The sequence below is a fragment of the Squalius cephalus genome (assembly GCF_949319135.1).
Source record: "Squalius cephalus genome assembly, chromosome: 21".
NCBI lineage: Eukaryota > Metazoa > Chordata > Actinopteri > Cypriniformes > Leuciscidae > Squalius > Squalius cephalus.
Window position 1 is genome coordinate 12058531 of NC_137142.1, and position 114590 is coordinate 12173120.

Genomic DNA, 114590 nt, shown 5'->3' on the forward strand with positions numbered 1-114590 from the left:
CATTTTAATTGCATTTTGTGTCTGTTAAGAGGCACAAAGACTCTCTTTATGTATATGCCCCCATAACTGCCGTTTTAGCTGAGTGGGAGCTCTGGGCATTAGCTGTAGCAGCTCCGTGTTGCAAGCACCAATCCGGTTAGTTTTTTTTTCTATAGACAGTACTCACAAAGGTATAACGATCAAGATTAACTTAAAAATTGCCCGGAGTTCTCCTTTAAGGTTATGAATAAGCTGGTGTGTTACAAAACAATGACACAATTTGCATTTAGGAGATATAAGTGTCACCGGGTGACGAATAGGAACTACGATGAACGGAACGAGTTCCCTTGGGGAAACAGTTCCAGTGTAACACCAGGCTGGTTCCGGCGGCCTGTCATGGCCGCCCATATTGATGAGCAACAGCTGCGGTGGATAATCAAGTGGCTATTTGAGCGTGTGTTGGGAACGAGTGAGTGTGCGTGGCGGTTTGAAGAGAGAGAGACGGCAGGACGGCAGCGGAAGTAAAGACGGTTGGTGTGGCGAGGGAAATGAGTGGGGTTTGAATTGCAGATTGTTGGTCGAACTCGGTGTCTCCCTTTTGAAAGTATCCTCATAGTGGATCGGTCGGCCCCGACGAGCTGAAGTGAAGGTACAGTTTTTCACTGTTAAGCGGTGTGTCATTGCAGTGTCTGACGAGTGAAGTGAGCACGTTGAATATTTAAAGTGGTTTGATACATGCACGAGTGTTTGAACGTTTGATGTTACCAGCACTTTGAAAACTTAGTCGGAAACCGTCTAGTCTGGTGGAGTACCAAGAATTAATGTGAACATAGAGGACCTGATATCCGCCACCGCATGCTGCCATCGCTGTCCTATGGTAAGAAGACTCAGATGTTAACTGCTGGATTCTGTGCTCACCACTGCTGTTCTGTGAACATAGAGAAACTGCTATCCGCCGCTGCATGCTGCCATCGCTGTCCTATGGTAAGAAGACTCAGATGTTAACTGCTGGATTCTGTACTCACCACTGTTGTTCTGTGAACATAGAGAAACTGCTATCCGCCACCGCATTCTGCCATCGCTGCCCTGTGAGGGATCCTATTATCCGTCGCTGCACTCCAACTGCCGCTGGCCTGTGAAAGGAAGGTGACACCCAGTTAGCTGACGCTGTCCTGTGAAAAGAGAAAGCCCACTGTCTGTTGCCACCCACCTGTAGTCCCTTGTACCCTGCCCGTCACCTACTGCTGACTACTGCATTTGATCTGACGGTTATTGCCTTCTGCCTACCATATACTGCTCGTTGCTCCCCACCAAAAAGGTCCTGGTCCTCCGTCCAATCCCCGTTGTCCTGTGAAAGAGAGGTGACACTCAGTTATCTGATGCTGTCCTGTGAGAAGAGAAAACCCACCGTCTGTCGATCCTTACCTGTAGCCTCCTGTGTCCTACTCATTACTTACGTTGGCCTGCTGTCTGCCATCTGAAGGTCCTGGCCTTTGGACCAATCTGTCCCTCGTCCTTTTTCCCCTCCCCCTTCTATTGTGGTCCTGTGAGCAGAGTTTCTCAGTCCCTGCTGTTGCTTAACCGAAGGCATCCGTCCCTTGTCCCTTCCCCTTCCCCCTGTACTAATCCGTGCAAGGAGGTGATCAACTGGCGGCTGACCTGAGCCTTCCTCCACTGAAGCCCCGTTCCGATGAGTGGCCCTTATGAAGAGTTCTGGGGCAGTGACATTCCTTAAAGTGTTTTTATATTCAATAAAAAGAATCAAGTTTTTACATCACGTCGTTGTCTGGCTTTTGGTGTGTCTTGGTGTAGCTCCTCCGGAGTGGTGGTTGTCCTCGGCCCTAGGGGTGACATAAGCATTCAAACTTGCAGTCTCTCACTTCCTCTAAAACTGATTTTTTGACATCACCGCAGACTTCAGCTTCTCATGTCAAGTCAAGTCACCTTTATTTAAATAGCGCTTTCTACAATACAGATTGTTTCAAAACAGCTTCACAGTGATAACATGAAAATAATACAAAGTTTGTTTCTAGAAGAAAATCGCATCATTGTCCACCTCAAGTAAGGCAGATCAATAATATTGTTGAATATTAAATGTCCCCAACTAAGCAAGCCAAAAGCCAAGGCGACAGTGGCAAGGAACCAAAACTTGCCACAGCTTCTGCCCAATCAAATGCTCTCTAGAATCTAAAGCTCCACCCCCTATGCTATAAATACCACCTGACCAAAGCGACCGTTGACAAGTCACAGAGCAATATGGGTTGGAGATGTGTGTTCGGTTGCTCAAACGCTCGAGTTTTATTCCGTTTTCCAACTGTATGTTGGTTAAGAATGAAATGGCCAGAATTTATTCATACCTCTACTATTGAATCCAACATATCATCAGCGCTCATGTTCGCTTCTATGGTGCTGTCAAGTACGACTTGCAGTCTGTGAGTTAAACTAATCCCTATTGGCTATTTGAAAAGGGGGAGGAGCCATTCAATATATCCTGCCTTAGCTTCCTGTTTCAGTGAAAATTACGTCAACGCATCATACAAAGCTACGCGTTCCAAGGCACTTCAGTGGGCCTTTAAATTTAACAAACAACATTGTCAGCAAAAAAAAAAAAAAAACTCTGACAGAAATTCTGCATTTGGTTTTAGAGGTCTATAGATCGTAGCAATAGCAGCAATATTAGGAGCAGTTACACTAAGTACAAGGCATTCAAAACATGTAAAATTAAGTAATGCAGCGTTTAAAAAGTTAAATGTACCTCAGCGAATGGATGAATGGATTGCTGTTTCTACGACAACCTCAATGAAATGTTAGGTGCAAGCACTTGTGCTCGTTTGACAGATGTTGTTGAAGGTGGAAGTGTTTACATGCAAAATCTTTTGAGGTTGTGGTGTGAGTATTTTCATGCATCACAGTGTCTAGAGTTTACAGAGAATGGTGCAAAAGTTGGTTGCAGTTCTGTGGGCATAAAGGTCAGAGGAGAATGACAAGACTTTTCAGTCTCACAGCAGCTGAAATTTCACAATATTACAACAAATCTATGAGGAAGAGCACCTCTGAACACACTGAAGTTTGGATCATTGAAGTGGATGGGATACAGCAGAGAAGAACTAGTGGGCACAGGCATAACAAATCTGGACAGTTCAAGAGTGTGAACACATTAAAATATTGCAAGGTCTGACCAGTGGGTCAAAGTTTGATCGGTTAACATGACCTCATTGGACCCCTTCTGGTAGATGCTGTAACTACACCATCTGAACCCAAAAGCATCTTTCCCCATTCAAGTCTATCAATAATTCCTATTTATAACAACTTTCTCCAAAACTAAAGGTTACTTTACATAGCCAAAATCACAGGCAAGAAATAACATATTTTTCAAACCTTTGACTTTTAAAAGTATTACCTTTTTTTTTTCTGTTACTCTTGATCAACTGAATGCATCCTTATTGAATATATATATTCTGTACACCCCCCCCCCCCCCCCCCCACACACACACAATATTTATATTTTCACTGTATCTTTAGTCAACTAAATGCAGATTTGGGCACACAATACTTCTTTCAAAAGCATTTTAACATAGGCTATATACAGTGTAATGTATACTGTAATTGAGTGCAGTGTCATTAAAATAGGCTAAATGTTTGAGCGAAGATACTAAAAGCCAATCAGAGCAGCTGAAACAGCTGGACCACAGTTCAAGGTTGATCAGATACATGTGTGTATAGAGAGAAACACACCATAGCACTGAACTCCACCGCAGTGAAGGCCACAGACCTGCTCCATTACAGTAAGTTTTCCAAACTGAAGTCAACTTCTAACATTGCTTTGACGGTGAGTCAGGGTTTTCTCTGTCTTATTTTTTGGAATATGATTACAGGTTTTGCTCAAGAGATTTTTTGTGAGCATATGTCGTACAGATTACTTAAATGCAAGACAAGAACAGCTTGTTTTTTAGCTTAGTTGTACATTTTCTGCAGGTCTGTTTTAGAGTCCGTTTTTGTAAACCAGTGTATATTAGCAATGTAAGTGTGACTCTGTTAATGAGTGATTTGAATGAACTTTGATTCTTTGCTTCATCTGTTTTTGGTAGGTCATTAACATTGATGGTGATGGTGCCTCTTTATATATAGTTCAATTAGTTTAAAGTACAAACATGTATACAGTAAATAACTATAAGAACAAACAAGACCATGTTACTAGGCTACCATGTTTCTTACTCTCAAAAAGCAATTTTGATGCAATATTACGTTTTTACAAGAGAACTTGAAAGTTCTCTTGTAAAAACATAATATTGCATCATAATTGCTTTTTGAGAGTGTAATTTAAAAAATAAATAACACGATATGATACCATGGTACCATCTTTAGTTGTTATTGCAAAGGATTTTGTAACATTTATGTTCGACTTAAGTTGTGTAAATGCTTGCAGTATCTGGGCGGAACCTTCACTATCGAGCACTGGAGCGAAACGGACTGTTTTTGCAGACGAACCGCGGCGCTCAAGGGAATTTAAACAGGTAAAATCTGCTGTTTTTATTAGAATATCGCTGTTTTATGCTTTTGCTGATGGTTCTGAACGGATGTACTCTGTTCTGAGGATGGTAGAAGTTTTTTTTTTTTCCTCCGCTAACGTTACATGTGTATATATATATATAGACAGATCGCATGCTGCCCGTAAAGACCTTGACAGCTGATTAATATGACCACTGCTGCTATTTAAAATGTTTTTTGCTCTCTCTCTTCCCCCCCCTGAACTTTGAAACTTATCTTTAAGTTGAATTGAGAGCCTGTATCAGAATAAGTATGTGCTTTCATTATTACTGCTGCTTTTATTGCTGCTCTTGTTTTGCTCTCATGTGAAAATAATGTACCACTTGCCTGGGAAAATATACGTGGAAAGGTTTACTAAACGTATGCTCTGGTCAAGCCCAAACACCTAGCCTAAACGTTATTAAACACCTAACTTGATTAAGAGTTCTGACTTAAAATAAGACACTTCTCATTGACTGACAGCTTTTGAGGGTTTCAAGTTCAACTTGTTCATTTTGATGTATTTAACATCTTATGTTGTCAATGTTGAGGACAGTTGTGTACACAATTTTTTTCAGGATTCTTTGATGAATAGAAAGTAAAATAAATAAATAAATAAATACCAGCATGTAGCTATCTGAAATATAATATTTTGTTACACTACTGTTTAGAAGTTTGTGATCAGTAAGATATTTTTAATTTAATTTTTTTTATTTTTATGGAAAGAAATGAATACTTTTAAGCATGGATGCATTAAATTGACCAAAAGTGACAGTAAAGACATGTATAATCAATGTTAGAAAATATTCTATTTCAAATAGCCAACAGGATAAATTTTCTATTCATCAAAGAATTTTTTTAATTTTTTTTATTTTTTTTTAATCAATTAAATGCAGCCTTGGTGGGCATAAGAGACGAGACTTCTTTTAAAAACAAAAAAAATCTTACTGTATTAGTAGTTATTTATTTATTTTTTATTCACCCTGTACATATATTTATTCACTCAAAACTATACAAATACAGTGTAAATAAATAAACAAATATATTTATTTATTTGTTTATTTGTCAGGGACAATGCAAAAGAGACACATTGTAACAGGTTACAATAACTTGAACAGATGTGTTGCATATAGGGTTTGTAGCTGAAGCTAATTTGCAACCCCTGTCCCTGGTTAGGCTACATAGGCTACATCTCCATTACCAAGAGAACAGAAACAACAATAAAAAACAACAAAAACATAACATTATATACATATATCTGTGTGTGTGTGTGTGCGCGTCTATCTCTCTATCCGTATGTACATGTCCATTAATAAGTGTGTCTGCACAGTGACATAATCAGTGATCATCACAGATTTGGTTTTGTTTCAGCCAGTGTTTCACCTTTTCATTAAACGGTTTCAGATTGGTTCGTTTTTTTTATTTCTGTTGGTAGGGCATTCCAAAAATGTATCCCTTTTACAGAAAAAGATGACTGACCGAAAGTGGTTTTGCGCTGTGCCACCCTGCAGTTGCCATTTGCTGATCCCCTAGTGGTGATTCTATTAGTATTTGTTTTTGTCACATATGGACAAAGTACAGCTGGTGCGAGATTATTCACACATTTAAAAATCAATTTGATAAAAGAGAACTTAATAAAACTATCATAACTAAGCAAATTATACTTTTTCAGTATTGTACAATGATGCCATTTCGTTTGTTTTTGATCCATTATTTTCAATGCTTGTTTATATAGTGAAATAATGGGTTTAACAGTTGACTGTGAAGCCTGGCTCCATACAGTAACACAATAAGAAAGATGGGAAAATATCATGGCATGCATAAACAGTTGAGCTAAAATACAGTTTGTTCCTCTCTTTACAATATTAAAAATGTAGCCTATTTGACAAAGTGCAGGGCTATTCAATTAAACTGCAAAAAAGTGTAATTTTGGTGAAATAAACCGTTGAAATAATATACAAACTTTCCTTTAGTGATTCCTATTATTTTTAACCTAAAGTTTTGATTCAACAAGCCATGAAATGATCTTCTTGTGTAATTAGCTGTCCCTTAGGATCATGTGTTTGTTTGTTAGCAGAATACTTATGTGCACTGGATGTGAAGTGTTTAATCAGTGGGTTATTTCTTTCTTTCTTGTCTCTGCAGTGTAGGATGGCTCAAGCAGACAGCAGGGCTGTGGCTTTGGGAGTTCTGGCAGGGGCTGCTGGGATCAGCTTGGCGATCGCCTACTTCCGGAAAGTTGGAGCAGGTGATGGCAGAGTCGTACACCTGAGCAGCAATGCAGATCACGCGGGAGGCAGTCTGGGTCTGCAGACGGGCCAGGCCGAAGTGCTGGATCGGCTGGGTGCTCTGATCCATTGTGTGTCTGAGCTCAAAGAGGAGGTGAAAGCCCTGAAGGAGGCACTTCCGCACCTGCAGGACAACGTCAGAGATCAGCTTAGGGGCCGAAGCAGGGAAGAAATTGGTGCTCGCAAGGCAAGTCCACTTCATCGAACTCCCGCCAGGAGAAAAAGAGCAGGTGTCCCAGATAGAACTGAAGGACAAAGCTCGGAAGAGGCAGAGAGTGAAGGAGGGTGAGTTTACTGAGATCCCAACTTGGCAGGTGTTTCAATTGTGCGTTTTTCCCCCCCGTACAAATTCTTCTAACTGACACATATTTATTAAAGGGATAGTTCACCCAAAAATGAATATACTGTCATTAATTACTCACTCTCATGCAGTGTCACCGTAACCCCTTCTCTTATGTTGTTCCAAACCCATAAGGCTTTAATTTGTCTTGGAAACACAAATTAAGATATTTTTCTGTTCAAACATTCATAATGTGATTACAAAATAAATCCATATGGATTGAGTACATTCGCATTAATACATTCACTCAAACATCTGTTCATATGGATTTATTTTACAACTCTTTATTAATGTTTTGGAGCATCAGAGTTTTGGGTGAATAGGCTTTCAATGGAGGCACAGAAATCTCTCAGATTTCATTTAAAATATCTTCATTTGCATTCCAAAGATGAACAAAAGTCTTATGGGTTTGGAACGACATGAGGGTCGGTAAATGATGACAGAATTTTCATTGATGTGTAACCTATGCCTTTGATTATATTTAATGATATCACATTTGTTTCTATGACAGCCCTAGACTCGCAGTCAGATTCTTTGGTTATCCGATGCACCTTCTGTCTATCAATCATTTTACGCATTAACAGGGCTTCACAAATGTGGAAGCAGGAAGCTGAGAGCGTTCAAAACATTCAAATTCATAAGCAGTGTGTCAGTTGTTAGTTTGTCTTGACAGAGCACCAGTTTGGTACCACTTTGGTACTGTCCAACCATCTTACTGGTATGATGGTATTTTTGTTGAACAGGGTTTTGAAAATAGTTGACATCAGTGGCTAAGTTCCAGAGCAGCTAACATTTAAGGTTGGGAATTGCATTTTTTATTTTATTTTTTGTCAGACCAAATTACTCTTATGATTTACTCACAACCTGCAAATTATTGTGTAGAAAGTATAGTTGTTGAGAATAGACATTTTAGATATTAGAGGAAATGTTAAAGCCTACAAATATGGTAAAAATAATAATAGTATGAATGGAATGATTATGCCTAGAAATAACTGTGTTTGATTAAATATTATTTGGGCAATTCCACGCAAAAATGTCACATCCATAACGCCAACTAAATACCATGGCATTGTGTTGGTGTTATGGATGTGACAGTTTTGCGCGGATTTGCCCATTTTGACTAATTCTGTTTTTTTTTTAACTAAAAGCTAATCAACTAGTAATTAAAGGGACAGTAAGCAATTTCTTAGAAACACTGTTGATATTTGAAATCATCCCAAGCACACCCCTCCCTTCATTGCTCCGCCCCCAAAATGCACAAACTCGCAATAGACCTTTCTCACAACTTCCGTATTTGTGACCGGAAATACGCAATCGTCGTGATAATCTACTTCCTCCGCAGTCAAGGCAACAGAAATAATAAATGGCGCAAGCAACTAGCAAGAACTATTGACACGCTAATGATTTGTCATTTTAGTTAACAGTTCAGTAACAGTTAGCCTCGCTCTCTACTTACCTTGATATCTATGGACAAATTCCTTGTGGAAATTTTTTTACCCTTTATTTCTTTTTTTCTTTTTGGTGGCGGAGTTTTTCTCCACGAGTCGTCACATCAGCAAATGTAATATGTGGCAAATCCGTTAATGAAGTTGTGTAGACTCTTTGATCCATTTTAAACTTGCCCGGGTTTATGTTTTTCTGGTGTGTTGACGCTTGACAGGAACTCCGCTTCCACAACGATTATGTATTTCCGGTTATTGTGAGAAAGGTCTATTCAAGAGTGGTTGTCTCTTTATCATAGCTGAAGCGAAAGCAAAATAGTGCTTCTCGAAAATGAGATTCGAACATATACAAGCAAGAGTTTGTTGTTAGTCGCCTGAAGCACACCAGCTCCAGTAAAACAATGCCACTCAAAACTGTCCTGTTATTAGAGAAAACATTACAACAACAGCATATCTTGGTTCTGTGAAAACCAATGTTACTCGCGTATGGAGCAGAAACAACGCAACCTCGGTTGCCTACAACCTACAAGCGTGTTGTGGTGCTCGGTCTGATCCACATTCAACAGCGTTTCTCAGAAATTGCTTACTGCACATTTAAAACAAAAAACATAACTAATGCATTCCTAGAAAATAAACAAAATCAGGTTTTTAAACTGTATTTAGACATGCCCCTAGTTTTGGAAAATGCCCTCTGCTGATTTTAGTAGAGCATTGTTCGTTCTTAATTAAAAAACATTTTGGATTTTGATTGGTTTTTGACATCTCTGCACTGGACAAATGTAACATAATTTTGAGTTTTAGGAGGATTAGTAGTGTGCACATAGCTGGGCCATGATTCAGGGAGAGAGAGACGAGAGCGTTCGTCTGTACAGACGAGGTGAACTCCGCTGCCTCCAGTCATTCATTTGAACGATTGTTCACTAAATTCAGCATTAAGCACTTTACAAGTCTGTTCCAGTCTCACTAAATTCTGCTCCCGAAGCCATTCAGAAATAATCTGTTTTGTTTTCCATAGCATTAAACTTTAGTTCTTGTCATTTTTAACACGTCATGTTCTTCAGCGCCTTAAATATCCAAAAAAATGATTTGTTATTTTAAGCCGCTTGGTTTGTGCAATTTCGCCTCCACGTACTCGAAGTGTAAAAATAAAGGAAGCCCTGGAGGCGTCTAAAGAAACGTCTCTGCGATTGGTTTTCATAAGTTGTTTTTATGTCTGTTTTGAGCATTTCTAGACCATGACTGTGTTTTGTGTTGCTCAATGTTCGGTTATCATGGTTTTGAGCAGCTAGGATGTGTTTTAACACCACAATGCAGTGCAGAAAATTTATTCAAGAGCGTGTGTATGTAGTTTGGGCTTCAAAGGACCGTTCATCTGTCAAAACAGTTTCCTCCTTTCTGTCTCTCTTTAAAGCACCGGCCGACCAGTCTAAAAGAGTGACTGCTGATGAGTTATCACAGCCTAATTTTTACTGTCTCGTGTAGGAACTTGCAATTCTGTCAAAGTTCCCACATTGCTAGAATGAAATCACGTCACAGCTCGCCTTAGTTGTTGAAGGATCTTAATACTTGAATGTTTTAAACGATACCATTTATTATGTTTGATTGCCGTAGATTTAGAAAAAGTTATTGTTTACATAGAGGCAGACGTCAGATCACTCCAGCTTTTATAGGATGGAAATGAATGAATGCTCTTTAATGAACTGTTCTGCTAAATGGACTGTGACGTTTATCTGTGACTGTACAGTATTGCTAGAAAGGAAATGTTTTTGAAGATGCAGACAGCACATCACTGTGTAACTTTCTTGTATTTGTACTGAAATAATAGTTTATTTGTGACTTAATGTGGCGTCTCACTTGCCGACTTGGTTTGGGGTCGGTAATATTTTTTGATGCTCAAAAGAAGTCACTTATGCCCACCAAGGCTGCATTTATTTGATCAAAAATACAGTAAAAACACGAATATTTTGAAATATTATTACAATTTAAAATAACTGTTTTCTATTTGAATATGTTTTAGAATGTAATATGTGATGGCAAAGCTGAATTTTCAGCATCATTACTCCAGTCTTCAGTGTCACATGATCCTTCAGATATTATTATAATATGTTGATTTGGTGCTCAAGGAATATTTCTTATTATTATCAATGTTGAAAGCAGTTGTGCTGCTTAACATGTATGTGCAAACTGTGATAAAAAAAAAACAGGACTCCTTGAATAGAAAGTTCAAATGAACACCATTTATTTGAAATAGAAATGTTTTGTAACATTATAAATATCTTTACTGTCACTTTTGACCAATTTAATGTGTCCTTGGCTGCTGAATAAAATAATTTATATATATATATATATATATATATAAGTTTTACTGACCTCAAACTTTAGAGGAATAAAGAACTGTTTGTGGGTTCAAACTCTCGGGGGAGCGGATGAAGTCATCTGAATGTGTCACAGCCAGTGAGTGTTGGGATGGAAACCGCGTTCCCACTGAACAGCTCTTCTTTTGAAAGGGTTTGCCTTTGTCTTGCATTTTAAAGGCTTGAGTTTTAATCAGTTAAATGGAGGTGTTCAGCATAACCACAGTACAAACCTACACTCTTCACTGTTTGGTCTATCTAAAGCCATTATAGATACCATCAAAACCATAATGTTACTTTTTACCATGGTAGTGACATGCTATGCTTGGTTTCTGACTGTTTATCATGATACTATGGAAGACCAACTGTAATTGTCTTACAATTGTAAAACTGTAAAAGTTCTTACTCAAAATTTTCCTTTTTTTTTATTATTATTATTTATTTTATTTTTTTACAGATGTTACTGTTTTTGCTAGTACAAATAAATGTACACTCAAGCTACTGCTGTCAACTCATGCTACTTGTCCACAACATTGAATCTGTCCCCCTTTCAAAACAAGTTTGGACACCCCTGATCTAAAACATGATTTTAAAGTCCAAATATAACTTTGTGCACTACAGTGTCAGATATTTTATTATTATTATTATTATTATTATTATTATTAATATGCCCATTTTTAGGGGCAATATGTGGCCCCTAGAGAATTTGCTAAACATTTTTTACCTTTTATAATGTTTTTTTTCTTACATTAAAATATGATGTTCCATTTGTTGAAACATTTCATCTGAATCAGTTAATTTCATACACTCTTAAAAATAAAGGATACAAAAGTGGGTTTGCCCAATGCCATAAAATAACCATTTTTGGTTCCTCAATGAACCTTTCAGTAAACAGTTCTTATAAGAACCATTTATTTCTTACTGTGAAGAACATTTAAATAATATGAAAAAATCTCTTCATATAATATGAAAAAATCCCCCCCCCCCCCTCCATAAATAACCTTTTGTGCAAAGGAAAGATCCCATGGATGTTAAAGATTTTTCACAAAACCATAGATGCCAATTAATAAGCTTTATTTTTTAAGGTACACTATGTGACTTTTGGACCTCTAGCAGTTAAAAAACAAAGCTGCATGCATTTTGTAGAAGAATATTGTTTTGGTTCTGTAACTTGTAACTTTGCAGATGTTGTCTATGCTCAAATAGCAACATTATACTAACTAAAGTTAAAAAGGGAAGTCATAATCAAGGACCCCTTTAACACTGACTGCAGCGGCAGGTTTAGGCTGCTGTCACTTTAAAAACTAAAGCACTGATCCATTGATAAACATCTGATTTTCTCTCAACTGTTTAGTTTAAAGCTGCTTTGAAACCATTCATATTGTTAAAAGCGCTATATAAATGAAGGTGACTTAGTTTCACTTAAGACATAACTGACTGTTTAAATGAATCCTCGCCAAAATGAGCAGTTTGATATATTGGGCTGGTCCCAATACCATTTTTTGAGCTTCGAAGCTTCGGTAGTAATGAACATCGAATATTCTAAGCTTCGGAGAGAGGGGGCTGAACATATTCTTCTCTCTAATAAAGGCAGGAATCTCTATGTGTCTGTTTGTCCGTTTGCATTTTGATTATTTCGAGAACCGTTCATCCAATCGACTTCACGAGGGAGTGCAGTGTCGCATTTGGTGCAATATAGATGGACACGCGAGACGCAACACGTTCAGAATTAATAAACTTTTACTAAACTACAGAACAGCGCGAGCGGGAAGCGGTGCACCTCACGCGGGCAGGGCTTATATGCTCCGAGAACGGACACTGCACTAGTGATATAAAACGCACACACACACAGGTCTGTTAACTTAAGCAATACTTTTATGGTAGTCTAATATTTTTCTGACTATCAAATTACTGACACAGTAAAGGGTAGATTTAAATAAAGAAAAATGAAATTTAAATAAAGAAAAAACGAAATTTAAATAAAGAAAAACGAAATTTAAATAAAGAAAAACGAAATTAAGTTAAATTAAAAACGAGATTCATTTAGATTGATAATAACGGGTAAAAAGGCTAATACATTTTGTTTCTGTCATTCTATTTTCCACAATGTCAAAGCAACGCAGCTTAACCCAAAACACAAGCTCAGGCATGCACTTCGGTCCATACAAACTCCGCTGTTCTGCGCTCTAGACAGAGAACACTCCCGTTGCTGGAAGCCTGGAACACTTAGGCGTCGGTTCTATTTCTAGCATGCACGCGTTTTCCGCGTGGCTCGAGCCGCGCCTGAGACGCGTGTCTCACGCAGGCAGTGTGCAAACTCCAACCTGTTAACATGGGAGCCGAAATAAAAACGGACACGCCACGCAGCTGAGACGCTCAAGCCACGCAGCCAGTGTGTCGCCGGCCTTATTCAAGCGCGAATGAGAACCGTTCCGTGGGGGATCCCAACAGGTGTGCAAAAAAAAAAAAAAAACGAATATTCGAATGTCAAATTTTCTAATCGAATACCAACCCACCGAACGAATATTCGAATATTCGGGTCCAGCCCTAATTGTTTGTGTGTATTTGTCCTTTCAAATGGGATAAGACACAAAAGAAAACCCAATTCAGGACTCGTACGCTGTCAGAGAGGCGGCTTTCTGTGTGTGTCGCTGCACACTGAAAACCGTCCGAATTAAGTTCTCTTTCGCTTCTTCCTGCTCTTAAAATAGTTTATAATTGCTTTATTGTTTAAATTGGCAAAACACGTGCAAATGCATGATCAACTTTTTGTTGACTCCTTCAACTATCCAATGCCATCATGCAGTCCTTATTGTCGAGCCGTACATTTCTTTGTGTTTTCCCAGAGATTGTTACGTCACTCTACCAGTTTACAAATGGTCTCATTTTCCTTGACTTCAAATGTGAAATTTATTCATATGTCTGTTTTTCTCTTTCTCACAGATGTTGACATTTTTAAACATTTTATAAGGCATGCAGCAACTGTATGCAGTTAACCCGCCGGGTAGATAACCTCGCCATAACCTACTTACCACACAGTTTCATTGTGATTGAATCTCTTCCCAAATCGTCCCTCCCTAACATTTTCATCTCGTACTTATTCATTGAGATTATATATATTATATATATATATATATATATATATATATATATGTATATAATTATATGTATATAATTATAATTACAGTGAGGAAAATAAGTATTTGAACACCCTGCTATTTTGCAAGTTCTCCCACTTGGAAATGATGGAGGGGTCTGAAATTGTCATCGTAGGTGCATGTCCACTGCGAGAGACATAATCTAAAAAAAAAATCCAGAAATCACAATGTATGATTTTTTAACTATTTATTTGTATGATACAGCTGCAAATAAGTATTTGAACACATGTCTATCAGCTAGAATTCTGACCCTCAAAGACCTGTTAGTCTGCCTTTAAAATGTCCACCTCCATTCCATTTATTATCCTAAATTAGATGCACCTGTTTGAGGTCGTTAGCTGCATAAAGACACCTGTCCACCCCATACAATCAGTAAGAATCCAACTACTAACATGGCCAAGACCAAAGAGCTGTCCAAAGACACTAGAGACAAAATTGTTCACCTCCACAAGGCTGGAAAGGGCTACGGGGAAATTGCCAAGCAGCTTGGTGAAAAAAGGTCCACTGTTGGAGCAATCATTAGAAAATGGAAGAAGCTAAACATGACTGTCAATCTCCCTCGGACTGGGGCTCCATGCAAGATCTCACCTCGTGGGGTCTCAATGATCCTAAGAAAGGTGAGAAATCAGCCCAGAACTACACGGGAGGAGCTGGTCAATGACCTGAAAAGAGCTGGGACCACCGTTTCCAAGGTTACTGTTGGTAATACACTAAGACGTCATGGTTTGAAATCATGCATGGCACGGAAGGTTCCCCTGCTTAAAGGGGTCATGAACTGGATTGTTTTATTATTTTATAATGTTGCCTGGGGTGCCCTTATAATGTTAGTATGATTTTTACATCAAAAATTGTCATAATTTATAAATAAAAGCCATTTTTCCAAGCCTGATTTCAGCCTCAGGTTTGAACGCTCCGTTTTAAGGGGCGTGTCTGCTGTGAGACTGCAGTGCAATCGCCCACTGCTGTGATTGGCTGACATGCTTGCATATGAAATAGCTAGTATTACATGAACTCTCTCGAAAACTTTTACTTCGTTTTTACTATTACAGCTATCGAGATAACAAATCGTGAAAAGTATCGTTTAGAGCATTATATTTAAATCTATTCCATCACATGAAAGGTTGCAGCATGATGAGCACTGAGCAGATGACAGACAGTCTGTTGATCGCGTGAATAAAGATCTTATCATTGCAACGCAATTTTTGCACTCTCACAAATGCTTACACCAAATCACAATGCAAACACGATGTGAATACACAGTAAGAGCTTCGTTGTGTAGTGTAACACTGTCATTATTTCATCACGAGTTTGGTAGGTGTCCAGATAAGCTCTCGCGGCTCGCGCTGTGCTGTTTGATTGACAGCTTGGGCGAATGGAAAGGGATCGTTCTTTGATCGCTTTCTGTATATAATTTAATAACAGTTTAAAAAAGATTATTTTCATAATACTACGAGAAATTATGTGAAGTTGATCGTTTAGTCACTGATGCATAAACAGTATTGAACGATTTTAAGAGAAAGATATCTGAACTTGAATAATTACACATCAGAAATCACTGATCGCAGATCAGGCATTAGAATACACATGGTTACTTACATGTTGCTGGCAGATCCGTCGGGAAATTGTGATCGACTGATTTAATAAAGTTTAACCATGCTGGAATCCTAAGGAAGCTTAATGCAGACTGTCTTCTTCCACAAACAGGCACGCACAATATTTAGTCAACAGCATGTTTATTGCTTGGAAGTAGCTCGATCCAGTTTAGCAATCATCATGTCGTCCTATGTTATTTAGCATGTTTGGGCGAATCGGTGGGCGGGGCTAAACAGGCCGTGTTGAAGTAGGTGTTGATCTTCTTTTGTGGAGGCGGTGTTTTATCCTCTTTGACGTCATAGTTCCCCACTTTGAAAAACGAGTCGTTTGCTGAGCCTGATGTCTATAAAAGCTTTTATTGGACTAACAAGGTAGTTTTCAGTCCTGAAACTTACAGGATATTATTATAGTATGATGATCTCTTATATGTCAAAAGCTCAAGGAAAATTTGATTTCTCAGTTCATCACCCCTTTAAACCAGCACATGTCAAGGCCCGTCTTAAGTTTGCCAATGACCATTTGGATGATCCAGAGGAGTCATGGGAGAAAGTCATGTGGTCAGATGAGACCAAAATAGAACTTTTTGTTCATTATTCCACTAAACGTGTTTGGAGGAAGAAGAATGATGAGTACCATCCCAAGAACACCATCTCTACTGTGAAGCATGGGGGTGGTAGCATCATGCTTTGGGGGTGTTTTTCTGCACATGGGACAGGGCGACTGCACTGTATTAAGGAGAGGATGACCGGGGCCATGTATTGCGAGATTTTGGGGAACAACCTCCTTCCCTCAGTTAGAGCATTGAAGATGGGTCGAGGCTGGGTCTTCCAACATGACAATGACCCGAAGCACACAGCCAGGATAACCAAGGAGTGGCTCTGTAAGAAGCATCTCAAGGTTCTGGCGTGGCGTAGCCAGTCTCCAGACCTAAACCCAATAGAGAATCTTTGGAGGGAGCTCAAACTCCGTGTTTCTCAGCGACAGCCCAGAAACCTGACTGATCTAGAGAAGATCTGTGTGGAGGAGTGGGCCAAAATCCCTCCTGCAGTGTGTGCAAACCTGGTGAAAAACTACAGGAAACGTTTGACCTCTGTAATTGCAAACAAAGGCTACTGTACCAAATATTAACATTGATTTTCTCAGGTGTTCAAATACTTATTTGCAGCTGTATCATACAAATAAATAGTTAAAAAATCATACATTGTGATTTCTGGATTTTTTTTTTTAGATTATGTCTCTCACAGTGGACATGCACCTACGATGACAATTTCAGACCCCTCCATGATTTCTAAGTGGGAGAACTTGCAAAATAGCAGGGTGTTCAAATACTTATTTTCCTCACTGTATATAATATTATTATTATTATTATTATTATTATTATTATTATTATTATTATTATTATTATTATTTATTTAATTTGTAATTTTATTTACTGTACAAAAGACAAAATAATAGGGGTGTAACAATATATCGTGTCACAATATATCGCAATAGAAAAATGCAACAATATGTATCGTGGATAGTGAAAATATGTATTGTGTATAGTTCACCCAAAATGAAAATTACTGTGTGAGAAAAAAAATAAAAATCAAGTTTACAGAGATTTATTGTCAGTACTACATTAAACTACTATATAATGTTGAATATAATGTATACTAATGCAGTGGGGGAATATTTGTGGGACCTGATAATGCCAAATATCTTCTTACCAGTAAAAAGTGGCCTGCATTATTTTAAATATATCTAGTCAGTGACAGAGTGCAAGCATATTCGTCGTATTTTAAGCTTCAGAATCATGAATATTTTTATTCTGGTGCCACCATTGTCCTGTGCATTGGGTTTTCAGCACCAAGTCCAAGCCTATTCATTTCTACCCCCAATGTAATACCAAATTTTGCATTTTAATCAACAGTAATTTTTTTTGTTAACCCTTTATCATATGACTTGGAGTATCGAAATAATATCATATCATGAGTTCAGTATCGTTATATGTATCGAATCGTGACGAGGGTATCGTTACACCCCTACAAAATAACAATAACAATAAGAAAATGCTTTTTTTACCATGGCTGGACAGTGAAAAATAAATTGCTTACAGACTTAAAGCAATATGTCATTTCATTTTAATGCTGTTGATTATTTTATCATCCAGATGTTTTGAGTAGGCACTAACTCCCTCAGAGAAAATGTCCCTGATTCATTGTAATAGATCTACAGTATTGTGGATCATGCTGGAATGAGACCAGAGATGAGCTTCAGATTTATCTCATGATCAGCAACGTTCATTAACACCTCCCCTGAGAGAACATGCTCAGCCTATAGAGAGGAAGACTTTTGCTGATGAATGAGAGGATCAATGAATGAAAACATACAGAAAGGCAACCCCCATGATGTTTTTTCACAATTGCATTGAAAGCTTTGACTGATGGAAATGTTGGATTCACTTCAACTGCAGGTTTGACTCTAGAAAGTCATTCATATATTTTTGCCAGTCATTTTGGAGGGTTATTTTGATTTCATAATCATCAAGGCTAGGAGAATGAGAAGATAACTATTTGAGTTTTATTGCTCATACTTTTTGTTCAAATCAAAAGGGTCAAAAATAAAATGCACCATTTACTACTGTTCATAAAGTACTTGTTTTTGGTGTGTAAAATGCAAAAGCATTGGCAAAAATCAGTTTCAATTTGTGTTTTTGTGTTTGTTCGTCAAAGATGTGATGATAGGACGTGGTTTTCATTGCTTTGCAAAGATAAACAAATCAGAAGCAGTAGGGATGCACCGAAATGAAAATTCTTAGCCGAAGCTAAAACCAATTATATTATGAAACACTTGGCCAAAGGCCGAAAACCGAATACCGAACACGTGTTTTTGAAATTTTTCCCATTTATTTTTCCAATTTTTCACCATTGCATAAATTAAATATTCAAAATGTGCTTTATATTTTGTCTTGCTTTTCAATGAAATAATCAATTACAAAACTACAATTTAAAAATATTGATTTAACACTGAACATTTTCATTCTAGCAGACATTATAGCAACAAAGCACAATATGACTTAACTTAAAATAAATAAATTGTTCAATTAAATTATGTAACGTACTTTGTATGCCTACAACAAAAAAGTGCATTTAAAAGTGCATTGAAAAGAGTGCAAAATTATTTCTTTTCAAATTGTTTTATTATTTCATGATAACAATATAATTTAGTTATTTTATTTTTGTTAGGCCTATATAAAAAAGAATGAAGCAAATTACAAACAGCTGACAAATACGAAAAAATATGAAATGAACCATCTATACATTTATTTAACATCTTTTGTTGCTTGATTAACATTAGTGACACAGACTGGTATTTAAAGCTGCTGACACTTTAAGACCGAATGCTTGGATCTACCGGTAATACTGACACATATATCCGGTTTTCACAGAGCGATAATTGACTGTGTTTTTGTGAGATACTCCACATGATTTGCATTTTGACAGCTGTGTCTGTATTTGACCATTCACATGCAAAGAGAAGTGAATTCGGGATTGCACCGAATGTTTGGCAACCGAAATTATTCGTCCGAAATTGCTTTTTTTTGTGCTATATTCGGCCGAATAATTTCTGTTGCCAAATATTCGGTGCATCCCTAAGAAGCAGAGAAGTAATGCAAATGCAAAAGCAAACGCTAATGATGTGGGTTAAAGTTTGTCCAGATGATGCGTCAGAACTGAATGTACAGCCAGATCCTTGACAGTTGTTGATCTTTGCTGAGGACAGATGTGATTGCTCTCAAACAAACATTGTGCTCTTGAACCCACCGTTCTGTTCATGGTGGCCACACAAAGAGGGAGATAAAAGATTGGCATCGGAATAATCCTTGTTGAAGATTCTGTGTTTCCTGGGTGTGGCTGCATCCTTCAATCCAGAGAAAAAACAACTTCATTCAGATTCTGGCTGTGCGTTATAGCAAAAAAAAGTTTTGGCGATATTCGCAATGTTTTTGCGGGTTTTAATTTTTATTTTTTTTATAAAGTCTTAATTATCTGTTCCACATATTAAGGCCTTAAAAAGGTCTTAAATCAGAGCATTATCCCATTAACTCATCTTTGATAATCAAAGTGAATTAAAACGTTTTGTTCCTGTGAAAATAATTTCTTCATGCCTTGAAGTACCTTGAATGTAACTCTACATTAGTATACGTGGAACCATTAATATGCAAATTAGTCCCCGCCTCCACTCACTCACAGCAGCTCGGACTACCTGATCCTGGTCAACTTTAGTAAACGCTGCTACACAATGGCAAGTGGAAATATTGGTTTAAATCAGTCATAAATGTTTGAACTAGAAACTGTTTGAGAAGAAGAGGAAGACCTATTATCAGAATTATACAGGGTCGTCCATAAGCCGATGTATCAGAATGGGAATGCGTTTTATGTGTCGCTTTCTACAGCGTCGGACACATACCGGGATTAGATATGATTAGCCTTTGGACTGACTACATTATCAAACAGCTAATAATGTGTTGCTAATGTTACACAAACTATGTCCTCATTCGCCATCTCTGAGTCAGACAGCTGCCTTATAAATATCAGTATCTTTAGAAACGTTTTGAACATCACATAGAAAGTCAGTGGAGAAAAGCCCCGCCCCACACGTTGATGGCATTAGTTACATGTTTGTCATGGTAGGAAACAAATTGACAAATTTGCACTTTTTGTTGTTTGTTGATGAGTTCAAGTTTGTCTTAAAACAATCAAAAACACCACATAGACCACTTATTTATATGAATGACTGGATTGCTCATTGTCGTCAGGCAGTGAAGCTACCCAAAGTGTTCGAGCAGCCAACTTATTATTCCCTATGCTGACAGAGGGACCCATTGACTTACAACAAAAACGTTGACCTAAAATCACCCGATTTTCAGTCTCAGTCTCACAGGATTGTAAATTAATTGTTACTTCAGATGTTATCTGTAATGTGTATGTTTTTTTTGGAGAGGATAAGTCATATATTGAAATCAACCCGATCTTATGAAATGCATCACTATAGCACGCTTTGTATTTATCGTACAATTTATACACTAAAATTTGTTTTTACGTGCATATGATACGCACTGTAAACCCCTTGGGTTGCATTAGTGGTGTGGGGTACGTGGATGGTTTGTGTATTATACGTTACAATTCAAAGTTTACCATGCATTATCTTGTAAATAAAGCAGTCAGCATTATTTGTCTGAATAAGTTATAATGCATGTATTTCCTGATTGAGCAAAATCTATTTCAGACTCCTAAAGAATTACTAGAATTACAGTTTCCATATGAGTAAAGTGTTATGTAGGCTATATGTTGTTGAATTATTAACTTAACCATCGTTTAAATCATTAACCGCTTCGAAATGCATGATGTTAACAAAATCATTGCAGTTAGCCTACTATATGAATAAAAACAATACTACAACACAACATAAATACATAAACCCAAGAGTACAAGACAATTTAAGTTTTTATGAAGTGACTTAAAAGTAATGGAGATCAGTAGGAGATTGTCGAAACTGTTACTAATACAACTCGTTTGCTCCCTAGACATTTACATTTACGTAGGCCTACATATTGTTCCTTTCACTTTATTTCTTACATTTTCTTTACTTGGTCTTATAAAGGTCATGAAAAAATCTAGTTTAGTTTAGAATAATTAACATAACAAACACTAATATTGTGAAATATTATTACAATTTAAAATAACTGTTTTGTATTTTAAAATGTAATTTATTCCTGTGAAACAAAGCTCCATTTTCAGCATCATTACTCCAGTCTTCAGTGTCACATGATCCGTCAGAAATCATTCTAATATACTGATTTGCTGCTCAAGAAACATTTCTTATTATTATCATCAATGTTGAAAACAGCTTTTGCTGCATAGTATTTTTGTGGAAACTGTGATACGCTACTGCTTAAAAGTTGGGGGAAATACGATTTTTAACAAAAAGTTCAGCAAGGACACAGTAAATTAATCAAAAGTGACAGTAAAGACATTTATAATCTTACAAAATACAAAATTACAAATGAATGCTGTTCTGAAGACTGGAGCAATGGCTGCTGAAAATTTAACTTTGCCATCACATGAATACATTACATTTTATTAATATGATAAAACAGAAAACATTTTAATTATTGTGGGTTTTTTTTCCCCCCTTTGCCAATGCTGCTCGATGAGAGAAATAAATTTATTGTATTTGGGAGTTTATTTTTTTATTTTTTTATGTGCTGCTCAACTTAGTTAATTTTGGGATGTGACTCACAATTATGTCTGTATGACACTGCTGAAGAAGTGAAGAAAGACATTGCAGAGTATACGTTTAGCAATAATGAGGGTCTGAGAAAGACATCACTTCAGACAGACAGATAAGAATGGCTAAAACGACTCAGATGGCTGGCAGTTAACATGTAACTATAGCCCCTGAAATCAAAAACATCCTGGTTTTAGAAGAAAGTTCTATCACTAAGTGTATCTTTGATTCCTGGGGCTGTGATCTCCTTTGAATGTCATGAGCGACCTTCGCGTATGTAACATTGAAGTGCCCAGGGAGGTTCCAGCTCCAACACATCTCTGCAGAACTATCGCTCGCAGTCTCAAATGTTCTCACGAACAGCATATGACGCAAATGCTGTAGGTGCCAGCTCTTAATGGAAGCCTTTTATGTTTTCACTTTTTGTCAAGCCTTTCATTTGTACCTTAACCTGTAATTAATGTTTTTTACGCACTCATGTCAGCTGCTGAAAGTGTTAGTGCACACCTATGGTAATTGAAAAGGGACGTTTTTTCAAAAGCTGTAAAAGTTAGGCAGGTATCGCATGCCTTGTTTTAAGAAAAATAAACAACTCTCACAGTGCTTTTACACAAAAGCCTTTAGGTGTTAGTACTGCAAGCAGCAATCCCAATAAATGGTTAATTACCCTGCTTCACATGTACACAACCCTGTGTGATATTTAGCATGCAAACACTTTATGAATGCATACCCCTTACTGACTGCATTAGTGACCAACAAAAATTCCCTTTTTTTAACGTTTATTACCAAATTTATGCTCTGCCTCCAAAAGGGAATTCCTTCACCTTCTGTCACTTGAGAAGGAAAAATAAAAACAGAGGTTGAAAGCATAGTCAAAAGCAAAATCTTTAACTTCTTGTTTTTAAGCATGTTGTTTCTTTTAGGTTAAAGATACCTTAAAAGCATTTTTGAAACTTTTAGAAACCCACTTTGCCTCTGTATTGTGAATACAAGATGCAAGTTATTTTCTTTGACTTATAGAGTCACTTCAGTTTCAATTCAGCCCCAAAATACATTTAACGCAGTTACCATGTAAGTTACATCCTTGTTGTCAAGAATTGACATTCCTTTAAAACATAGTTAAAGTTATTCATTCTCATAAGAAGCCAGTGTCATCACAACAGATGCATGATCACTGTCCTCTTTACTGTGTGCTACAGATATATAACCGCACTGACCGACTCTGAGGAAGAGGAAAGTGACGATGAACGAAAACCACTGCAGGAACCAGTGGATGAACTCATGGCTCTGTTGCAGAAAGCAGACCGACTGCACAGCTGTAACGGGGCAGAGAAAGCACAAGGCCTGAATACTCTGCTAGAGAGGAAAGAAGAGGTATGTAAACTAACTTTTGAAAGTTGTGTGTCAGGGTTTATGTTTTTTGGAGGGGAAAAAAAATGCTTTTATTCAGCAAAGGTGCATTGAATTGATCACAAGTAACAGTAAAGACATTTATAACGTTACAAAAGATTTCCATTTCAAATAAAGGTTATTCTTTTAAAGGGACATTGTGCAGGAATTTCTCCCATCTAGTGGTGAAATTGTATTTTGCATTCAAACGAATAGTGCTCTCCAGCGCCTCGCTTTTTCAAATGCGTGTTGCATCTACGGTAACCGTTATGTACCATAAAGCTATGACAGGATGTCTTTTAATAGCACTTCATCGAGTTCTACTGTCTGTCTATATAATAAAGTACACAACCAAGCAATGAAAAAAAGCTTGTAATTAAGACCGTAACATTGACTTACCTGTCGAGAAGAAAGCAGGCAACTTCAGCGTCTCTTGAAAGCTTTCTCCTGCATTAGCTCTTTCCACCTGGAAAAAGCTATCCCGACATTAACCCTTGTTTTTTGTAATCTCCGGTCACGTTTCGTTTTTACGGTCTACTTTGGACTTTTTCGACGACGAGGACTCCTTATCCTGTGACTAATAACCGTGCAGTGCAGCCTTTTAAACTTGCCGGGGCAGTGACAAACGCGTTGGCCTAGTACTTTTTGTCCCTCTCTGCTATTATAGTTTTTCAAGGTGACGGAACTACATCGAAGCCTCCGTGGACCTACCCGTCTCATGTATATAAAGATAATAAATTCTTCGTTTACGAGGATAAGTCAGATCATTGGCAGAGGTATTTGTACACCATTGAGGACATATTTGAGAGTAAAAATATTGATTTTAAATAATAAAATACCTAAAAAACTACACATTGTCCCTTTAAAGTTTCTTGAAAAAACATATATCACGGTTTCCACCAAAAATTAAGCGGCATAATTGTTTTCAACATTGATAATAATAGGAAATGTTTCTTGAGCACCAGATCAGCATATTAGAATGATTTCCGAAGGATCATGTGACATTAAAGACTGGAGTAATTATGCTGAAAATTCAGCTTTACATCACAGGAATAAAATTTTGTCACAATAAGTCCAAGACATGGCTGATGTACACCTGTGAAAGGATTCTTGATATCTTGAATATTGTTGTCATGGCAACACATCAGACTTTAATATTCTTTTTGGTTGTTTTTGAGACTCTTAGCATGGTTTAAATTGCATGATACTCAACACACACACCAGAGTTGTCGGCCAGTAGACATGGGCAAAGCCTTAAAGGAATAGTTCACTTTAAAATGAAAATTCTGTCATCATATACTCACCCTCATGTTGTTTCAAACCTGTATGAATTTCTTTTTTCTGCTGAACAGAAAGGAAGATATTTAGAAGAATATCAGTAACCAGACAGTTTCTGGGTCTCATTGACTTCCATAGTATATTTTTTTCCTACTATGGAAGTCAAGTCAAGTCATCTTCATATAGCGCTTTTAACAATGTGGATTGTTTCAAAGCAGCTTTACAGAGATAAACGTATAATTTAAGGTAACAGAGAATGTTTTGGCTTTACAGTATAGCGGTTCTTTAATAAAGTTATTTTACAGCTAAAGTTAGTTTTGATTGATTCGCTTCCGTCGCAACGATCATTTGTTATTAAATTAGGGGCCGCCAAGAAGACACCATTCTCTCTACACAAACTTTAAACGCGATCCTGTGAGAAACGCTGATGGCGTTCATATGCGCATTAAGAATTGGTTCTATAGTTATGTGCGTTTGAATATATGTGTGCAGGTTTGTTATTCCCTACAAACCAAGCCTAAACAAATTACTGGTGTTTCCTTATAGTTTTGATTCAGAATTTTATTTTATTTTATCAATTCGGGGTAGATACGCAAATTGAGTTTTCCCGACGACGCTTTATCTGTAGAGTGGGAAAGGGATCCTCCATAGGGAGAGACTAGTTGGCACTTCAGCACTGCGTTGTCAGATCTGGATACGGCCTGGATCCGGCAGGCTGCGGGAAGACCTCGGGATAAACAAAGACACTAAAATTAGCGTAGAAGATGCCATTCTTCTCATGATGTATCAAGTACATCAGGATTTATGGGAAGTGTTCCTGGTTCCAGCTGACCTAATCTATGCAGCCTAACACTGAATTATAGAAGTCTATAATGTATTATGTGAATGCTATGTCAAAGAGATGTGTCTTTAATCTAGCTTTGAACTGACAGAGTGTGTCTGCTTCCCGGACAATGTTAGGAAGATTGTTCCAAAGTTTTGGTGCTAAATAGGAAAAGGATCTACCGCCAGCAGTCGATTTTGATATTCTAGGTATTATCAACTGGCCGGAATTTTGAGATCGCAATAGACGTGAAGGACTATAATGCGTTAAGAGCTCGCTCAAGTACTGCGGAGCTAAACTATTTAGTGCTTTGTAAGTCATCAGCAATATTTTAAAATTGATGCGATGTTTAATAGGGAGCCGGTGCAGTTTTGACAGAACTGGGCTAATATGGTCATACTTCCTGGTTCTGGTAAGAACTCGAGCTGCTGCGTTTTGAACTAGCTGTAGTTTGTTTATTAAGTGTGCAGGGCAACCACCCAGTAGAGCATTACAATAATCTAGCCTTGATGTCATGAAAGCATGAACTAATTGTTCCGCATTTGTCAATGAGAGCATATGATGTAATTTAGATATATTTTTAAGATGGAAAAATGCGGTTTTACAGATACTAGACACGTGACTTTCAAATGAAAGATTGGTATCAAAGAGCACACCCAGGTTCCTAACCGACGACGAAGACTTAACAGAGCAGCCATCAAGTGTTAGACAGTATTCTAGGTTATTACGTGAGGAAGTTTTTTGTCCAATAATTAGAATCTGTTTTTTCAGAATTTAGAAGTAGGAAATTACGAGTCATCCAATTTTTTATATCAGCTATGCATTCTGTTAATTTAGTGAATTGGTACGTTTCGTTAGGTTTTGAAGAAATATAGAGCTGAGTATCGTCGGCATAACAGTGGAAGCTAATTCCATGTTTCCTAATGATATCTCCTAATGGTAGCATGTACAGAGTGAACAGCAGCTGTCCTAGTACTGAGCCTTGTGGTACACCATACTGAACTTGCGATCGATGAGACATCTCTTCATTTACTGCTACAAATTGATAACGGTCAGATAAGTATGATTTAAACCATGCTAGTGCAATTCCACTAATGCCAACATAGTTTTCGAGTCTATTTAAAATAATGTTGTGGTCAATAGTGTCAAACGCAGCACTAAGATCGAGTAACACTAATAGAGAGATACAACCACGATCGGATGATAAGAGCAAATCATTTGTGACTCTAACGAGAGCAGTCTCGGTACTATGGTACGGTCTAAATCCTGACTGAAAATCCTCGCAGATATCATTTCTTTCTAAAAAGGAACACAGTTGTGAAGATACTGCCTTTTCTAGTATCTTTGACAGAAAAGGTAGATTCGAGATCGGCCTGTAATTGACTAATTCTGTAGGATCAAGTTGCGTTTTTTTAACAAGCGGTTTAATCATAGCCAGCTTAAAGTTTTTTGGTACGTATCCTAGAGACAAAGACGAATTAATGATATTAAGAAGAGGATCTATGACCTCTGGAAGCATCTCTTTCAGTAGCTTAGTCGGTATAGGGTCTAACATACATGTTGTCGATTTAGATGATTTAACGAGTTTAGTAAATTCTTCCTCTCCTATAGCAACGAATGAATCAAATTTTTCCTCAGGGAGACTACAATGCACTGCCTGATTGCGATACTGTAGTAGACGGTTGCATAGTTATAATTTTGTCCCTGATATTATCAATCTTATAAGTGAAGAAGTTCATAAAATCATTACTGCTGTGCTGATTTGGAAACTTCTGTGTTTGAAGCTTTCTTTTTCGTTAGTTTAGCCACTGTTTCAAATAAAAACCTAGGATTATGTTTATTTTCTTCTAATAGGGTTGAAAAATAAGCAGATCTAGCAGCTTTTAAAGCCTCTCTGTATGCAATCGAGCTCTCTTTCCATGAAATGCGAAATACCTCTAGTTTTTTTTTTTTTCCAGTTGCGCTCCATTTTTCTGGCTGCTCTCTTAAGGGCCCGAGTGTGCTCGTTGTACCACGGCGTTGGATTATTTTCTTTAATCTTCTTTAAGCACAAAGGAACAACTGTGTCTAAAGTGCTGGAAAAGAGAGAGTTAAAAGTTTCTGTTGCAATATCAAGTTCTTCTAAGCTATCCGGGATGCTAAGATGATGAAACTGATTAGGAAGATTATTGATAAAGCAATCTTTAGTGGCAGAAGTGATAGGTCTAACATATTTGAAACACGGAGTAGGCTTTGCAGCCTTGGCTAAATGTAATTTACACGAGACTAGATAATGATCTGAGATGTCATCGCTCTGCTGCAGAATTTCAACGGCATCAACATCTATTCCATGTGATAATATTAGATCTAGAGTATGATTACGACGATGAGTAGGTCCTGACACGTGTTGTCTAACTCCAATTGAGTTTACAATGTCTTTAAATGCCAAACCCAATGCATCTTTTTTATTATCGATGTGTATATTAAAATCACCAACAATTAGTACTTTATCTGCAGCCAATACTAACTCTGATAGAAAATCCGCAAATTATTTGATAAAGTCTGTATGGTGCCCTGGTGGCCTGTATACAGTAGCCAGCACAAATCTCAAACGTGATTTATCATTTATACTATATATTTTTACATTAAGCACTAACACTTCAAAAGAATTATATTTAAAACTTGATTTCTTAGTGGTTTTGAAAATATTACTATAAATTACAGCAACACCACCCCCTTTGCGTTTCAGACGAGGCTCATGTTTATAAGAGTAATCTTGCGGGGTGGACTCATTTAAAGTAATGTAATCGTTTGGTTTTAGCCTGGTTTCTGTCAAACACAGCACATCTAGGTTATTATCTGAAATCATATCATTAACAATGAGTGCTTTTGAAGTAAGCGATCGAATATTCAGCAACCCAAGCTTTAGCATTTGCTCATCTGTATTATAGCTGTTTTTTATTTGTTGAACATCAATTACATTTTTAACCTTAGATGGGTTTAAACGTTTTTTGGATTTCCAAATTCGGGGAACAGACACAGTCTCTATATGATGATAGCTAGGTGAAAGAGGCTCTATGTGATGGGATTTATCTGACCTGGGTGACACGAGGCCGCTAGCAGACGGTCGGTTTAGCCAGTCTGTCTGCTTCCTGACCTGGTGCCCAATTTGTCATGTTTGAGCTCTAAGACTATGAGCCATATTACTAGAGAGAAGAGCAGCACCATCCCAGGAGGGATGAATACCATCTCTTTTCAACAGGTCAGGTTTGCCCCAAAAACTTTTCCAATTGTCTATGAATTCTACAATATTATGCGGACACCACTTAGACAGCCAGCGATTCAGTGAACACAATCTACTAACTATCTCATCACTCCTGCGAACAGGAAGGGGGCCAGAGCAAATTACAGTGCTTGACATCGTACTTGCGAGTTCACACACCTCTTTAATATTAATTTTGGTGATCTCCGACTGGCGTAGTCGAACATCATTAGTGCCGACATGAATAATGATCTTAGAGAATTTACGATTAGCATTAGCCAGCACTTTTAAATTTGCTTTGATGTCAGGCGCTCTGGCTCCCGGCAAACATGTGACTATGGTCGCTGGTGTCTCTATTTTCACGTTCCGTGTGATCGAATCACCAATTACTAGGGCACAATCAACAGAATTCTCAGTGGGTGTTTCACTGAGTGGGGCAAATCGATTTGTTATGGTAATCGGAACGGAAGAGTGGTTTTTTGATCCGTGACTAGAGCGATCCCTCACTGTCACCCATTTGCCCGGCTGCTCAGGCACTACTTCAGCTGGAACCGCACCATGTAAAGAGTTCACGCTAGGCGCATGCAAAATAGTATCTAAAGCTCTAGCACTCTTACTATCCTCAATTAAAGTTTGGATGCGTGTCTCTAGTTCTGAAATCTTCTCTGTCAGCCTAACTGACTCCTTGCATTTATCACATATAAATCCTATATTGCCAACAGAGAAGGCTATGCTAAACATGTGACATGAAGTGCAGGTGACAATAACAAGACATTACTCACCGTGTTTGTTGACTGATTCTTACTCACCTGAGCAGCTTTTAATGAACTCAAAGGCGCGGGCGCGCAAGAGAAAAATAAAAAAATAAAAAATAGCTGAGCGCACGGGTGGCGCGTTAACAGGCTAGCAGTAGCGAATTACTAGCGTGTTGTGCTAGTAGTAACGGAAGCTAGCGATGTCAGGTTAATCTGAGATGTTGGGTAAGATTTATTTAGTATAAACAACTACAAATTGTAGTAAATGATGGTTCAAATCAAAGAAATACGAGGCTAAGACGGAGCTTACAGCACCAAAGCAAACAAACTCACAGCAGGCAGCGAGGCAGACAGGAGCAATCGATCAATGGGAAGTCAATGGGACCCAGAAACTGCCTGGTTACTGACATTCTTCTAAATATCTTCCTTTCTGTTCAGCAGAAGAAAGAAATCCATACAGGTTTGAAACAACATGAGGGTGAGTATATGATGACAGAATTTTCATTTTAAAGTGAACTATTCCTTTAAGAAATGGGCATGTAGGAAGGGCTTGACTAAAGTGGGGGGTTAGTTTTACCTACATTCATCAAACTCAGTACATATATTGTTCTCATCAAGCCGGACAACTTTCTAATTTACAGTCAGTAGCTCCGACCATCAGAAAGTTAGCTATTTTTGTTTGAATGTGGATTTCTTGAATCCAGCCATGAATTTTTAACTACTGCTCCAAAAGGCTTCATACGATTCACACCAAACTTTCTCAACATGTCAACATTTCAATATAGTGAAGATGCTTAATTGCAAACGGGTATTGGATATCTTCTAAATGATACATTACACCATTTATTTCTATATAAAATAATATAAATAAAAAGTGAATTCATGCTATCTGGTTGAAAGAAAGAAAGAAAGAAAATCAAATGAAATGCATACTATAAGAACTAGATGACAGCATAGCCCTATTTTTACACAGGGTTGAGAACAGTAGCTTCGTTTACATGGACACCTTCTGTTTAGATAGGAATGAATTCATTCCGATTTATGAATCCGAACATAGAATTCGGTTTACATGAACTCTAAATAAAGTGATCGGATTGATGTGGCCGTTTATATGTCACAAGCTTCAAATCGGAATCGGATTTTCTGAAATGCGCACATTGCATGAACATACAGTTTCCCCACTGTTTGCACATACTATTCTCCTAAATTACTCATTTTCTTTGATTTCGGGACGGAGATGACGAATAGAAGGAGAATTTTAGAATGACACAACATTCATTTATAACACTTCATTCAACAACAACAGTTCGTTCTTTGCATCATACATCATTACGCCATTTCTACGTCATTGCACATGCACAGTACTTTCCCAGTTTCAGATCCAATCCTATCAAGTGTTTACATAATCTTGATCGGATTACTAAAGGTTTAAACCACCGCTTACAATCCGAATAAAATTTTAAAAGTATTTGGCCAATTCATTCTGATTGACGTGGTTACATGAGACTTTTTTTATTCTGACTCTTTTAGTAGTCCGATTACATTCGGATTATTAGGGTTCATGTAAACGCAGCGATTGTTTTCAGACATAATTAATTACTTTTATTAGCTACTGTATTTTGATATACTATACAGTATATACTATAATATATATATATATATATATATATATATAGGCCTATATATATATAGGTTGAGTCTATTTTACACTCTTGATGGTTTATAGTTTAACCTTTTATTGCTGTGTGGTTTTGCCTGCATTACAAGATAAGAAATCTCTCAGGACTTAGGATCTGTTTCTATGTTTTAATGGCAAAATGCCTTTATTTTGCCATTAAAACATAGAAACAGATCCTAAGTCCTAAGAGATTTCTTAGAACCAGATATAACCAGTTTATTTGAAGTGCACTGACAACATAGTTTTATATAATTAGTTTAATAATAAATGAAATATATATATATATATATATATATATATATATATATATATATATATATATATATATATATATATATATATATATATACTTTAAGATAAATACCTATGGACTTACAAAATTTTGAGCTGCATATGATAACTTCACATTCATTTGAAAGTGACCTTTAACATCCTATAACATAAAAATGCATCTACATTTAAATGATCTCATGGATGTGGCTGTTATGGTTCATGGTAGTGGTACCAGCTGCTGCAGTAACACGCAAGTTCACACTTTAAATGCATATTGCCCACCATGTCCTAAAGCCACCGGGGTGGAGGTGGCGCCGGGGCTTAGACCCGTCATCGCTGCTTGCGGTTATATTTTTAATCTGACATAATATTTCACAATATTACTGTTTTTGCTGTATTTTTTATCAAATAAATAAGAGACTTCTTTCAAAAACATTAAAAAGTCTTACTGACACCAAACTTTTTAATATAGTGTTCTGGTTTAGTAATAAAAGTTACGCACACGTCATGTATGTGCTTACAGTTTGATCAGAAGTGGCAGTACCTTTGGCGGTTGTCCAGAGCCTATGCAGATGCACATGATTTTGCCATGGACCTTGCAGAGAAGAAGAGCTACGCTGAAAACGGTAATCACCGCTTTCATGATTACGGGTTGATATGTACAGTATATATACACTGTAGACATTTGAATTGAGAATTGAGAACTGAATCACATGACATAATGTTGAATTAAAATTCAAATTAAACTTAAAATTAAACATTTGGTGGCTTTTCTCATTAAGTTAATTAATTATTTGGCATATAATTTGATTGAAGTAGATTAAAATAGTTAAATAATTAACTAATTAATTTATAACCCATCTTGACTTATTCATGAAAACACTCTTAAATTTGGGTGCACTCTCCATCTCTGCCTTCCCTTTCTGTTCCTGTTTGTCCTTCTCTCCTTGCTAACACAATATCAACTCAGTCCATGTGTGTATGGAGGGACAGGAAGGATGAACTAGTTCAGTTTCTGATCCTTCTTTTCTATTGTGTCTTTAATTGCTGTTCTCCAGTCACTTCTCTGTATGAAAGCTTCATTAGCTATGTTTCCATCCGAAGTTGCGAATTTAACTTGTGCACACATTTGGAATACCGCATAAAACATGTACTAAAATCGGCAAAATATCTGTACTAAAAATGGAAGTTGCTGCAATCGGAGAAAGCCACTGTGACTTATTTATCCTACATCATAAATTACGAAACGCAATAAACGCTGTCATGTTATCTTGCATTCGGATGCCTGTCCTCAGTTGCATAACGCAGTGGTTCTCCACTGGTTTGGTCATTGTGACAAACACACAAGTACCATCCCACTTTACTTAACATAAACATAAATTGTTAGTCTGGCTATCACCAGACCAAGCTCAATATTTTAAGATTGAACATTGGTCTGGGGAGTCTGCTCTGTATTTTCTACTGCACAAGAGGTGTGATCAATGGGCATAGTTCAAATGACTCTGTACGCAACTGGATAGTCCTTCAACCAGTCAGACCAACGATCCAGGTGACGTACTTTGCAGCGAAAACTCCAGGCAGGAAACTTATCAACAAACGTGTTGGTTTGGAGCATTGATCAGCGGTTTGCATAAGCAGCAATGGCATCGAGCGATTTTTGCAGGTTGTGCAAAAAAAACAAACATGAAAGTGAGTGGTATTTACAACCACTCGAGCGATTTGTTGGCTAAACTAAAGAAGCCATTGAGCATCGTCGAGAGGTTAAAAGGAATTGGATTGGATTAAACCCGCCAATGGCGTGCCAGGTGGATAAGCCAGTTTGTGATTGGTCCCCGCATATTTGTAACGGAAGCAGGATAGAAGAATGTACAGGTTTCCAGCCAGAGCTGCAGGGCGAAATCAAATCGCCGGCAGACCAGTCTAATAAATTGTTAGAATATCACTAAGAATGATGAATAACACTATAAGGTAAGGCTATTATTAGCAGCCCCATTCAAGTATTACAAAAAAGTTAATACAAAAAAGTTAATAAGTTGGTATGATGACCACAGTCATCAAAAATATAGAAAATAACAAAATAAATGAAAACAAAGTAGTATTGTGGAAACTACTGAAACTACATTTACAATGATGGTAAATACACAACACTAACATGAACTGTAAATAAACATATGGACACTGATCCTGATGAATAGAATGAACATCATACCTACACGTAAATCCTTCCCAGCACGACGTACCAGTTACGTAATTTATTGGTGCTTTTTGGTAATTTCATGACTTACTAAACGTAACTACGATGTTACATGCTTATGATTTGCTCTTTATAGTGAAGTGATAAAGTTTGTTTTTCTAAGGTGAGACTATTTATTATGTTATAATGAAACTGACATATACGTCTACGATAATATCTTGTTTGTTGTTTTAATGATGTGCAATCTGATAGTAGTATTGAGTATGTCCCTCACTTTACAAAGACACACCTGGAGAGTGCACACATACTTAGACGAGTGCGCTTGCACATTTAGTGCACGCTTTCACTGCATGATTTAGTCTACTAAAATGCATTTAGAATGTCCCCAATATTCAAGATAAGGGGGCAAAAAAACCTCTGGATGTCTTTTACAGTCATAATATGGTTTATCAGTATCACACGAAGAGTGCCATTTTTCTCCAAATATCAGCATGATTACAAATGTTATATTGATTTTATACAACAGTTCAATAAACAAGTTAATATTAAGTGACTTACGTTTAGACACAGTATTGCCAGTTTTTGCTCTATTTCACAGACAAAAATAATTCATCATCATTCTGATGACAGACTTTGGCTCAGGTATTTCAGAATGATCAAACAAACATTTGAGATGCTGTGCAATGAAATTAGTCTGCTGGTTAGTCTAGTTATCCAACCACATCCGTGTGAGTTTTTTGTTGCCCACAGAGGGATTTATTTGGTAGATGTGTTTCAATTTTAGTTTATGCGCATGTCGTCTTATCATCGGATAAAAAAATGTATCCGCCTCAATTGAGCTCATGTTTTTTTACACGCATTTTTTGAATTTATGAGCATCTTGGTGTTTCCATCCAGCACTGTTTTTTTATACGATTTCCCAAACTGCTCATAAAAATCGGTGGATGTAAACACATAGCTAATGTCAAAGAGTTTAGAAGCAGGTCAATTATTACTGCTATTTAAACCTCTAGAGGAAGTACTGTATGTGTGTCTTATTAGTCCATCTATGAGCAGGTGTGTGATCATCTTCTGCAAAAGGAACCTTTGAATTTAGTTTTATTTAGGCTATAGGAGTTATAACAGATCGGATGCTGCTGGAGTGTTTATTTTGTATGATTTTTTCATTTCAGGAAAAAAAGTTGGTGAAGAGGCAATATCCATCAATCCACAGTGTGCAGAAGGTCATCAGTGGTGAGTTCATGTAGTGAATTAATTTGTTGTCCAATTAGGCAGTTTTTTTTTTTCATTTTACAACTGGGTGATTGAAGAAGTTTTGTAGCAGTATGAGACTGAGTCTTCAATTTGCGGTATGAGTTATCAATTTATGAATTCACAAACAAGAAAATTTTGGGGAAAAAAATGAGAGGGGTGAATAATATGTAGCTGTATGTATGAAAAACAATTAATGGTCATCTTTATTGTCATTAGGCATTTCATGCCAAGGTTGACATAATTGCTCAGTGGCACTGTTTTTTAAGTGCTGCTTACTACATGCCAAATGACGTCCATCTCCCCCTCTCTGGCCGTAATGGGTGGAGTTATATTTAGCAATATGGATATGGTTGGACTCTAGATCGACCAATTACATCCAGTAAAGGGGAGCTGGATGTCAAGCTCCACCCATTGGCTCTGCAGTGAGCATGTTTCAGACAACTTGGATCATGAACCTTCACCGCTGCAGCTCACTCTCTGCCTTCCGCTATTTTCCATATGTGTTTGTCCATAGAAATTTAGTAATGTAAAGCGACGTGATTGGCTGATGGTTTCCCGGGCACTGCACGCAGATGCGACTAATCATTAATCAAATTAATTTCATTAGTCAAATTATTTTCTTTATCGATAATAACATTTTATTGAGTAATCGTTGCAGCCGTACTAGAAACTTTAAACTTTAAACTTGGTTTTTCCCATCTGCTGTGACTCTTGTGCCTGTGGTTTGATATGTTTTTTTTTTTGTTTTTGTTTTTTTGGCTTTCACCCACCTATTTAAAAGTATTAATTCCCAGCACTTCCCGCTGACAAATTTTTGCGTAGACTTACTAGAATGTACTGTGCCATTCTATGGCCCTTTTTCCACCTCAACAATTTCAGTGTCCTCAAGTTGGATTCGAGAGGTTTGCAAATCTGTCCCTCATAAGTGAAACATATTTACATACTTGTTTGTAGCACCTGGGCTCCTGTGTGTGTTTGTGGGTATCTGAATATATATGTGGGTGTGCTTGTTATGTGGGTGTCCTGCACCGGAGGTGATTTTCAGGCCTGTCCCTCTGGATATACTCATCTTACAAAACTCTCTCGATAGCATCACCACACCCCAGGAATGTAAACACATGCAAAGACAGCCCCAAGCTGACATGACACACTCACCTACTTAATTGCAGTTGCTTGAAATTTCTGTGCTTTTATTCCATAATTAGTGCTGTTTACACACTACTGTTTAAAAGTATGGGGTTGTTTTTCAACATTGATAATATCAAAAATGTGTCTTGCGCACCAAATAAAAATAAAACAGAATGATTTGTGAAGGATTATGTGTGATCCTGAAGACTGCAGTAAAGGCCCCGATATACTTCAAGTGTAATCGAAAAACGAACTGGTGTGATGTCATTTCATACAAAATCAAGCCAAAACAAAGTTCGTTTGGAGTTTGTTTAGGGAGTTCGAAACAAGTTTTCTCCGGTTGGCAAACGCCTTCATACCACCATTGGTCCGTGGTGATTATGTAATAGGTTTGTTTTAACCCTAAGGCTCCACCTTCTTTGATGTGGAAATCTTCTCCGGTTCATTTCCTCAGATGAGTCTGTCAAGGTCAGACATCCACGAGTGAAAACAAACACTGGAGAGCTGCTTTATAGTAGAAATTAAATTGTAATTCTAATTGAAAGCAACACTGACACAGTTTTTTCATGTTTAAAACTGTAAAGATGTTTGGTTTAAAGCAATCTATGTATAAACTGCTCCATAAATAAAAGTGACGTGACTTTACTTGACATGAGTGTCGAGCTCATGCAAACATCCAGATCGCTATGATCAGATGCTTTCTTGACTGCTGTTTTCTCACTGATGTGCTTTTTAGTTGTGTAAATTACACTTAAAATACATTAAACTATATATGTATAGTTTAATATATATATATATATATATATATATATATATATATATATATATATATATATATATATATATATATATATATATATATATATATATATATATATATACATATATATTTCCTCACATTGAAAGTCCAGTGATGACAATTTCATCTGATGACAAGCTGCCTGTTAACTTTCTCTTATTTGAAAGCAGTTGACTGCAACACAGCTTTCTTTAGATCAGATCAGTTTTGCTCCCTTTAGTTTATTTCTTTGTGAGCTTTTATGGTTTGACTGTTTATAGTGGCCAATCAATTAAATACTGTAATATTCAGTGTTGCTGTGGTCAGAATCTTTGTGATTTGTTGTGTGTTTGCATTTGTTTGGTTACAGGGTGTCTTAATGAAGTATGTTTACTGTTCTCGGTATTTTGCCAGTGTAAATCCCTTTGCAATGCTTTCCGTTCCCTCACAGATGCCAGGATTATCAAATAGAGCCCTGTGGAGAGTCATTGTGGCGTACGCACAAGCATCTCCATTACAGCTGCTTTTATCTGTCCTTGGCATTACAGTTGCTTTTCATTGAGGATCTAGCCTTCAGCTCATTTGAAGTCTGTCCTTAGCACACTGCCATGACTCTGCTTGTTGTTGTATTATGCAATTTTTTTTTTTTTTTTTTTTTTTTTGTGTGGCCATATTCATGTATTCATGAGCAGAACCAATTTCAGTGTAAATCAGAAGTAAAACATTTTACATGTAGTTATTTAAATTCAAATAGATGTACACTAAGTTTGGAGTCGGTAAGATTTTTCTTATTTGAATTTTTTCTTATTTGAAGGGTGCATTTATTTGAAGTAAATAGAGTATAAAAAAACGGTAGTATTGTAAAATATCATTACAATTTAACATAAACAATAATTTGTTTTCTGTTATATTTTAGAATGTAATTTATTTCTGTGATGGCGAGGCTGAATTTTCAGCATCATTACTCCAGTCTTCAGTGTCACATGATCCTTCAGAAATCATTCTAATATGCTGATTTGCTGCTCAAGAAACATTTATTATTAGTATCAATGTTGAAAACTGCTTAATATTCTTGTTGAAATTGTGATACGTGATTTTTCAGTATTCTTTGATGAATAGAAAGTTTATTATAAATGGCTTTACTGTCATTTTTTGACCAAGTTACTGTATTCTTGCTGAATAAAACCTTATCAACAGTAATCTTTTGAACAGAGTGATTTACATTGGTAATCAATTGTATATTAGACATTTGAACAAACAACTAACCCCAAGTACTAAATGTTCATACATTATCCAGCGAAAATAAATCATTCCTCAAAAGGTGAAACTTATTATCTTTCTTTTTTACATATTTATTTATTTTGATTTCAGTATGATAAAAAAGGGGGAACATTTTAAATTAATAGTAGCTAGACATAGCTTAAGTCCCTTTTTCATAGTTTTTATTAAGTACTAGTCGAAAATCATAAATATGATTCCTTAGAAAAGTAATGGCTTCATAGAGACTTAGCAGCCGCATAGCAACATCCTGGCAACCACACACAACTTTCTAGCACAATGGTGGTGCACTAGCCAGAAAATGTAAAGCTGTAATTTATGTAGTTGTATTTTTTTTTAACCTGTATCTGAAAGTCCTGATGCAATGCAGAGTTTGTGTCTGTCTTGCTCTTCTTTTTATGTGCAATTAGTTCAGTTTATGGGGTTTGACATTTATTTTGTCAGATTATCTGAGCTGAAGGTTTCTGTCAGTATCTCATGGTTTAAAAGCGAAATGTATCCTTCAATTTCACGTCATAGCTGGTTTTCTTCGCACACAGAGCGGCAGTTTGACCTTGAATGGCAATGGCAGCTCTTGTCATTGAGACTTTACTGAATGCTCAGCCCAAGGTGACGAGAGAGAACATTCTGTTCTGAGCCAAGAGGTGAAAGGAATCAGTTTAACTTTTAGACCTCTTTGTTTGTGGCCAGTTGCTCAGGGGATTTTTTTGCCCTTGAGGAAAATGCTGGGTAAACTTACATAAGCTTCTGGCTGCCACAAGTCTTACTGTTCTGCGGAAATTTTTTTTTTCTTTCTGTGTGGTGCATGAGTGTGTATGAGTCTATATAGCATGTCAACTCACCGAAAGTTCTCAAAGCAACTGTCAGAAACAGCCTATGGCCAAACCACACATTTATTTGTAGTGTCATTTTTGTTTTGATTTTTTTTTTTCTCTCTGTCCACCTGTTTTTCTCTCTGTCCACCTGTCCTCTCTGTACCCCTCCCCTCCCCCTTTTTACGGTGGCCGAGAGAGCTCAACGCGCTGCAACTGAAGAAAACGCATGCCAATAGAAAAACACCCGCAAATGTAGAAAACATCTTCATCAGTTTCACAACATGTGTGCTCCAAATACTCACAACACAACCAAATACAGAAACGCGCTGCAAAAGTTCACAACACAACCAAATACAGAAATGCAAATAGCACAGACCACAACTGAAATGTTTCCAGGGGACCCTAATAAGAGACGAACCCGGCTGAGACATTTTTATTGCCCGTGAGCATCCCTATGCCCTACTCCCTTCGAAGGGCAGATGGCAGAGCCCTTGAAGTGGGACTTTGGAGTGAGCAGGGCACTTGTGTGCCATTATGTAGCCGTTTGGATCGCACTTGGCGAAGGGAGCAATGAAAGACAACATAATTCCCTCATTATTTTCATCTGGGATGTTCCAGTGACAACGCAGCATAGTGACCATAAGCTGAATACCTGTAATTACTAGAAATATCTTATTATTGCTGTTAACATAACTGTTGCAAATAAATTTATATATATATATATATATACAGATGGTGGACAACCAGAATGAGACTTTTACCGCCGCCGTTCCCGCGGCGGCAAAATTGGGATGTGTATTTGCTGCCTTTTACCGCTGAGTGGCGCTGTAATCACAGACTTTGAAAAGTGTCAGTTTATTCTCTTTATGACGTAATCTGCCGCGGCAGTAATCTGAGCTGAGGTCGCAGATAAATTCAAGATAAATATTGTGGTTAAACGAATTCAAATTCATTAAATTTAAACAAAGTAGACACGTTAACATTGTGTGCCCAGTTTTTCTATAATTTAGAAAGGCTATGTCAATAGGTTACTTGTCATTTACTTCGTGTTATTTTAATGTGTTTGTAGATTTATTAACTGAAACATAACAGTGAAATAAATTAAAACAATTTACCGTAAAATTAAAACATTTTCAAGACTTGCAGTTCCTAACCGATGTAGTCGGTTTAAGCATTCTTTGTTATATTCAGAATTAAATAGGCTTACATGTTGTTATGATTATCAATTGAATTCTTTAATAAATAATCAACCACAATGCCTATTACTACCGCAGCAAAAATAAACCAGTCGAATTTCAAAGTCGTTCGCGAAATGACTTGGCTATACCGGGTGGCCAAGTGACAGGGCAAAACAGCAGCAACTGCGGCATTTTAAAAGGTAAGTTTCCTATCTGTTTATTTAAAAAAAAAAAACAAAACATGCATGGCGCAAGATCTTGTAAAAAAAAAAAAAAAAATGCATTATTTGAACAAAAATGAGACCAAAATGAGAACAAAAATTTAATATGTAAAAATATAAACAAATCAGAGAATAAAACAAACTTTTAGGGAAAAAATATAGGCCTATTATGCTACAACAGAATTGGTTAACATTAATGAAAGCAAAATATGTAAAAATACATTTCAAACAAAATAAAACAAAACAAATTCATAGCCGAGTGGTAGGCTATAACTTACATTTCAATAATTCAGATGACACGGGTTCTAATCCCGAACAAATATGTGCTACTTTTTTATTATTAATGCAGATAGATTTGATAGTTCCAAAATATTGCTACACCATATTGTTTTTTTTTCTCCTATAGCCTATATTAAATATTTTATATTTATAAAATACAATTACCATTCATTTCCATTTTACATTAGGGACAATTTTTATCCAACAGAATGGCTGAATTAACATCTGCATAATAATAATAATAATAATAATAATAAATAAACAGCACAAGGTCTTGTAAAAACACTTTAAAAAAAAATTTTCGACACAATTTCGAGACAGTAAATAGCCAATTAAAAAATAAAAAAATAAAAAATAAAAAAATAAAAAAGAATATAACAAACTTTTAAAACAGAGAAAATAGTAGATCTAGGCTATTTAGACGATAGCTCTGTGGTCAATGCATTAACTCTCGGAGCTTCAAACGATCTGAGATCGAATCTCAGTGTACGACAGTGTTTATGTTTTTCCGTTCTTGATGCTTAAAAATTCATCTGTTTATTAAAGTCAATCATCTTGTTTAATTATCAATTGTACATTACAACATAAATTTGCTACATTCCAGTGGAGCCGCTGCAAAGACAACACATCTGATGAAGGACTGTCAGCCGATCGCACCAGAAAATGAAGATGATGAAGCTCGCCTTTAATCTGCTAAAATATTTTTACAGTTTATTTATTTAAACAGGGTTGCATCGAGTTTATTCCCTTTGTGATGCAAAATAAGAAACACTGAATCTTATTCTTGCAACATTTTAAATTTCTATTGTCAAAGAAATTGCAGCTAAATTAAAAAATTAAAACGGTACAAAACGAAAAAAGTTCAAAGCAACATAAATTAAGAACAGGCGTTTTTCTTTGCCTCTCTCGCGCTGGATATTTTTTTAGTAAGTTTGGTCTCCCTCACTGCGCGCGGCGGGTCTCTCTCGAAATTAAGCATTTCAGCGTAAAAAACACCATACAGCTGATAATACTGTAGCCTATATGTCGCTGTGTGTCATCCACACAAATCACGAAAGAAAAAACTGTAACAAATAGCTTTTGTTCCTTCAAAGATACAACATGCCTTGCATAATTCACCTTACAATAAAACGAGGTGGGTCGCAAATTAAAGAGCTCTGTATCTGCTAAATTGAAATTGTGTGTGGAAAACCTTTAAATACAATCAATAAAACTACTATATATAATTTAATAAGATATAGGGCCTACTGTACATAGGCTATGGACTTTTGGAGATTAATCCTTAAAAGAATGTTGCCTTTGCCTGCTCATCAGGCTGGCTGCGACACTCTCCATATGAAAGACGGAACATTAACACCTCTGTCCTGCACCCCCACGATAAAGCAACTATTGCCTTCTCCAACCCCCCACAGGCTAGCTGAGTTTACAAAACAAAACAAAGAGTTTGCCACTCGTCGTGGTGTGCCAAAACACTTAATTATAAACTTCAATATTTCATTCAAAACAATCTCAAAAGATTTGTGACATTTTGAAAAGCCGTGGATGCATTACTGCCACAGTAACCATGAACGCAACAGAATACTGGTTCTGATTTTATTGTTTGTCGTTTAAACGTATTTCAAAAGCAGTTCTGTTAAAAAATATATATATATAGCCTATATATATGATTTTTTTTAACAGAACTGCTTTTGAAATTACGATGGGAATTATTATAGGCTACAGAAGTAAAGTCATTGTATAATATTTGTTCCTTCCTTAGTGTAAAATGGAAATGCATGGTGATTTTATTTTGTAAATAGGTTTTAGAACTAGACAAATCTCTCTGCATTAACAATAGACTATAAAATGCATTAATAGGCTAAAAATAAAAGTAGTGCAAGTTAGTTCGGGATTCGAACCCGTGTCATCTAAATGATCGTAACGAAAGCTCAACCACTCGGCCACGATTCACTCGTTGTGAATTGGCCTAACGTTCCAGTGTGTGTTCGCTCGCACGAGCGAGAAGCGCTCTTCATTCAAATGAACGCGCCGCCGCGTTTGTCGAACACTAATTCAACATGCCAGAATAAAACCTGGCTTTAGAACAATCGATGCATAGCGCCACTCGTCGTGGTGTGCCAAAAAAATTACAATAATTTAGTTTCATTTTTTTCAGTGTTAATGTTTGAGTTAAAAAAAATCCTCTACAAATTAAATTAACACAAAGTCGGCTATAAGAGCCCTTTGGCTACGTAAAAAAGCAAAGGGCTTACAGTCTTAACATTTAGGCTACTTTGCTTAAATTCGATACATTTATTTTCAGTAGGGCCTAATACATTTAGGGATGTAATTTCAGTATATATGCTTTACCAACGCTTTATATTCAATTAAAGTTCCAAGAGGTCTGGTCTCTATATTTCCTTCTAACTTGTATATTTCTAACTTGTGCTTGCTGCGAACGCAAGTTATTTAAGGTGTCTCAACTGAATTCGTTACAAGGTTTCATTTAATTAAATTAATGTGCAGCAATTTGTACAAATAGAGTGTATATTAGGCCTACTATGTTGTAGCCATTAAATAATCTCATTTAGTATCATATTTGTTAAAATATTATAATGTTATTTTTTTCCATCTATGTTGAATATGAAAAGTGAACAGCACGAGTAAGATAGGATACATTATATCGAGACATGGATATGGAGTGGGTCAGACATGATTTTGACCACTTCATTAAGTTTTGTTTAGTAGAAAACCTTTCTTTAAAATGAATTTCGTTTTCTATAAATTGTATCTTAATTTTAATCAATTTTTCATCAACCAATTTCATGGATTAAATAAGTAAGAGAAGCAAATATAACAGACACTTATCATGCAGGCGCCCGCGCGGTCACTTGCATTGCACGTCAGCTGGAGCGCATCTCATCCTCCTAACTTAACGAAACTCAGCATATGCCTCACACAGATAAATACATCAAATACACAAAGCTTCAAATGTCTTCAAACGAAATAATTCAAAACGAAAAGAAAAAGGCTACTCTCTGATTAATATTTATTTTTTGTGCATTTCTCTCTAGGTGCGTTCACTACAAATATGGCGATCGTCAACTTCATCTTTGCAGTCGACACTGTCAGAAAACACTAGTTTATTGATAAAAATCAATGCACGCACACCGGATTTACAAATACACATCTTGCTTGTTGCACGCACACATCGCTATTATGTCGAAAAAACGAAATATTATGTTGAAATAACATTATTATTAATAATACATCTTTTAGAATATTTGATTAAATGCTGATTGTTGCGCTTGTTCAATTTAATAAAATTAAAACTTTAATTGTGATAATTAAAATAATTGAAAATTAAATATTTAGTGGCCAAGTTTTGCTAATTTATTATATAGGCTATTATATGCCTATTGCCTATATTAAGTAGGTCATATTAAGACAAGGCATATATTAAGTTATTTTAGCTGTTATGAGAAAAATAAATCTAACGAAATCTAAAATCTAAAACGAATAAATCTAAAAAAAAATTCTAACGCCAATTCAACATGCCAGAATAAGACCTGATTTTTGAACAATGCGTAACGCCACTCGGCCAAAACACTACATTTTAAACTTCAATGTTTAATTCAAAACAATCTCAAAACGCGTTTTGACATTTTTTTTTAAAGCCTATATACATTAAGGGCATTGAAACCAGGATCTTAACTAAAACGCGTTCCGCATAATCTCTCAAAAATTATGCCACACTACTCCATGTATTTTTTTTTTTTTTTTAAGGACTGCTTTTGAAATCACTATAAATTACTATGTAATTGTATCGCTCACGAGAGCTCTTCATTTATCTAATTCCTCAATAGAATAGTAAAAATATTCAGCGTCATTGCTCCTAATATCGTCTCTATTTTTAACTTTTGATTCTATTTTTTCAGTTCTAAAATTTATTCTATCTTTGGTTCTATTCTGTTGTAGCCTAATAGGCCTATTTATATATATGAAAAATATGCATATTAGGCTTAGGGTTTTACATTTAACCCACTTACATTTTAAAATACGGCAATTGCTGCTGTTTTGCACAATGTCCCTTTGCGCCACCTGGCGGTCATTTCGGGAACGACTTTGAAATGCGGCTGGTTTATTTTCGCCGCGGTAATTTCGCCGCGGCGGCTGGCGCGGCGGTAATAGGCATTCTGGTTGTCCACCATCTGTATACACCTAAAGGATTATTAGGAACACCATACTAATACTGTGTTTGACCCCCTTTCGCCTTCAGAACTGCCTTAATTCTACGTGGCATTGATTCAACAAGGTGCTGAAAGCATTCTTTAGAAATGTTGGCCCATATTGATAGGATAGCATCTTGCAGTTGATGGAGATTTGTGGGATGCACATCCAGGGCACGAAGCTCCCGTTCCACCACATCCCAAAGATGCTCTATTGGGTTGAGATCTGGTGACTGTGGGGGCCATTTTAGTACAGTGAACTCATTGTCATGTTCAAGAAACCAATTTGAAATGATTCGAGCTTTGTGACATGGTGCATTATCCTGCTGGAAGTAGCCATCAGAGGATGGGTACATGGTGGTCATAAAGGGATGGACATGGTCAGAAACAATGCTCAGGTAGGCCGTGGCATTTAAACGATGCCCAATTGGCACTAAGGGGCCTAAAGTGTGCCAAGAAAACATCCCCCACACCATTACACCACCACCACCAGCCTGTACAGTGGTAACAAGGCATGATGGATCCATGTTCTCATTCTGTTTACGCCAAATTCTGACTCTACCATCTGAGAATGTCTCAACAGAAATCGAGACTCATCAGACCAGGCAACATTTTTCCAGTCTTCAACTGTCCAATTTTGGTGAGCTCGTGCAAATTGTAGCCTCTTTTTCCTATTTGTAGTGGAGATGAGTGGTACCCGGTGGGGTCTTCTGCTGTTGTAGCCCATCCGCCTCAAGGTTGTGCGTGTTGTGGCTTCACAAATGCTTTGCTGCATACCTCGGTTGTAACGAGTGGTTATTTCAGTCAAAGTTGCTCTTCTATCAGCTTGAATCAGTCGGCCCATTCTCCTCTGACCTCTAGCATCAACAAGGCATTTTCGCCCACAGGACTGCCGCATACTGGATGTTTTTCCCTTTTCACACCATTCTTTGTAAACCCTAGAAATGGTTGTGCGTGAAAATCCCAGTTACTGAGCAGATTGTGAAATACTCAGACCGGCCCGTCTGGCACCAACAACCATGCCACGCTCAAAATTGCTTAAATCACCTTTCTTTCCCATTCTGACATTCAGTTTGGAGTTCAGGAGATTGTCTTGACCAGGACCACACCCCTAAATGCATTGAAGCAACTGCCATGTGATTGGTTGATTAGATAATTGCATTAATGAGAAATTGAACAGGTGTTCCTAATAATCCTTTAGGTGAGTGTATATATATCCATTATATATCTGTGTGTGAGTGTCTCAACTTTAAAACTTGCCGTCTCATCTTTGGACCCTGCATTACGTAACATTTCTTATGAAACTTATTTAAACATAACATGACAAAATGTGTACAATGTAACTGATGTATAGATTCATATCTTTCCCTCATGTTCTTTTTCTATCTTTTTTATTTATTTATTTTAGTTTTCAGCTCATTTTTCCTTTCTCATTTGTATTCTGATGACATTGAACATATTGTTAATACATTTTGTATATTGTATACAAAGTTGTATGTCATAAACATGCCATATCTGTATGTTTTGCAAAAAAAAAAAAAAAAAAATGATAATGAAAATAAAATAAAATAGACTTTGAGCTATAAGCATTTCTCAGCCGGGTTCGTCACTTATTGGGGTCCCCTGGAAACATTTCAGTTGTGGTCTGTGCTATTCGTGTTTCTGTATTTGGTTGTGTTGTGAGTATTTGGAGCACACGTGTTGTGAAACTGATGAAGATGTTTTCTAAATTTGCTGGCGTGTTTTCTTCAGTTGCAGCGCGTTGAGCTCTCTCGGCCACCGTAAACATTTCAAGATAGAATAAACTTTACAGAAGTTTCACTAGAACACTGGAAACTGCCTGAAGCTCACAAAACCTCCCCGACCTGTTCTAAGCATGAAGAACTACATTAATAGAGTAACAAACATCTGCTTGTTTTCTTTAACACTTTTTATGGATTTTATGGACGCATTTCATCCTTCAGTGAACTGGAACTTATCTGCTTTAAATTGTCTTTTTAATAATGAAACTAGATTTGCATTTCCTGAAGGAAATATCAGTGCTTGCGATACAGCATAATAATAAAGATGTAGGTACCGGGATTTAGACTTTGGTTCACAGTGACACCATCTTTGAACTTTAAAGGAAGTTATCAAGGGTTAAATAGATGCATGGATGCACCACTCACATGTTAGTATACAAATAAATGCTACAAATAATTAGTTCGAAAATGCATATGCTAGGAGTGTAATGAGATCTTGCAATATTCAAACGTGGCAATATTTCTCTTCAAGGTTAAAACCTGGCTTGCGAAATCAGCATGAGAGTGTGCAGAAGTCTTTTACTGCACATGATCATTCATTCTCAGAAAGTAAAACGTGGAATTCATTACAAGATGATTAGTGGGTAAAACGTTTAAAAATGCAGCTGCATTGTTTTGCATTTTGTGACTTTCTTTCGAATAAAATACACATTTTCTGGTCATATATTTCGTAAATTAAGATTTCTTAAAAATAATGTAAAAATATTTACTCGTTCTTGTGACCCCAATATCGTGTATCGTCTTGTCTCGTGAGCTAAGTGTATTGTCGCACCCCCAGAATATGTATTTCCAAAGCGACTTAAAAATGAGGAACATCACAAGCAATTTATGATGCATAATTCAATATACACTGCCATTCAAAAGTTTGAGATTGGTAAGATTCATAAGTCTCTTATGCTCACCAAGGCTGCATTTATTAGATCAAATATAGAGTAAAAAATAAAAAAAATAAAATGATAATCGTGCAAAATAACATTACAAGGATTCTTTAATGAATGTAAATTTTAAAAATAAACATTTATTTGAAAATAGAGATTTTTCTGTAACAAATTATACATTTATTGCATCCTTGCTTCTTTTAAAAACAAAAATCTTACTGACCCTAAACCTTTAAACAGTATTGTATATTACATATTGCAGTAGTTTACAATGACTGCATTTACAGATATAAAGATAGGATCAAAATTTGGTCATATTTGTGTCTGTATTACCCAGCGGCATTCTGAGTATTATTAGATGCCGTGCAGACTGCTGTGAATATTAATGCGAATTAATAAGTTGATTTAATATTCCAATAGCTGTAGAGCATGCCATTTATTATAGATTCCATTTATTAAAAAGGAAAACAAAATATATAGAAATTGAACTGAATTTGTTGCAGGGTAATTCTGGAGAAGGATAAATAATAGGAATTTCAATACATCGCTGCCTTGCAAACACATCTGTTGCTTGTTTATTTCTACTGGTATTAATTTCATACAGTATTTTGTTTTATACTTTCTTGTTCACAAAGTATTATGGTAAATTATAGGGGATGTTTATTCTTAATGCCTCTGTGGAGGGAAATCCCAGATTCCTAGATTGGGGCAATGTGTCAGGTGTGTGACAGCAGACATTCTGCCACTGGCTTCTATTGCATAGCTGTGGTTAAATGTTCAGGCCTCTAGACATTGCCATAACATGACAGCAATTAATATAAACACTTCACAAACCAATCTGTGAAAGGAGGGGGAAGGAATTAGCCCCGGGAACATTGAGCAATCATCTCCCCACCTGTACTCTCTCTGCCAGCAGTTGTTATTAGTAATCACTTCTGGTATGTCTTTATGTTGTTTCAGTTCAAATTTATTTGCAATTCATCATGCTTTAGACACATTAAAAGTTATTTGTGGTGATCTCTAACTTCATGTCCATGTTAGCTCTGTTCCAAAACCTACTGTGTACTGTCTACATAGGCGACATCCTAACTACAAAGAGTTCGATGTTGGCATGTTGTTGTTGTTTTTCTTTGCGTTTTCCACGCACAGATGACATCATTGTCCATGAAAACAACTAAATACGCTGTATTATGCATTCCAGCCCAGTACCAAAAAACCTGCAAAGTGTTACAAATGTATCTTTATAAACCCCTTTCATCTTGGGTAGCTTAATTCACTTAGCTTGTTGCAATGCATTTTGGGATTACATTATCCGTGAAGGATATATTTGATGCTGTCTTAGAATTTGGCCAAAGCAGCATAATGTTAGAAATTTGATTACTTTAAAATGCTGTCTATGTAGGCAGCAGATTTGGTTTTGTAACAGAAACAAATTTCTGTTACCCCCCCCCCCCCCCCACCCGTTTACTTTAACAGTCCTTCTTTGCACCATTGTGTCACAGTAGCCAATAGCCAGACAGAGAAATTGCTAAGACTTGCCCAAGTTTTAGTTTACTTTGGGAGGAAGTTTGTGAAATATGTTCTTAAACTGTCTGGCCTGCAGCGATGCCAAGTTCAGAGAACTAGCTCCTCAACAAGGTAATGCAATATTCAATCTCAGTCATCCTCTTTCCTAAACAGATAAACTGATGATACATAGTCAGAATTTCAAAGAATTTGAAAAATTTGAACAAAACATTTCAGCTTTTTCAGTCCAAGAACTGCCCGCTTTCACTGTTTGAGCAACGCATAGAGTGAGTTCATTACATTTTTTACATGCCGTTTAGCAGACACTGTGTATAGACGTTCTATAATAATGTATACTTCTTACACTTGGATGACATAGACATAACTTGGAGAACAAAGCAGAATTTGCCTTCTTGTTTGTGCATATCTAGTTTACTTGCTGTTAAGTACACAAATAGCCTGCAAACTTTAAATTTCTCTTCTCATTGATTCAACCTTAGTAAATCTCATTTGGTTTCTAGTTATACATAAAAAAATAAACTGTATGGCCTTTCTCTTGAAAGTTGCACAAAGTCAGCCAATCAGATTACATCTTGCTAGACTGAGATGTTCAGATGGTCAGTGAACAGACTGTGTGTGGTCCATGGCCTGTGGCTGAGGCCATTCAGTACGGCACAATCTTGACTTCATCAATGATTTAAAATGCTTGAGAGGGAATTTATATTGAAATAAATGCTCTTGCAGTCTTTTTGTTACTTGGATCCCTTCCTGCATGCATTTAATTTTCCTTTATTTTGTCATGGAATTGCAGTCTAAACAGCCAGTAAAACAGATTAGTTCCCACAGAGCGCGCACACACACACACACACACACACACACACACACACACACACACACACACACACACACACACACCAGTGTAACTGAGTACAGTAAGTCTATCTATCATGTTACATCTGTGCTTCTATTGAGTTTCTCTCTGGTGAGCTCAAGGTCAAAGCCTTTTGGATACAGGCTCTATCCCCGATTCAAACTCAGACAAACGGAGCCCCTCTCACCTTCTGTGACAGTAATTCGACCTCTTCACCCCTTGATCGAGCACATAAAAGGTGTTTGTGCCTGACTCCATTGTCTGACTGTGAGTACCAGCAGGATTTACATCGCTATGGTGGAAAAGCTTTGATCATCTCTCACCCGGCCCCTCAAACACTTTAACTACAGCACACGTACACACGCACATCAGCCCTTTCACCTACTTACTTTCTTTTTCTTTCTACATGATAAAAGACACCAATCTTTATCAAATAGCCTTGTTAAAAGTATTCATATTAATCAGAATAATTCTTCTGCAGTTTATTACATTAGTGTAACTGCATGTGGTTTACCAAGAAACTTGGCTTAGGTGTACAATTTGCATTTTACATTGGCTTTGAATGTAGTGCATTGGATGTCTTTGACAATTTGGTTGCTGTTTTGCCATTTCCAGGTTTAAAAACATAATAATGTTGTCTCTTTATCTCTCCCCAGAATTAAATGCTACTGTAAAGCGTAGTCAACATCGTAATCAATGCACATTGTGTGTTAATATTTACCAGAAATTGGTGCATATATACAGAAACTATCCTGGCTCTGATTCAGTTAATCATTATCCTGTTAACCATTATCCTATATGCCCTCAGTTTGTTCTGCTCTGTCTTCGGTTTTGTCTTTACGTTCTTGTAAAGTTGTTGCGTTGTTTAATCTGTATTTTTGATTTCAGTTTTTGATTATACTTTCTTGCGATTAACTGAAGACACAGGTGCACAAATCAATTGCTAACCATAGAAACAAACAAGAGAGTAATGAGTAACCAAGGCAACTAAACAGAGCGGGAAAACAGGATATAATACATGTTTTATAATAATTAATTAATTAATTAATTAATGAAATTAAGCATAAATTATATTCATGTATTAGTAATTGTTCTCTTTTCTTTCTGGTTTTCTCTTTCTAGGTATGCTATTCTTTGTGGACTCCTGACTGAATATGAATCTATTCAGAATAAAATTCAAAATGGCTACCTTTTTAAGGTGAGTGTTAAGAGTCTGTGGTTTGTGAATATGTGTTTTTAGGCAGTGTTCTAGATGTTCTTACATTTTAATTGGATTGCAAATATGTAGACATGTAGAGAAGGCTTTGAAAGCAGTGAATGCATCTCAGCATAAGTTGATTTGAGTTGATTTGAGTGGTTGTATGTGTTGATAGGAGCATAACATTAGCTTCTGTGAGAGTAAGTATTCATAATCTTATCTGAGACAAGAGGAAAGGGAATGAGGGTACCACACACACACACACACACACACACACACATATTTCATAAGAGCAGATCAGTCTCTGATACACGTAGCATTTTATCTTAGCTGTCAGCTAGATTTCCAAACAGCACACACCTGCAGAGCACTGGCAGGTGAGCTAGCAGTGAGAGAGAGAGGATCTGAATGACAGATGCGTGTGGTAGGTTTTTCTATGTTCGTGCGAGATAGTTCAGGAGAAAAATTTGTGGTATCTCAGCTGTAGAGATCAGCAAAAAAGACAAGTCGTGTCACAATGAAGAAATCTCTCTCTCTCTCTCTCTCTCTCTCTCTCTCTCTCTCTCTCTCCCCCTCCCTCCCTCCCTCTCTGGCTCAAGGATCATCTGCATAAAGCGATTGAGTTGAAACCTGAAGATCCTCTGTCATATTACCTGCTGGGCCGCTGGTGTTATGCTGTGAGTGACAGAACATTTGGCATATTTGTGATATTGTCATAGTTAAAGTCTGTATCAGGGTTCACAGTCATAAAAATCCTGGAACATACATAACCAAATTTTCCTTTCATTTATATATATATATATATATAATATTTAATAATATTACTATTTAATTAAGGAACATTTCTGTAGTGAATACTACCATTCAAAAGTTTGGGATTGGTAAGACATTTGTTTACATTTTGTTAAGAGTTCTCTATATTGTGAAATATCATTACAATTTAAAATAACTTTTTGTATATATTTTAATATATTTTAAAATGTCATTTTCAGCATCATTACTTCAGTCTTCAGTGTCACATGATCCTTCAGAAATCATTCTAATATGATGATTTGGTGCTCAAGAAACATTTCTTATTATCATCAATGTTGAAAACAGTTGTGCTGCTTTACATTTTTGTTGAAATCAAGTTTCATTTGGTCAGGATTATTGGATGAATTGAAAGTTCAAAAGAACAGCCTTTATTTGAAACAGAAATCTTTTGTTAAATTATAAATGTCTTTGCTAATTTTTTGATCAATTCAATGCTTCCTTGCTGAATAAAAGTGTCATGCTGACCTCAAACTTTTGAGCGATTTTTATAGTGAGTATAATCTGTAAAAAGTAAATAAATAAATAAATAAAAATAAATGAAAGTATGTAGAGAGAAAAATCTTGGAAGTTGATGATCAAAAATGCGTGAACCCTGCTGTATTCTGACTAAATGAGTGCTGCAAAAATTATTTTTAATTCAGCATATATGGGCCATTCTACAGAATTGGTGCAAAGTCAGAGTTGGAAACATCTTGAATTTTTTTTGTTTTTTCCCACAAATTTTGCATGTATGCAAATTGTATAATATCCAAGGTACGCTTTTCTAGTAATTGTGCAGTTAATTCTCATATTGTATTTTCAGAAAATGCTGGAATATTTTCCTTCTCCCCAAATTTGTCACTACCGAAACACAATATTAAATAATTTATTAAGAAGGCTTATAATGACCTATTAAGATTTTGTTTACATCTACCTTATAAATATATATTTTTTCTATTTAAAAAAAATATTTTTACTGGTGAAATCAATAAAGATTATAATTTTAATAATATTTTAAGTGTGATTTATGAGATTTGTTGTATTTTGAACCCAATCTTTCTTTGTAGAAGGCATAAAGTTTATCGTACTGATTTCAAAGTTAAGGATTCATTAGTTTGAATATGCATTGAACCAAACACTATCATAACATCTTAGTTGATAATTCAATATACTTTATTTTTGACAAAACATCCCATGTTACGGTAGTGACTGCACATTTTTGGTAGTGACAGTAATGTTTTGGTAGTGACCACAATAATTAGTTTGCCATGGCTGAATCAGACTGTCCACATTTTATGTTAATATAAATAAATAACTATGATGCACATATGCAGTCAGTACATATAGCAGACACACATCTGACAGTAAATATCTTATAAGAACACCTAGAGCTATTCTATACTTTGGGTCTTGAGGTGCAAGTGAGAAGAGGTATGCTCATAGATTTTTCTTCCCAAAAAAACAACAACTTACAATGTAGACTCAGAACCACTTTGTTTTATTTGCACATTTTCAACATTTTGTTTATGAGTCATTCAGATAAATCTCCAGAACCACTGAACTGTGTGTGTGTGTGTGTGTGTGTGTGTGTGTGTGTGTGTGTACATAAAACATTAATTTCAGAATAATTTTCCTCATTCAGATAAATCTCCAGAACCACTGAACTGTGTGTGTGTGTGTGTGTGTGTGTGTGTGTGTGTGTGTGTGTGTGTGTGTACTGGTGTCTGATCACCCTCACTGGAAGTGCTAGGTGGTGTGGAAGCCCTGCAAAATGTCTCCACCTCTTTTTGTCTTTTCACCATCATCCTGTGTCTTTTCCTCCATGCTTTTCTGACATCTCTTTGCTCCCTGTCAGGTAATTCACTGATACTCTTCAACTTTCCTTCTTCCCTTCGTTTCTTATTTCTTTCTCTTTCTTTCCTTAAGTATTCCTCGTACTTCACTGGGTCTTCCCTCAACCTTTGTTTGTATTCTCTCTGTCTCTCTGTTGTAGTTTTTCTATTTTTTTTAGGCATGTTGGTGTTTTATGTCATTCTCCCTGTCAAGTTAATCATATAAATTAACATTACTGACAACAACCTTACACCTAAGCTAGTATCATGGACTGCAACCTTAAGTAATTGTAACCTCATTACATTACAGAATTTTAACAGAATATTGCATACTAAAACACTACTAAAACATACTACAGTAGTAATTATTTGCATAACTGTACTAAAATGTAGTTTATTCCTCCAAATAAAGGATTATGTGTTCCCTTTTGTCACTACCAAAACAATGTCACAACCGAAACTTCAAGAAAATGTTTCGGTTGTGACTGTTTTGGTAGTGACAATTTTAGATACTTTTGAGCCTAGCTCGAAGATGCTAATCAGCACATGGTTAGCCATCACTGGTCAGAACAGTTGAACACATATAACAACTAAATTTTATGGAATAACATCCAAAAAAAAAATTCTCAATAGCAGAAAAAATGAGTTTGGTAGTGACATTCCTTAAAGTTACACACAGATTTTTAGACTTTAGAACACATTTACCTCAAAATGATGGGATCAATCTACTCACCATATAGCACATGAGAGAGAGGGACACAGGAATATTTCCTGATCAAAAATGTAGGGCTGTGGTTAAAATCTGTCTCAGCCAATGGACTACAACATTCACTGTTTTGGTAGTGACATGAAAATGCGGGACATGTTTTTTTTGATAAAGTTTCATGATTTAAAAATAAAATATAAAATAAATATTTTTTTTAACTTCATTTTTTTAAAAAAAACAAAAATATTTTTTTTAAAACAAGAATGGAAAAATTTGCAAAAAATGTTTCAATATCATTTTCACAAGTTGAAATTTAGGGGTTAGGGTTTGGGACAGCCACCTCCTAATTGAAAGTAGCCCATAAATTATGATTTTATATATATAAAGCTTACTGATATCTTAAATATTATTGTGGGTTTCAATAGATAATTGAAGGATCTTAGTAAACATCTAAGATTTTAATAATTAAATGCTTTTCAAATGTGTTTTTTGGATGAGGGACAGCAGTTTGCACCAATTCTGTAGAATGGCCCATATATTTTGTGAAGCATCCTTAAAATAAGATAATTAATTGCCTTATGTAATTAGCTTTTCAAATAAATCTAATTTCTTGAATTAAGTGTATCTTAATATATCTTTTGTTGTTGTTGTTGTTGTTTTTGTTGTTGCTGCAGTGAATAGGCCTTATTTTCCATCTGCACATTTATAAGCTGAGTTCTTATTTATGATTTTCTTATTAACATGTTGTGTGTGCAGGTGTCCCAATGTACGTGGATTGAGAGGAAAATCGCTGCTACTCTGTTTGGAGAGCCACCCAGTGCCACTGTCCAGGACGCCCTGCAGAACTTCCTCAAGGTAAGACGTGCCTCTAATCACCTGCCCACACCGGTGATTGACTACCCTGGTAATCCAGAGTTCTTGCGAGAGCACAAGTTGAATTTGCTCAGCGAATTACTCTGGCGTCGAGTAATGATGCTCATTAAATATGCCCCTCGATCTGAGCTGCACCAATCACATCGGGTTATCTGATATAGGCGGGCCAGAGGCGAGCTAAACAGATGACGACAGCGCTGTAAAGTCGAAGTCATTAGTAAACATTGCAAGATGGCTATGGATGAACACCAGTTGTTTGAAACGGCTTTGGCCGCTACAATGAACGAGTTAGACTTGGCTTTTTATCTGTGTAACAAGCCTCTCTATTCAACACCCAAACGTTCCATTAAATGTTTGAAGTGTATGTCATTAATATTTAGATGGCTGGTATGACTGTCCTCAAAGAAATACAATTAAAAAACATGTTTTTCTTAAATTGTCATCATTTTCTGCATGCCAAAAAAAAAAATTAAGCAATTGTAGCCATTTTTTCTTGTATTTATTTCATTAATTTGTTACATTTTTACCAATTTGTCATTACGTTATTTAGGTAGACAGATTTTCACCTCTTGCTTCTGTAGCTCCAGCTTCCTCTGCAATGAAATCAACCAGTCCAATTTCCAGATTTTCCCACCATAGACTTTCACACTGCAAGCCTTAGTGCTGCTCAATTCTGATTTGTTGCTCAGATCTTATTTTTTGTTTTGTTTGGCTGTTCACATTATTTTTTTAAATGTGGCCAATATCAGATTTGAGTGTGAACTGACAAGCATACACAAAAGAACAATAACAAGATAAAAGGTTAACACAGAGGTATCTGAAGTCAGCATTTATGCTTTTATTTCTGAGCTAGTGTGCCGTTGAAGCCCGCAAATTTATGCGCAAGCGATAAGGAAGACAAAGACGAGGATGATGAATAAGAGAGTGGATTTTTTTCTAGTTTTACCTCAAGTTTGTTTGTATAGAGCTGTCACTCACCGTGATACTTAAAGTCCCACTGTAGTCAATAATTTTATCCCTTAAAACTCATCTTTGATCACCAAAATGACATATTTAAACATTTGTTCCTTTCTGGAAAAAGAATTCTCCGTGCCTTAAAATAGCTTGAATGTAACTCTACACTGTTGCATCATTTAGTATACGCGGTTCTATGAATATGCAAATGAGCCCCGCCTCCACTCACTCAGAGATTCATATGGAAGTAAAATAATAACAAAGTTTTTGAAACAAAAAAGCTTGTTGAATTGCACTACTTGAAAAAATATGCATTGCAATAACCCTGCTTGCATTTTAATGCATTGTATTTTTAGGGCTTGCATTTTTATGGGCTGAAATTCAACATTCACATTTTCATTATTAAAAATTCGATAATCCATATTCACCTTTCAGTGAATATTTCACATTTCACTTCCAAAATATTCATTATGTTTAAAAATACAACCTATAATATTCGACAGGCAATTTTCGGTCCATTTTATTTCGCTTTACAAATTCATTGGTTCAAATCCAACAGAAAATTCAACAGTTGACATCTGAGAACAGCAGGAATATCATTAGATTGCTGATTTATAATCTCCATAACTGTTAGTCAGCCTCACCACACACAGCAAGCGGCTGTTGGCGAAGAAAACTATAGAGCAACGGGTGAGAGAGTCATTCATTCATAAAAATGGATTTACAGAAATGGAGCAAGCGTAAGTATTTGTGATGATTATCAGGGCCAGTATATATATGGAAAAGCTGATAAAGACACAAAAGCTGTGTTTACATTTAAGTCAAAGTTAGTTTTGCACATGTAAGCAGCTTTCTCTACTGTGAACGAGATTATAATGTTATTCCCTGATGCTGATGTACAGATAAAACGTTAAATCTGAGGTAGTAGACATATTTCTCTCGGTTGTTTAGTTTTCTTAACTTTACAATATGTCATTCTCCAGGATTTGGCATTTAGCCTATTATAATGGATTTATGTGAACATTGTTTTTGTAAGTTCACTTACATTAAAATTTTTTGCATTTTTGCTGTAATTGTTAATGATAAATAATAACAATCTGATAATTTATAATTTGCAGTTTATGCCTACAAAATGTTAAAAAATTATGGCTTTCAATAAGGTTAAATGGCTATAAATACTCATTTTATGAAAAAAATAATAAATAAATAAATAAATAAGGGCATCAGTATAGGCTAACGTTTATACTGGCCTTCATTCACAAGGGTACTGTTGTTTCCTTAACATGTCTGAATAGTGTTCCCATTAAACTAGATTTAAAGCCCTGGGAGTTCAGGGCCTAATTGTAGAACTTTTTTTTTTTTTTTTACTTTACCATTTTTTTATGGACCATTTAATTTCCCGAATGGGCCAATGCAGTTGCATCAGTCATGGGTGACACTCAATGACACTCAAGGGTGCGTTAAAGATGACACTGGGGCTTAAAGTGTAATACACTAAGTGTAATAAAAATCCATATTTTTAAAAATGTTCACTGTACCCCACCCTTTTTTATGGACCTTTAAACTTTGCATATGGACAGGCAGATGAATATGCCAAGTCATGTATGGGAGTTTTTCTCGGTCACAAAAAAGTTTTTTGTTTTTCATTCACTGAAAGTGAATGGTTATAAGACCAACTTGACTGTGACTGTTGCATATGCTATATTAATTTTCTTTTTATATTATAATGATTTCCATTAAATACCATCACGCTGTCAGCATGGCTTATGTTTTTAATTGCTATGTGCTAGCTTCCTTTATAGTTGATATTTGTGCTATTGTCGTGTCTTTCTATTAACACACCTCCATGATGAACCACTTGGAGTTTCCCGCCTGTTCGGCATAAGTCCCTTCCTCTTGGAGGTGTTGAGCTGCAGTGATACATACTTGACCATCACGGCTGTCTGCCATATTAACCGAGTGACCAAAAAACTACTGTTATGTAAATTCTTTGCACTGACTCCTGTCAGATTGTGACAAATGATGATTTAGAGCAACACAAAAGTCTCATGAATTCCGAAATGACCGGTCAGATTTGCAAAACATGCGACCTATATCTGATTTAGTACCACATATGGAAGTGGCCCAAATCAGAATCTAAAAAAAAAAAAAACAGATTCCATGTGGTTTGTGCTGTTTACAATATTTATTTATTTTTTTATTTTTTTTCAGATTTTGGCCTCTTTTGTCTGCAGTCTGAACGTAGTCTTAGTATGTTCTGCAAAGGGGTCACAGTTTAAGTAACAAACCATGTTAATTTATGAAAGAGCATGACCTGTGTTCCTACATTCACCGTTTTTACATAACGTTGCTCTCTCCTCTGATGTATTCCTGTCCTTTGTATCTCACCCATCACTTCTTATTTAAGGGGTCTGTGCTTAGACTTGTTGCACCCTGCCAAGACAACACAACATTCTGGAGGGTTATACAACAGCATGACTGATTAAAGGAGAGAAATATATCGTTCTTCATCATTAATCATTAATAATCCAATAATTATAGAGAAAAAATGGAGCAGCTGTGTATGTCCAAATAACATGATATCTCTTTATCCACACACTGAATGATCTATCAGAATACAGAATTAAAAGTATGTGGAAATCCCCTTCACAGTTATGGGTTTCAGCTACACCTATTACTAGTGCAGTGTGCATACAATCAAGCATCGATACAGCCGTGCATCTCCTTAGACAAATATGATAATTCACAAAGCAAGTTTCATACAGAAATGTCTTCTAGAGGAAAGCCTGAATATTCTATTGGTTCAGCAAGAACATGCAAAAGTTGGAGTCGGTCAGATTCTTTTTTTCCTAAATGAAATGAATACATTTATTCAGCAAGGGTGCATTAAATTTAGCAAAAGTGACAGTAGAGACATTTAAATTGTTACAAAAGATTTCTATTTTAAATAAATGCTGTTCTTTTGAACTTTCTGTTCATCAAATAATCCTGAAAATGTATCACAGTATGTACCACATATTGAAATAGAAAACAATTATTTTGAATTGTAAAAAATATTTCATAATATTACTGTTTTTAACTAACTGTATTTTTGATCAAATAAATGCAGCCTTAGTGGGCTTCTAAGAAACATTTAAAATATCTTATCAACCTCAACATTTTTAACGGTAATTTGAATGATGTTTGTCTGTCCACACACTTTTGGCCATGCTGTTTATAGTCATGTTTGTGTTTTTGAGAAAATGTTTTCAGTCCTGGATGAACCCTAGAAGCAATGTAAAATATTTGATGGCCATGTTAAAATGTAAGTCTTTTGTTTGTTTGCTATGGTGGGTTAAAACTAAGGAAAACTTGAAAATATGAGTTTTTTTTTTTTTTTTCATTTCCAGCGCTGGGAATCATGAAAATTAACAGTCCTAAAATGTTGAAAATGTTGAAAAAGTATATATATACAGTGAGGAAAATAAGTATTTGAACACCCTGCTATTTTGCAAGTTCTCCCACTTAGAAATCATGGAGGGGTCTGAAATTGTCATCGTTGGTGCATGTCCACTGTGAGTGACATAATCTAAAAAAAAAAATATCCAGAAATCACAATGTATGATTTTTTAACTATTTATTTGTATGATACAGCTGCAAATAAGTATTTGAACACCTGAGAAAATCAATGTTAATATTTGGTACAGAAGCCTTTGTTTGCAATTACAGAGGTCAAACGTTTCCTGTAGTTTTTCACCAGGTTTGCACACACTGCAGGAGGGATTTTGGCCCACTCCTCCACACAGATCTTCTCTAGATCGGTCAGGTTTCTGGGCTGTCGCTGAGAAACACGGAGTTTGAGCTCCCTCCAAAGATTCTCTATTGGGTTTAGGTCTGGAGACTGGCTAGGCCACGCCAGAACCTTGATATGCTTCTTACAGAGCCACTCCTTGGTTATCCTGGCTGTGTGCTTCGGGTCATTGTCATGTTGGAAGACCCAGCCTCGACCCATCTTCAATGCTCTAACTGAGGGAAGGAGGTTGTTCCCCAAAATCTCGAAATACATGGCCCCAGTCATCCTCTCCTTAATACAGTGCAGTCGCCCTGTCCCATGTGCAGAAAAACACCCCCAAAGCATGATGCTACCACCCCCATGCTTCACAGTGGGGATGGTGTTCTTGGGATGGTACTCATCATTCTTCTTCCTCCAAACACGTTTAGTGGAATTATGACCAAAAAGTTCTATTTTGGTCTCATCTGACCACATGACTTTCTCCCATGACTCTTCTGGATCATCCAAATGGTCATTGGCAAACTTCCCACGAGGTGAGATCTTGCATGGAGCCCCAGTCCGAGGGAGATTGACAGTCATGTTTAGCTTCTTCCATTTTCTAATGATTGCTCCAACAGTGGACCTTTTTTCACCAAGCTGCTTGGCAATTTCCCCGTAGCCCTTTCCAGCCTTGTGGAGGTGTACAATTTTGTCTCTAGTGTCTTTGGACAGCTCTTTGGTCTGGGCCATGTTAGTAGTTGGATTCTTACTGATTGTATGGGGTGGACAGGTGTCTTTATGCAGCTAACGACCTCAAACAGGTGCATCTAATTTAGGATAATAAATGGAGTGGAGGTGGACATTTTAAAGGCAGACTAACAGGTCTTTGAGGCTCAGAATTCTAGCTGATAGACAGGTGTTCAAATACTTATTTGCAGCTGTATCATACAAATAAATAGTTAAAAAATCATATATTGTGATTTCTGGATTTTTTTTTTTTTCAGATTATGTCTCTCACAGTGGACATGCACCTACGATGACAATTTCAGACCCCTCCATTATTTCCAAGTGGGAGAACTTCCAAAATAGCAGGGTGTTCAAATACTTATTTTCCTCACTGTATATATATATATATATAATCTAAAATCATGAAAAAAAAATTCTCAAAAGGTGTATGAACCCTGGAGTTTACTTTTGTTGAAAACATAAGCTCATATATGTGGCTAGTGCAGTCTTTATATTTTGTGTTATTGTGTAAGTCTCTTAAATTTTGACAGTGTTATTTATTGCTCTTATTATAGAGTGTTGGTTTACAGCCTTCAATTGTAATTGTTTAATATCTCATTTAACATGCAAAATGTTGAAGAATTCGCCCTAGACGTTTGCCTGGCAGCATTGCAAGCCTTCTTTAAAGTGATTGTGTTTTTCATGATCACATTTAAGTAACTCCACCTGAAATGCAAAAAAAAAGAAAGAAAAAAAAAAGGACATATTGTGTTTGCTTACTTTGTCCTATGTTTGATTCTACAGGCAGAGGAGATCAGTCCCAAGTACTCGAAATTCAACTATGTGTTTTTAGCCAAGGTAATGACTCTCTTGTTTGAGGTTTTGACTATTTATGATCAATATTAAGTTAATGACATTATGTATTTTGTTGGCTCTGTTCCAAACCTAGTGAGCTGTCTTGCTGTTTACCACCTATATAGATAACGACTTCACATTTTTTAAAGCCGACATTAATGTGATGAAATTCGAGTCGACGTCGACTAGTCGCTGATGACGTCGTTGATGAACAAATTAAGCCTGAACCTCGGACTGAGACTGAACGCGGGTTGTGCACAGCTATGGCATATGACACAGCGCTCCTACATAACAGCTTATTTTTATCAATTCTTTTGTCTTTAGGTGATATTTCTGCTCATGCTAAATCAGATATAGATAAAGTAGCACAGTAAAGATTACATTTATATGAATGCATTAGTGTGAGAGTGAGCGATTGCATTTCACTTGTACGTACTCTCTACTAATAGTGAAGCTGTGGGTTTTAGTCACTAAGAAATATATGCTAGAACTTTCCGTTTCTAAGCTATTTAATTGATAAATCATAGAACAGAGTTTACAATATATTTCTGCGCTACTGAATGATTCTGTGCGCTCAATTTTCAAGTGATATGCGCGCTACTGTCTGTGTGTTGTGTGTGTAATGCAGCAGCAGTTTCGAACGCAATTAACTTACCTGTACAATAAGCTGAGTAAAACGTACATTCACGCGATCAATTCTGAGCATCCAGATGGTATAATCAGCATTTATTTGTCATTTTAACTGAAACGGTGTAAATGGACTTTTATTATCCTGTTGCGCCCTCTGTAGACCATGAAAGATCAGCAACTAGTCTGTTCAACCCCTAATTGTTACTATACCTTCCAAGACAGCATCCTAACTGATGTTTACACAACGCCATTTTTAAATAAGCACAGATTTTTTTTTTTTTTTTTTTTTGTGCATTTTTGCAGTTCATTTACACAACAATGGCATTTTGGGGGCCTGAAAATGCAAACTTTTGAAAGCGGGTTTCAAAGTGCATAGATAAGAGACCGTTATCGTCTCCATGTAAACTACAAAAACTCGAATTTGTGAAAACGGTGACGTCATGCACATGCATATTACGTGTTCAGTTCTATAGGCGTGTAGTTTTTCTTTACAAAGTGACATCGCCAACTACTGGTAAGGCAGCATAATAGAGCGTTTTTAGTCGTTTTCGCAGATCCGTGTGAACGGAGATGGTTTTGAGAACATTTTCGTATGTACGTGAAAAACTCAAAGGAAAAAACGTTCAGTTTTTAGAACATCATTGTCATGTAAACGCACCCCAAGACGAGTACAGACCAAGAACAACTCAAACTGGGGGCTATATATACACACAGAGTAACAAAATGATGAACAATGAACTTGTGGAACAAGTCAATCAATCAATCAAGAGTAGCTCTTTCAACAAATGAGAACTTTTTAGTGAGAATGAGAATGAGGAAATGAGAACCAAGGAAACAGTAAACATAGATTTACAAACTAAAAGTCCAGGAAAATGAAACCGAAACAAAACATTACAATATCTTACTTACAATACAAATATGATGGCCATAAACTTAAAAAGAGGAAGAGAAAGACTGAAATCTCCTGAACTATCTGTAATGGTTACATTTTAATAGCATATGTCAAATCCACATTTAAATCTGACTGAAGTGGGATCATAAATTTAGCTTTTTCAGCTCCAGTTACTCTAAAATAATGTATTTTTAGGCATGTTCAGCTAATGTGTGCTAATTACTATTTTTATTTCACTGATTTCAGTTTTTGGTAATGAATGAAGTACAAATAGATTTGCACTACCATTCAATAGTTTTTAATACCTTTGCCATCACATGAATACGTAAAAAAAAAAAAAAAAAAAGAATTAGAAAACAGTTATTTAAATGGTTATAATTTACATTAGTGTTGTTTTTACTGTATTTTTGATAAGTTCTGCAATGGTGAGCATAACAGAGTTTTTTTTTTTTTTTTCAAAAACATTTTAAAAATAATACTGGCTCCAAACTTTTGAACATTATAGTAGATAATTGACATTTCTCCAATATCTTCCTCCATCTTAGATGATTTGTTTTTCTTTTTCTTTTGGAACAGCTTTTACATAGGCAACACACATATGTCGTCTACATAGGCAGCTCACTAGGTTTTTTAACTGAGCCAGTAAAGCCTTAAAGGGTTAGTTCACCCAAAAATGAAAATTCTGTCAGTAATTACTCACCCTCATGTTGTTCCAACCGCGTAAGACCTTCGTTCATCTTCGGAACATAAATTAAGATATTTTTGATTAAATCTGAGAGTTGTCTCACTCCTCCATAGGCTTTCAGAGGGACCGAAACTTGCTGGCCCAGAAAAGTTATTAAAGAGATCGTTAATATAGTCCAAGTGACTCCAGTGGCTCAATCTTAAGTATATCAAGCGACGAGAATACTTTTTGTGCGCAAAAACAAACAAAAATAACGACTTTATTCCACTATTCATTTCCTTCTCTCTGGGCCTCTAGTTGGTTCACGTAGTGTTTTTGCGTAGCGCGTCTGTGTTACACGTCACCACGTAGGCTCACAATTGGCCGAAGCGGGTCATGTGTGTGATGCGTGATGACGTGCAACACAGACGCGCAGCGCAAAAACACTACGAGGCCCAGAGAGAAGGAAATGAATAGTGGAATAAAGTCGTTATTTTTGTTTGTTTTTGCGCACAAAAAGTATTCTCGTCGCTTGATATACTTAAGATTAAGCCACTGTAGTCACTTGGACTATATTAACGATCTCTTTAATAACTTTTCTGGGCCAGCAAGTTTCGGTCCCTCTGAAAGCCTATGGAGGAGTGAGACAACTCTCAGATTTAATCAAAAATATCTTAATTTGTGTTCCGAAGATGAACGAAGGTCTTACGCGGTTGGAACAACATGAGGGTGAGTAATTACTGACAGAATTTTCATTTTTGGGTGAACTAACCCTTTAAAAGAAAATGAAGAACATTGAAATGGTTGACTGTAACTGCGCCTACTGTATATCTCTTTTCTCCTGTCAGTGTTACAAAGACTTGGGTCAGAGGAGTCGTGCCCGACAGATGTGTGACGCTGCCTCTGCGATGAGCATTGTGACTAAAGAGGTGTTTTTCTTATTCGGATTAATCAGATTTATAGTTTGAGTCTCTTGTCATTGTTATTCTATGTCAGTAACTGAATTATTTTTGCACTTTCTCAAAAGGACGAGGAGGCACAGAAGGAATTGGACTCTCTTGTTGCATCACTTTAATATACGTCTCCAACAGAAGGGAAAAAGGCTCTCTGTCTTTATGTTCCATCTCATTAGACTCGACTGTGACTGGACTGTAGCCGTTTACCCACAAACCAACATTTGAACTATTAATGTTGGCCAGGACACATCATTTATTGTGCATCCATTAGAATGCACAATATACTGTATTTGTTTTACAGGACAATTTCTTTTATTTTTTTTATTTTTCCCCCCAGGAACATTTTAGACATTAACACTAATAGTTGCAATACACAACATGGCTGTCATCTATTGACAACGCCATGACTATCAGTGGCTAGAATGAATTTCACATTAATGATATCTTCAAAACCCACAAAATCTTTTCGATTTTCTAAAAAGGATTAAAAAAATTATAATTACAGAGATTATTTGGGTGAAGTGACACTTGCAGCTTGCAACATATTCTGACCAAAAACCACGGGAAATATCTTTTTGACCGGAATTAAAAGCATCAAATTACTTTTGTTTTAATGTGCCTTTTAGGGGCATGTTTTTGTGTGTACTTTGTAATCAGGATTTCATCCAAAATTATGAATATACCTACAGATTATTTCATAAAATAGCATGGCTATAAAGTTATATTTGTGGAATCTAGTTTACCTCCTAATAAGTGTCTGATACAAACCTTTGAATACCTTTCGAAGAACTTCAATAATTAGTTTGTCCGGAAAGACGCTGAAATTAGACTGTGCATGAAAGCTGAAATTATGTCATATATATATTATACTTTTTATAGCATGTATATCCCTCCTGTCTTTTACGGGTGTGTTTTTTTTTTTTTTTTTTTTTTTGTTAGGGATACCCAAACAGCTCAATCTGGATTAAATCACTTATCTGAGTTCTCTTTGTGGAATCTGTATTGTTGTTTGTTTTTCAGTATGATATATAAGCAGATAACTTGGGTGACTTGTGTACATTTTAATTCATATACATTTTTTTGACCAAAGATAATCACTAAACCTCTACATTTAAGAAATTATGGGGACCATGTAAAGTGGAAGATAAGTTTTCCTCTTATGCAATTGCTAATATTGTTTTAATGTCATTTTTAGTGTTTATACGATCCAGCATTAAGAATGTAATAATTGTTTGTATATTTACATGATTGCACTTGCTTTATATGGTACATTTTAGATTGTTGGTGATCTGTACAGAACATTGATACTGTAACCATGCATATGAAGACATTCACTTCATTGCTGCTGCTCATTACAATATACAATAAGGTGAATTCAGACTGTGTTGTACGTTGGTCATATTTTTTTATGTTTTACTGTATGTTATTGGTGTGGCATGAATTGGTCATTTCAACAGCATTAGCGACAGAAAACATAATTGCAGTCTACTTGAGCCTAACTTAGAAATTAACCAGTGATGTGAGATTTTTTATTGTTTTCATTAATATTTTGAATCCGTTTTTTTTGTTTTACATTTTCCGTTTTCATTAGAATTTTAAAGTGCCATTATTTTGCTTTCATGAATATTACCTTTCATGCAGTGTGTTATATAGCTATTTGTGAATGTAAAAAGATCTGCAGAGTTTTAAATATCAAAGTGCACAACAAAGTTATTGTCTTCTAAATGAAAGAATTCATTCTGAACTTGCCGAAACGAGTTGTCAGCAATTCCAGTCTCACTTCCTGTTACATAGGTATGTAACAACAAATTTGCATAATGCCAGCCTTTGGTCTTCATTGGCTGCCGGCGAACAATGTCTCCTTTCCCCCGCCCTCAAACACTGTAGTTGTATTCTGAGGCCTGGAAGAGTGTTATTCATGTGGAGAAGATGCTGTTTTCAGTTTTTTTGGTAATAGGCATTTCGTTTCTGATGTGCACTGTAAGCGATAGACAAATCTCAACAGACTGGGCCTTCTGACCAATCAGAGCAGAGTAGTCTCTTGGAAAGGAGGGGTTTAGAGAGACTGAATCTTTGAACAAACCGTTTTCAGGCTTTCAGTGTATATTATGAGAAAAGTGTTTTTGACCTTGTATGCATGTAAACCTGATGTAGGAGACTTTTGTCATTTTTATTCGTTTTCTTTTTTTAAATATGTATTCGTTTTATTTATTTTTATTTTTAGCTTTAGGTTTAGTTGTTTTAGTACATCAAGTTAAACTACGTTCAAATGAGAAATGTTGCTATTGTCAACTAGATGAAATAATATATATATATATATATATATATATATATATATATATATATATATATATATATATATATATTTTTTTATGTTTAATTTTCAGTTAACATTTTTTTTTTTTAAAGTAACAATGCTGATATTACAGGTAATATTATTCTTTTACTGCCCTAAAAGTGCCTGGACATCATAAAATGTAAAGCACTGATACACCAAACTTGATATGATGATGCACAAATTTCACCCACTACTCAAGCAAGTGTAATGACACTTACATTTTTGCTTGGGAACCACATAGAACCAAATCGAATGTCTAGAATCAAGTTGAATTGGACTATTGATCATGTGCTCTTCAATTTCCGTCTACAAAAAAGTTCAGACATTTTCAAATTTCTTTGTTCAAAACTTCTGATGACAACATTTGTTCTGTTTCACGTTGTGCTCAATGTGCTTGGACCTTAATAATTGCCATTATTTTTATTTTTACAATTCTGTTTAGTGGAACGGAAGTTACACTTCACTTTCAACTTCATAAATGTAGGTCAGGTAGTTTTCAGTCAGTATCTTGCCTGTACACTCTTGTCCAGAGAGCAGCCAACCATAGGCAATGCCAGGAAGACATGATGAAAAGGGCTGATTTTCAGGTGTCACGGGTGATATTACAGGGCACTCATACTGACTCACCCATCAGTTGTAAACAGAAATAACCTTTTCATGTCTGGACACCTGAACCAAGCACTGGGTTAATAATGTCTTCAGCAGCAACAGCTTCTGATTAGAGACTCTTCTGTACTGACATGTTTTATGTGAATTGACATCATGTAATGAAAGGTAACATTACTAATGTAACCCCCATTCCCTGAAGGAGGGAATGGAGATGTTACGTCAGTGACTGACCAATTGGGATCTCGCCTGAGAGCTGTGGTAGATTCTGCCAATCACCTTCGAGAGGTAACAAAACAAGCCAACGGACATTGGCGAGTGAGATTTGCATCGCGAACCACTCCCCGTGATACGGGGATATAAGGAAGCGTGCTGTACTCACTGATTAAGTTTTTGCTGAGGAGCCAAGACAGTGTCCTGGCCACTCAGCTGTGGTTACAGGGTTTGTGGCGACAGGACGTAACATCTCCATTCCCTCCTTCAGTCAATGGGGGTTACATTAGTAACCTAGATTAGTAACCTCACGTTTGACGTTACGTCAGTGACTGACGAATTAGGATCCCTAAGAAACACAATCGATGTGCCTTCCCAACGCCCCTTGTAAGCTGCCTAATCTGGGGCGGAAAAATGGACAGGGCTGTATGTGTGGAATGTTGACCACTGCTGTTCCTTCTTACCCTTGACTAATTGGATAGCACTATTACTAATGGAAAGCAATGCTACAGATACTACATCCTGCCTGTATGGAGGTAACATGTGGAGTTACACATATGCACTGGCCATTAGGGAAGTGCTACATATGGAAGGTCTCTGTGGTAGATTCTGCCATTCAGTACCATTATAGAGACGGCAGAGTGGACCTTGCCAAGGAAGAGACACTGGCTGTGTGCTAGTGCATCCGTGCAGAGGGTCCCTAAGGTCAGGGAATAAAACAAATGTCAGTGGCACATGTCCGGAGAGGCAAACAGGTTTACCTTTGCGGCTCCAAAGAATCTCCAAATCAGCTGAAACACCTGGGGGTGGAGTCTCCACTCTTTCGGCCCGGGAGCGTGAGCTGTTGTGAGAGCGTGTCGGCTGCATGATTGAGCTCGCCCGAAATGTGAATGGCATCCCATGCGATGGTACTGGACATCCGTTGGGGGACGGCTAGATGCTCCTCCGCCTCCTGGCGGATGTCGATGGCTCCTCCAGTCGAGGGCAGCCGGCAGTGAGTACCCCGATCCCTGCTCCGCCCCCATCATGGTGGACGGCAGCATGCTCTGGCCCACAGTGAACGGGAGCGATGACTCCGCTCCCTCTCGGACGGCAGCCACACCTCCTCGACCCAGAAGCATGGCAGCAAGCGTGAGCTGTTGGCATCCTACCTGCTGTTCAATCGCTCCAGCACCACCGCCTCGGGCAGCCATTGGATTCACCGCTCCTTTGCTGCCTGACCTCCTCAGCACTGCGATCCCCCTCTGCAGCGAGGGCTCTCCATATCCCTCCTTCCTCCCGGGTTTCGGCACCAATGTAGTAAAGTTTGTTGTTGTAATGGGGAGGAGGAGGTGGGAACTGGTGAACATTTAAAGACTTTTAATAACAAAATACAAAACGAAATTACAGCCCCTCATGGATGACTGCTGTCACATATGAACAAAACATAAAATAAAACAGCCCAGGCCTGGTCCTCTCTCGTCCTTAACTGTCGCCGCTCCTCCTTTTATGCTTCCACTCCTCCGTGAGAGACACAAGACCGGTCCATTGTCCAGGTGTCGCTCATCCTCAATCACGCCACCTGGCTCGTGCCATTCTCTCACGGCCCTCAGCCTCGTCCTGCACGCCACACTTCTGACTCCAGAAGAGATGATGGCAGGCGAGTTGTGACATGGGTCAAGAGTGTAGACCACCTTGACGGTTGATGTACGCAACACTCGACGTGTTGTCCGTTCGGACCAGTACTGCTAGCAGTTCAAGGCAATTCTGCCGTGCAAAGGCAAAAGACCGTAACTTCGTTTTTGGTCGAAAATGAGTTATTTATATTTTTGGCACATTCAAGACCTTCTTTATCATGTGGATAAGTATCTTGAAAGTATCTTGAATTTTGGAACGCTCAAATTACGAGTTACGGTGCTCTGCCTTTGTTTAGCCGTGCGTCAATATGAAGTTACTGTGCCGGTGTTCAATCAAATAATGCTACCTACCAGATTGTACGGTTATCTGCCTTTGTTTTAATGTCCATTCAAATTAAAATTACGGTGTAGCCTGTGTACTTTGTACAGCTGCCATCAGTCGCTCTAACTTCTGATGTCCTCAGAGCGGTCAGAACATTTAGTATGGTCTGCTCCATCGACAAACGTGCGATATCGATCGCGAAGGATTATGCAGAGTTGACAGAAAAACGTTACACATTGCCGTATCAGATGAATACAACCAAGAATTAAAGCTCGGCAAACTAGCTGGCAGAGTGCCAAAACTTCGCCTTCAGCCCCGCCCTAAACGCGGTCGAGTCAACGCTGGACTAATAGGAGGTATTTTGTCATGTCAAATGTATTAATAATGCCATCAGAATGCAACCAAAGCACAGGATAGCAATAAGTAGATGGCTATAAATAATTGTAAATCATACAAAATAAATGCCATGATCACAAGATTTTATACAGGTGTGTACTATAATGATTTTGTTAATGGTGATCAGCAACTAAATATTGATAATGTGGAAGTTACTGCCTTTTACCTTGGCATGACTTCTCACTTTTTGCTGACAATACAAAGGCAGAGTAAAGTAACTTTAAAATAGTGGTCAAAAGTCAAGTTTGAGCTCAAGATTTTTTTATGTATATAATTTCCATTACTTTTTCAGTTTCAGATTTCCAGTGTCCTACCTATAATTAATTTGGCGGGACAACTAAAAATCTTTAAAGTCATTTTTCTCAGTTCCACACTCTAGCGACTTAAGGTCTTTTGCCTTTGTAGGGCAGAATTGATATGCCACTGCAGTCGAGGTCCTGTCCAGGAGCCAGAGGATGCATGCCCGTTGCATACAGCACCCCAGCCGGTGGTGGAGTCTGTTAAGACAACAACATGCCTGGACACTTGTTCTAGGGGTACCATGCCCATCTCTGGACTCGGCCATGTAACCAGTGCTGAAGCGGTCTCATATGAAGCAATCCGAGTGGCATGACCATGGATGCCATATGCCCCAAAAGCCTCTGAAATACTTTCAGTGGAACCGCCGTCCTGCCCTTGAAATAAATTCAAGCAGTTAAGCACTGCCTGAGCGAACTCTCTCATGAGACGCGCCGTCACGTTGAACAAGTCCAACTCCATACCGAGAAAAGAGATCCTCAGCACGGGGACAGTTTTCTCTTTTTCCAGTTGACCCGAAGCCCAAGATGGCTGAGGTGCCTGAGCACCAGGTCCCTGTGTTTGCACAACTGTTCTCGCGAGTGGGACAGGATGAGTCAGTCGTCGAGATAGTTGAGAATGCGAACACCCACTTCCCTTAGCGGGGCAAAGGCAGCCTTTGCAACCTTCGTGAAAACGTGGGGCAACAGGGACAGTCCGAAAGGGAGGAACTTGTACTGATATGCCCGCCCCTCAGACGCAAAGCGTATGAATGGTCTGTGTTGAGGGAAAATCGAGACCAAGCAGGACAGGAGCATCTTTGTCTGCCACTGAGATAAACTGGACTACGCTGAACCTGAGGGGACGCCGGGCGAACTGAATCGCATAGCCCAAGTCTGATCGTCCGAGTGAGTCAGCGAGACGGGCTGTAAAGCACTAGCCAGGCTCCTAGACGCCATGTAAGTAGGACCTGTGGGACTACAGACGTACTCTCAGTTATGCAGCGAGATGGAGCACAGGGGCCGGACCCAGAAGGCACAGCGTCCCGGAGTGGGGACTGAGTGTGCGGTGCAACACTACGCTGGCTCCATGGCGCAGCTTCGTGGGTACCTCGGCCTGCGATGGGGGTATGTGGCAAGCAGGACAAGGTAGAGGGCCATGGAAACGAGCTAGGCAGGGCAGTGCGATTGTTAATGAGCGTCACCTGCGTGCCCCGCTCCAGGCCTTGAGTCTCATGGAAGGAGATCCAGATGAATAAAAGGAGGATTGATGACAGTGCAAGAGGAGAGAGGACCAGGCCTGGAACTTTACCTGATGTTTTGTTTATGTGTTTACTTGGTTTTGTGTTTGTTTATTTTATGATTAACATGTTTAAAAGTTCACTGGTTCACGCCTCCTTCCCTGAACAACTAACCTTGTTACAGTTAGTCATTGACGTAATGTCGCACGTGACTGATTGATAGGGAACTGAAGCAGTCTTCATTTATTGATGCTTTTGATTACTAGCCATTTTATTGTTTCTTACTTTTAGGGTGGGTTGATGATAGTTTTGAAACAAGGCTCATTAAATAAGGAGATGATTGTGTACTACTTTAACCAGCCAATGAAATCCTTTGTCATTCGTTCAAGTGAGTGAGAGGCATTGTTTGTCGCCACATCACAGATGAAGAGGGCAAAGTCTTCATATAGGATCATTTAACTTCATTGTGATTTCTCTGTACATTTTACCACTTCCATGTGGAAGTGTCATATAACAGGACAACTGTTTATCCTCAGGAACTGAAAACCATCTCATAGTCGGTTCTCTCAGATACAGCACATAAATAATACCTGAAGGCCATTACCTGGATTCCTGGAGGTCTCTTCTAGATCTGAAGACTTTTAGAACTGGCAGCAGAGCAAGCAATGAGACTGTCAAAAAGTCTTTAATTTCTGAGCTTTATGCAAATTGGAGAACCATGTGTTCTACCATAAGTATTTCAAAATTGAACTGTAGCTGATGCAGCACTTTTTACGAATCAGTGCATCCATTACATTGCTATACTTGCTGTATTTCAAATGCAGTTTGGATGCTTTCATTATAGTTAAATTTTGTTTGGGTTAACAACATGCATTCAATTTACATCATATTTTAAAACTTAGGTATTTTAAAAATGGCCATTCAAGTAAGCATTATATGATATATTGAAAGTAATCATAGAGAGAACAGAAACAGAAGACAATCACATTAACTTGAAACTTTTTTGTTAATTGAATATATATAGAAAATACCATAATACTAAAAGCAAAACAAGAAAACAGAAAATATCAAAAACTAATTTGAAATATCAAAAACAACTATGATGTAGTATATGATAAATATAAGTCGTTGGCGGTGTAATAGTAGTAGTTTCCTTGGCGAAAGCACTTCTGCCACAGTCCTACTGTTGATCCTACAACAGTGAAGCGTGCTTTCTTTTCTTTACCAGGGATGGGATCTTGGATAGGATCAGGCGGCTGTTGGTGTATCAGTAATCAGCTGGCTTTATCTGGACTTGTCACGCACTCAAACCGCTAATCAGAACAGGATGTGCTGGGAAAGCAAGATAAAGCACTTCATAGGGAAGGGTATATCCTACTCACTTTCCTTCTATTTTAAATCCCCAATTGAGTGGCTGCATGCAGATATGATGTGTGTAATAAAGTTAGAATGGTTATTTTTTACTGGTCACTATTTTCCTAGGGTAGTAGGGAGCCACTTGTTTTTATACAACATTAAATCAGCCAGTTTTGTTTTACAGACTCAATTTTTTTTATTATTTTTTTTATGCATTTGTCTTTTTATGCAATGTCTTTTTACAGCATTTATAAAGCATTTACTATCTTACAAGACTGAGTAATGATATTTACACATTTATTTACACATTCATATATATATATGCACTACATTTAATCACAAAACTGTAAACTGTATGCAGTTTAGAATTTCAAATGACAGAGCTTAAATGAAGTAGAAAAATATAATATTTCATGTTGGCATCACATGGCCTGGGAACTAAATATTAGCAGTTCAGTAATAAACTTACATATTAATGTTTTGCACAAAAATATATAGTATCTAGCACAGTTCAACAGTCTATTAACATCAAATGTTATTACAGTACAAAAAGATATTACCGCAAATCAAACATCGCTATTACAATTCAAAATTACATCGCAGCACTGCAGTTAGAAGCGAGAAAAAATTGTCACAACACACACTATACAGTTAGTTAACAAGCACTGAAATTCCCCTTCAGGATTCCCCTAACTAGAAGGGACCCAAGGAATACAAAATGTAGAGGAAGGAGGAGGCTGCGGTGAGCACAATGGAAGTGGACTGCGTTAAACCCACCTATGTTTATTTGGTAATTATAGATTAATGGTAAGAAGTCAGTAATAACAAGGCATCGACCTCAACAATGCTGTAGTGAGAATCAGGAAATAGTATCAAGGTGCACAGGGATTAAGAGGAACAATAAAGTGCTGTAAGAGTATACTGTACAAATTCATCATTTTATGAACATTATATAGTGACGTTTACAATGCAGCACAGGGCTAGTTTGAGCTAAAGGACCCTAAGCAACAACTAAACAAGGAAAAAGTACTTTAAGCTCAATGCAGTCATGTAAAATATTAACAGAACATTGTTAATAAAGTCAACACAAATAGATAAAAACAATTGTATGTCTGCATGCTATACAGACTAGGAGAACTAGAATTAGTAACATACAAATCTCTCGACTAAATAATGCTATGCATGTAAATGTCTCAAAACTCTTAGAAAACAAACATGGAAGCTTTCATTTGTATGAATAAAGCAAGCCACCATGTCATGTCCTGTTATGTAGCTTTTGCTTTGCTGCTCTTGCAGAGTATACCATAAATCAGTGCATTGTGTAGTTACAGTCATGCATGAGTGTGGTTTTATTCCTGTAGCTCGTTCTGAGCAGGAAAATGTTTTGCCTGAGTATATGACATCTTTAAATATATTTATATTTATATTTCACACATGCAGATATGAGATATTCTTCAGTGTTTGTTTTCATATCCAACCTTCATTTGCCAGAGTATTTAAGTTGTGTGCTTTGATTTCACTTCAAACTTGAGGTCTTTGTCTCTGTTCTGTTCTTTGTCTCTGTTCTGCTCTAAGTCTGAGACATTTCTACCAAGCTGTCCAGGAGTTCTGCGCTGTCACGGAGTGAGACAGACACTTTAAAGGCTTTGGGTTTAATTGTGAGCCCATACTCACAGTCCATGCTGGGGATACTTTCTGCTGTAAAGCTACACTGATGTAGCAGCAAGGAAGTGAAGAGGAAGAGCTGTATCTTGGACAGGTCTTCTCCAATGCATCTGCGCTTCCCCGCAGAGAAGATCAGCACGTTGGTGGTTAAGTCTTTGTTGAGCGCTCCATCCTCGTCCAGGAATCGCTGTGGGTTGAATACCTCAGGTTGATCCCATTTGGTCGGGTCATGGTTCAAAGACCATTGGTTGATGAAAATTATGGTATCTTTGGGGATGCCATAACCATTGATGGACGTATCTGTGGTCGTGCTGTGGGGGATCGTTACGGGGATGAATGAGGTGAATCGCATGACTTCGTAGATGAAGGCTGTGAAGTATGGAAGATGAGGCTGGTCTGCAATGGTTGGAAGGCGACTGCGATCCACCACTCTGTCTACATCCTCCTGAAGACGTTTCTGGACTTCTGGATACCTGTAATATAAGTGAAGACCTCTTTCAGCATTTTCAACTTTCTACTGCTTGAGTTCACCAAGTCACCAAGAATTTTTTTATGGACATTGAATGTTGACATTGAAAACACTTGTATTGCGAAGCAGAATAGCTGTTTCATTGAGGATTTAAATGATGTTTTATTAACAAAGTTCGGGAGGAGCACGTTCAGATAAGTAACACGAGTGGAGAGCACTCAGCAATCAACGATAAGAGGTGTATATATATATTCAGCAGTCTCACCTCAATTCATTGACAGTTTAGCAGCATCCCTCCACCACCCCTTCTCCACACTTCTAGGGCCCTATTTTAACGACCTGAAATGCAAGTATCAAGCGCGAAACACAAGTAACTTTGTGGGCGGGTCTTGGGCACTGTTGCTATTATACCGGCGGGATAAATGATTCTTGCGCCCGACGCAAATCTAAAATGGATTGATGTGAAGTAGCTTCATTATTCATAGGTGTGGTTTGGGCGTAACGTGAAATTTCCCTCGTGAAAAAATGAGAACTGCTGCATCTGTGTGTAGATGAGATAAGCAAAGTGCATGCGTGTTGTTCACATGCTACATTTATTATGGCCAAGCATGCGCCCTTAAATATAGCATATGAATAAAATGCGCAATGCGCCACTGACTTTAGACTAGGTTTTTCCTGGTCAGTGGCGGAATTGTTTTCTAAACCTGCAAAATAGCACCAGGGAACGTTTGCACCGGAACACGCCTCCTCTTTTCGCTGCACCGCCCCCGGGAGCGCAAGTTCATTTCCTAATTTACCGACATGCGTCTGTGGAGGGAAAAGTCCGCTCTGCGCAGGTGCAAAATAGGAATGATACATGCGTCGGTGTACAAAGTAAATTGCGCTGGGTGCAGGATAGGGCCCCTAGTCCTAACCATTTAAATACGGGGGGAGTACTCTGGGTTCGGGCCAAACTCCGAGCTCAGAGCCCTCCCCCGGACAGCACACCAAATACGCATTAAACTTTACTCCCTCTAATTGTATGTAAGTGTGAACTCGTGAAATGTAATTTGTACCCCATATCTGTTTATAAAATAAACATAAAGTCTCATCTGTACTAGTATCCTGCATGAAGCAGTCATTGTGTTGAGTTTCACAGAGTGGCCTACATGTTTAAAAGTGTTAGTGGGTCAGATTTCATGTTGTGTTTCTGTAACCTGCCCTCATTATTTGCTGCCAGTACCTGCACGGAAGAGTTACATAACACACGAAAGCTGTTGGGTGTTATTGAGATCCGTCTGTCTCTTGTGGACTCTTGTAAATCTGTAAGTTGTCGTACTGCAAAGCTAGTTCACCCAATAATAAAAATGTTGTCGTCACTTACACACCTTCATGTTGTTCTGAACCTGTATGAGTTTCTTTCTTCTGTTGAACACAAAAGAAGATATTTTAAAGAATGTTGGTAACCAAAGAGTTGATGGCAGCCATTGACTTCCATAGTAGGATAAAAAACATACTATGGAATTCAATGGCTACTTTCGTCAACTGTCTGGTTACCAACATTCTTCAAAGTATCTTCATTTGTGTTCAACAGAAGAAAGAAAGGTTTGGAACAACATGAGGGTGAGTAAATGATTACAAATGTATAACTTTTGGTGAACTATCCTTTTAAAGTGCTGCATAGTTCACCTAAATAAATAAATAACAATGCTGTTATAACGTACTAATGTATATAACGTACTAAGGTTTTTTTTTTTTTTTTTTTTTTTTTCAAAAAAGTTTTTTTTTTCTAGGCAACATAAGGAGATTCATTGCAGCGGCTCTTTTTCATGCAATGAATGTGATTATTGATTGATAGTGTCAAGCAGAGTATATTGAATAAATCATGTTGCTTTGTTCCTTTTTGGAGCTTCACAGTAATAAATCATTGTCCACTGAGCAGATTGAACGTCCAGAAATATTTCTTCTTTTGTATTCCCACAAAAGTAGTTTATGTATTTAAAGCATTTACCTGACTAGTAACAGAATGATCCACTGTAGAGCTGTAGATAGAGTGTCTTGACCGGCTCCAAAAATATCTGACATGGTCGATGGCACGAACTCATCCAGAAAGACCCTCGGCCCCCTTGACATCCCTTTATCCATAGCTACGATGAACGCGTCCGTCATGTCACGGACAAGGCTCAATGAAATAGTCTTGCGGTGCTCCACCACTTTGGAATGAATAAACTCGTAAAACTCCATGTTGAGTGCTTTAAACTGGTCAAAGAGAGTTTTGATTGGGTTTGGGAAGTACTGCAGCCAGGGCATCACATCCACGATGCTTCCAGCTCCGACTGTCTTGGTAAACTGATCATTTCTGCCCACCACCTGCTGGAACTCCGCATCATCAAATGAGTACCGGTTCCCGAAGCACACGGCGCTCATGGTGTTCGCCACAGAAACCACCAAATACCGATGCGGTTCGAAGAATTGCTGCTCGCGTGTTTTAGTCAGAAACAAACGGATGAGCTCTCCGATCTCGCACACGATGTGCTTCTCAAAAGTTTGTTTGGTTTGGATGTTGGCTGTGGAGAAATTTCTCACGGTGCTTTGGGCGATTTTTCGATGCAGTTTCCACCACTGGCTGTAGTTACTGAACGCCAAACTTTTCCCACCGGACACGAACCGGAACGAACCGAAGTCGGGTCTGCCGGCAAAATCGACAGCTTTTTTTACAAGCGCCACTTTAATCGCGTCTCCGTTCAGAACCACCACGTCTCGGCTGCCAAGTTTGATCTGAAACACGTCGCCGTATTTCTGGGCCATTCGGGTGAAGAAAAAGTGAGGACAGTTACCGAGCTGAGCGGCGTTACCGATGACCGGCCATGGGAACGGACCCGGTAACTGACACCGACCGGGTCGCCGCCAGAACATGAGCGTTAAACACACCAGCAGAGATAGTAAAGCACTCCGCGACGAAAGCTGGATGAAATCATCCACAGCCGCTAGGAAATCCATTTTTTATATATATATTTGCAAGCCTCGAAATCAATGCAGAATCACTTTGAAGTGGTCAAACACAATTTACCTGTTGAGCATCAATCACTGTTAAAGTTTCTAGCGCTTGCGGCGTGTCTGAGTAATTCATATGAAATTATAGAGTGGTGATAAAGTTAGTAGTGATGTGATGGTTGGCCTAAGATGAAATGAGTTTATAAACGAATTGATCCATGACTAAATCACATCACTGAGAGTCTCCTCCTTTACACACACACACACACACATGCATGCACGCACGCACCCTCTCTCTCTCTCTCTCTCTCTCTCTCTCTCTCTCTCTCTCTCTCTCTCTCTCTCTCTCTCTCTGAATGCGTGACTTCAACTGCTATGTATTTTGAACTCTATCTATCTATCTATCTATCTATCTATCTATCTATCTATCTATCTATCTATCTATCTATCTATCTATCTATCTATCTATCTATCTATCTATCTCGCGTGAAAAAAAAATGTCATCACGCTGTTTAAAAAAAAAACTAACAAAACCTGGTAATCGTAATTTTAATTCACCAAAGAATTACTGAAATTACGGAATATTGCAAAGAAAAAAACGTGAGTCTAGCCTACATATAATGGGCTAAATTTGCGGTGAAACTGTTTAACAAGGCAAAACGTGTAGCCTTCCAGGGTAAAATAAATTATATTTTATCGTCTAAATCTAGTTATCCACTGAAATGGGTTAATATTTTTTGCTTAATTCAAAGCTGTTACGTTTTGAACATTGTAATGGGGAAGATTTAGTTTTCTCGTGTTTGCAACTTCAAGTCAGAACAGATCGTATAAAGAATGATGATGTGTGCTGAAACTGTGGATCAAAACTAATGTTTGACAGGACAATATACAGTAGTGTACTGTACTTTCATTACTGTGGAAAATGCAATAGAAAAGATAACAAGTGATGGAAAATTATGCAATGCTGGAGATTTTTGATAGTATTTTCCTCTTTCTCTGTTTCCACCTGTTGCCACTAGGAGGACCACATTCCCAACCAGCGCCAAATTATATGACACTTAAATTAAGTAATGAAGGGAAAATAAAGACCTGCATTTATTTGTTTGTAATTCTACAACTTTTGTCATCCGTATTTTGTATTTAAAGTCTTACTTGAGATGCAACATTATAGGCCTACTTCAACAAATGTAAGGCTATACATGTAACTTTATATCTTATTATAAATTTAATTAATATTTACAATAAAAACATAAAAAATAAAAAATAAATATATAGCCTATATATATATGTTTTTTTTTTTTGTTTTTTTTTTTTTTTGTCCAAATAAATCACATGCATTTTTCTTACAGGAGGACAAACTCCATTCCAGGTCACGATCCACTCTGTTTTCACAAAGCAGATGCACAATTTCAAAGTGTGCTTAAACAGCTCGATTAATGTGTTCCAAGTGAATCATCTTTGAAAATCGATTCATAATTGCTTTTTTTTGCATCAGACTATTTTGATTTTTGTTTAAAACGTAGGCTATATAAAAATAAATATGCCTATTATTACAAAATATTATAATAATTATTATATACATTATATTAACATTATTATAAAAGAGACACATTTCATATAAAGATAAGTTCATAAAAACGAAATACTTATCTAAAAGTAGCCTATGCCGAATTAGTCCAGCGGCATCTCGAGAGTTCAGTACCACGGACAGCGCGCGTGCGGCGCGCACTGATCACGCCATGACATGTCAAATCACTTAACAGGTTTTATAGATCCCCAGAAGAACACTGACTCTTTACAGCAATCAGGCCTTGACAACTTCAAATGGGCTATTATAAATAATAAAATAAGATAAAATAGTAGGCCTATAGGCCTACATGTGCATCAATACATGTGCATCAGTAAGTGGCTATATGTGCACAACACACCTTATTACGTTCCATTATTTTCCAAATTTTAAAATGCTGTATATTGATACGCAAATATTGTAAGGCTGAATTATTATTCTATTTTGTTATTAAAATATTGTGTTAATATCTGTCAATGCGGCAGTGACATCATTGACGTCTTGTTTGGTTATTTTTTATTTGACGTTTTAACAGATAATGATGTAGTTATTTCTTTAATCCTTCATTTTATAACATTAAAAAAAAAAAAAGAAAGAAACAATCGAAAACCATTCCTGACTGACATAGCCTGTCCATTATATCCACTATGTGTCAGAGCGGAGGCTTTCGGGACCGCGCGTATACGTCACATCGTTTTGATTTTCCCGGTGAAAACGACCCGAGACCTTCACGATCAGTCAACCGGCTTTCATAGAAAAACCTAAGAAGTCGCGGAAGGTTACTTTTTTAAGTTTCGTTAGAAGCTGTTCACACATTGGCAATAAAAAAGCGATTAATACATGAACATTCTTACATATGCCCTTTCCGATCTGTTAACATAACATAATGCACTGCAGCCTAAATTAACATCGATATCAACGATTTTATAAACTATAAGAAAGGTTAACAAATGCTGTAAGAATTGAGTCAAGTCAAGTCACCTTTTTTTTTTACAAGATTGTATCACAGCAGCTTCACAGTAATAACATGAAAATAATACAACAACGTTTGTTTCTAGAAGAAAATTGCGTCATCGTCCACCTTAAGTAAGGCAGATCAATAATATTGTTGAATATTAAATGTCCCCATAAAATATTGGGGGGGGGGGGGGGGGGGTTGTCCTCTGGCCAACGAATGAACAGTGTATGATTATGATCTTATGACACACACACACACACACACACACACACACACACACATTCATCAAAATCATCATTCATTCAATTCATATTCATTCAATTCATATTCATTACTTTTAACCTTTTTTTCTTTTATTACAAATAAATCTGGGGAACTATATTTTTGCTAAACATACACTTGTTTGTATCATAGGTTATCTGTTTGGAACAACATAATTTCAGGTAGAGATGAAATTTTATTTTATCCATTAGATTTATTGCTTCTGTTTCGTTTAGTTATAGTCTCTACACAGTTTACCTTTTTGTGAAAATTGGAAAATTTTGACTTATGGTACCCCTCCGCACAAACTCTGGACCCCCAGGCCTCTTTACTGTATCAAAGACCAATGCAGGCCATGCTGAGACAGGCCCTGACAGACACAAGCAACACTTTGCTGCGGTCCAGGTGTTTCCAATTGTAAAGCTGTTTGTTGTCATTTTTATATGCATGTTTTATATAGAGCTGGTGTCAGTTTGACAGACTGCATCCTGTGGAACTCTAAACATACAGGTTCTATATTTATCCTTAAAGGATTCTGTCAAGCGCTTCAGCTCTTTCAAAGAACTTGTAAAAATATATCACTAGAAAAGATTACAAAAACAACCCATTAAACTTGAATGTATTATGCAATAATTTAAGACATTTCTCCTCATATTCAACCTTATTGGCATACAGGTTCTTTAAAACTCAGTCAAGAACTCTAGGGTTTTATATACCCTTTAATAATAATAAAAAAAATAATAACAATAATAAATTATTTAAAATAAGTAACAAGATGGCCAAAATATAATGATTTAATATTAAAATATCTTAGATGATCTAATAACTTGAAAAAAAATATGGTGCATGCATCAATTATGATAAAAATATTTGTTAACACTTTACAATAATGTTTTGTTTGTAAATCTCAACATTTTCTAATCCATTTTTGAAGGGGCTATATTTATGTAGATTCAGAAACCATTGTTATTAGTGACACTAGTGGCCGTTAAGTGAACTGCAGCCAGCAACACACGTTACGTACAAGAGACTAAACGTGATTCAATGCCCCGATAAACTCATGACACATTTATTTCTGTTATTCGCTTAAAAGGTAAAAAAAAAGTTGGAAATACCTTTGCAGGGATATACTGTTGACGAACATCCCGACATCATCCACGCTGCCAAGAGCGACGTTAAGGTGAATAAAATGAGCTGCGCTCTTCCCTCTCAAAAACAAAATAAACACACAACAAAAATGACAGCGGTGAGAAAGCAGCAGTTAAGAAAGCATCTGATCATAGCTATGTGGATATGTTTGCACAAGCTCTGCAATTCACTAGCAACATGTCTTGTCTGTGGACTCGTAATTAAAATTGCATGTAGCCTATGTTTGAATTTTACAAGGTGGCTAATTCGTATGAATTCATACGACCTCACTCTTACCAATTTGTACAATTTTTGCTAAATCGTACATATTTTACGAGTTGCCCAATTCGTATGAATGACCTACACCCAATGATCTATATAAATGTCATTCTATATAGATCAGTGCCTACACCTGGCCCCACCCCTAAACTTACCCATCACGTGGGTTTAGACAAATCATACGAATTCCTACGAATAAAGCCGAAGTAGTTCGGGAGCTGCGAGGAGTTTCGATCATATGCATATATGCGGAAATTTCGGATCCGAATTTGAGCTTTGGATGCGTTGAAATATCTGTGATGTATTCTAATCAAAACTATGAGCGCAATGCTAGAATTACCAATATTTTAACACTTTATTTCTGTAAAATGGTGGTTATTAATAATTATGGCAGAAATAACAATTTTATAGTTATAAAATCAATGTTTATATTGATTAGCTATAAAAAAAATCTACTATGTTTTTTTATTTTTTTTTATTTATATGTATTGAGGGTCATTTGTTTTTATGTGGATATATTCATGCATGCATTCATTAAAATAAGTCATTTTACCATGGTAAATAAGCCGGGGTAATGGTTGTTTCACGACCAAAGTTCAAAGTTCCGTGCGACTGCCACTAGGGGGCGAAATGCGACAATCGTATGTGAATTTGGTCTTTCCCTCCTTTTACTCACTCGTACGAATTTGGTCGTGAGATAGCGTTATTATAGCCTATATGAGGCTTTAGAGTTTAGACTATGCAGATCTGGCTATGTGAGAATATAGTTGTAATTAGGCTGTTCCCTTTTCTTTGTATGACACATTGGTACAGTAGGCCTACAGTACCGTATAGCTCTTTCGGTATTATTCTGAATATTGCATAATCATTCGTTTCATGTGTCATTGAAGGCTTTCGGGAGCGCTCGTAAAAGTCACATCTTTTTGATTTTCCCGACAAAAAACGACCCGAGTCCTTTACATAAAAGTCAGCCGCAGAAAACCTAGGAGGGAATGTCTCGTTTTTAAAGTTTCGTTCAGCTGTTCACACATTGGCAATAAAAAAGAGATTAATAGGCTACATGAAAAATCTTTTCATCTCAAACAGACCCTTTCAGATCTGTTAATATTAGTTAATGCACTGTGAATTAACATGAATATCAACAATTTAACTTAAAGAGATGTTAATAAACGCGAAACAATATTGATCATTGTTAGTTAATGCATCTAATATAACAAATAAAGACTTCTTTTTTTAAGTTACTTTCATTTAAGGCATTTAGCATGACAGAGTCTTGTCATTGAAGTCACTCAAAGTAAAATGTTTGAGTGAAGTAATGATGACCTAATCCCTTGAACACTAGGAACAGGAAACAACTGACATCTTATCTTATTCGAAATATTTATAACTCCTGCTCCTTTCTGACTGGACAAAAATAGTATGATATATGGAAAATGTATAGATAACTGCTGAGTAGTGTGACTAGGGCAGGCCAGTGACTAGCTATATAAACTAATATGAAGTAACAAATCAGGAAAATGTACAATATTTCACTCAGTAATTGCAATGACTGCCGAAGTTGTCTCACGACTATGAGCACATTGATAAAAAAGTGCGTGCTTGAGACTGGCTTATCTTCTTTGCTCAGTCAGAACAGTCAACTTCTGGAGGAAACAGACTAACAGGAGAAATCGCCATGGGGCGTTGAGTTGAGTGTTGCAGTCACGCACAGGCACTTTATCATGAGAGGTGATATCAGACACAACTGGAGCTGCCCGTTTAAAGCTTAGGCTACAACTGTTTTGCTGTGTTGCTATGGCTTAGCTGATTAAGTAGATCCTAAAGACTGGATTGCCTGAGTTATTTACAGGGTAAATGAACAGGAAGAGCCTGAGAATGCTAACATGCCATATTCTGTTTTGTGTTTTTTTGTAAATTTATCAAATAATTTTGTTATAGTTAAAATTTGAGTGGAAATTTGTGCCTTTGAGAAAAAAAAATCGCAATACGCTAAGATTATTCATTAAGAACAAAACAAATATTAAAATACTAATGCATTATTTTTACCTACAAGCGAAAAGGCTTTTCCCTGCCACTGTCTGTGTAACTGTAAACAGTGTGAAATGTGATATTGTAATTGTGTTGTTGAATAGTAGGTCATAGAAGTTCATTTAGTAAAGAATATTTTACTTCCTCCATTATAACAATATACTTTGTGTGGTTTTGCACCAGGAGAAAATGACAATTGGTGATCTTTTTTTTTTTTTTTTTTGCATAACTGATTTTAGAGCCTGAGATCATATGTGAAAATAATTAATACATAATTTCCATTGCAAATTATTGCAAAAAAATGTACATTTGTTTCATTCTCAATATTTCATATGTCCATTTTGGCTTAATTGACAGCACCACTGATGATTTGAAAAACATTCCAAAGATCTTCAAGCTATGAAATCTGCTTTGCTTTCATTTGATTATTGTCCTAAAAATAATGCAGAATCTTAAAGGTGCAGTAAGCGATTTTTGAGAAACACTGTTGATTTTTACCTAAACAAAAACATCCCTCCGTTCATTGCTCCGCCCCCAAAATGTACAAACATGCAATGCAAGAGTGGATGTCTATTTATCAAAGCTGAAGTGAAAGCAAAATAATGCTTCGCAAAAAAATAAAGCAAAGATGACGAATGAACGACAATGAAGAACATTAAATAGACATACAGTACACCAGAGTATATACAAGCAAGAGAACTCAAAACTATCTTGTTACTATAGCTAATATTACAACAACAGCATATATTGGTTCTGTGGAACAACAACACCAGTATGGAGCAAAAACAATGCAGCCTCAGCCTCCCCTTCTCCAGCACTGGAAAGCTTTTCTAATATTAACACGGGTCCTGAAGCTTTTTTTCCCGTGATATTCCTCTGATATTTTCTCATTTGTAATGTCTCTCAGCCATCTCTCTTTCTACAGTCTTTCTTCAAATCTCCCTCTCTACTCCCCCATCATGAGTGTATACGCCCTAGGGGTGTACGATATTGACAAAAAATTATATCTCAATATTTTCTGGGATTTCATTGATAACAATAATTTGACAAAATTTTACTGAGAGTTTATGATGTTGGTACCTTGGTAGGTTTAGGACTGCTGTGGACAGCTGACTCCTAAAGTTTTTGATATTCTTTATATTCTGTGTAGTGGTCAATCAGTCGCAGCAGTGACAGAAATTATAATTTCCAATAAGTTTAAATCGTTTTTTACCATTATGGGCATTTTTACCTTTATAAAGCCTTTTTTTTTTTACCTAAATAAATGTATGCATCATATTTTGTGTCAAATTCTTACATTTTGTCAATAAATCCAATTAGAATAATACATCTACAATGTTATAATGTTACAATCATCTGAAATCAGTATCAACAAAATTCATCTTTGCAATGCAGAGGAAACACAGAAGCTGCATCTGAAGTGAGATTTAAATGTATTTATACAGACTGTTTAATGCAGCTCAGAGGGGACATGAGTGCATTTAACCTGCAGTTACAAATGCAAATGTCTTGATGTTTTAAACATAAAATTTTGAATATTGATATTTGAAATGATAAAAAAGTTGTTTTTAAAACCGCCAGTAGGTGGCAGCAAGTCACTGTTAATGAGTGAGTCTACAGCCGTCTCATTCCGAAGGCTGCATCCTCCGGAGGTCGCATTTGCATACGTCATTGAGGCTGCTTCGTTTCAGTATACTTACCACTTCATTCCATAGTCATTTACAGATTACAATTTATGCTTCACTATGAATAACGGTCAATTTTATAATAGTTACGACATAATTTATTACGCATGTGGTCGACAAATGCGACCTCCGGAGGACACAGCCTTCGAAATGAGACACACATTGAGTTTCAACCGATTCATTAAAATGGCCGATTCATTCAGGAACAAAGCATTTGACTGTCTAAATGAGTGAGTCATTGAATTATTCATTCAACGATTCGTTTACAGAAACACCGCCTTGTGTTACTCAGAGACGCAAAACAGTCCTGTGGTTTTGTTTAGAACTATTTTTGTCTGCATAATAGAGCAAAAACAGGCAATATTGTTTCTTAATATTAGTCACTTAATATTAACTGCTTGTTTATTGAACTGTTGTATGAAATCAATATAACATTTGTAATCATGCTGATATTTGGATAAAGAAAACGGCACTCTTCGTGTGATATTGATTAACAGTATTAAATTTTATAAATATAAAAGACATCCAGAGGTATTTTTGCCCCCTTATCTTGAATATTGTGGGCATTCTAAATGCATTTTAATAGACTAAATCATGCAGTGAAAGTGTGCACTTAATGCGCAAGCGCACTAGTCTAACCTACTAGTATGCATGCTCTCTCTAGGTGTGTCTTTGTAAAGTGAGGGACAGTGCTGATACTGTTCAACATCAGTCGGCGCGTTTGTCGACCCTAGAGGGTTAAAGTCCAACTGAAATCAAAATTGACCCTATTTACTTTGTTAGCGCATATTACTAGACTTGTGGTGAACAATTAATCCGTGCAAATTAATACACAGAAAAAAATTGTTTGCCGTCGTAATCTTTAATCAAAGTCTGAAAAGTTACTTCCGGTCTGGAATGGCGTTCCTTCTCTGATGATGTAGGTTTGACGGCTTGGGTTGGGAAACGCTGAACCACTCCCCTCAAACCGTTAGTCTGTTATGAGCGAGAGATGGAGATGAGGAGCGCTAGAGTAAAACCCTGCCCTCTGTTCAATATTCCTTTTCACTGGGAAATACGTCACAACACTGGAGAAAAGTCGTTTGCAACTTCCGGTTCACGCGGACTTTAAGCAGTAATGTACATAAAGTATTGAATGAAAATGTCTCTGAAAAGTGTGTGTATTTGACAAAAATTGCATTTATTTCACTTACCTCAGCTGTGGTAAAGTATGCAAACAACAGCAAGCGTCACTACGGGAAGCAGAAAGTGTCCGACTTGACGTTTTCAGCTCCTCTCGCCGATCGGTTACATCCAGCCGATGTCGAACACCCGATATCGCACACCTCTAATACACACCCTACTGCTAATCGGCTACGATCCCCTCCACTTATCGCCTTCTGCACCTTTAAATGTTTTTAAATGCTTTTTTTCTACTTGTTTGTTTGGTTGAAATCCATTTCAAATTATAACGAAAAGAAAATATTCAGATTTGAGAGTGTTTTTTTTTTGGGCCCCACTGTGTGTGACCGTAACTTTTTACAATAATATTTGCTGAATTTACCCATTCTGCATCCTGAGACACTGTTGTGTTGCCACACCGTCTGATTTCCCCTCTTTGTTTGTCCATGTTACACTCACACTCATACAGACACATCTGCAAACGCATGCAAGCAGGATATTTGTATTTATCAGCTTCACTCTGTGTGGTGGTGTCAGAGAGTTTAATCCAGAGCATCACCCTGCCGCTGTGTTACGGCCCTGTTTCCCACATTACAGCACAATGACCCTCGTGACGCCACACTCTCTTCAACCTTTAGTTTCCCAGGAAAATGATAAAACCCTTTCTTTCCTCCCCCTACAAAAGCTCAAAAACATACTAAAACGATTGAAAAGGCAAACAATGCTAATGAGTCTACGAAGTATCCTAACGACCCCACAAATTAACAACCAATTGAGGTACAGCTTCCATCGGGCTGCGCGGCTTTTTTTGTCTAGCCAACTGTTGCGGAGGCCCTTGCCAAAGCGAGTCACTAGTCCGTGAAGGCGTCTCCCTCTTCCTGACACTAGGAGGGCATTTTTACCCCAGAATTTTGAACTGTCACCCATGTCAGATTTACATTCTTTTTGTTTCTTTTCTCTCCTTTCTCTTTTTGTGGAGGAAACGTTTGCAGCCGACATCTAAAAATGGGCTCTTTGGGGAGAATGTGCAGGAAGCGACATGGTGGTGCGTGATCAGCCGCATGACTGCACTTTAATGTCAGCCCACACTATTTTCAGCTGGCGTGATTGCCCAATGCTGTTTTTTAATTTGACGACACATATACAGTAAGCAATGAATGCTTTGAAAAATCGTTACAGTAAATTGTGAGCATAAAATAATTCAGACTTGCGGCGACTTAACGTTATTGCTAATTAAATATGTACTTTTTGAGTAAGCGTATTGCATAGACTATATCTTTTATGTTAAACAGTGATTTAGTGGGTCAGAATCTATACTACAAAAACAACACTTATCATGTGAATCTGGTGAGTCTGTGATGTTGAGGTTGACTAATATTTTCCAATACTTTATATACAGTGCTGTAACCACTATAGAATTATTTATAGTACTTAGATTAGTGGTTAATCTTTATTGAGTTTTCATTTGCAGATTACTAAAATATTAACTTTTGTCTCCCCCAATATTGATTATTTGATGGTAGTCTTGTGTACATGTAAAAAATGTTTTTCATTTTTTATAATAGTTTTGACAAGTATTTTTATTGTTCTGTTTATATGTTGTCTACATAAGTTCCCCAAACCAAATATGAGAACTAGAGCCTTGTGACTGTCCAGTGTTGGTTTCTGTATAAAACTAATTCAGCATGAGACTGAGTTTTATTTTTTTATTGTTTTATTTGTTTATTTGTTCAATTTTTTTATTAGCAATCTATAGCCCCGACAGCCCAAAGTACTATGTTCCCAGCATCCACTGTGGCATGAATAAATTAACCAGTTGATTTTTTTATTATTATTATTATTATTTGCAGGTTTATTTTTCTGTTGTTGCAGTTTTGTTTAGTATTTTATTTTATTTTATTTTATTTTATTTTATTTTATTTTGTCTGTGCTGAACACAACAGATATTTGCAGAACGTTGCAGAGACAGGCTACCTAAGGGTACGTTTACATGTCAATGATGTACTAAAGAGGGAAAAGTTTTTCTTTTGCTTTTTACACTGTCCAAAATTTTCCAAATGATCTCCGTTCACACAGATCCGCGAACACGATTAAAAACACTGTATTATGCTGCCAGGCCAGTAGTTGGCTATGTCTCTTTGGAACACTACACACCTATAGACAGAACATATAATACGCATCACCGTTTTCGAAAATTCACGTTTTTTTATGGTTTTCATGGATATGATAATGGTATCGTTTTCACAAACTGTACTTTGAAACCCGTTTTCAATTTCAGGCCCCCAAAACGCTGTTGTCGTGTAAATACAGCCAAAAAGTTTTCCTTTATTGTGTAAACGGCCCCTCAGTCTCAATTAACTTTCTTTGCATCTTTTTCCACACTGTGTACATTACTACTCATTTTGTGTTTAGTTGACGAAGTCTCCGGAAATTTTGGAACGACGTGAGGGTAAATAATGTTTGGGTGAAATATCCCATTAATGCTGTTGCCTAACAAACAGTTCCTTACACCTGTTTTGCCATTCATATCAAGCTGTGTTGAGTTGCCAAATTCTAATCCTATTGTGATCCAGCCTGAACAAACTGAGTTTTTACGTGTCAGTGGACTTCAACTCTTTACCTCCTCTATTTTATCCAGCCCCCTTGGAAGAGTTCAAAGGTCACCCAGTGCTCAAAGAGATGTTCTGTCTCCCCACTACAAGCCATGACGGCAGTGTTTTCATTAGCAGTTAATGATGACAGACGGTCATGCATGAGTGACACCAGCTTCAGAGTCACGCAAGGCCTCTAAGATGGAAGACACACCATGAAAGTGTTTTTTATTTTTGTCACGAATAGCTTCTAAAAACATAATCCAAGGAAATCCAGTCACCATGAAATGAGGAAGTGACCAAATTTATCCTCCACATATTCTTGGAATACATATTTTTTTTTTTTTTTTTTTTTTGGATAGTTGCCATACCTTGACAAGGTTTTTTACAGTAGTAATTATTTATTTTTTTGTAGAGTTTATTAATATTAATTGAAAAATCACAGATCAGACAGCCCATGGTACTATGCTGGGACTTATTCCTACCATGCATTGTGACAACAATAAATTAAGCAATGGATTTTTTACAAATTATTTGCAGGTTTATTTTTCTTTTGTAGCTGTTTTATGTTGTCATTTATAGTTTGGTTATAATCAGTTTATTTTATTTTATTAATTATGTTTTAATACTTATTTATTTATTTTATTATTATTTAATGTTCCATGATTTTTTATTTTTTATTTTATTTTTTATTTTTTATTTTAAAGAAGTATATATATAACACGTACATACACAAGCTGTTCCTCGGAAAATACTTCAACAGGTCAATCTTCTAAAAGTATACCAGACCATTACGTAGACAAGACTGTCCGTCGCGTGCAGAGAGGGCAGAGATGTCACTATTCAACATTGTTATTATTTTTGCACTGGCATGAATTCTGTTTTTCTAGCGTTTCTTCTCTCGTTATTTCTGTCTAGCTTTTGTTTCAAGGAACTTGCGTGACATTGTACAGAGTGGGGAGGAGGAAGAAAAATCCCCTCTTGGCAAGACACGGCTACATGCTGAATTTTCCCTGCAGCTAGTAATATCTGAGGCTCTGCCTGCCCTCAGTATTGTTTCAGGGAGGAATTTGTATCATTTCCTCTGGACTTTTTTGTTGTAATTAATACATCACTCTTTTTTTTTCCATCAGAATAAGTGGTAAGATATAGAGGTTTCATCACCTTTGTTATGCATACTAAGAATTACACAGACCTTTGTGTGTAAAACAGTTGCTAACGTTGTTGTTGTTGATGCTCTTGTCCGTTTTATTGTGTTTGTATCTCCAGGTTTATGGTACAGTCATGCGCGTGGTACCCCTCCAACAGCCTGTAAGAACAATGCAAGGTGAGTGCTGAAATCGCACGTACACATGCTACAACCAGTTGGCACGAGTCCACGCCATCCCAAACAAACAAGCCACTTCCTCTCCACCCATACAATCTGGCTCCAAGATAAAGAATGTACAGTTTTACAGGAGGACATCAGAATAGACAAAACCATGTACAGGTACAAATTGTTGATATTTCCAGATTCATCTTAACCATCGCAGGAATAAATAACATTTTAAAATACATTCAAATAGTAAAATATTACATTTTAAATTGTAATAATATTTAACAATATTACTATTTTTACTGTACTTTTGATCATATAAATGCAGCCCTGGTGAGCATAAGAGACTTTTGGAAGCATTTCACTTTTGGCAGTATCCATATTTTTGTAAGTTTTATACGTTTTTGGAGACTTGATCTGATGGCGCACATCATGGCGGAATCATTTTTCACTAAATTGCATTAAATAAGTAGGCTTAGTTATTTTATTTAACATTATTTTATTTATCCGTTATATATTTTTTTAAGGATATTGGTCTACTTATGGCCATTTTGAGCACTTTAGGTTCACTGAGACGAGTGTAGGTAGACATTTAAGAGACTGTTGTGTTGACCTTGATTTACAGATAGCTATTGCAATACTGAGGTGTTCAGTTTTATTCGGTCTTCACAAATCAACTGTTTCTTGTTCTTCACTGGCATGTCTCTTAGGCATTGAGGACTAGTGCATCTTTGAGCCTACATTCAGTAAGAGTAAAATACTAGTAGTGTAAAATAAGTAGTGTTAAAATCAGATACTCTAACCCCCGGTTTCACAGACAATGCTCAAGCCTTGTCCTATACTAAAATGCAAGTTTGAGCTGTTTTAACTGAAAGCAGCTAAAGTAATGTTTTTTTCTAAGGCACGTTTATAAAAGCTACGTCCTAATCGAACTAAGCCCTAATCCTGGCTTAATCTAAACCCTGTCTGTGAAACCAGGTCTATAAGACTTTTACTCAAGTCGTATTAGAATTTGTGACTTGTAACTTGTAATGCAGTCTTTTTCACTGTATCTCTACTTTTACTTAAGTATGGTTTTCAGGTAAAGGCCTACTCTTTAGTCAAGTCAAGTCAAGTCGCCTTCATTTATATAACGCTTTTAACAATATAGATTATTTCAAAGCAGCTTTACAGTGATAAAAGGAAATTAAAGTAACGGAGATTGTTTTGGCTTTACAAGTTTTCCTTTAAAATCACAGCTGAACATATGAAACAAGTGCATTGATTCTATCTGGACCTGTGTTTGTGTTGATGAGATTCACCGCAGCTGAACGGATATACCTGCACACACAGGCACTAATGAGCGTTCGGCTTCACTGGCTGTAAAATCTTTCTCATGTCCAACTGAGCTGTTAAGGAAACATGAATCTCCTCTAACAGCAGGAGCCAGACTGTTCAACCAAGACCATCTCGCACTGTTGCCATAACATGGCAGGAATGTCGGTGAATATGAATATTACAGTAGATGCCAAATATGATTTTGCAGAAATGCACAGAAGGACAGTGACCTTCATCTAAACCCGTTGCAGACGTGCAGGATTTCAGAGCATGTGATAAACAGCCAGATGTCTTATTGGGATAAAGGTAAAATACTTGTATGGTGTTGGATGGCAACTGGTGGATTTGCAGGCTAGTAGATCAAAGATTTCATACATATCCTGTGTATGTGTGTGTAATCGCACTGAGCATCTACAATGGCTCAAGCACCTGTAATCATGGTACGCGGAAATTTCTATTTGCAATCAGATAATTTTAAACCGCTAAACTCCTGGCAAGTTCAATGATCAAGTAAGAGGACACACTTAACGACTATAGGTGAAACATTCTAAGTCTGAACTGAACACACTACAGACAGATTTTAAACACCGACTGAACGCGACTCGGCGCGTTTGGTCATGATCAGTCGTAAGTAATCGGCCTTACAGTCGTTAAGTGTGTCCCTGGCTTAAGTGATTTTATTCAAACAATCAGTCCAAAACAGTAAAGAAAACCAGGCTAATTACACCAGAGATTGCAGACTCAGGCAGAGAGTAGACTCATGTTGCGTTTTCAGTGAATTATTCAGTGTATGTTTCGAGCTCTGTCATGCTGTGATTGTTTCTGAAAAGCGCGAGCTGCGTTGGAATGGAACGTCAAAACATCCCTCCGCCACGCAAACTACCCCAGCAAACACGACCGTGTTCCTGGTTAAAAATAGTCGCGGTAGGACTGCATAAATCGGTAAAAAAAAAAAAAAAAAAAAAAAAAAAAGGGCCTCGTAAGTAAGCACGATTGAGTGCGTTATATTGATGCGAAAACAAACCGTGAATGTGTGCTCTTGATGCACTGCTCGCACATTGTATTTGTACACAAACTCATTTCAGTAGCTACACGTTGCAGTTTTCTCGTTGTTTTTAGTTTTTTTGGCATCTCCATGTTGTATGAAATGTAAACAAGCTTTGCTGATGCACACATAGCCTATACACGGTATATTCCAACACTATCTGTAATGTTTTTTGTTTTCATGGGTGCTTAATAAAATTATGAATTATATGAACCCTTATATAATTTGGTTATTAAAGTGTCCTTTTTTTGGAAAGACACCTAAATTTACCTTGAAAAAAGCTTGCAGAAAATAGTTTTGTGAGACTCATCCTTAAATCCAATCTCTACATATATGCTTAATTTATCGACAAGTGTGTGATTAATTAAAAAAAAATTGATCTATTAACATATGTATATATATATATATATATATATATATATACATGTGTGTTTGTGTGTATGTGTGTTGGTGTGTGTGTGTGTGTGTGTGAAGTAGTCCAATAGAACAACATTTCAAATAGTGTTTATATATGATCTTATAGTAAACACCATTGGCTTTTTTTTAAATGTTCTATTCATCAAGGAATTCTGAAAATATTATCATGTTTCCAATATCAAGCAGCACAGCGGATTTCAACATTGATAATAATAAGAAATGTTTCTTGAAATCAGCATATTAGAATGATTTCTGAAGGATATTGTGACCAATTACATTATAATTTATATCAAAATACTTTTTAGTGAGATTAATAATAAGCTTTTTTCAAAGACATAAAAAAATCATATCGACCCCAAACTATATGATTTTATATATTCTTTTTGTATAATTTGTAGGCCTATCTGTTTTTCCCCCAGTACTTTGTTTTATTTGTTATTTATTATATCAATTGTATAGGGACAAATGGCAGGTTTCATGTGAATGATCCAAGAATATTTAATACTTTTTTGGTTAGATAATGTCATTGCCCCATGTTTTTAAAACAGAAGAGAGGAACTAATTACTGGACCATGACCCTTTTGTTTGGGTTTTTGCATTCCCGAGTCCTCCAATATGCTCTATTAATTCTGATATTTCTCTAATTAGATCGGCCATTAGTTTTGTCACTGTGGACTGCAGTCCAGTCCTTCTGTTGTGAAATGAAAAGGTCTCGGTGGAACAGAAGCTGCCCCACAGCGGCCCCAAAAAGCAGAAACCCGAATTCACCTCATCACAAATCCTCTGCACACAAACACATGGACGTGATTTGGGAGTTTTATCCTTTTACAAGGCCTCCCTCGTTCCATTATGTTTTCTATAACACAGAACAGATTTGATGTCAAGCTTTAAAGGCATTGTATCATAAGGAATCAAATGTATGTTCATTTATCAACATTTAAAAATTCTTTTACCTATAGTCAGTAGAATATCTTTTGGTGGACCATCAAAATAAAGTGTTATCGTGTTGCTCTATTGGCAGTAGTTGACATGTAGTTGCAAATTTTTATATATATATATTTTTTTTTTTCTATTGTTGTATTATTTATTAATTATGTTGTAGTCAATGTATGCTTTTTCCTGTGAGCTTTTTTTTCTATGCATTTTTTTTTTTTTTGCATAGTAAAATAAAACATGTAACTGTAGTTTGCCTTTTTTGCCATATATATTTATTTTGCCCTATATATGTCAGTGCAGTACATCCTTGAATTCTGACAACGTGCATGTTTAAGGTTGGTCACCACCATAACGGTTGCTATAGGAGTTGTATTTGGTTGCTTTGTTGCTTCAATGAGCAAGAAAGGAGAGGTGTTGCCACAGGTAATCTGAAAAGAAGAATGGCTGGCCTGTCAATCTGGATTATATGTGTCTCGCTGCACTTTGATGTGCCATGACCGTCTGAAGCATTGCACACACACTGCTTCCTTCCACTGCTGGCCTGTGTGAGAGTGTGTTTATACAAACTTTCTTAAACTAGAAAAGATTAGACAGCTATGAACTATTTGCATGCTAATTATCATGCAGAAAACTCTTCCAAACCTGTATGATTCATTTAGTTGAGACATTCAGCAGAAAGTTCACCCTGATATTTCTGTCCTTTCAAAGAATTTGAATGATGGCAAGGTTCAAAATGACAAAACACCATGAATTTAATTTAATTTAATCACCTAATTTTGTTGAATTAGTAATCATTTTAATAATAATTAATGTATTTTGTTGTATTTTTTTCAACTATTTAAAAAAATATATATTTAATAAATATTTAAATATTAAATACATTTTAATAAATATTTAAATCAAATCAAATAATCTACTTTTGTTAATTTAATAATCGTTCTGTTGTAATATTTTAATAATACATTTTTAAATGTAATAAACTTTTGAATATTAGATAAAATGCTAATAAATATTTAAATGAAAAATTCAATTTTTAGTGCAGTCAAAATGATTACCGTACGTATATATATACACACACACACACATGCGATTAATCAATGCGATAGCACTACAGTTTTTTCAAATTGCTTACACACTAAAAGTGATACTTACGGCTCACTCAGTGAAACCATTCACTCATGTACCGAATCTTAAGACCAAGTCTGCAAAACTGCAAGCACATTATCTGCTTTACACTCAGTTTGCAATCGAAAAACTTTTTGCAAAACTCTAAACACAGTTCTCTACGTCATTCAAAACTAACAGCTCTTTTGTTTCATTTGGGAAAAACTGATGACCTACACCCAGTTATCATGTGTGAAAACACTTATACATAAATTGATCACTTAGATATCAAAACTCAGTGTTTTGAGACGTTTACCCCCTTAAATTTATATTTATAGTGTAAATATATATATGTATATATATATATATATATATATATATATATATATATATATATATATATATATATATATATATATATATATATATATACAGTTTTACAGTTGTACAGTAATACAGTTGTATTACAATTTTTTTTCAATTACTTAAGCACAATTTTGAAAACAGGGCCCGGTTTTTCAAACCCCTTCACACAATTAGCACAACACTACACCTAAGTAGCACAACACCTCAGATAATTTGCAAAATGGAACACTTTTGTCAAAACTATACAATGACTTATAAAAACCTTATTTTGTTATCATAACATAAACACAATCATCATATGGGCTGATTCTGTTTGAATCAGTTAAACACTCCTGTGCTCAACCTAAAACACTTTTAGCATTTAACAGAGAAAGTGTAAAAATAAATTCACCAACACCAGATCACAGAAAATATCAGTCAATAGTCAGTCAATAAGAACATTTCAACAAAACATTCATAACAAAACATTTTCCAGTTTTCATACAGTATTACTGAACTACTGTAACATAAATTACATATCCAGATCAGTACCAACCCCCCAGGGCCTCGTCAGCATCACAGGCTATATTTTCATTTGCAAGGCAACGTGGGAAGAATCTTTTGGAGTGACAAATCCACCCTTGTATGGATGCTGCATGGTTCAATTTGATCACATGCTTCCTCCATAGCTTGAATGAGGGGCATCTGGACATAGGGCCGGAGATCATAAAACTTGAACTTCTCGATGGGGTTTTTAGGAAGGGGCAGTATGGTGGAAGGTATTGAACTGTAAATTGTGGGTGTTGATGAAACCAGTTTTGGGCCAGAGCAGAACGATGGAAATCTACATTGTCCCAAACGACAATGTATTGCATCTGGTCCCTTTGGTTTGCTGCTGTGATAATATTGTGTAATCTGTCTAAAAATGTAAGAATGAGGTCAGTGTTGTAAGGACCCAATTTGGCATGGCGGTGGAGGACCCCATTCTGTGTAATGGCAGCACCAAGGGTAATGTTACCCCCACGTTGCCCTTGTACATTGACAATAGCCCTGTGGCCAATGATGTTTCTTTCCCTTCTTCTTACTCTTGTCAGGTTAAATCCAGCATCATGCGGGACTTCCTCCGCATCCATTTGCAAACTCTCTGAAATACAGCAAAAGATCACATTGTGTAGATCAATATACTGTAGGTCTGCTATACAGTAAAATTACATGTACAGTAAAAAGGTGATGTGTCACAGTCAGTGAACGAAACGTACCACCACACATTCACGCCGCAGGACTTTCACCCTGTCTGAATTTCTTTCAAATGGCACTTTATACAGTTGTTTCATCAGAACTTGATGTTTTTTAAGGATACAGGCTATTGTTGACAGAGAGTCCTGTTGGGCATTATTGAAAATTGGGTGATCATTGACAATAAGGGCTTGAATTTCTCTAAGTCTGATTGCATTATTGGCCAAAACGAGGTTTATGATCTCTCTCTCTTGCTCCTGTGTGAACATGGGGCCCCTCCCTCCTTGGTGTTCTCGACGTTCAGTCCTATGTTGGCCAAACAAAATACATGTAGCTTACTGTAAAATGATACAGGAATAGATACTAAAACTGTTGATACTTGCAGTAAGCTATGGATTTTCTGTTGACAGAAGATAAGTTTCTCACCTGTGCTCTTGACGAAATGTCCGAACTATTGATGCCACCGTGTAACTGCTTAGGTTAGACTGTACTCTCAGTCCAGCCTCCCTCAGTGTTAGTCCGTGGTTTATTACATGGTCCACAATTGTAGCACGAATTTTGTTACACAGATTTGGTTGTCTTCTTCTTTGTGCATGTCCTACCCCTCCTCCAGGTCTTCTTCTCCCTCTTCCTCTTCCTCTACCTCTACCTCTACCTCTTCCTCTACCTGGTACTCTCTGGATTCCCCCTCTCATCATCCGCACTCTCCCTCTTCCTCTGACACCGTTCATTTTTGTTGAAGACAGGTGAACTTACCTGTTGCCTTTTTATAGTGCTTAAAACTGATTGGTGTGTCTACAATTAAGCACCAGTGTGTGTTTAACCAATTGGTTCATAGTTGTGTTCATTTGAAAGCCTTTGCTTTGAAATTGCAAGGAAATGACACCATGATAAATTTCTGTGTCAAATGCATACAAGTGTGTTTAGTGTTTTGCAAATCACTGTGTGTAATGTTTTGCAAAAAGTGTGAAGCTGAAAATGTGCTTACAGTTGTGCAAATCTAGGCCGGTGTTTTGCTCCGTGATTGTAAGGTTTTGCTAATTGTGGGAAAGTTTTAATTTTAGTGTGTAAGCAATTGAAAAAAACTGTAACATGCCTAAGACTTTTGCACAGTACTGTACATACATACACACATACACATCGCTTTAGAAATAAAGTTGACTTTCAGACTTGGCTTGTATGCATTTTCAGTGTGTGTGTGTGTGTGTATATATATATATGTTTATATAGCCTATATACACTCACCTAAAGGATTATTAGGAACACCTGTTGAATTTCTCATTAACGCAATTATCTAATCAACCAATCACATGGCAGTTGCTTCAATGCATTTAGGGGTGTGGTCCTGGTCAAGACAATCTCCTGAACTCCAAACTGAATGTCAGAATGGGAAAGAAAGGTGATTTAAGCAATTTTGAGCGTGGCATGGTTGTTGGTGCCAGACGGGCCGGTCTGAGTATTTCACAATCCGCTCAGTTACTGGGATTTTCACGCACAACCATTACTAGGGTTTACAAAGAATGGTGTGAAAAGGGAAAAACATCCAGTATGCGGCAGTCCTGTGGGCGAAAATGCCTTGTTGATGCTAGAGGTCAGAGGAGAATGGGCTGACTGATTCAAGCTGATAGAAGAGCAACTTTGACTGAAATGACCACTCGTTACAACCGAGGTATGCAGCAAAGCATTTGTGAAGCCACAACACGCACAACCTTGAGGTGGATGGGCTACAACAGCAGAAGACCCCACCGGGTACCACTCATCTCCACTACAAATAGGAAAAAGAGGCAACAATTTGCACGAGCTCACCAAAATTGGACAGTTGAAGACTGGAAAAATGTTGCCTGGTCTGATGAGTCTCGATTTCTGTTGAGACATTCAGATGGTAGAGTCAGAATTTGGCGTAAACAGAATGAGAGCATGGATTCATCATGCCTTGTTACCACTGTGCAGGCTGGTGGTGGTGGTGTAATGGTGTGGGGGATGTTTTCTTGGCACACTTTAGGTCCCTTAGTGCCAATTGGGCATCGTTTAAATGCCACGGCCTACCTGAGCATTGTTTCTGACCATGTCCATCCCTTTATGACCACCATGTACCCATCCTCTGATGGCTACTTCCAGCAGGATAATGCACCATGTCACAAAGCTCGAAACATTTCAAATTGGTTTCTTGAACATGACAATGAGTTCACTGTACTAAAATGGCCCCCACAGTCACCAGATCTCAACCCAATAGAGCATCTTTGGGATGTGGTGGAACGGGAGCTTCGTGCCCTGGATGTGTATCCCACAAATCTGCATCAACTGCAAGATGCTATCCTATCAATATGGGCCAACATTTCTAAAGAATGCTTTCAGCACCTTGTTGAATCAATGCCACGTAGAATTAAGGCAGTTCTGAAGGCGAAAGGGGGTCAAACACAGTATTAGTATGGTGTTCCTAATAATCCTTTAGGTGAGTGTATACTGAATATGCATTCAAGCTACAATATATTGTTTCACAGCAGCCTCACAATTGTAAAACAAATTCTGCTGTAAAGTATGTGTTCAATAACTGTGTAAAGTTCATCAATTGTGCATACATACAGTGAATTTGTGCACATACATGTACGTGTGAGCAGGGGCGGATCTAGAAAAATATTTTATGGGGTGGCGAGAGGGGGGCAGGAATTTTTGAGGGGTGGCAACATATGGCAGACGTATATATACTGAATTTAATCACAGTTAAATTGGCCATAACTTTTAATTCGTTGCTGCCTGCCAACTGGGGTGGCCGCAGGGGCAGCAAGGCTTTCTTTTAGGGTGGCATTTGCCACCCTATGCCACCCCGGTAGATCCGCCCCTGCACCGTGTGAGAAACTCTTGTAACTCCACTGCACACTGAACAAGCAAAAGGCACGAGATATTGGTGTTTTACATTTTTCACATTCGTGTGTAGTCTGGTGTGTAAGTGGCTAATCATTTTATGTTTGTGTGTAGAGTTACTATGCAAACACACCAGTTTTGGAAGAGTTAAAATAGTTTTGAACGAAGTGTTTGCTTTTGCAAGAGACGTCTGATGTTTTGCATGTTTTGTGCGTGTTTTGTGGTTTTGTGTGTAGAGTTTCAAGAAATGGAACCATAGTTTCAGAAATTGGGTCTCATTCATGAAACATTCGTAAATATACGAGTAAATATGTGAGTGATTTGCGCGTAAAGAGACCTTCCCGAAAACTCTTCTCCTGATTCACAAATACTTCGTAAACGTCAGATGTGATAGTGAAATGTGTGTGTGTGTGTTAATGAATTCCAATCAGTCGTAAATGGGACGCGCGTGCACGCTCATTCTCAATTACCATAAATCCCGCCCATTAAATCCGACTGACAAATTTAAATGGGCATCATGTTGGGCACTATGACACCAAACGAAGGATTTCATGTTTTCTCAAAAGCGAATGAAAAAGAGAAATTTCTCAGATGCAGAAATTTAAGTATTATTATCAGAAGTTCATTCAAAACGACACATTTTATTTTCAAGCGTACATAGTGGCGTATCAGGTCCTAAAAAAAGGAAGCTTGGCAGCATATTACAGATGCAGTTAATGGAGTTTCATCTGTTAATCGAACAGTCCCAGAAGTGAAAAGAAAATGGTTCGACATGAAGCTTGACTGCAACACTTGTGACTTGCGGACTTGTGTTCCGTTTGCAGATGCTATTACTGGCTCTCATAATAAAAGTAAAAAGAAAAACCGTATGTAATTACTATATATAATATTTTTTCAAAATGCTGTGTAAATATGTACCCGATTAAGGTGAATTAAAATGCAGCCTTACGGCCTTACTTGCAGCCTTGAGCAAAACGTTCGGATGTTAAACGCACTATTTACGCGTGGCTGGGAGCAGGTGTAGATTCCTTTCGTACCAACTAACATTTGGAAAATACAAACATTTGAATGAATCCGAAAATTTACGGCAGAACCACTTTACACACGATTTACACAAAAATTCATTTCATGAATGAGACCCATTGTGTGTAAGCAATAGAAAAAGCTGTAATTTTGTTAATTTCATAATAATTTAATATTTTAATTTTAATGTAATCATTTTCTTTAATTAATGCATTTATTTAAATGTAGTACATAAAAAAAAAAAATCCAGATTCCTCCTGATTAAAGAAAGAGCTTTGAATCAATATAAGTTGGGTGAATTATCTATTTAATTAAATGAAATCATATTTGCACTGCAGCCACAGTCTGACTAACAGCATTCAGGTGAATTTATGAATGACACATGAAGTACCTTCCTCTTGTTTCCATTGATGAAAGGTTTTTCTGATGTGTGAGAAAACAGCTGTATATGTGGGTGTGTGTGTGTGTGTGTGTGTGTGTGTGTGTCAGTCAGTAAGCTCTGTGGATGTTTTTACAAGGCAGCACATTTAGTTCTTTGTAGTTTACACTAACTTATGCAATCATGTAACAGAATCGGTGTCAGTGTTAATGGAACACACCAAACTGGATCGGCTAGATGAGGGGGAAGAGGCAGTTTGCTCACACGCACACATACACCTGTGTTACTGCTCTCTGCAATTATCTCTCATTTTTTTCTGCGCTGGTCACTGTGACCGGGGCACACAAAGCAATGCAATGTGCAAGAAATAGCTGAGAGCTTGCACATTAGCTGCAGCGTTCTATTTAGGTCAAGTATGTGAAAGTACATGTCGTGAGTCAGACCAACGCTACAAAACTGTATTGTTATTGCTCTTTGTCAGTGGACATGGAAGCTGATTTAGAGTTTCTGTTGTGTTCTTATTGTCTCTGTACTGCCATCGCTTGTGTTTGGTCCACCCTAGCAACTCCCTAACAACCATATTCTCACGGAAGGTCCAGAGAGGGAGCGAGAGGAAAGGAAACATTCTCTTTACAGTGTCATGGTTTTTTGTGGATTAAAATAATTGTAAAGTTTTGTCTTTCTTTTGTCTTTTTTATTGTGGCATGTTTTATTGACATGACATCTGTTACTTAAATGGCTTGACTAATGAATGAAATATTTCTGTATGCTCAGTCTAATTTATTTAATTAATATATTTTACTATATATATATATATATATATAGTAGATGCTTTTTAAAAACATAATAATAATATAATTATATTTATATAATATAAATATGGCACTATTAATTATTCATATTTAGCATTTTTTGCAAGTAGTCTCTAACTTTTTAACTCTATTGTATTTAGCAAATTGTCATTTTCTTTTGGTTACAACTGAAATGTATTGATGATTTGAGGAAGTACACTATTCCTTTTTTTATATACTTTTATGACCTCGGCCTCCTATTCAACAATACATCTATATCACATTTCGCAATGTTTACACTCAGTTACACAGACAGTGACAGGGGAAAATAAAAATCACTTGTGCAATAAACTTGGCATTGTCAAAATTCTCTGTTCTTAATGAGTAATGTTATTGAAGTTATGATGTGCTTAATCTCCAATAGAAGTAGATTTTCTTATGTGTTAAAGTCCCCCTGGTGAAAATCAAGCTTTTAATGTTGTTTATATGTCTATGTGGTGTTTTTAAAATGCTTAATAAACACTGCTCTTGACATTCAGAAGAGATAACAGATGTAAAAGATTTATTCTACATCTCCCTTACTCATTATTATTGGAGAGCATAGTTTGTATGCTATTTATAGATGAAGTGTGTACTTTCTATTCCAATAGTGTCACCAATGGGATTTGCATAAATACAGTTATAATCAAAATGATTCAACCCCCATTGCAAATCAGGTTTATTGGCAAAATTGACAGAATTTCAGCTGTTTACAATGAACAAATCAAACAAAAGTAATTGAAATAGCTCAACGCAATGAATGTTTCAAGTGGTTTTCCCAAATTCAACTGAAAATGCAACTTTTAATGACTTCTGCGTTCTCAAAATTATTCAACCCCTTCATGGCCAGCTTCTTTAGTGATTAGTAGAACACTCTTTTGCTGTTATGACCTGCTGCAAACTACATGTATAAGCCGGCACCAGCTTCTGGCGGCGTTTCTGAGGAATCTTTAGCCCATTCCTCATGAGCAATGATTATAGGCTATTTTTGGGTTTGCATGCTGCAGCCGCCTTCTTCAAATCCCACCAGAGATTTTCTATGGGGTTCAAGTCAGGTGACTGTGATGGCCTCTGTAAAATCTTCCAGGACTTCTTCTGCAACCAAGCCTTGGTGGAATTTGAGGTATGCTTGGGATCATTGTCCTGTTGGAAGGTCCAATGAATGACTGATACTTCAATGAATCCAGCTGGCCTTCCACACGCTGCAGGTTTCCAGTGCCAGAGGATGTAAAGCAGCCCCAGAGCATCACCGAGTACCAACATGCTTAACTGTAGGCAAAGTGTTCTTTTCAGCATATGCTTCATTCTTCTTCCTACATATATACCGCTGATCCATTGGGTCACGAAAAGTTCCAGTTTTCAAACTTCTGAGGCTTATTTATATGATTTTGAGCAAATTTGAGCCGACTTTACTTGTGCTTTTGGGTCAGTAGTGGTGTATGTCTTGGAGTACTGGCATGTCTTTAGTATGCGCCTTACTGTGCAAGCTGAAACCTTGTTTCCATAAATTTGAGACCATAGACTATATACTTGATCTGGCTAGCCTTTTATTTTCTTTGCATTACATAATGCATAGTAGTTCTTTCAGCATTATCCTGAACATTGTATAAGCATTCATTTCATGTGTCATAGAAAGGATGAGAGGCTCTCGGGAGCGTGCGTAAACATCACATCTTTTTGATTTTCCCGGTATTGTGTAAAATGCAGTTCCTGTGAAAAATTGTTCCAGTGGTTTTAGTATACCTGAATATTTATGATATTTCCCCTATTGTGGCAGTGTCCTTGATACACCACGGAAACAAATGGAGCTGAAAATATTAGTGCACACTCCTCAAATCGTAACTTATTTCCAAAAGGTAATGAAATTTCAATGTTATACATTAACATTCACACTTTCAAAACAATGAATAGTTTGTGTACTATGATAAATCGTCTGAGCTGTTTTGTCTTTTTGCATCTTTTTGCAAACTTTGCATCACATTTGCAGGCTTATTTTGTAAACATGTTTCCTATTATCCTCTGACTGTATAATACTGCCCTGCCTCTAGTATTAAAACGTTTTCTTTTCTTGCCAGCCAGTTGCTGTAATGACAGTGGTAAATCTCTCTTTTAATTTACAGCAGGCTGATAAATTCAACACTTGTATTTGAGCCTGGTGACGGATTGTTGTGTTTGTGTGTTGCCATTTGATGTCAACTGGATGGTTTTCAGCATCCATTAGTATGTATTCGTCATTAAAGGAACGGTGCACCCAAAAATAAAAAATGACATTTTTTTAGTCATGATTTTTTAAAAACCCATATGGTTTTGATTCTTTCATGTAACTCAAAAGCAGCAAAAGCTGCCCTTTTTTACACAATTAAAACTTTCAAGGAAATATGTTTAGGGACTCAAATATATAGGCCTATGTGTTTGTTTATAAGAGATGTTTGTGTACATTCTCTTGATTATGGCTGCAGAAATGTAAAATGTCGACCAAATGATTATGTGCTGTTAACCCAATTTGCATAATTCCTCTCACTGAACTGGCTACTAAAACAACACGGACCGAGCATGCAAATAAATAACGCAATCAGCGGGCAAAATTTATAGTACCCCCACCCCCCACCCCCCACCCCCCATAATAATATGCTATTCATACTTCAGTTTCCTTGCAACTAAGGACAAAAATAGATGGCTTTTAAAGAGCAAGCTCTTATATATAGACTCAAAGGCCATCAGATCATCATAATGGACTTTGTTGAACTTTCATTTAATTCATGGGAAACCTTTGCAGACTTGCATCATTCACTTATCTGGTGTCTATCATTTATCCTCTCTTAAATTTCAGTGACATGTCCTATTATTCACCCAACACAGCAGATATGTTGTTTGTTTTGGGCAAATATTCTCATTCATCTTGGGGTGAAGATTGCATGGACATGTTTCTGGCAGATGGTGTGAATTTGCTTTGGATGTAAGAAAATGCCACCTATACTAATGGTTGCTAGAGATCACTGTGGTGCCATTTTGTCTGTGTCTATTATCATGCGATTACAACTTCCTGGTATTTGGAAGATATCCTCCCAAAAGCAAAGAAAAAAGCTGTTCATGAAAAAATGAGGTAAATAAACAGTATGCTGAAGATCTAGTGTCTTTTTGATATCCATTTACACACAAGATCATGAAAGATGTTGGAATTCCATTTTTGTAGACCCTCTCTTTGGGGGTGTTTCATTGTACACAGAGTTGTATTTTTGTAACTTAAAATGATTTTAGTCATAAACATAGCCCTATATATATATATATATATATATATATATTTTTTTTTTTTTTTTTTTTTTTTTTTTTTTTTTTTTGCATGATCAATTAAACGGTTCTGAGAAATTTCTAGCAAATGTGGAAAAAAAATGGGCCGTTAAAATCTCCCTCTCTCCCACACACACATATGTATCATGGTTTCCACAAAAATATTAAGCAACACAACTGTTTATAACATTCATAATAGTAATAAATGTTCCTTGAGCAACAAATCATCTTATTAGAATGATTATACAGAGGAAAGATAATCATCTGTAGTTTATGCCTCAGGGGAATATGATTTGTATTGACATCACTGTTTTAAGGGAAATAACATTCACATAAAATTTTCCACAAGTGTAACTCCGACGTCATTATTTGACATATACAGTAAACCCTTTTGACAAAACAAAATATTTTTCGTTTTAATTTGAGCACACATATTACTATGTGGTTTCTTCTGAAATGCGCTGGTGGTGTGATGCAAGACCTCATTGTTCAGCAGGAGTTCCCCTCTTATCAGGATCATGTTTCTATCACTCAGAAAGACATCTGTCATTAGATACCTCATTAATGACCATCTAACGCTCAGTATGAACCAGAGACACCATGAGAACTCTTAACAACATGTTCCTGGTGCATTTTCCATTACCTCAATTACCTTATTGACATTTAGGTCAAACAAGCATCCAAAAAAAAAACATGTTGTGTGTGCATAAAGTTGATAATTTTGCTAAATGTAAAATTAATTATTAAATGTTCATCTATATGACTGTTCTTTAAAAAAAAAAAAATACGGTAACACTGATTTAGGGTGCAATTCTTACTATTAACTAGTTGCTTAGTATGGATATTAATAGGAAATTGGCTGTTTATTAGTACTTATAAAGCACATATTAATGCCTTATTCTGCATGACCATATTCTACATCCCTAATCCTACCCAATACCTAAACTTAACAACTACTTTAATAACGATTAATAAGCAGTAATTAGGAGTTTATTGAGGCAAATTTGTAGTTACAAAATTGTTAAATTTTGTTAAATTGTTACAAAAAACGATTTCAAATAAAACCTGCTTTTTCTATTGATCAAAGATACACAAAATATAAATATTATGTATATTACATTGTTAACAACAATAATAATATTATAATAAAATGTTTCTTGAACACCAAATCAATTTCTGAAGGATCATTTGCATAGGCACTTGATATACTTGACCCCTGATCCTCACAATAATATGAGAAGTACAATCAAAAGTTACATATTTAAGCTGCATGTCTTCATTATATCAATTATACAGTCTTTTAATATGCCATTTTAACAGCTTTTCGCCCCTGAGCCTTAGGACCACAACTACAATATTATATTATAACTTATTTATTAGTCTTTTATATATTATTTTCAGTACTGAATAACTATATTAATAATTGACCATGGTGTTGCTTCTCTATGAAGGATATATGTGGTGTGCATGGAAATTCTTGCTGGTCGTTTTATCAGGATCAGTGTTGATGTTAATTGTATGTATTGTTGTTGGGTGTGGAATGTGTAGTTAATGTCCATAAACCCATCTGGTTTATATGTGTTCGTATCCCTCTTACTCTATGACTCTAATGGAAACTTTGAGATCGGCAATCAACAGCCTATGAGGAGGGAGAAAACAGCCAGTGTTCAGCTGGAATGACTTCAGTGTTGAGTGATATACAATCATTAATCATGCAGGAACTTCCTGTCTACATTCTCAATCTCTGAGTGAGGGCCTCGATCACTTCTGCCTGCGCAATTTTGAAGGTAACCAGTGCTGCCACAGTTCAATGGACTTGTATCCAGTGGCTAAATGCTTGGCACGTTGCTATGATCTTGCTATGGTGGCTCAAGTCTTTTTGACATTCCTAACCCTATAAATCCTACTGTATAATATTTGATATATGACTTTTATATTATCAACGGATCAACTTTGCTGGAAAACCTGTTGCACATCTATTTATTCGTTATTCATTAATTCTGCTGCTGAAAGTTTGTGATTATGCATTGGTTACAGTTGTAGTTCATAGTTAGTTTAATAGTGAGTATTGGACCGTAAATTAAAATGTGACTGAAATTACATTTTACGTTTGACATGACATTTGACATTTTGACATGATCATATCATCATGTAACAAGTATCCTTTCAAATAAGTCTATTATTTGACTGCAGTTTTCATATCATGTGAGTGTACATCATTTTGTCCATTTCTCAAAAGTAGCTACAATTGATTTCTTTAGGTGCAACATTTGTTGGAAGATAAAATAATAATAATAATAATAATAATAATAATAATAATAATAATAATAATAAATATATATATATATATATATACATATATATATATATATATATATATATATATATATATATATATATACAGTATATATATATATATATATATATATATATATATATATATATATATATATATATATACAGTATATATATATATAAAGGCAGTGAAATGCATTGATAAATATGCTGTTTGTGTCAAAATGAAACATGTTCATGTCATAACAACATGATCATATTACTGACAGTGTTTGGCATATTATGCTACTTTAATTTATTAAATGAAAACAAATCTATAAATGCCACTTTCAGTATAGAATTGAGTGGAGGTGAGTAATAAAATAAACGATTTTTGCTCTTGTGTGATGACTCTGTTTGATTTCATTCTTAATGCTATCATATGGCTTTTACTGATAACAGTAATGCAAGATTTCAGCAATGCAATTTAATGATTTAATTGCAATGGCAATTCAATTAAATGGAAATACAAGTTCTGACTTGCTGTTAACAAACATACAGTGGTGTGAGCTGAGGCTACATTTGCTCAATACATTTTTTTGTTTTCATGGTTGAGAACGTTGTGTAAAGATTTCTTACAAACCACATGGTGTGTTTGTGCAAAAGGTGCTGAAAATTATGCAATATCAATAGATCTTGTGTTGCATAAATGACACATTGACCCAGAGTGCTACGCTACTGTTGACAGGTTGCTGCTGTCAGTGCCTTTTTTTTTAATTACTGTAAAAAATTGACAGTTCAAACACTCCCTGTAAAATTAGGAACATCTGAACATAACATTCGCTTTTCTCATTCAATATATTTTTATGAGCGTTGGATGATGTTCTAATCTAGAAGAGAAAAGACTTGCAAGAATAAAGGAGCCGTGCCCTCATGCACTTGCTCGATCTCTTGTTTCGCAGGTGTTATCTGAGATATTTAAACATAAGGTGACCCAAACGCCATGCTGTCTGTGGGGGAGGCTTGTACTGAACACAGAGATCGCGTGAGACTGCAGACATGACCACCCACTGAGATGAAAAGCAAAACAGAGCGCTGTGTGTCTGTGGAGAAGAGTGGCTAAAAAGGTTTCCATTGTCATTTCTCATGCCTTTTAACACATGCATTCAATGTTTGAGTTTTTTAAATCTTTAATGCAAATATGAGTAGTTGAAATTTTCAAGTCTTCATATCTAGATTCAGTATTGAATAGTAAAAATGGAATTCTTACTTGTAAAAAAAACGCAGTAATGATCTCTAATAATAACATCTCATGAAATAAACGATTTTCTCCAAAAAAACATTGGCCAAACATCTCTTAAGGATATTCCCATTAATATTTAAAAAAATTTAGCACACCTGCCTGAAATTGTCTAGCTATGGCTTCTTGTTTCACAGGAGTAAACTAGGAAACACAAATGCCAAATTCCCTTAATCATCCATCACAATGAGTAAAACCAAAGAATATAATTCCGATGTGCAGCAAAAGATTGTTGAGCTTCACAAAATAGAAAGTGGCTGTAAGAAAATAAGTAAGTTACGAATCTGCCTGGAGGACATATGTCTATGTTGTCTTAATGCACAGCAAGGAGGAGAGTTTGAGTGGCCAAAGACTCTCCAAGGATCCCAGATGGAGAATTTGCAGAGATTAGTTGAGTCTTGGGGTCAGAAAGCCTGAAAAAATAATTAAACAACCCCTACATCACCACATGTTGTTTGGAAGGAAAAATCCTCCTTGCTCATCCAAAAACAAACTCCAGCATAGTTGTCAGACACGACTGTAGGGATGAGGTTATATGGTCAGATGAAACAAAAAAATAGCTTTTTGGCAGCAAAACCACCAGATGTGTCTGGTGCTAACAGGGATAAAAAGTACACCATGCACACAGTTAAATATACTTGTCACGGTTTGGTGTAAGATGATGAAAAAGATGATGAAGGCAGAAGATTCCAATATAAACTTTCACTCACAATAGGTATTTCCACAGGTACAGACAGGCAGGATTACACTTACACCAAAAACCACTTAACATAGACACAGGCGATACAAATGAACTAATAATGACTGAAAACGACACGTGACGAGATGACAGGTAGACAAGTCCAATGAAAACAAACTAAACAGAACACAACAGTGACATAACTCCCCCCTCCCGGTAGACGCGGCCTCGTGCCGTAGAAGGACTAACTGCGGAGGGAGGGAGGGGACTCAGGAGGAGGACAAAGAGCGGGTGAGGGCAGACTGAAGGCAAGAGGAACCAGGGTGGAGCAGACGGTGCAGGCGGCCGGGGCGGAGACGACGGAGGGAGGAGCCATGGAGGAGGCAGGGCTGATGACTTCAGGGGGCCGACTGACGGGGGCGCAGCAGTTGGGAGAGGAGACCAGGGTGGAGCCGACAAGACGGGGCGATGCTGAGGGACTGGGAGGACATGGCGACATCGACGGCTCCGGCGACCGAGGCTCAGGCGGGGATCCAGAAGGCCTAAGTGACCGAGGACCAAGGTGAAGATGGAGGGAGTGAGGAGCCCAACAGAGCTAGAGGGATGGATGGACGAGGCGAAGCCAGGGGAAAGGTGTCCCGAGGCAAGGGCAGGGCGAGGAATGACCAAGGCGGAACCAGGGGGACTAGGGAGCCTGGCGACGCTGGTGGGCTGATGGGCCACGGCGGAGGTGGGGAGGTAGGAGCCACGGTGGAGGTAATGTACTTTCAGGCTGAAGCAGAGTCCAAGTAGAGGAGGTCGGAGGCGGAGCCCGGGGATCCACCGACCCTGGTGGAGTTGGTGGAAGGCAGACCCACGGCGACTCCACCTCCTCAAAGGTGGATAGAGGAGCAGAGGGGTTGCCAGGTAGTGGTGGAGGAAGGGTTGAAAGAAGGCAGATGATTGGAGGTGGGAGAGGGAGGCTGGGTGGGAGTTCAGGCTCTGGGGCGGTGACAGGCTCAGGGCTGGGCGGAACCAGCAGCGAAATAGTCTCTGGGCTGGACGGGACCAGCGGCAAAAAAGTCTCTGGGCTGGAGGGGACCAGCGGCGAAGGGAGCTCTGGGTTGGAAGGGACCAGCGGCGAAGGAAGCTCTGCGGGTATGCCGTTAACAGTCTCTGGCTCGGCGGGCATGACGTAAACAGTTGCTGGCTCGGCGGACATGACGTATACAGTCTCTGGCTTGGCGGGCATTACATGATGCGCAGGCTTGGCAGGACTGACGTGAAGTGCAGGCTCAGCAGGACTGACGTGACGTGCAGGCTCAGCGGCGGCCATCTTGTCCGGAGACACTGGCTGGGCGGCGGCCATCTTGTCCGGAGACTCTGGATCGGCAGGCATGACATGAGGATCGAGCTGGTCAGGTATGTTTTCAGCGGCTCCCACAGTGAGGGAGGATCCACACACCCATAAGGTGCGGTCGATGAACTCGACGAACGGCAGGTGAACATCTCCCAACAGCAGCATCTGGGCGAGTAGATCGTCCATCCCGCTCCAGAACTGCTGTTTAAGAAAATCTTCATCCCAACTCGCGTCTTGATAAAGGTTGAGGTAGACCTCCACATACTCTTCCAGAGATCGACCGTTTTGAAATAAACAGTCCTCCATTTTAAATTTTAATTGGTCCGTTCTTCTGTCACGGTTTGATGTAAGATGATGAAAAAGATGATGAAGATTCCAATATAAACTTTTACTCACAATAGGTATTTCCACAGGTACAGACAGGCAGGATTACACTTACACCAAAAACCACTTAACATAGACACAGGTGATACAAATTAACTAATAATGACTGAAAACGACACGTGACGAGATGACAGGTAGACAAGTCTAATGAAAACAAACTAAACAGAACACAACAGTGACAATACTGCTGGATCTTTAATGTTGTGGGCTGGAGATTTTTTTTTGGAGGTCCTGGATCATGGATTCTAGCTTTTACCAACAGATAAAAAATCAAAACATGACGTCCTCTGCTAGAAATTTTATAATGGGTCATGGTTGGATCTTTCATCAGGACAACGATCCAAAACAAATATCAAAATCAACACAAAAATGTGTCAATGAGCACAAAATGAAGGATACTCAGAGCTGTTATCTTGGCAAAAAGAGGGCTGCAAATAGTATTTAATAAAAGGGTGCAATAATTATGGCCAACTTATTTAAGGGAAAAACATTTATTTTATAATGTGATTTACCCCCTACTCTCAATTATTTTACTTCAATAAAATGTTAGAATGAAAGATCAAAAGGATAAACAATGCATATTTATTTTTACGGCCATATAATACAACTGTATAATTCAAATCAATATAAATGTAACTTTGTAACTTTGTTTTTTTAAATTGTTGATTATAAATCATTTTGCTTGTTAAAATTTAATTATGACTTGAACATATGGAAATTAATTATAACTATTCAAAAATACTAATGAAATTGCAGATCTCACTTATTGTTATTCTTACTTGTTTAAATTTCATTTTAGTATTCAAAATTACCCCAAATAAATTATGACTTTCTGATATTTGTTTTGGAAATAACATATATCTGTCATGACAACTCTTGGTGTGTTTGGCATGTATAAGGATATGACAATGTTAATATGTTTGGTCTTGGCGTAATAGATTTGCTACGCTGCTGCTGTTGGTTACTGTAACAGGACTTGCTACAGCCAATACATACATGAAACACTGCTGTGAGCAAGTAAGACATGATGCTGCTGTACAACAAAGCGTACATGACCCATAGCAGATATATACAGGTGGAGCTGGGGGAGGTGGAAGGTTTCTGAAAGTGTGCTGCACTTCTACAGCAGACGCTGACCAAGTATTTGAAAGTTGAGGAGCAAGCTCATTGGCTGCTGATACAGCAAGAACCAATAAACTGTGTCTATAGAGAAAGATGTGATTGCAAGGCCAGGCTCGAGTTTCATGACAAAACTTTGCATTTAAATCCTAAATCAGGGTAGCTCAATCCTGTTCCTGGATATCTACTTACTGGCAGAGTTCAGATCTAACCCTGATACAACACACCTGTAATTATTAAGTGATCCTGAAGATCTTAAAGGGGACCTATTATGGCCCTTTTTACAAGATGTAATATAAGTCTCAGGTGTCCCCAGAATGTGTCTGTGGAATTTCAGCTCAAAATACCCCACAAATAATTTATTATAACTTGTCCAATTTGCCCCTATTTGGGTGTGAGCAAAAATACACAGTTTTCATGTGTGTCTCTTTAAATGCAAATGAGCTGTTGCTCCCCACCCCTTTTCCAGAAGAGGGCGTGGCCTTTGCAGCTTGTAAACCCTTGTGCTACTGATATGTGTAGCTGTGCTGGTTGTTGAAAAAAACATTTCACTTTTAGTCTCTTGTCTATACAGAAAACGTACACAGTATTTAAAAAGTCAATCGCCTTTAAAATGGAAATGACAACATAACTCTTGTCTTTGTGAATATAATCACGAACAGTTAGTTGGTACTGCTCCATCCTTGAGTTACAACTTTTTAGCAAGACCTGCTTTGTATTGACCCTCGTTCACAAAGCAGTCTGGTGTAAAAAAATAAGCGCAGACATAAATGAAGAGTCGTATGCTCACTCTGACATCCAACAACAAAACACCTGGCTTGTTATTGCAAAACTGAGACACTTTTCTTATCACTACAGCTGCTCCAGCGCATAGAAAATGGCGGAATATGTACAGCTCTCTCAGGGCGGTGTCTATGCTAAAAGGGAAGAGTCCATCAGCAGTCGTGGGCGGGGCCTATAGGCATTTTGTGTCGTCACAAAATGTAGAATCTACAAACAGCTTGTTCTGAGACACTGCTGATTTATGTGGATTAAAAAGGAGTAGAGGGTGGATTTTTACCATTATAGGGTGGTTGTGTACACACACTGCTGACACACATTTATGTTCAAACACCATCAAAAAGTAAACCTTTCATAATAGCTCCCCTTTAATTAGCTGGTTCAGTTGTGTTTGATCAGGGTTGGAGCTGAACCTTGCACTGTAAACCCTAAAGCTTAAAATAATTAATTGGTTTGAGTAGGGCAAACTTAAATTAAACAAATTTGTTCAAATAAATTAACTTTTATGAGTATTTAGAACTTTCTTTTTCTTTTGAGTTCACGAAACCGACACATTTTAAGTAATCTTAAATGTTTCATCATTTAGACAAACTTAAATGTAACTGAAACTGGGCTGGGATTTCCATGGCACTCGAAATGGAGAGTAATTAATAAAAAGTGTTATATTACCATCATGGTGACGATTGGAGCATGAACTTAGTTTGAGAATAGGTAAGTTAAAAGTAGAGTAGGCAATTTTCGTAGAAGCTAGCAATGGTGAGTTAGCTTTGAAAGCATAAGATCCCTTCAGAGTGTCTACAAAGCCATGCCTCCTCTAAAACCCATGAAGGTGTACAGCAAAGGAGCAAACAAATGCAAGACTACGTCAAAGTACCTCATG

General features: G+C 37.0%; 2 protein-coding genes across 3 annotated transcripts; one reads left to right on the top strand and one right to left on the bottom strand.

Annotated features, from left to right (window-relative positions):
* Window positions 1-3680: 3680 nt before the first annotated feature.
* On the top strand, window positions 3681-66713 carry rmdn2 (regulator of microtubule dynamics 2). 2 transcript variants are annotated; one of them, XM_079855049.1, is made up of 12 exons: window positions 3681-3764; window positions 4406-4493; window positions 6652-7079; window positions 23154-23328; window positions 31915-32017; window positions 34758-34818; window positions 50904-50979; window positions 51579-51656; window positions 55066-55164; window positions 61418-61471; window positions 64503-64583; window positions 64682-66713. In XM_079855049.1, the coding sequence occupies exons 3-12, from the start codon at window positions 6658-6660 to the stop codon at window positions 64727-64729; spliced, it is 1197 nt and encodes a 398-aa protein (XP_079711175.1). In that variant the 5' UTR covers window positions 3681-3764; window positions 4406-4493; window positions 6652-6657; the 3' UTR covers window positions 64730-66713. The 2 variants fall into 2 exon arrangements, with proteins under 2 accessions (XP_079711175.1, XP_079711176.1); XM_079855050.1 differs by having other exon boundaries at window positions 3716-3808.
* A 6440-nt stretch (window positions 66714-73153) lies between these two features.
* cyp1b1 (cytochrome P450, family 1, subfamily B, polypeptide 1) lies at window positions 73154-78162 on the bottom strand. The gene is made up of 2 exons (XM_079855796.1): window positions 77098-78162; window positions 73154-75111 (listed from the first exon to the last, which is right to left on the bottom strand). The coding sequence occupies exons 1-2, from the start codon at window positions 78084-78086 to the stop codon at window positions 74544-74546; spliced, it is 1557 nt and encodes a 518-aa protein (XP_079711922.1). The 5' UTR covers window positions 78087-78162; the 3' UTR covers window positions 73154-74543.
* Between the last annotated feature and the right edge of the window lie 36428 nt (window positions 78163-114590).

Bases quoted from the DNA above. Each gene is read 5' to 3' on its own strand.
- rmdn2 (XM_079855049.1), top strand. From the start codon at position 6,658: ATGGCTCAAGCAGACAGCAGGGCTGTGGCTTTGGGAGTTCTGGCAGGG. The intron at 7,080-23,153 runs GTGAGTTTACTG...TGTGTGCTACAG, and splicing joins GAGGCAGAGAGTGAAGGAGG to ATATATAACCGCACTGACCG. The intron at 23,329-31,914 runs GTATGTAAACTA...ATGTGCTTACAG, and splicing joins TGCTAGAGAGGAAAGAAGAG to TTTGATCAGAAGTGGCAGTA.
- cyp1b1 (XM_079855796.1), bottom strand. From the start codon at position 78,086: ATGGATTTCCTAGCGGCTGTGGATGATTTCATCCAGCTTTCGTCGCGG. The intron at 75,112-77,097 runs GTAAATGCTTTA...CTTATATTACAG, and splicing joins ATCATTCTGTTACTAGTCAG to GTATCCAGAAGTCCAGAAAC.